Below are 139,151 nucleotides of genomic sequence, written 5' to 3' on the forward strand. Positions count from 1 at the left end.
CTGAGAGGGCCGCTGGCGATCTCAAACGAGATCTTGATCGTCAGGATAATGAGCTAAAAGAGGTGAAGAAGGCCAACGCGAGTGCAGAGGCTGGCCTGAAGAATGCTGAAAAGCAAGCCGACGAGCTGCGCAAGCAGCTCCGTCATTCTGAGGAAAGACTATCAGCGGAGCAACAGGCGGTTTCGGAGCTTAAGGCTGAGCTTGCAAGGACCAAGGAGGAAGCTCGCTTGTCCAGGGAGGTCGCTGAGAAGGCTGTGGCGGCTTCGTATGAACGTGGAGTTCACGATACTGAGGAGAGACTGGCCGAGGAAGTTGCCACCGTCTGCAGGGAATACGTCACCTCGACCTGGGGATTGGCCATGGATCGGGCAGCGGTCCCCGCAGATTCTGATCTCAGGAAAGCTGAGAACATCTTTTTCCCTGCGGAAATACGTGAGATTCCTGGCGAGGTCGCCTCCACTGAGCCTCTTCCAGCAGATTCCTCCATTCCCGAGACTGGGGGCACGGAGCAAGCTACGCAGGGCCAGTCACCCGAGGAAAGTCTTCGCATCAGCGAGATCCTTGCCCAGGCCCAGGAGATCGCCCCGGAGAACCCAGCAACGGGTGATCAGCCTGCCCCGACTCAGGGCCCTTAGGGACGTAGAATAGGAATTCGTCTGTTTTGCTTTTTGTACTTCGTTTTGTTTGATCCTCGCTAATATTTCTGAACTGAGTTACTTTGAACGTTATATGACAAAAGTTATTTCATTACATAAATCGCTGCTTTATTCTATTTTGTTTTCATCATGAATGGATATTGGTTTTGCCTTTTTACTGCTGAAAGTCAAGCAATAATGAATGAATACGTTAGAATGGCGACACTTAGTAGTTGGGCAAAAACGATTACAATGTTGACTTCTCCCAAGTCCGTGGCTAAGAATCCGCGCAAGGCTTGGGCTCCCTTTAACGCTTTTTGAGAATCACAAATTGTTAACACTTACTGAGAGTCGTTGCCTGGTTAATTTCCCCTAAGTCTGTGGTCCGAGGAGCCATGCAGGATTTGGGTTCTGTTTAACGCTTACTGAAATAATTGTGTGGTTAATTTCCCCCAAGTCTGTGGTCCGAGGAGCCATGCAGGACTTGGGTTCTGTTTAACGCTTACTGAAATAATTGTGTGGTTAATTTCCCCCAAATCTGTGGTCCGAGGAGCCATGCAGGACTTGGGTTCTGTTTAACACTTGTTGAGAATCGTTGCGTGGTTAATTTCCCCCAAGTCTGTGGTCCGAGGAGCCATGCAGGACTTGGGTTCTGTTTAACACTTGTTGAAATAATTGTGTGGTTAATTTCCCCCAAGTCTGTGGTCCGAGGAGCCATGCAGGACTTGGGTTCTGTTTAACGCTTACTGAAATAATTGTGTGGTTAATTTCCCCCAAGTCTGTGGTCCAAGAAGCCATGCAGGACTTGGGTTCTGTTTAACACTTGTTGAAATAATTGTGTGGTTAATTTCCCCCAAGTCTGTGGTCCGAGGAGCCATGCAGGACTTGGGTTCTGTTTAACGCTTACTGAAATAATTGTGTGATTAATTTCCCCCAAGTCTGTGGTCCGAGGAGCCATGCAGGACTTGGGTTCTGTTTAACACTTACTGAAATAATTGTGTGGTTAATTTCCCCCAAGTCTGTGGTCCGAGGAGCCATGCAGGACTTGGGTTTTGTTTAACACTTGTTGAAATAATTGTGTGGTTAATTTCCCCCAAGTCTGTGGTCCGAGGAGCCATACAGGACTTGGGTTCTGTTTAACGCTTACTGAAATAATTGTGTGGTTAATTTCCCCCAAGTCTGTGGTCCGAGGAGCCATGCAGGACTTGGGTTCTGTTTAACACTTACTGAAATAATGGCGTGGTTAATTTCCCACAAGTCTGTGGTCCGAGGAGCCATGCAGGACTTGGGTTCTGTTTAACGCTTACTGAGATAATTGTGTAGTAAAACGACATCAAGTAAAGTATTTTTCATTAATAAAAGTACATTTTCAGGTTATTTACATTCCATGGACGTGGCACTACACGTTAGTCCAAGTTTTCCAAATAGTACGCTCCAATGCCAGCCACCGAGGTAATACGGTATGGACCCTCCCAGTTTGGTCCGAGCTTTCCCCATGCAGGGTTCCTCGCGTTGCCCAGGACTTTCCTCAGCACTAGGTCCCCGGGCGTCAAGGGTCTCGACTTCACCTTGGCGTCATAGCCCTGCTTGAGCTTTTGTTGATACTGAGCTAGATGCACCATCGCGCAATCCCTTCTCTCTTTAAGGAGGTCCAGGCTTTTTTCTAGAAGCCCGTTGTTAGCAATGGGGTCGAATGTAGCAGTCCTCTGGGAGGGAAAGTTTATCTCTAATGGGATGACGGTCTCGGCCCCGTAGGTCAACGAAAAGGGGGTTTCTCCTGTGGATCGGCGGGGCGTGGTGCGATACGTCCACAAGACATGGGCGAGCTCTTCAACCCACCTCCCTTTCGCATCGTCCAACCTCCTCTTCAGCCCATTCACTATGGTTTTGTTGATTGCCTCTGCTTGTCCGTTACTCTGCGGATAGGCTGGTGTAGAGTATCTGTTGACAATCCCCAGTTCACTGCAATATTTCCTAAAGGCTTTGCTATCAAATTGCAGGCCATTGTCCGAGATTAGGGTGTGTGGGGTACCGAACCGGGTGACGATGTTTTTCCAGATAAACTTCTTGACATCAACATCCCTAATGTTTGCCAGCGCTTCAGCCTCGACCCATTTCGTGAAGTAATCGGTGCTGACGAGAAGAAACTTCTTGTTCCCGGCAGCTTTGGGGAACGGACCTAATATGTCTAGGCCCCATTGTGCGAATGGCCAAGGGCTGGACAATGGGTTAAGTACCCCACTCGGCTGATGTATATTCGGAGCGAACCTTTGGCATTGGTCGCATTTCTTCACATATTCCAGAGCCTCCTTATGCATGCTCGGCCACCAGTAACCCAGCGTCATAGCCCTGTGGGAGAGGGACCGGCCCCCCGTATGGCTTCCACAAATCCCCTCGTGCAACTCCTCCAAAATGAGTTCAGTAGCCCCTGGGTGTACACACAGCAAGTATGGCCCTGAGAATGAACGTCTGTAAAGCTTGGAGTCCTCGGACAACCAGAATCGAGGAGCTCTCCTCCTGATTTTGTCGGCCTCGACTTTGTCGTCCGGTAAGGAATCGTACTTCAAGAATCGGACAAGAGGGTCCATCCAGCTTGGTCCCTCACCGACGTTGTGTACCCGAATACCGTTAGCCTCCTCTTCCGTGGGGCGGCAGAGGTCCTCGACCAAAATAACCCGCGGAAGGGACTGAGCCGAGGATGTGGCCAGTGTTGCTAGAGAATCGGTGTGGGTATTCCCGCTTCTGGGTATATGCGTTAAACGGAAGTCGTTGAAGTGGGTTTGTAGGCGTTTAGCTCGGGCAAGGTACCGCTGCATTCTTTCATCTTTTGCCTCCAATTCCCCGCTTACTTGCCCCACTATGAGTCTCGAATCCGAGAATATGCTCGCGCATTTCCCACCCAACCTCCTGATCATGGACATCCCCTCCAGCAGTGCCTCATACTCGGCTTCGTTATTCGTTGCTGGGAATCCCAGTCTCAACGACTTTTCCAAGATTATACCTTCGGGAGAGATTAGAACGAGCCCCACTCCGGAGCCCTTTTGGTTCGCTTCACCATCAATGTATGCTCTCCACTTATCGTGTTCTTGCAGAGAAATCGTGTTGACCAATCTCCTATCGTCACTCGGTGATCCCGACACTTCCACCCCTTCCAAGGTAGGCTCCGCAAATTCAGCTACCAGATCGGCGAGGACTTGACCTTTTATGGCAGTGCGTGGCATGTATCTAATGTCGAAGGCGCTCAAGATGGTTCCCCATTTGGCTATTCTCCCTGTGTAGTCGGCGCTACGGAGGACTGATTTCAATGGAAGTTGGGTTAGCACAACCACCGTATGTGCCTGAAAATAGTGGGGAAGCTTCTTTGTAGCTTGCACGACAGCCAATATTGCCTTTTCGAGGGGGAGGTACCGGGTCTCTGCCTCCTGTAGCGACTTGCTTACGTAATACACGGGCCGCTGCGTGCCGTTGTCCTCTTGGATTAGTACTAGGCTCACCGCATGATCGGCGACTGCGATGTATGCATACAGCACCTCATCGGCCTCGGGACTGGACATGATCGGAGGTCGGGCGAGGTATTCCTTGAGCTGTTGGAATGCTAAATCACACTCTTCAGTCCACTCGAAACCCTTCCACTTGTGCAATAGGAGGAAAAAAGGTCTGCATCTGTCCGCTGAGCGGGAGATGAAACGGTTTAAAGCTGCTATCATGCCGGTAAGCTTCTGGACATCTTTGGGATTCCGAGGAGGTTGCATACTATGAATGGCCCTTATTTGGTCAGGGTTAACCTCGATCCCCCGGTGGGTTACCATGTAGCCAAGGAATTTCCCCGATCCCACTCCAAATGAGCACTTGGATGCGTTCAGTCACAGCTTGTACCTTCTTAGAATGTGAAACACTTCGTCAAGGTCCCTGATGTGGTCGGTCACCAATTTACTCTTTACTACCATATCGTCTATATACACCTCGACAGTTTTTCCCATCTGTTGCTCAAACATCCTAGTCATCATCCTTTGATAGGTCGACCCGGCATTCTTCAGGCCAAAAGGCATCACCTTGTAATGATAGTTGCCAATTGGGGTGAAAAAAGCAGTTTTTTCCTGGTCTTCGGTGGCCAAGGATATCTGATGGTAGCCCTGGAAAGCGTCCAAGAAACTCATTCGGGGATGCCCGACAGTTGCGTCAACCAGTCGGTCTATCCGTGGCATCGGGAAAGGATCCTTCGGGCAGGCCTTGTTTAAGTCCGTGAAGTCCACACAGACTCGCCATTTCCCGCTCTTCTTCTTCACCACGATTGTGTTCGCCAACCATTCGGGGTAGAATACTTCCTTGATAGCCCCAGCTCTTTTCAATTTTGCCACTTCCTCTCTCACAGCGTCTGCATGCTCCCTTGACGGGCGCCGGGGAGGCTGCTTCTTTGGGGTAATAGCCGGATTAACGTTAAGGTGATGGCGTATTAGATTTGAGTCAACCCCAGGGGCTTCATAAGGATCCCAGGCGAATACGTCCTCATTTCGTCGTAGAAAATTAATTAGCGCCGACTTCTCCTGTGCTGGTAACTCCGAGCCAATTTGGAAAAATCTCTCGGGGTCTGATCCAACGAGCACTTTCTCCAGCTCTTCACAGCTCACCTCCATGGCCGGTCCTTCATTACCCGTAGCTAGGACCGGGGTCCTTGATTGCTATAAGCTATTCCCGACTGAAGTGGAGGGCCCGCTGCTTAATTGTCGAGCAATTGCCGATACCATGCATTGCTTGGCCATTCCTTGGTCCCCTACTATCTCTTTGATTCGGCCCTTTGACGGATATTTCACTTTCTGGTGCAGGGTAGACGACACAGCCCCTAGTGTATGAAGCCATGGCCGTGCCACAATAGCTGTGTAGGGTGAGTATGCGTCCACCACGATGAAGTCCACTTCCACTACTTCTATGTCTGTTTGCACAGGCAACCTAATCATGCCTTTCGGGATGACGATTTTTCCCTCAAAGCTAAGCAGGGGTGAATCGTATGGTGACAAGTCCTCCTGCTTCAAATTCAGCCCCTTATATAAGTCTGGGTACATCACCTCCACGGCGCTACCCTGATCAACTAACACCCTCTTCACGTCATAGCCTCCTATTCTGAGCGTCACGACTAGGGCATCCTCATGGGGTTGAATAGTTCCCTCCTTGTCCTCCTCCGTGAACCCAATTAATGGCAGGGCCCTCCCTCTAGCTCTCTTGGATCCCCTTTCGTCTGGCTCTGTCGAGAACTTACCCACTGACATCACTCTGAACGGGCCGGAACCGGTTCTCCCAGGTGCGGCAAGAATGACATTTATCGTGCCTATGGGTGGCCTCAAGGCGCTTTGCCTGGTATCGACATTTGACTGCTCAGGGCGTTGCAACAAATGCCTTAGCTTTCCTTCTCGGACAAGTCGATCCAAATAGTTTTTCAGGTTCCTACATTCGTCGGTGACGTGACCAGGCTCTTGGTGATACGCACAATATAGATTCTGATTGCGTTTTGAGGGGTCGCCTGCCATCCTATTCGGCCATTGGAAAAAGGGTTCATGCTTTATCTTCTCCAGGATCTCGTGCAATGGCTCTCGAAACACAGCGTGGACTACCTGAGCCCCTATAGATCCCGATTGTTCCGTATAATCTCTTCTCGGCTTATTACTGCTACTGAAGCGGTCCGACCTGAAGTCCTTTCTCTCCTGAGGGACAAACTTCGCCTTTCCCTTCCCAGTCTGCTGGTCCTCTTCGACCCTTTTTTACTTGTCTATCCTGTCCATGAGTTGCTGCACGCTGGTGACTGGTTTCCCAGTGAGAGACTTTCTCAAGCCATGCTCTGTCGGCAAGCCCCTTTTGAAGATGCTGATGGCGACGTCATCATGATTTCCTTCTACCTCGTTGTACATCTCCCAATATCTGTCCGAGTAGGCCTTCAGCGTTTCTCCTTCTCGCATGGATAGGGATAAGAGGGAATCGAGGGGCCGAGGGACTCTAGTACTGGTGATGAAGCGGGAGCCAAAAGCCTGCGTCAACTGTTTAAAGGAGTCTATGGAATTTGGTGGGAGGGCATCAAACTATCTCATGGCCAAGGGCCCCAGGCTGGATGGAAACACCTTACACATTAACGCCTCGTCCCTGGAGTGGACGGCCATCCTTTGGTTGAACTGGCTCACGTGCTCCACTGGGTCAGTTCGACCATTGTACAGGGTAAACGTTGGCTGATTAAACCGCCGAGGGAGCACCGCCCGCTCTATTCTACGGGTAAATGGCGACCGGGAGATTCGATCCAGGGCCTTGCTCATGGCGTCATTGACCAAGCCTTGGTAAGGTGGGCTTTTGCGACCGCGTTTGTGAGGCCGCTCTTCCTCATAGGAGAACGTCTCGCTCGGAGGGGTTCTCGTCCTTCGTCTGTATTCATCATCCTCACCACTGCTAGTATCCGAAATGGGCGAAGGATGTTTTTGCTGGGCTCGACGCAGCTTTTTCTTCAAATCCTCAATCTCTTGCTGTAGAGCCTTCCGCTCGTTGTGCTGGTGGGACGCGTGATCTTTCCCTTTCGAACGACTTCTACTCGTGTGAGAGGTGTTCACACTGCCCTCTCGTTGATTATTTTGGTCCTTTGCTCGTTCAAGGTTTATAAAGTTGTCCTGTCGTTGAGATTCTGCACGTCCGGTTTGGCGCGGACCTGATCCTTCCATCCCTTACTGTTTCACTTGTCGTGACACAAGTTCTCCCCACAGACGGCGCCAATTGTAGGGGGCGGTTTTGGGGCTCAGGCCCAACAGGCGGGTGGTTCTGGCCCAAAAGTCCCTCAACAATGAATTTGTAGAGAGTAGGTTAAAGAACTAGGTCTTTGACAGAGGAAACGTAGTTATGAACAAGCCATGCAGCCAGTTGGACGTAAGGATATTCTTCCAAGCTTTTGGAATAACAGTCCCTGGGGCTGTATCTTCTGCTCCTTGTCTCTAACTCCTTTCTCTTTCTCTATCTTTTTCTTCTTCCCGCTTGCGATCCACTGGCCATGGGGGTTTCCTTCTCTTATATAGCATCCTTCCTAAGATCACGACCCTACACTTGTCAACCATCTGGCCCTCTACTTGAGTGCCTATCCCATAGGTCATCCTCCCTCTTTTCTGTGAGTTGCACTGGCCAAGATAATTCTGCGTTCCTGTCCTTTCCACATTAATGCGGCTGGAAAAGCAGTTCCTTGGCATTTAATGCGGCAGTTGTGGTTGCCCCCCTTCCTGAACGTCATGCACTATTCCTTTGTATTGGGTGACTTTTTGCCATGTAGGGAGTGTGAATCGGACACCCACTTGGCGAGTCCGAGGAGGTACTCCTCCTCGGACGCCCCTAAGCAGGCCCGGCCCAACATGGTTGGGATGAGATATCCTATGCCCATGCCTTTTCTTCTTGTCGTGGTTGGGCTTGGTACATGTACTGTGGCCCAACATCGGCTGACGGATTTTACCCCCACAGGTTGCATCTTTGATTTTCCTCCAAAAAAATAGAGATACTTTATTTGCCATATACAATAAAAAAAAATAATTAGTAGAAATTTTAACCCAAAAACCAAACCCACGATTATTAGCGTGAGTCTCTTTTTTTTCAACTTAGTCTTTTTTTTTTTTTTTGAGTCCTATCATAATTTTTGTTTTTATATAGATTATCATCGTTTAAGTTTGAGTTTAAGTTGGATTTGTTAGAGAGATAGAGTTTCACTTTTTGTTAAGTTTTGATTAAACAAAAATAATTTTATTTTTAAAAAATGATAATAATGAGTTTGAGTTTAAGTTTAAGTTGGACTTATTAGAGAGATAGAGTTTCACTCCTGGATAAGTTTGAACTAAAAAAAATAATTTTATTTAAATATTATGCTGATGAGGAAAATTATGATAGTTTCAGAGGTTTGGTTATATATATATATATATATATATATATAGATTAGTAAACTTTTGTGACATCACTTGTATGCAATAAATTAACCATTTTTTTTAATAAACAATTTTAGCTTCGAAAAGGAGTTGTAACAATTTATTTATTAGAAGACTTTTGTTATCAAGTGTGTCCTAATTAAGGACACAACTTAAGATACATTATATCTTATATTAAATGATGCTTTTATATATTTTTATTAAAATTAAATTGTACACATCAAAGAAAATACAAACAACCACAATAAATTTGTGCTTGCAAACAAATACATTATTGACAAGTAAATATTTCTTTTAGAAAAACTTAAATAACAACTCTAATTAATAATTTATTGCTCTTTTAACTTTTTTGAAATAGTTACAATTAGGGGTGTGCAAGTACCGAATTGCACCGATTGTTTGTCCTGAAACCGATTAAACCGCACCGCTTTTCAGGCCGATCGACTGAACCGAAGCTAGCAGTCGGAAAAGATGGATAATTCCAACACAGGTGCGGTATGCTTGTCAGAGATAGATGTTGTATTCCGATGTTAACCAAACTGCACCAATATATATATATATATATATATATATATTCTTAAACATGTATAGACTATAAAGTGAGATGCTGAGTTACTGTGAGTTTAGTTGTTTTTTTTTATGAGACAAACTGACCTTAGAGCTAACTCAACTAAGCGTAAGCGGCGAAAGAAATATCAGATAAGAAATGAAATATGATGTGTGAGAGACCTCGAAAAAAGTGTCCCTCAAAAAAGAAATTCGGGTACCTTTTGGGGCACCTCTCTTTTTGGGTCACCTCTCTTTTTGGGTAAGTGGTGTGGAGTCATCACTTATTTTTTTATGCAAAAAATAAAAAATAAATAAACATATACAAATACATGACTGAATTGTTCTCTTCATTGATTGAATAAAAAATTACATATCCTGAAAAACTTGAAAAATAGCTTTGGGTTCTAGTTACAATCTACCAAAAATACATGGCTTGTTGTCCTAGTTACATTCTACCCAAAATAAAAAAAGGTAAAGAGAAGGCTAGATCTACTTAACTAATGACTTAAATTCGGAGGCTAGGTTATGGAATGGGAAGGTGTTAGGCACCCATTTTGCCTAGACAGAGTTTGGTCTTCTAGACTTTTGTGACCTATGTACCTTTTTATGCATGTCATGAATGATATGTTGAACATGTGAATAAAAAAAAAATCAAATCCCACAAATTTATTATGAATGAAGTCTCTTTTTTTGTTTAAAAAAAAAAAATACAGATCTGTTTTGATTGGTAAAAAAAAAATGATTTTGACTTATATATATATAAAATATATATATATATATATATATTATAGGGACACGATTTTCTTAACGGCCCAATAATGGTGTTGGGCTTATACATGAAAGATCCATCACAATATGATTTGTAGAGAGTGGGCTTGAAAGGCTTGTCTTTGATCACGGAGTGATGGTCCAGACCGGATTTTAGGAGAGCTCAGGTAAGAAAGGGCTTCAGTATGGATATCCAAGCCCTACAACTTTATAACCTGAGGGATTAGACTCCTCGGATCATGTCCGAGGAGCACTAATGTCTTTCCCCGGTTACCCGGCGGTGGTTTTTTTTTGTGGTGAGGGGGTGTGCATACCTCGTCAAGGTATTCTCCTTCCTGGAGTCCTTTCTCCAGGTGAGATGGATCCCCTCCTTTATTACTTTACGTTTTCTTTTATACTATCCCACGTTTGCTGTCCTTCGTCCACGTGTAGGGTCAAACTTTCCAAGACTGATATTTGTCCTGTCAGTCTAATCCCAGAATGGTTAGGGATGGTTGATAAAGCTAAAGAATACTGCTCTGTTAGGTGCAGAGTCTTATCTAGGAAGGGTAATAAGGGTAACTTTCCCAAGATATTTTAGATCTCCTCATGGATTTTTCTTATAGCTCTTTTTTACCCCTCTTCATAAGGGAGCTTTGGGTCTGCCGGGGACTAAACTGTCCTCGACTGCATCTCTGGGCCATCTTCAGCCTTATATTTTCGAGTTTGGGCCATAATCTTTTTCGGCTTGGACCTGTGGACTTCCCATGAGCAAGCGGGCCTGGCCCATAAATTACCGGGCCCCACATATATATGTTTTTAAGAATGTAAAAAAAAAAAAGTGATTTTTGGAGATAAAAATTCAGATCTGTTTTGTGATAATAAAAAAATAGTTTTTAATGACAGAAAAATCAGATCAGTTTTTATATGTTTAAAAGGAATGAAAAAGATTTTTTTTTTTTTTAAGAAGAAAGTTTCACTCATAATATGAATTTATGCAATCATAAATTAAACAAAACAAGCACAAACACAATCATGGTTTATCTTTTTCTTTATTTCAAAAAATCTGCATGATTAAAAAATCATATCTGTATTTAAGGAAGATACAAATCAGTTTTTTGATAATAAAAAAAAATGTTCAGATTTGCATCTAATGAAAACACAAACCAATTTTGATTAAGGAAAATCCAAATCTACATCTAACGAAGATGCAGATCTGTTTTATTGTGAAGAAAAATTCAGATCTACATCTAAGGAAGATGCAGATCTGTTTTATTTTGAAGAAAAATTCAGATCTACATCTAGGGAAGTTGCAGATCTGTTTTTATTTTGAATAAAAATTCAGATCTACGTCTAGGGAAGATGCATATCTGTTTTATTTTGAAGAAAAGTTCAGATCTACATCTAGGGATCTGTTTTATTTTGAAGAAAAAATTAGATCTACATCTAGGGAAGATGCAGATCTACATCTAGACGTGTTTTCATCCCCCATCTATGATTTTTCATCTCTTTTCTGGATAATTCAGGCTATTTAAGAACAATTATCTTGTAGATAAATACCTTAAAATAGATCTTGATAAAGTTCAGATTATCCACAATTTTATTGTTATCCAATCATCCCTTTTATTCCTATGCATGCAATCCTATTTTAAACACTAATTATCAACCAATCACAGAATATTTAATTAATTTTAATGGTTTAACCAATTAGAATTAATTTAAACTAATCATGTGTGGTCGACCTAACCTAGACGCAATGCATGTTGATCATGCAAACTTGATCATGCGATATCTTTCGATCCGATGGTCCAATTTGAAAACCGAAAACACCGTTGCGACTGTTAGAATATCAAGATCATTTTTATGATATGTAATGAATGAATTAATGCATGTAATGCAAAGACAAGTTGATGCATGTAATGCAAGAACCAATTGATTCATGTAATGTAATCATGATTTTTAGGGTACATGGATGGTCATTCAAGTCATTCTCCTTGATTAAATCATGGGTGCAAAATTGAGTGTCTACATGATGAGTAAGCTGTGAGGGTGTGGACGTTAGGGTTTTGCTGCTTATGGGCTGGTTTGTTGCATGAGTTTTCCTTTTTGGACTGTAAGTTTGGTCCATATGGGCTAATAACTCAAATTAAATTTCTCTATTTAATATAGGTTAGGCTTGAGGCCTTGGGCTTTAGCCTTTGGGTCATTAGGTTAGCAATCTAGCTCTATCACACACAAACCACAAACCCCATCGCAGTAAACGGCTAACACTTTCTCACTTCTCAAACTTAGACACTCAATTTCTTTCAGTCTCTTCCTTACAAACCCAAACTCTATCCACTGCGCGCTATCCCTCTCTCGAAATCTGGTGCCACCACTCCTTGAATCTTGGTACTTTGGATGTTTATTAGTTCTTTTTCCTTTGATTTGATTGTAAAGGTATTAGCTCTTACTCTCTTCCTTTTTGGTTTTGAATTTTTGGTTCTTTGTGGGATTTCAGATTTATGGATGTGGGTTTTCAATCTATGGTTATGACTTGTGAAGGCATGGGTTTTGATCTATGTGTATGGATTAGAAAGATCGACAAAACCGAGCTGCACCGATGCTAAAAAACCGCATTGATGGAGGCTGGAGAACCGACCTCCGACAGTGATGAACGGAGGTGATGAAGTGGAAACCAACCCTTATGACACAATGAAAAAATTGCCCAAAAACCACCCCAACTGCACTGTGCACACTCCTAGTTACAATATGCTGATAGTTTTTGGCTCATTAACCCACGCCCTTAAAAGACTAGTTAGTAGAACTAATTATATAAGCAAAACACACACACACACACACACCCACACACATATATATAAACAAGGCCATGCAAAAGTAGGATTGAAAATATTGCCTCCTAAAAGTTACCATTTGTGCCCTATTAACTTCCTTTTCCTTGTTTATTTTTAAACACCCTTTTTGGGTAAATCATATATATTGTTAGGGTCATATTTTCTATGTATTGGCTAATCCTTTGACAAAATATATTTTACTTGTAATTGGTTAGATCTAAGTTGGATTTAATGTATCATCAAGTATGTGAAGTTTACTTTACAAGTGGTATCGTTAAAGACATGATGATTGATCCAAGAAACAAGTGAAGAAAAGTTGTTTCATTAAAACTTGACACTAGCTACTATCGAGATTTAATGAGGGAGCTTAACACAAGCTCGATCTATTGAGACTTACAAATTTAGAATTCTTAGGATTTCTCTCTCTACAACCCTAGTATATATAAGGCTTATTTTAAAAGTCATCAAGTACTGTAGATATCACATTTTGTACTTGTTAATAATTTTTGGTCTCCAGCCCCAATAATGAGCTTGACATATGTCAACCAAGGGTAATTAAAGAGTTCATAATAGTTTGGAAGTAATCACAATTCAAAAGTGCTCAAATCGCTTTGAAATCGATACTAAAAAATGACATTTGCTCACTATTTTGACCATAACTTTTGCTCCACAAAGAATTTTTTAGTGTGGTTTATTTCATTGGAAATTAGACATTCTGGGCTTCAATTTGAATACAAAGTTTTCCTAATTTGGACTTATATTGAGTGAGTTATGACTGTTTGAAGTTAGGCTAACTGGGCAGTCCGATTTTCTGGGTTTTAAAAGTTCATTTTAAGGGCCCAAAACATCATTCTTAGATGTGGGCCAGCCCAAAAACCCTTGAGAACGTCCAAAGATCATTAAAATGTCTAAAAACCCTAATTTTAACTTATAAATACTCATCTTATGCCTCAAATCAAAACCTTAGTTAGAGAGAGTGATTTTTTGGCCCCCATCTTCTCTAAATTTTTTTTCCTCTTTTCAAAACCGGAGGGCAGACCCTAAGCACGTTTTTTAATTATAAAAAAAAATCTCTCTTTAGTTAATTCTAAGTAAGAAAATTTGTTTTTAAAATTTTTTTTCTAAGAACCTTTTCAAAACTTTTTGTTCTTGAGTTATGATTACTAACAAACTATTGTGTTCTTTTGATTATTCTTATCCTATAAATCTAATCTTTGTATTGTAGGCGCTGACGGGTCTGTTAAACAAACTCTAAACTCATAATCTAAAACAAGATGAGTGTTCTTTCCATGAACTCTTCCTTTGTTTAACAAGATTCACATAAGTTTCATAACATAGTTTTTATATTTGTTTTATTTGATATGTTTGATGTTTTAATTATGTTTGATATGTTCTAATATGATTTTAGGTTGTTTATAATCTATCCTTGTTGTCCTTGATTTGTTATTTTGGTTTCATGTAAAGTATAATATGTATGTTTATTTTATGTAGTTTAGTTTAAATATTTGTTTTGTTTCATGTTTATTTGCTTATGTTAACGCTTTGTAATTTTGTTTTATGTTAGTTTAATTTTTAGGGTTTTTAACATGCTTGTTTAATCTCACATATTATATCTTTGTTTGATTAAATCTCTAAAATGTAATTTTTCGAATCTGTGTTAAAGGATGCGTGCGCATCCTCAAGTATGCGTGCATGTGGTTCAACCATGCATAGCATAGTTGAATATGCGCACGCACCCCGAATCCAGATTAGAGAAAATCTTGATTTTATTTGTTTTAATCATTTTTCACATAATCTTTGATTCTGTTTTACTCTATTTTAGGTTAATTATTTAGGTTTAACTATTTTCCATGTTTGTTTTAGTATTTTTGCCATGTTTAGTCTATTTGATATTATTTCCTTGTGTGTTTTATTTAATTGTCAACTTACCATGTTTAATTTATTTTATTTTATTGTGTTTTATTTATTTCCTTTTATATTGTGATATGTTTTTAACATGTTGTATGTTTATTTTTATTTAAAGTGCATGATGTATGTTTAGGTTAAGGATTAAGGCTCTCTTAATAAACTCTTTAATTAAATATAGCCTAGAAATGCATAATGGAGGCCAGCCCACAAGTCGAGCGGTCTTAGGTGCCTAACACCTTCCCAAGCCATACCCAAACTCTGGACCCATAATCTGATACGTAGATTCATGTGTGTAAGTGATTGGCCCAAATGGCCAAATATGGTTCCTAGACCTAATCTAGGTAGAGACTCTATTAGTTCACAAGTACGGAACACAAAGACTCAGAACATATACTATGTGAGAAGCTACTGCGTTTGTGCTACTTAGGGTTTTGTAGCCAAGTACTTCTTGATCTTCAACATCATTGAAGTGAAGAACTTTACAGCCAACAACAATCAATCAAGTTGCTGGAGTTAGTCACGTACTGGGATCCGTTCAAAGAAGTTAGTCACAAATTGGAGATTTGTACAAAGGAAGAAGTCTTTTACAAGATTAAGTCTAATTGGTTATTGGAGCAAAGGTTCAACTGTAGTTTGGTATTTTGGGACAAATCACCAAATAAACTAGGTTGGTATTTTGGGATAGGCTAGGGTAGTGGTAAGATTCCTCATACTTGTAATCACTTGATTATTGATTAGTGGATTCTTAAGAGTGGTGACCTGAAATTCACCCAGTAGGGTTTTGGCCTTGCGAGAGGATTTACACCCATTCGTTAATAAATCATCATGTCAATTTAATTTCCGTTGCACTTAGTTTATTTGGTGATTTGTTAGTGCCTCCACGATTTACATGTAATTTGACTTAATTAATTAAATTAGGTAATTGAATTAATTAACTAGGGTCAATCTATTATAACCCAACATATATATATATATATATATATATATACTCAACAAAATTCATATATCTACTCAACAAAAATCACCACACATTCTATCTTATTAACAATTAGAATAAAAATGATCATAAGTAGTATTAAACTTAGGCAAGAATTTTAACTTGCATCTAATTATGTTTATTTTTTTTTTCAAATAATTTGATTAATTATGTATATTTTCATGATAAAAAAAAAAAAACCGTTTATTTTTAAATACATTTATGCATATGCATATAAATTACTAACTAGTAAATTATGAAACCAGACTTAAGTTTTTAGAATCGAGAAAAGAATAAAGATTGTACATCAGTTGAAGAGAGCAATAATTAAACATCAAAAATTGTTTTCACTTTGGAAACATCCTTTGGAGGTTCTAGGCAAAGGCATTCCATTATTTGATTGAAGTAGGGATGAGGGATCAATGGCAAGAAGAAGTGGACAATAACTTATTACCTTCACAGACAAAGGCATTATTAAGGGTGTGTTTGTTTGGAGGTGAAATAGGGTGGATGGAAAACTCTAGAGAGAAAATGGGAAGGAAATTTTTTTCAAAGTGTGTTTGGTTGGGTGAAAAGGAAGGAAAATAAATGGTGGGATCGAAATATTTTCTCTCTAGGCCCACCAAAATGTTTTCTCCCCAAAATGGAGAGAAAATTGAGTGGGGATGCATTTTTTCTTGATTGAAAAAAATGTCCATGTGCATGTGCACATGGGCTTCATCCAGTTGCCTTCTTTTTTCTTTTTCTTTTTTTTTTTTTTTTGGGACAATAACGTTGCCTTTTCTTTCTTTTTTTTTTCTTTTGATTTTCTAGGGCCTGGGCGTGATAGTTTTTTTAAAAAAAAACTAGATGTGTTTTTTTTTTGAACATGATTTTTATTTTTTTAATAAATTTGGGTGATTGCTCTTTTTTTATTTTGGTTATTTGTCACTTTTTTTTTGTTTTAATTGGGCATCATTCTTTAACAAGGGTATATGAATAAATTTATTCAAACTCATATTTTCCATCCCTCAACTTTTCCACTCCCAACCAAATAAAAATGAGAGATTAAAATCTTTTTTATCCTTTCACTTTTTCACCTTCCCACAATTTTTTATTCTCCTACTTTTTCGCCCCTTCAACCAAACTAACCTAAGATATTGCTAAGAAGCTTGTTTGTTAGGCTAAGGACACTGACGATTTTTCTGTCTCTTTATCCACACCACGTTAACATCACAAGCCAGCTAAGAGCACTCACAGCAGTGGTGCTAAATAGTTATATTGCTATTTTTAGCACCACCAATCACAAAATTGGAGCTGCAGCAGTGGAGTTATAGCCAAAAAATTTGGCTTCTCAGCTACAGTGCACATCTTAAGATAGATGTGCACTGTAGCTCAAAGGTAAAAAAAAAAATATTATTTTATTTTGTGTTCACACTGATGGTTAGAATATATATATATATATATATATATATTTTCTTTCTCCTCCTTTCCCATTTCTACCCGTTGCTCTTCTCTCCCCTTAGTCAGTCCTCACACTCTTCATTTCTTCCCGTTGCAAGCTTCAATTCCTCCACTCGTCGCCGACTTAAGCCCCTGCCCAACGCCAACAACGTCGATTGATCTCTTCGTTCTCCACCCTTGTCTCTCTGTTAGAGTGATTATGAGTAAACCCTAGTTGGATCTAAAAAGGCTTGCTTTGCACACCCCTTGTAAACTAAATCTGTATTAGAAACAGATTTGGCAAGTGGGATAAGCTCCAAATTGGTAAGGAAAATTAGAGAATAAAGGATAAGGGAAAAGGGTTTTGAGGAAAAACCCATTTGGGGTGGAGTTGAGGGATCAAATGATGGCAGGTTTTTAAGAAGTGGTTCTTGTGGTTGGAACTGTGGGAAAGATTTGGGGGTCTTGTTTTTTTATTCTTTTTTATTTCTGTTGCTTTTTGCTCAAAAAGGGTTTGGAATTTGGTTTTGGTTTTTGGTTCTGTGGTGCTTTGGATGGGATTCATTTTACCTTTGAAAGACAAAGCTGAAGCGTGTGGAGGAGATAAGAGGAGTATACATGTGTGGAGGAGAACAAAAAGAGAAAAAAAGGGGAAAAAAGAAAAGAAAAGAAAGAAACGTGTATTTGGATGAAACCAAATAAGATAATGGGAAAAATAAAATAAAGAATAATAAGAAATTAAAATTAAAAAAATGTTACCACAATATTTTTGCAATAAATTTTAAGTCGTAGGTTATTACTATTTAATATTTGTGAGAAAAAAATAAATTTTTTGATGGTGGTAGTTGCGGTGGTGGCGGTTGTAGTGGCAGTGGTGGTAATGACAGTAGTGGTGGAAGAGTCGGTAGCGACGACGGTGATGTTGGTAGTGGAAGAGTTGGTGGCAGCGGCGATAGTGGCAGCGGTAGCGGTTACGGGTGGTTGTGATTGTTGTTTATTGTAGTGGATATCATATTATATCATATCATATTATATATAATAAAAGTTGGGCTTAGACGCCGTGGCTGCGCCATGTGTCTTCACCAAATTGTAGAAATTTTAATAGATTTTTGAAAAATAAATATAATTTTTTTTTGTTCTTATCTTTTTTTCCTATAATTTCTAAGTTGATAAAAATTTTAATTTGAAATCACTTCTTTAGATAAAGTTTGACAGACACAAAAATTTGATAATTTAATATCAACTCAACCTCTTCTCATCCATTAAGAAAAAAAATATATTCTTAAGCTTCACACTTTCATAAATTTTTATAGATATATATATTTTTTGTTCTTATCTTCTTAAATTGCATGATTTCTTTTTAGAAGATAAGAACAAAAAATATATTGAAGAAAAAATATATTAGTACATAATGACATAGTGCATCAAATTGATTATAGGAAACAACAAAAAGAGGGGCTAACAATGGAAATGAAGTAATTGAAGAAAAAAATCTGTGCCGAAGTAAAGAAAAGAAAGATTGTGAAGAAGTAAGTACAATTGCACAAATAAATATTATTTGGTTCTTTTTTAAAACTTCACACTATTTTTATTTTCCTTAAGAAGAAAATAACTTTTGTATTTTTTCTGTTTTGCAAAGAAATAAAAAAAGAGAAAGTGGAGGACCAAATAGAAGTGTTAGACGATTAGAGAACATATAAAATATTTAAATGAAAGACTAATTTCATATTTAGAGTTTTAGATTGTTTTCATTTTAGAATGATTTGAGTTTGGAAAATTTTACTTTTAAGCTATTGTATATACGCTAATTCAGTTTAAAACTTTATTTCGGATAGGTGGACTTAGTTTATTGTACATGTTTCGGAGTTGCATTCTTTTTTTGACAAATGTGTTAATGTGCTAATTTTCTTTCATAAAAATATTTCCGTTCATGTGTAGAGAAATGCTAAAATAACAGTAACCAAAGTTGTTCATCTTAATAACAAAACAAACAAAGTAATAATTTCTACCTTGCTTAAAAAATTTAAACTTATCAATGAACTCCTTATGGCTAAACAGCTTATCACTAAATTCCTTACCCCTAAAGTCATAGCTAAACACAAAAACTGTCGTCATCACCCTATATATCTTGGCTTAACTTTTTGGCCACAGAAAATTCCAAGAGTAGATCATGCACCTTCTTAAAATTGATGTTATCATCAAAGAGAAAACGCAAATAGTATTATAAAATCAAAGTTATCATCAACGAGAAAATGTAAATAGTATTATATGATATATATATATATATATATATATATATATATTTAGTATTCTAGATATATCATTTATGTAGACCACGGTTTGTGATGAATGAGTTATAGTCACATTGCAATTCTTATTTAAACTGAAATTTCAAATACCACTTCCAAAAACTAAATTATCTAAGACACATAAATAAATGAATAAAACTAAATAGACAATCCTAAGAAAAATAAATAAATAAATAAAAAAGAAGAAGAATTTGATCACAATTGGAATACTAAACCCAGCAGTATTGGGAGACCAGCAGACACATAGTGCTAAAGAGAAGGAAGGATTTTGATGAATATTAAACAAGACTTCTTGCTGAGGTTTTTCAAGAGGTAAAGGATTATGCAACTCTCTTATTTTTTAATTATACAAAATTCAATTATTTTTTAGATTTTAAAAAAATGGATATATATTTTTTATCTTATACACACACACACACACAGAGAGAGAGAGAGAGAGAGAGAGAGAGAGAGAGAGAGAGAGAGAGAGAGAGAGAGAGAGAGAGAGAGAGAGATTTTATTAATAATTGTTATACTATTTTTACAATTTGCCATAGTTTTTAAAATATTTTTTAATATTTGTTTTTGAAAAAAAAATGCCCAACTTGAACTTACATAATATTCATTTTAATTGTTATTCAATTTAATTATATTATCAAAATACCATGTGGCTTCACCAAATTGCATAAATTTTATTAAATTTTTAGATTTTTAAAGAAATAAAAAGAAATAGTATACTATCAGAATTCTAATTCATTTTTATCATTAAATTAGATTAACATTATTTTTTTATTTGTTAGGATATATTTCTTAAATTAAGGGATAATATTGAACATACAAAAATTTAATTTAGATAATATTTATCATCTAATTAACATTGTTTTTTTATTTGTTAGGATATATTTATTAAATTAGGGGATAATATTTAACATTCAAAAATTTAATTTAGATAATATTTATCATCTAAATTTTATAAATTTTAATATTATTAAATTAACATTATTTTATCAGAATATCAAGCTACAAAACTTAATTATTAAGGGATAAGCACAATCCAAATTCTTCAAGAGGTGATTAATATAAATCTATCACAAGAAATAGTATATATCTCCAATAAATTTGATAATCTCTATCTATTCCAAAAAACAGTATATATCTCCATTAATTTGATAATTTCTACATTAATGACATATAAAAATATATATATATATATATATATATATCAAAATTCCTTATAACTATCAACCACGGTCTCTTTCTCTCTCTTTTAAATTTTTTTTTTTGAATTTTTAAATTTTTATATGTTACGTTATGTTGAATCAACTTTTTTTTTTTTTTTTCTATTCATATGACCTTCTTTTAATTCCAATTTTTATGGGATAAAAACAAACACATTGATTAGATATCTTTAATTTCAATTAGATTTAAATGAATTATATTTCAAATGGAACTCCACCAATATATATAACCCTATATATCCTTTTTGGAGTGAAACTTATTTCAATATGTTAATGCATAAATCCTATGACAATGCAGGTATGCATTCTTTCTTCTTTTATTATTATTATTTTCATTTTGTTTATTTTCTTTAGTGCTATTATTGGTTTTTTTATCTTCATGTGATTTTAATTAATGAATTCAAAACATGCATTGTCAAGTTTCAAAAGGCTCTTTCTTCATTTTTGTATTTTGTTTTTATTAAATTGATTAGGTTTTGTGTATTGGTTGCCTTTTGTTTAAACTAATTTTCTTAGCTTTGATCTAATTTATATGCTTAGGGTTAGGGTCTTAGAATTAATGAATAAATATGGTTAGAATTAATAGATTAATTTTAACAATTTTCTTATTTGATTTTAATGTTACATCAAATTATCAAGACGTTCTACACGTGTATTCTTGAATTATCAACTTTAATTTTAATTTATAATATTATCAAGATTATATTAATTTTAGATTTATCAATTGTTTAGTACTTTTTAAAAATAATTATCAATTTAAAATTCAATTTGGAATTATCAATTTAATTTAGTTTTACGAAGAAATCTTACCCCTTATTTTAGTAAGATAATTATTTACACTTGATAATTTTTTCTTTTATCTTTATTGAATCTATTAAAATATATAATTATTTATACATTTATTTTATAAGTTTTTTCATAAAACCGTGCAACGCACGGGCCTATAACTAGTATTATTTTATTGTAGTGAATATATTATTTTATTGTGATGTTTATATTATTTTATTGCGTTAAAAGCTAAAATAGATCTATTGCTACAGCGTGCGAGTAGGTAAAATAAATAAAGTAACTTTTTGTAGTGCCAAATAGCTAAATTTTTAGCTCCACTGCTGTGGATGCTCTAAGGATACAATCACTGTTACGTAATTGGGATGCTAAAATTATGCTACATTCATACAATTATACCCAATTTCATAACATACTTATCTCATTATCTAGGCCAATTTGTAATTGAATTACAACACATGTTATGCATGTATTTGGGTGTGTTTAGACGTGTCTCTATAGTTTTCCTTTTTATTTTAAAGCCAAATTCAATTCATTAAGAAGTAAAGGGAGAGGGTCAGCTTCAATTACAAAAGGTGGCCCATATGAAATAGGTTTTGGGATGGTGAATTTATAACTCTAATTAAGATTACAATTTCTGGACCAACACACAAACATATATATATATATATATAGACATACACAGAGAAAGAAAATTATTATTTTTTTTTTGAATAATTCTATAAATACAACAATGGGAGGGAAGATTCAATTCCTAGTTCTTCTTATAAGGAATATAAGAGAACACTACTAAATTATAAGACTCTTAACAAAACAAAAAAAAAGAAAAAAAAAAAAAAGAAAAAAGAAAAAGAAATCAATATCTTTAATAATCGGATCTATATATTCTTCAATGAGGTTCAGTTCATTATTTCACTGAGCCAAAGGGGAGCTAATAGAGGCATATTCTTTCAAAATAATTTTTGTGGATACCATTTCATAGTTATTAAACTCCATAAAAAAATATATATGGTAAGAAAATCCATATATTTTTCATCTGATTTAATATTTTGAAAGATAATTAAATATTCGGTATTAAAAAAGGAAAAATAAACGCAAATACAATTGTGTCCAACTATATTATGCATTTAAATGAATAATGCGTGACTAAAGAACAACTATATAAATGTAGGATTTTTTTTTTCTTAAAAAAAAGGGTAATAAATGTTAGGTTTTTGTTTTATTTACTATTTTTTTTACTATTTCCAATTTAGTAGCATATTTATATTATTTATTTTGTAATATATTATCAAAGCAACTAATTGAGGGTGCTAAATAAGTAATTTAATGCATTTAGGATATGTTATCATGTTTTACAAATTTTTACCATATTTTCTAGCAAAATAGCAAATAAATTTTTTTATTTTCTCATATTACTATTGTGGGGCCCAATAATTTATGATCCAGGCCCACTTGCTCATGGAGAGTCCAAAGGCCCAAGCCGAAGAAGGCTATGGCCCAAACACAATAATATAAAGCACAAAATGGCCCGGAAATGCAGCCGATGACAGTTCAGTCCTCCGCAGACCCAAAGTTCCATTGAGAAGAGGGGTAAAAAAGGTATAGGAACAAACTTGAAAGAAAATCTAAAATATCTCGGGAAAGCTGCCCTTACTACCCTTCCCAGATAAGACTCTGCACCTAATAGAACCGGATTCTTCGGCTTTTTCGACCACCCCCAACGATTCTGGGATTAGACTGACGGGACAAATATCAGTCTTGGAAAGGTTGACTCTACACGTGGACGAAGGATAGCGAACGTAGGCTAATATAAAAGAAAAGGTAAGTAATCTGAAGGTAGGGGGGGCCAAAAAAAAGGAGAGCCTCCCATCCCACCTCTAGGAGAAAGACTCCAGGGATGAAGACACCTTAACGATGTATGCACACCACAAAAAATCCACCGCCAGGTAACCGGGGGAAGAAGGGGAAGAACTCGATGCTCCTCGAACTAAGTTCGAGGAGTCCAACCCTTCAGGCTATATCGTTGTATGGCTCGAACGTTCAGGCCAAACCACCTTCTACATGAGCCCCCTCCCTAAAGTCAGGACCGGATCGTTGCCCTGCGATCCAGAGCAAGCCTTTCAAGCCCACTCTCTACAAATCATATTGTAAGGGATCTTTCATGTGCGAGCCCAACGTCATTCTTAGGCCGTTAAATAATCGTGTCCCTACAACTATAATTTAAAATATTTTGATTTAGATTTAAAATCTAATATCTATGTGTGTGTATCAAATTAAAAATTCGAGATTCACATAAAATATTGAAAAATGATGTGCTTAGTACAAATATTAATTAAATGATGGAATTAAAAAAAGTCAATTTTGATAATCTTATTTATTCCATTTAATAACATAACTGACAAACAATTATAATACCAATAGGAGTATTAAAATTGAATCAAAATGGAGTATTTTGTATAAGTGTTTAGAAAACGTTTAATACATTAGCATCCTAAACATTTAATTTAGGACGCTAAATGATAAACATGAGTTTTTTTTTTTTTTTTAAAGAATTAATTACACTTAACTCACTCAATCATGATTTAGCATATTTTAACATTGCTTACTTGTGGTTTGAAAATTAGTATTTTGTCCACCTATAGTTAAATCTATCATGCTTCTATAACCTACCTCTGATTAGTAATTAGTTGTTACAAAAAAAAAAAAAAAAAAAGATTTTTCTCGAAAGAAGCTCTACTCACGGTCACTCCATTCTCAACATCAAATAAAAAAAAAAAAATCTAGGAGTAGTTGATTTATCATTTTCAATTAATTTGGCTATTATCAAAAAATCACATTGTCAATGGAAAACAGATCAAGTTGCTGAATTGGTCAAGGGTTAATGTGCAGTCAAATCTGAAAAAAGAAAAAGAAAAAAGAGGTGCATGTGTTACATAAATTAAATGATCTACCTCTGTTGTATGTTTTTATTAGATGTATTCGATTTTATCTGTAACGATGTTTACTTGAGTTTGGTGTTTCCTCTTATATGATGTAAAGATGTTATTTTATCCCACAAAAGTATTGATCTTTCAATACACATAGATTAGGGCTTTTATTACGTTGTTACAATAATTATTTTGCTATTTTTTCGTTTGTGATAGCATGACTGCGTACACCATGTTTTCTTCCACATTTTCATCTAACAACCTCAATAGAAATTGTGCAATTGTGGGTTAAGTTTTGTTTGGTTTTTTTTTTTTTTTTTTGGGTGGTTGTAACATACATCATGTTTTGATAAGTTGGCGGTTAAGTTAAACTTAGGTTCTTTGGGGTAGTCGAGTCAAGTACTTACACCAATGGGTTGTTCATTGGCCGCTACCATTACATTTTCTCCAAGGTAAAAGATGATACAATGAGTGATAGAAATAATAAATTAATGAGGACAATAGTTTTCTCATGTGCAAATAATTCAGGGAGGAAATATATTAGTCTATGAGGCATAAGAAGTTGATGTTGAGGTAATTAAATACGTTTAGCAATGCTAAACAAATATGTTTGGTGAGATTTAATAAATATATATTTGTAATTTGTAAATGCCCAAATTGATACATTCGTCAAGGAATAATATTGTTTTTATGACTTACACATGAGTGACATCAAACTGTCATGGCTCGAGTTGTCTCACAAGTGTTCTAAACTCATTTGTTAGAATTTGAGTGGTCTCAAATTGATGTGGAATGACCCTGTTTTGCTCTCCAATCCATTACACCTATTTTCCCTTTTCTGACTCTCTTTTAGTGAGCTTGGTTCACATAATGGAGGGAAGTACTTGAATATATATGAACAACTTGTTACTCCAGCTGTGGGTTTGAATTGGTGGTTGATTTTTTGTGGGCATTGCTGGGCTAGTTCAATCAAGTGGTTAGAGCCTATTTGGTAAGAGATTTTTAATAACGTTGTTTAAGTTTTGTAAAAATACATATAGGTAAAAAAATGTGTAAAAATATTTGTTGTAGTATTTAAATAATAGTTTTCGTTGTTTAAATACCGTTACCAAATAGGGCGTAGGTCATCGTGCTGCTCGTATAATGGGCTTTGAAGTTGTAGAGTTCATCTAGGCTTTGTTGATTCAGCCTAAACACGTGGACCATGGTTGCTAATTTTATGGGTCTTGTTTTCAGCTACTTTGTTTTAATTGGGCCCAAGCCAAGTCCCCAAACATTTGGTTGGTGGTATGGACTGTAGCAAAATTAGCAAAGTTAATGGGTTGTAGCCACTCGTGGCTTCTTGTGGGCCATAATCTAAGCCTTAATTTAAATGGGTGATGGACCAAGTTGAATTGGTATTGGGGATAGAAACTGGGTCCTTTTAATTAGAAGAATCACTGGGCCTTAGTGATTTATTTAGAGGGCTGCTAGATTTGACAATTGTGGGCTTTGTTCCATGGTTCATAGATTCTTGCGGCCCAACTTAGCCCAATTGCATTTAAAAAAAATATTTTTAACTTGAACTTACATAATATGCATTTAAAAAAAATATTTTTTATTATCTTTTTTGTAATTCAATTTAATTATATTATCAAAATATCTTTTTTAATTTATATATGATTCATGATTAAGCCCGCGTCGCATGAACATTCAATTTATTACCTGAAATATGAGATTTTTGGTTCACAAATTATGGGAAATCATTGCTTTATTAGGAAGGGTATTAAGTGAATGATACTCTTGTAGATTTGTGGTATTGGATGATCTCGTTTTAAAAAAAAAATAATGATTGAATCTGCCACCCGCCCTCACTTCTTGTAATTATTGAATTATTTAAAAAATGAATAATATTTGTATCTAAATGAAGTAAGTGAATTATTGCGATTGGATGGGTGATTAGGCAAATGATATTTGTAGTTTCAATGTAAAAAAGATATAGTTTCATTTGTAATGCAGACCAAATAATTGCTTCTTGGAACATGAATGTTCCAGGCCAGGGTGAAGCTTCATATTAGTACTTTACATTTATAATGCACCCAGCTAGCTAAACTCTTACTTATTCCGTTATGGACAAAGCCCCAATCCTTAATTGCTTGTTTCCTTGAATGCACCAGAATATTGAAAGGAACTTAATTATTTGAGGGAAGGGTACAGTTCAGCTTAAAATATTATTATTATTATTCCTTTTTGGTGTTAAAAATTTTGCAAGTCAAATGACATTTTCTGATATTTATAACATTAGAATTCAAATCCCTCATTTTTCATTATAACTATTGAATTGTCTAAAAAAAAAAAAAATCTTAAAATAGTCTTAGAAAGTTACTTCCGCAATTACTGGCAGTTCAAGAAGAAACCCCCCATGCGGTGAAGACGGTACCTAATTAAAGGAAAGTCCTCACAGTTGCTTTATTAGTTAAAGACGGTTGAAGTATAAGGATCATTCTCCTGAAATTTGTTTGCAATAACTATTTTATATTTAGGCAAGTTTACAATAGCTATTGACTTCAAAATAGTCATGTCTTTGTCTTGACCCCAAAGTTAAATTCTATTCTTTCGGTACATAATTTGGCATGGCCTAACATTAGTTGTATTAGTTGTGTGTAGTGTCTGCTGTTTATAACTCTAGTCTACAACTATAAAGGTTAGGTCATTTTGTAATTGTACTCTAGTTATGTAATGTATTATAAACCTGATTTAAAATACTATTATTACTATTTTCGTATGTGTTCTAATAAGTATTACTGTTCACTAAAAATGAAAAAGAAAAGTTAATTAGCTTAATGACTACTGTTTGTTTATAGTCCAGGTAATTTTTATTTTTATTTTTTGGGTTTCAAGCAATTACTGGCAGTTCTAGAAGAAATCCCCCATGCGGTGAAGACGGTACCTAATTAATGGAAAGTCCTCACAGTTGCTTTATTAGTTAAAGACGGTTGAAGTAAGGTTCATTCTCCTGAAATTTATTTGCAATAACTATTTTATATTTAGGCAAGTTTACAATAGCTATTGACTTCAAAATAGTCATGCCTTTGTCTTGACCCCAAAGTTAAATTCTACTCTTTCTGTACATAATTTGGCATGGATATGTACCTGACATTAGTTGTGTGTAGTGTTCGCTATTTATAACCCCAGACTACAACTATAAAAGTTAGGTCTTTTTGTAATTGTACTCTAGTTATGTAATGTATTATAAACCGGATTTAAAACACTATTATTACTATTTTCATGTGTGTTCTAATAAGTATTACTTAGTATTACTGTTCACTCAAAAAAAAAAAGTTAATTAGCTTCATGGCTACTGTTTGTTTACAGTCCAAGTAATTTTTTTTTTTTTTTTTTTTTTTTTTTTTTTTTTTTGTTTCCTACAGTGTTTCCTCAAAACTTTCAACTAGAGCCTAATTATTGTTCACTACGGGTGGGCCCATAGCAGGGTAAATCGTTGGTCCAGGGAGTTTTTTCAAAATGCTGGTGTCTAGACTTGAACTAGGGAGCTTCTAATCAAACCCAAGACAGTCACTTTAAGACCGAGTGACCAACCACTCAGCCAACCCCACTGGGTTCGGTCCAAGTAATTTAAGTCCAATTAGATAAGTAATGGGACATGATGGCACATACGTAAGGCGTGGCTGAGTAATTAAAACATTTGATTCACAACATATAATACTCTAAAAAAAGGGTTCATATTTAAAATTAGAGAAATGTTACTTTTATAACATTTTTAGTTTTTACAACACTTTCACAACAAATTTTAGGTGGCAGATTGTTATCGAGTTATTGGTGATCAAGAAAGTAATTTCAATGGTGAATTCAAATTATGAACTTATAACAACTTTTCATTTAGAATTTGTTATAAAAATGTTATAAATGTAATAACACTTCTCTTAAAATAATAACAGCGGCTATATAACTCGAGGTTTTTTTTATTTTTTTGACTCAACTCAATTTCTTATTGCCTTGTTTCTCAATATAAAGTTCTTTATGACTTACAATTAGCAAAGGATTTAAAAAATAAATAAATAAAAGGTAGAATTTTATTTCATTACTAAGTGTGCGTTTGGATGCGGATGAAAAATTAAAATTATTTCACTATTCAGCTTATTTTTACTACTATTTATAGACCCCACTGCACTTTTTGGCACTATTCATGGGCCACACTGTACTATTTCAGCTAACTTTTACCTTTATCTACCGTATTTTCAGTAATAATTTTTCAGTTTAAGCAAAATAAACGGTATCCAAACACAATATATAAAAAGTACAGAACAATATAAATATTTAAAAGCTTTCTATGTCATATAGACATTGATGTTAATTTAACATTGCCTAGGAATAAAAAGGAAAATATAAAAAACAAAAATATGATACTTTCAATCTATCATGGAGCATGGGAATGCGTATTAATGTCTCAATTGAACAAAATTTCTCTCCAAACTAGAACAAAATTTCTCTCCAAACTAGTTTGGAGCTCTCTTCAAACTTCTCATATGTTTCTTTTTTGGGTGTGAATTTTGAAAATTTAACCGTTTAATTTCATATTCCTTATATTCTAAACATGCATATCAAATTTCACTCAAATAAGATATTATTTACTATTTGATCAATTAACTTTTATTTTTATTTTTATTTTATATATATAACTTTAGATTACAAAAACTTGAAATTATAACATTTATTTGATGACATAACAATTTATCTTTAATTTTTTTGAAATTTTGTAAGCATTAAGGATGTAATAAGAACATGCAATCTAACGGTTAGATTTTCAAAATTTACATTCAATATAAATATATATGATGAATTTGTAGGGTTTCTTTCCAAACTAGTTTGGAGAGAAACTTTGTTTGTTCCAATTTATGTACCATGTTACTGTAGGATGCGTGTTTGAGACGTGGATAACAAATGGATAAAATACTCTTAAAATGATAGAATTGGTTGATAATAGCAATTGGATCACAATGACGTTGAATATTTAGCTCAAAGTATTTAATGATTGAATAAGAAATTTGGTATTTAATCTCAACATACATCAAAAACTAATTAATGTCTTGGTCTAATAATAAATAGCTATCATCAGAAACGGACGCCGAAAGTTGAAACTCTCTAAAAAAAAAAGAATCTATAAGTTAAGTTAGCCTCTTATTTAAAGACTTTAATTATTGGCAATCTATAGCATAATTCAAATTTTGCTAATCTATATACATTAAATAGTGTATCGTATTTCCAATTAAAATTTTGGGAAAATTGATAATTTATCATAGTATTAAAGTAAGTGGTCCTAAATTTGAACCATATTTTCACTCTACTTCCCATTGAATTCATTATTTCAGAATTTCTTAAAATTTTGGGACAAAGATTTATCATACCCACCTTTCTTGTTTTTCAAAAAGGCATCATTTTAAATTGAGTACATTCGCAACATTGTGCACATTTTTTTTCAGCCTTAGGCGATTGTACACAATGTCATATGCTAAATGTTGAATTTTGAAGATGATATGCCTAACCCTATTGAGTCTATAATTATGAGTCTATAACTATAAGTGTGCATGAATGACAATGTCAACGCACATCACATGGCTAGCTAACCTCTGCTAACTATTCAGCCAAAAAAAAAAAACCTCTGCTAACTAACATTGCATTGCATGCAACAGGGAAACCCTGAAACAAGGCCCAAAACGGTGAGTAGCCAATGTATTGAAGACTGAGCTCAGAAAATTAGGTTTATTATATATTATTTTCTGTAGACAAAAAATAATTCTTAGCAAAAGACCAGACCATCCTTGTCTGCTCATTGGCCTAGCCTGGTTGGGTCCATTGTATAATGTACTAATTAATGTGGCCTGTCCTTATGGTAGTGCAGACAATGTCCTTGATTGAGCATGTGGACTTGTAAGGCAACATTAAATGCAGATTCAGAAGCTGCATTAGACTAGAGAATAACAAAACTAATTCCCCTATTTTTACTGATATTTAAAGGATAGCAATTAAGCAATCACTGAATTAATAATTTGAACAAATGATCTTGAGGGGATCAATCTAATCCAAAGCAGCATCTGCTGCGGGATACCATAATCAAGGAGGCAATGTAGCTAGCTTTAAATAACAAATAGTATATATATTCCTTGATGAGGCAAACTTCTCGCATCTTAATTGATCTTCACATGGGATTGTATTTTTTTGGTTAGGAAATTAGACATGGTCAAGCGGATCAGTATTTTTCCGACCCAACTCGACCCGACATGAAACATACATGATCCGAACCTTTTTTTTTTATCCGAAGCAAAAACGGGTTGACTCATGACTTGACCCGTGTTTTTTTGCGAGTCAACCCGACCCGATCCGAACCATTTAAAAAAAATTAGTAAAAAAAATAAAATTAAGACAATATTGGTTTAATTGTTTGTTGTGAGTTTTAAGGAAACAATTGATACATTTACATAACTGCATGCAAATTAATTGAAATATGAATGGTTGAGCATTCTGTAATGAGTAAAGATTTTTAGATATCAAATAGAAAAGTATATGCCAAGATAATCTGGCTACAGTAGAGTTAAAAATATAGATTTAAAATTGTAGATATGTGTGAGAAATATTCACAAGTGTAAAAATAGTGAAGCCAAAAGTATCAAATTAACATAAATTATGAATGCTTAGATCTATTTTTTAACAATTTATGTCTAAAATAAATGTTTTTTCAAAATAAATTATGATATTTCTTAGAGTGTGTGTTGCTTAACAATGATATGATATTCATAAAAGAGACCATGTATAAATAAGTAAACAATCAAACTTTAATGTATATCTCAAATTGAAATAGAGTGCCAACCACAATTGATAATAAATTATAAAATTAATTTTCAAGATTGTAAATTTCTTTTATGTTTTTATTCTTTGTCAAATGAGTAATTCAATAAGTCATTTGTAATTTTGTTTTATATTTTGGGATGTTGATATTGTGTAGAAATAAAACTTGTCTATTTGTTTTACTTATTTTTGTGTAATTTTGTTTTAGATAGTAATATTAGGATTTGTATAATTTGAAAATTATTGAATAAGTATTAATAAATTTAACTGAGTTCATTCTTGATATAAGTGATGAATTCAAAGTAATGCATTTTACATCAAATAATTTGTTGCATGACTTTTCAAATGGAAAATATATGTTGTTTTCTTTATTAAAAAAAAAAAAAATTCATGTGAAAAATATGGGTCAACCCGACCCATAACCCGATTGGCCTGAACCCATATTTAACCCGCTTAAAATGACCCTTTTTAACCCGCAACTTGATTGACCCGACTCGAACCTGACCCGACCTGCCCATTTTGTAGGGATGACAATTTTTCCCCGCCCCTCCCCGCTTCGCCCCGCATGAGTTTTCCCCGCCCTGCAAAGGCAGTGGGGTGGGGATGGGGCAAGATTTTAGCCCCGCACAACGGGGCGGGGCGGTGATGGGTTTAGACTTTTTAGACCCACCTCACTTCGCTCCTCCTCATCCCTGCCCCACCCCGCGTTACTAAGGATTATAATAGTAAATTTTTCATACCCTAAAACTCTACTATTTAAACAAACATATTAATATTAGCATATTTTATTCTACCCAATGTGATTTTCTGCATTTATTTTGTTATGTGTTATACTATGAGATTTTTATTTATTTATTTATTTTTATGATTGTCTTGTTAGACACTTGGATATATTATTCAATTTTTTCTAAAAATTGATTTGATTTTATAAGATAAATTTAGTTGTAATTTCAAGTATATTTTTATTAATAAAATAAGTTTCATTAAAAAAATTTTATTTGTTTGTAGTAGGGTAAATTAACAAAAAGTAGAGTTTTACGGGGTGGAGCGGGGTTTTGCGGGGCCCCAAGGGGTGGGGATGGGGTGAGAAAGTATTCCCCGTCATACGGGGCAGGGCAGGGATGGGGCAAGACAAAGTCATGCGGGGCGGGGACGAAGACCCCATCCTTCGGCCCCGCTCCGCCCCATTGCCATCCCTACCATTTTGCCATGTCTAGGAAAAACTAGTGGTTACTTAAAGTAATTTATCACATGATTATTCTATTACTTTTTCCTTTGATTTTCAATTCAAGCAAATGGTTGACAAAAGTGTTCATTATTTAACATGCAATTACGGCGTACCACAATTTTCCCTTTTTTGACCTAGCTAATAGCATGTATGAATTTAGCATCCAAAATCCTTTTCAATGTTAGCGCGTTAATCAAATGCATGAACTTGTTAGACCGCAACAATAGTTAAAGTCCTTATTCATTAAAACAAATAAATCAAGTCTTGAAAAAAAATCTTTTGTTCACACAATGCCTACATTTGTACAATAGTTTGATTGTTTATTAAGTATCTTAGTTTCCACTTTCCACAATTATCATAATTTTATTTACTCTATTTTGTTATATTATTAGAAGGAAAAAGAAAACTTCCCAAGCCCATTCTAGCCACAGAATCCCTTGTCACTACTGTTATTTGACTATGCAAAAATGACAATGTTATATAGGGTTGTTCATGGGTTGGTTTGGATTGATTTTGGACTTGATCTAGAACCGACCCATCATTGACCACCAATAGCCACTGTTGAATCTGAATATGTTTTGGCTCTGGCGGACATTGGTTGGATTCGTCGTATGTTTTTAGGTTTAAAGGAGAAGAACAAAAGACAAATAGATAACACCCAGATAGATCAAACCTAAAAACAGAGAGATCAAACTTAGAGAAATAAAACCCAAAGAACACAAACCTAAACAACACACAATCACAATCCAAATAGCACAAATAGGACCACATGGACTTGAGAGAGAGGTGAACCTAAAATTCAAGTTTGAGAGAGAGAGAGAGATACCACTCAATCTACAATGGAGATGAGTTGATGACCTTGTGACGGAGGCAAGTAGGTGACTGTAATGACTGTAGAACAGAAAATTTGAAGACTCAATACTCGCAACCTGAGGATCAATTAATACCCAAGATCTGATGAATGGCCCAGAGTTAAGGAATTGGAGCTTAAAAGGGATGAAAAACCCTAACTCGCAACATGCTTTAGACAAGTTGTGTTCGCGGTGTTCAAACGCCTTAACTTGCCACTCTAACCGATCTTGTCAGTTCCTATGATCTCTAACTTGCAATCAATCGAATCACCACTTTGATTAAACGGTTTTTGGGTAGGATGGCATCAAATTGGGCAGTGTGATTGGGTATGGTCGTGTGGTGGATAGCCCTAGTATTGATATAAAAGGTAGCTTGGATATTTCAAAATTTTCACTAGGTATTAGACAAAAAATAAAAAAAATAAAAAAATAACGTGATAATTTACCATGGCTATTAAAGGCTATGATCATTCAGAATAAGTTGTTCACTAATTTCCTTTTTTTTTTTTTTTTTTTTTTCTATAGAACTATTTTTTTTTTCTCAGAGTGAATCTTCAAAACTTTCAACCAGAAACTAATTACTGTTTGCGACAGATGGGTCTTAGAGGGGTAAATCGCTAGTCTATGGAATTTTTTCAAAGTGCAAGTACCCGGATTCAAATTAGGGAGCACACCTAATTAAACCTGAAACAAACACTTTCAGACCAAGTGTCCAATCACTTAGACCACCCACCTGGGTTAATTTCCTAAATTTCAACTTATAGCATTTTAATGCAAATGTCGTGAAAGTTAAATAATATTTGATAACATTGGGTATTGTGCCTGTATTTTGGGTTCACATGGCACAATACTCTGATTCACAAATGTCGTGAAAGTTAAATAATATTTTATAACATTAGCATTCTATCAAATTCACAAATGGATTTATGCCACCTGGAAGGTCAAAAGGTCCCCCAAAATCTGCCCGGAAGTCATGGAAGCAATCAAAACCAGGATAAAAGAGGCACATTCACGAAAGCGAGAATTTTATTCGTGTAAGTAGATATTATATTCCAAGGATATAATATTTTTATCCAAGCCACAGTAAACCTTCATAGAGTTCAAAGTTCAAACATTCAAGATTCATTTCATTAGAGTATTTCTTTCACAAATGTTTGTGTTGGTATTTGTCAAAAAAAGGGGTTGGGTTTTCTCTGTATGCCAAAAAATAAAAAGGTTAAAATTATCTGCGTATGTCAGGCACAATGTTGTATATACGTACATAACATGCCCTTGGATTAGAAAGACAAGAATGGGTCATTTTAGACCTAATAAGTTTGATTCCATGAGCTAATTATTAGCTCATGGAATCAAACTTATTAGGTCTAAAATCATTAGCCCATGGAATCAAACTTATTAGGTCTAAAATGTCTGATTTTCTTCTACAAATAAGAAAATGTAAACGACTTTTATGTTATCAGCTCATGGAATCAAACTTATTAGGTCTAAAATCATTAGCTCATGGAATCAAACTTATTAGGTCTAAAATGTCTGATTTTCTTCTACAAATAAGAAAATGTAAACGACTTTTATGTTGCACAATTCCTTTATTGCGGTTATGACGGTTTAGATATGAGAAAATCAATGATAGAAAATAGGAAGTATGTAAAATCATTATGATATTGGAAAACTAAAATCACGGCTAAAAGAAGATGTTGGTTTTTTGGGGCCATGAATTTGGGGCATAGAAAGAACGCCGATTTCTTCTCCGTTTTCTGCTCCACATGTCACGTCTAAACCCACGTTACTACAAATGCATGCCTCTCTAAAAACTGCCCTGATGAGGTGTTCCAAATTACAATAATAGAATACCAAAAATGAAAAATGATGTAGTATTGAACTATTTTATATATATATATATATATATATATATATAAATTGATGTAGTATTTTATATCAAGGATAAAGTTTAATTTAGCTCTAAATATGTTTGGAGCCTTAGTCTTCAACTCACAATAAGAAGATGACTTGTGTCCATATCATGTGCTTAATCACAATCACTTGTTAAATTATATTTGTAGTAAGAGTACTTTTAAAAAAAAACTGAATATTGGGTTTTAATTAGTAGCTTTATTTATTTATTTTCTTGATTTAATTATTTATAAAAAAAGGCTAAAATGCAAATTGCACTCTCTAAGTTTGTTTAAAATTCATTTCAGTCATCTAACTTTACTTTCGTTCAATTGAATCCTTTAAGTTTAAAATTATTTAATTCAGGCATTTCATTCAATTCTTTTATACAATTAATTAACTAATGAAAAAAAAAATCATATAAAAATAGATAAAATATTATTATTAATTTTATAAATTTTTTTATGTGAGAAAAATATTTTTTTATGAAAATTTTTTAACGAAATTGGACAGAAGGCCTAAATTGAATAAATTTGAAACTTAGAGATTCCAATTGGATGAAAGTAAAGTTAGAAGACTAAAATAAAATTTAGTCAAAATTAGAGAATGCAATTTGCATTTTAGCCAAAAATAAATTAGACTGAAAAAGAAAAATTACCTTGTAGTGAATTAGTTGTGGTATATATATGATAAGGTCAAATTGAGAATCTTATGGATTTGATTTGATTTGATTTTTTTTTTTTTTTTTTTTTTTTTTTGCGTGATAGAGTATAATTGATATTTTGATATAGGGGACACTATTTGTGCAATACATTCTCTTTAAACTAGCTCATCTGTTAACTAAACATGTTTAAAACATTGATAACTATGTTACATGGTTAGAAGAAAGCCTTTTTTTTTTCTTAGAATGAGAAGTGTTGTATGTACAATATTTTTATAACATTTTCACAACAAATCCTACGTAATAATTTGTTATTGGTTCTAATTTGAACCCACCATTGAAACTATTATTATTTTCACCATTAACAATAAGTAACAACCTACAACTTAGGATTTATCGTAAGAAATATACTAATATAGTGCCCTCATGATGTAATTTTTGGGTTTTTTCTCACAAATAAAGTTTAAGCTTTCTAAATAAAGAAAAGAAAGATAGATAGAGTTAGATGATCATGCCGTTACCCTGCTCCCTCCATAAGCTATTCATGGTATTTATGTGATGGATGAAATAAATCACACAGTTTTTTTTTTTTTTTTTTCTATTATTTACCTATCTCAAAATAAAGTCTCATGTGGTTAAACATATTAATTTGGAGGTTAACAGTTTAACAAAAAAAGGGCGCCCACGGCTGAAAAAACTAAAAGAAGATGTGTATATGACGGTATGGAACTGTGAATGATTGATAGGGGTTGGAGTTGGAGGTGGTGTTGGTCTTGTGGTTGAAGCAAAGAAAGGTGCATAACATAACATAGCACCCGAAAATGAGAATGGGTAAGGTGGCGGTGGCGGTGGTGGACTGGCCGGGGGGATGTTTAGTTAGCTTTGTCACGTTAACTGTCGCTGCTTTTTCTTTTGCAATTTATTGTAACAAACATTTAAGAAATCTCATATCCAAAGCAACAAGATCCATGTACGTGCATTTGTCCTTACTATAGCTCATCAGTCACGTACCTTACCCCTTTAATTTTGTCGTAGCCAGGTTTTCATGTATCATTTTGACAATGATATTTTTTATTCCATCCTTTTATTTGTTTTCTTTGTTCTTACAACTGCTAGGGATGGACGACGCCTTCTCAATACAGATATGATTTCTCTTATTGGGAGTTTGGGACCTCATATTCATGTCATAAAAAAAAAATAAAAAATAAAAAATTCATATTTTCAATATAAGATGTTACAATGAACAAAGTTTTTCTCCAAATTAATTTGAAAAAAAATCCTAAAAACTCTTCATATATCTTTATATTGAATGTGAATTTTGAAAATCTAACCATTTGATTGCATTTTCTTATTATATCTTTCATACTAGCAAAATTTCAAAAAGATCAAAGATCAATTGCTATATATATTATCAAACAAATGTTAAAATTTCAAGTTTTTGTTATCTAAAATTTGTATAAAAAATAAGTTTATTAATTGAATAGTAAATAACATCTGATTTGAACAAAATTTGATATACATGTTAAGAATATAAAGAATATAAAATTTAACGGTTAGATTTTCAAAATTTACAAAAAAAAAATATGTATGAAAAGTTTGAAGAGTTTCTCTCTAAACTAAGTTGGAAAGATTTTTTTTTGTTGAGAAAGATTTTGAAGAGGAACTTGTATTAATAACATCCAAATCCAATCCATATTTTTAGGCACAGTTTGGATCCACGTTTGCTGCGTTTTAATTAAGTTTCTGCGTTTTCCCTTTTCTTTTTTTTTTTTTCTTTTTTTTTTTTTTTCACGCCTTTTCCCCCAACAAGCGATACTGTTCATGTACGGTGCATGAACAGTAGCTGTAACTTTTGACCGATCTTCCGTGAACAGTGCATCTGTGCACTGTTTACGGACCCACAAATTTCATTTTTTATCAATTTTTTCATTAAAAATGGGTCTCACAACACTATTCACACATTTAAAAATTATTTTACTATAATGTGTTCAGTTTTCAGTTTTCAACTTTAGCAAAATAAGTTTTATCTAAACAAATCCTTAATGTATTAGTATTCAGTACGTCCCATGTAAGGGTATTTTAGTAAAGAAGATTAAAAAAAAGAAAAGAAAAAGGTTTTAACCTTAAAAAAAGAGAACAACAGTATAGTGCATTTATATCTTTCTAAAGTTCGGCGCAGCCGCAGTAGCTTTGCCTTCGCGTATTTTTTTGATTTTATATATATCCCAAAAAGTCAAACTAAATGTGGATTCAAATCCTATAAATACCCTCTCAAACCGTTTCAACTTCCTCATCACCTCCACAACCCTCAACTACTAAACTCCCTAAGCCACGTTTATTTAAAAAAAAAGAACTCCCTAAGCCACAATTCTTCTCTATTTTACACGCACAAAGTCACAGATAGATAGACACTGATTCATATTAACCCAAAATGGCACACCTGCCCAGAAGCTCTCTTGTCCTTGCACAAATTCTCTCTATGTTCATTCCCTTAGTGGTAGCTTCTCCTGATCCTGCTGCTATGACATACAATGTAGTTAGTTTAGGAGCCAAAGCAGATGGTTCAACAGACTCAACTCAGGCTTTTGTTAGTGCATGGACAAAAGCTTGTGGCTCCACAAATCCTGCCACGATTTATGTGCCAGAAGGGAGGTTCTATCTCAGGCAAGTGGTGTTTAATGGACCATGCAACAACAATGCTATCATTATGCGCATAGCTGGGACCCTTGTGGCCCCATCGGACTATAGTGTCCTTGGAAATACAGCAAACTGGCTTGTGTTTGAGCATGTTGATGGGGTTACCATATCTGGTGGAATTCTTGATGCCCAAGGCACTGCCTTGTGGGCTTGCAAAGCCTCTGGCAATACTTGTCCTGACGGAGCCACGGTATGTGTTGAAATCATGACTTAATTATTGCCTTATTCTTAGCCTTCTTTTTTTTTGGTGAATTTGACTGAGGTGTTTTTATCTTCAGAGTTAATCAATATGTTTATCATCCTCAGTCTTTTACTAATGCCATGACAAGCCGACTTCTAGGGAAATCGTAATGACTATACTTGGGAATAATCCCACGTTCTGGAGTAGAATATTTTATTTTGTGCATCTATTATATAATGATAATCTAACCCTTTAATGCCAATCTTATTACTGTTTAATTAAATCTTCGAGCCTTATGATATCAGTAAACATGCTGTCAAAGGTCAAACAACTTGCTTAGGCTTTTGTTGCTTGCATTGACGTCCATCCCATTAGGTCCTCATATTTAATTGAATAGCCTTATATAGTCATATTCGTCGTTAATTTAGAGAAATATTCCATATATACTTTAACAATAATAATTGGAACATTTTCTTGTGTGTATGCAAGCAGACACTGGAATTTTCCAACTCGAATAACATTGTGGTTAGTGCATTAAGCTCTCTAAACAGCCAGATGTTCCACATTGTTGTCAATGGTTGCCAAAATGTAAAAATGCAAGGTATCAAGGTCACTGCTGATGGAAACAGCCCAAACACAGATGGAATTCACGTTCAATTATCTTCAAGTGTCACAATTCTCAACTCCAAGATCAAGACTGGTGATGATTGCATCTCAATTGGCCCCGGTACCACTAACTTGTGGATTGAGAATGTTGAATGTGGACCTGGGCATGGAATCAGGTAAATAATTTATTTATTTGATCTACAAAAAAATATTACATTATTGTAACAACTATATTATAATGATGCTAAATTGGTAATGGGTGTAATGGTTGGTGTAGCATTGGGAGTTTGGGCAAGGACAAACAAGAGGATGGTGTGCAAAATGTGACAGTTAAAACAGTTACTTTTACTGATACTCAGAATGGAGTAAGGATTAAGTCTTGGGGAAGACCTAGCAATGGGTTTGCTAAGAACATTCTTTTCCAACATGCTGTTATGATGAATGTCCAAAATCCAATTGTGATTGATCAAAATTACTGCCCCAACAACAAAGATTGCCCAGGCCAGGTACGATTTAAAATATATATATATATATATATATATATGTATAGTGGCTTTAGGTTTGAACTTGGATAAGACTACCTATGGATAATCCTTAACATGTTCAACGAGATTACACAAGATACATTTTTAAAAATTTCAGTTGGCAGCCCATGAATGTAACCTTTAAAACTACTCATACCCATTAGATAGATGAGGCCATGATTATGGTAGACGGAAGTTTTACTCTACATTAGTTTCAGGCCCAAATTAAGCCCCCAAAACCTTCTCAATGTTTTGGACATTTGCTTTATAATCCATTATCTCTTTTTCTTTTTCTTTTCTTAGTTGGAGCTTGCATAATTTAATACTAGCTTCTATCAATAAGTGGAAAATTAACATGTTCTTTCTTTTTTTCTTTTTCTTTTTTTATTACAGGCTTCTGGTGTAAAAATTAGTGATGTGACATACCAAGACATCCATGGAACATCAGCAACAGAGGTTGCTATGAAATTTGATTGTAGTTCAGGAAACCCGTGCTTTAATATAAAATTGGAGGATGTAAAACTCACTTATAACAATCAAGCAGCTCAAGCTTCATGTAGCCATGCTGCTGGAACATCTACTGGTTTTGTCCAGCCCACAAGTTGCTTGTAGGTGGAAAAGGGATACAAAATCCACATCTTAAAATTGATGAAGGATAGAAAAGGAATCTAGCGTTCTTGTCCTTTCATTATTAGGACAAAATTTCTACCATTTATATTTTATAGTGTGATAGGTCATGGAGTAAGAAGTTTTTTGCTTGAGCCTGTGGTGGTGCTAGCCCATTGGGCTTTCTTGGAGCCTGGCCTCGCAATCAGGATATATAGTCTTAAATGTTTAAAGTTCAAACCCCTATATGGGTGTTTGTATGATGATTGATGAACTGTTGTAAGAGATATGTTTTTAAAAGATTTGTGGTATTTCATATTTGACATTGGGCCTCACTTTTTGGATTAATAGTTTTTTATTGTTTCCATTTGGCAATGACAAGTCACATAAAGCATGTTCAGATAGATCATGAAAATAAGTTAATTAAGGAAGAAAAAAAAGGAAAAAATTATAAAAGAGACTCAAAAGCATAAAAGAGTCACCTTAAAATGGCTATACTAAACAGTGGCGACGCCACGTTTAGGCCAGGGTGTTCCCGTTAGGCCAGGGTGTTCCCGGGAACACCCTGACCTGAAAAAAAAAAATTATATATAATAATTAAAATTTTTTTATTTGTTTATCCTTAAAAAAAAATTAGGAACACCCTACTTTCAAAAAATATTAGGAACACCCTCAAATAAAAAAAATAAAAAAATTTATTTGTTCACTTTCAAGCAAAAAAAAAAAAAAAAGCCCAAAAAATTTGTAAAAGAGCAAGCCTACCAAGGAAAAAAAGCCCAACATCAAACCTAAACAACAGATTACAAATCCAATCTAAAGAAAAAAAAACAAGGTAAAGCAAACCCAACATGGTAGCAAACCCACGGATTCTCAAAATTTTAGAAATAAAATAAAAAACCAAAACTCAATATACGCTATTACAACCTAACCTAAAGAAACCAGAGCAACAGATTCATAAAATAAAGCAAAACCAGAACAAAAGCACATCAATGACAACAACCAACAGACGGCGCCTCCGCCTCAAGCAACGCTGCAACAGAGCACATCGTGACTATCTTCGTCTCAATTTAAAATATCGAAGAAAAAAAAATGGTGGTAGCAAGAAAAACTGAGAAAAGAAAAACAAGAAGAACAAGATGAGAGACTGAGAAAGAGAGAATGCACTGCTGTGATGGTGTCCAGCCGTTTGAAACTTTCAAAAGAATATTGACAAGTGTGAGAGACAATTGAAATAAATTGGATAGGTGAGAAAGGATGGATCACGTGGGTGGGTTTGGGAAATGAGAAAGTGAATTTCAAGAAGGTTCTATGATTTTAATTACTCAAAATGTTGGCTTTATTTACAAAAATACCATTAATGATTTTATTATTTTATTTATAAAAATAATCATATGCAGACTTACTTTTTCTAAGAGTTGAAAAAAAAAACTAATATATTGAATTTTTTATTTTTTATATATATGAATAATTTATTTATTTATTTATTTATTTGCGGTGACTTCGAAATGATACACCGAAATAGTCCGATACCAATTTGGTACTGAAATATTTCATTCCAATTAACAAACTGAAACGGGTTCCGAAACGGTATTCATAGTATTGCCTCAAGGTATTTCATCTTTCTCTCTCTTTAGTCTCTACATATACGGGTTAATGGATTAATGAGTATGGGTTTCTCTCTTAGACTCTCTGTCTCTCTCTTTATCTGAAGACTGAAAGCAAATGAGAGTCTCTCTCTTTGAGACTTTATCTGATTGCTTAGCTTTATCTTATCACTTTATTAATATTTGTCCCTGTTTTTTACTTTATCCGTTGGTGTTGGTATTGGTGAGATACAATTAATTTTCTTTTAGTGTATTATGATTTGTGATTGTGAATTTTTTTTTTATTGACTTTTGTGATTGGGAGCCATGGGGCTTGTCTGAGTGAGAGAGGGGGGGGGGGGGGGTGGATGGGGACATGGGGTCGAGGTGGGATATTTGAATTGGGGGAAGTAAATGCACATGGGGTGTGTGCTAGTGCAACTAATAAATAATAATTTAATTAACCAATAATTAATTGGGGGAAGTAACTAATAAACAATAATTAATAATTTAATTAACCAACACATTATAAAAGACAAACAAATTAAATTATGTTAGGCTAAACAACAATTAATAATTTTATAATTAATGAAACAACAATATAACAAATTATAGTTTATAAAAGACAAACAAATTAATGAAACAACTAAACAACAATAATTAATAATTTTGTTAATATTTCAAATGAACTTATAGTTTGTTATTTATTCTTTTACTAGAATTATGGACAAATATTTGATAAGAAAACAACGTAGAAGACAATTGTAAACTTTATATATTTGCGTGTTTTTTTTTTATTGTTATTGTTATTAATAAATTGTGTAATTTATACTTGTTGGGAACACCTTGAAAAAAATTTCTAGAGTCGCCATTGATACTAAATTATTAACCCAAAGCCAATAGCTGGATACTTGGGAGATTCTTCATAACTCATAAGGTTGCTCAATCAATCTCCAAATGGCGGAGCAAATGCAGTTTGCCAACCTCTGGGCGAAAGAAATAAATCACAGAAATATCATAGAGATGGAATATACTATCGTGCACAAATATAATAATAAACATGTTGTTTTATTAGTTCAAAGTATGAAAATAAGAACCTAAACATATTGTATATAAATAATATGCAAAAAGATAGAATCTCATATCCATGGAAACTCGAAAGGTGTTAGCTGGGTTGCCACTAGTCCACTGCCTCAACCTAATTATTAAGCCCTTACCTCTTCAAGTTTAATTAGAATATAATATATTGCAGTGTATGAATATCAGCTAAATGCTTTTTTTTTTTCCTACTAGTTCTTTGATTTATTGTATTTCATTTATATTTCCCATTTGAAACTACGTGTGTGGGTCAATTCAGTTGATGAGAAATCGGAGTCCATACTGCAAATGAATGTTAAAAGAATTTGTTGAATGATTAAATTTGATTTTTTTATTTATTATTAATAGTTGTGTTAGAACCCATCTCCTCATCCCTTATGTGTGTTTGTTTCTTAAGAAAAAAAAAAATAAAAGAAGAGAGAAGAAGAAAAAGAAGATATAACTCTTGTCACGGACGAGACTGCTTCCCTAGATCAGTAGATTGTAATCTTTCACAGGAGACCAGATTGGTGGCATCACAATCCATTCTTAGTCTATTCTTACTTTAATTTAAAATACCCACAACTCTAGTTTTTTTTTTAAGACCGATTTGAAGAATAAGGAATCTTGTAGTAGAGAGATCTTTCCAGTTTCCATGTAGTAAGAATTTAGGTTTGTATTGGTTGCATTGTGAAGTTTGTGTCATGTTTGTAATCACCATATTTTTCTTAGTGAACAAACATCTTTTTCATTTTCTCCAAGAGGAATAAAGTATGTATCTAAGAGGACGAGAGTCAAAGGAAAGCTTCACTGTCTCATGAGAATACCATCAAAATCAAAAGAGTGTGCCGATGTATTTGTATATATATTTTTCCCCTATATATATATATATATATATATGTATTTTAATTTTATGAATTTTTTAATGTAAGAAAATTTTAAAAAATTTATCTATGTTGTTTTTGGGCACTTGGTGGCAAATCACCTAACTTTTATGGTGATGATATCATTAGCGAACTTTTTTTTTTTTTTTTTTTGAGAAGATAATGATTAATGAACTTTGAATTATGTAAACTTAAGAAACTATATATTATTTATCTTTTATTTTGAGTATCTTGTTATTTTTATTTTTATATGTGAAAAGATACAGGTTAACTTGTAACCCAATTAATTGACTCACTCGCAATCCGCTTAAAATAACCCTTTTTTGATCCAAACACGTTTAACCCGAATTGAACATGACTCGACTCATTTATGAGGTAAAATTAAAAATAAAAAAGCATTCAAATACTAAACCATAGATTACTCGATACTTCCAAAGTCCTAGTGTACTTTTACTTGTACCTAAAGTCGAGCAGAGCTGGTATCATGGGTGGAGCTACACACATGACAAAAATTTGAAAATTTTCTTATTATATATATAATTATTTTAAAATTTTGAAAATTTAGCCTACAAAAATAAAATTTGGCCCCTCTAAATATTTGAATTAGTCCAATAATGCTCTTAAGAAAATAATTGGTCTAATAGTTATGGAGACAATACTTTATTTTTCTCAATTTCATTTTCTTATTGTAAAATGTGTTATTATATTTGTTAAATTTTTTATAAAGTTTGGCATCAAACATGTTTGGATCTATCTTTTCAACCCGTTCTTTGGCGATTAAACAAGTCATTGACTCATTAAAAAAAAAAAATTCTTGTGACTAAAACTACACATGAAATGTCTCTTTAGTTGTCACATAATGAATTAGAGTAAGATAGCTCTAAACATGTTTGGAGGCAAACTTATTCCTCCAAATTTTGGATCATTCATATTTTTGAAATTTCATTAGTTCACTTGAAATATTTTTTACTCACTTTGGTATACAATTTGAAACAAATATAATTGTGATAGAAAACATTGGGTTTTTTTTTTTTTTTTTTTTTTTGGGTGTGTATAGATTTAACTTATCAAATAAAAAAAGTGTGAGTATATATATGTGTGTGTGTGTGTGTGTGTGTGTGTGTGTGTGTGTGGTGGGGGGGGGGGGGATTGTCTTGACTAATATATTAATGTCACAACTCGGCCGCTCCAAACATAAATATCTGACTCTACCCTGGTTGGTATAATAATAATAATAATAATAATAGTAGTCATACTACAACATAAATTTGACCAACATAAAGTCCTAGTGTACTTAAACTAAAATAATTTGGCTGTAATGCCCCAAAACCATGAGTGAAATCACGATTTTAGTGCAAATTTTGCTTGTGTAGTTCATTGTGTGCAAAAGTATGTGTAATAACTAATAACCACCATTTGAGTTTGAAGAATCTTCATTTAGCCGAAGTCATGTACATTAAATCTTTGTTATAGTAGATAGATGAAGGGAAACAAAAAAGAAGAAAAGAAAATGATTGTAAACACATCCTTCACTTCATTGGAAGGAATCAACAGTTTCTTCACTATTCTCTGAGTACTCAATATATTTATTGGACAATCTTGAAATGTGCTATATTATCCCTAGCAAGTATTTAGAACTCTTAAGACAAAGTTTTATAGTTTAATCACTTTTAATGTTTAACTAACAACTTAGTTCAATATAAGTGTTAGCCAAATTTCATATTACAAACAAGATAAACAACAATCAAAAGCAAGTAAGAAGCAATATGAAAATGCGAAAAATAAACAAACCACACAAAAACACCAAGATGTGTTTTCGAAGAAGAAAACCTAATCACCTAGGCAAAAAAAATCCTCTCCGCCGACCATCCATCGGAAAACTCCAATAGTATGAATAGTTGTAGTACATGGATGACTATAAACCCTCCAAGCCTATATCTCCCTGTGTACTTGAGCCCTCCAAGCTCCAATTAGCAACCAACTCCCTTGAGTCTTTTCTTCATCTGGCTACTCAAAGTCACCATTGTTGAGCCGCCAACAAAAAGACACCAAAGGATTTGGATTTTGGATATGGCTTCTCAAGTTTCCATTGTCATTCACTTACTCACAGGATCTATGTATATGGGTGGGGATGGTGGTTATAGAATCTCAATAAATACAATGAAGGAGATGGAAAAGAGAAGTAGGAGTTTGGTTTTTCTTAAGGAAAAAAGCTCTCTGATCATTTCATACACTTGATATGCTTCACTCTTCTCTCACACTACTGGTTTCTAGGGTTTGTTAACCTGTATTTTAAGCCTTTTGCCACGCCACACAGTTATGTGTGTGTGTGTGTGTGCTAACAGATAGGTAATGGACATGTGTAATACAGAGTATAGAAATTGTGCAACTCGCGACCTGATGGCGCCCTAAGGCCACATGGTGGTTGCAAGGTACACAACTGCACTCTCATCCAAAACACTTGCCACGTGGATCTTGCGGCCATCTAGGTTGCCTCTTGGTCTCGACATCTCTAGATGATGCATCTTCTAAGCTTGAAGGAGAGGCTCAAGTACTCTACCCAAAATACATTAAAAGCCCAGGAAAATATACATCAAACATAAATTGCATTACAAACACTTTTGTCACTGAACTAAGCAAACACTAAAATATCACTTCTTAAATCTCATAGAAGTTTAATTTTGGCGAAAACACCACTTTGGCCCTTACATTTTAGGGTAACAGTCAATTTGGTCCCTACATTTTGGTAGCAGTTAATTTGTTCCTTACTATTTTCAACTTGCAATCAATTTAGTCTTTATTGTTAAATCACTAACAGAAAATGCCTACGTGGTAAACAGTTTGTACAGTTGGAGGCTTAATATTAAAATATTATATTAGATGCCGATGTGTCAAAATTTAAATGGTTGATATGGCCACATTAGCGCTTAAATGAAAAAAAAAAAAAAAAAAAAAAGGCAAAAAGACCATTTTAGGTTAGGTTTGGATAGCGGTAGACTGTGCATCAGCGTTATTTTGGCTGGGTCCTGTGCACTATTCACGGGACTTGCAAGTACGGAAAAACACAAATCTAACTTTAAAATTGGGTTTCACGGCACTATTCACACATTTAAAAATTATTTCGTTACAATATTTTCAGTTTTCAGCAATAAGTGGTATCCAAACTGATCCTTAGTCCCTACATTTTGGAGTCACAATCAATTTGGTCCCTATATTTTAATAGCGGTCAATTCGGTCCCTATTATTTTTAACTTGTAGTCAATTTAATCCTTATCTTTAACTCATTAATAGAAAATGCCTACGTGGCAAACAGTTTACATGTTGGCGCACATGTGGCTAACATAATAAAAAAATTAATTAATTGCTAATAAAAAAGCCACATCAGCAATTAAAAAAAATCCACCTCTTAAAACAAAATGATGATGTTAAAGAATTAAACGAATTAATTAAAGAACTAAATGAATGAAAAAAAAAATCCCCAGCTTTTCTTGAATTTTCTCGGGAACCAAACACAGAACAGAAGCCAGCCAAATGATTTTTAAAAGTTAAAAAATCAATAGCTTTCACTAGATAGGTTTCTCATGATTTCACAAATGGTGAAGAGATATTGGATTTGAGGAGAGCTCTCAAGTTCGAATGGACTCTCTCCAGTGAGAGAGAGAGAGAGAGAGAGAGAGAGAGAGAGAGAGAGAGAGAGAGAGAGAGAGAGAGAGAGAGAGAGAGAGAGAGAGAGAGAGAGAGAGAGAGAGAGAGAGAGAGAGAGAGGCCTATGTCTTGTTAAAACATAACTCCATTGAACCTAATTTGAAAAGCCTTTAAATTTTCTTAAAATACTTTGACAAAGAAAGAGAGTGGGTTTGTGTTTCAAATTTTTAAGTTCTTGAGTGTGGGTATGTGTTTCGACCCCACTACCTTGTTCCTACTTCCTATAGAGTGGGCTTGGGTTTCAAATTTAAAATTTAAAGCTCACACACATTGCTTAGGATATGCTTTTGTGAAAGCTAGTTGTCGATTTTTTTTTAATGTGTTTGGTAATGTTTGAGAATTTTCTTTGTGGCATTTCATTGAATAATTTGGATCTGTATTTGGTAATGTTTGGATAACAGGTGTTGGTGGAGAGTGGTAGTGGAAGTGACGGTAGTGGTTGTGGTTATGGTAGTTGCTGGGTTTTGTGTTTTTCTAAATTGCAGTGTTTGGTTGCCAAGAACATTCATGAAAAGTTGGGTTATTTTAAAAAAAAAAATTAAATTCATCATTTCAAACTTTTTATTTTCTGATGTGCATTTTTTTAATTTAAAATTTGTTGATGTGACTTTTTTAAGTAGCAATTAAATGTTTTTTTATTATTATATTAGTCACGTGTGCACCGACAACGCAAACTGTTTGCCATGTAGGCATTTTTCGTTAGTGGGTTAATGGTAGTGACAAAATTGACTGCAAGTTGAAAATAACAAAGAACAAATTGATTACTATTAAAATGTAGGGACCAAATTAACTGTGACCCCAAAATGTAAGGACCAAAGTAGTATTTTAGCCTATAATTTTATTATTAATTATTAGTGTAAATTTATGAAGGGTTACAAAATTTTCGTTGTGGTGTTTACTATATATAAAAGAAGAATAAATTAATCAAGTAGCTTGAGTTAATGTTGTAAATGAATTAAACCGTTCATAAATAGTTCAAGTTTGGTTTGATAACAAGCTTATTTATGTTTATTTGTTTATTAATAAGTCAAGCTTGAGCCTTAATTTTAAACTCTTTTAATCAGTTAGGCCCAAGTAAAAAAAAAAAAATTGTTCATGAGCAAGCTTGTGAACAATAGAGCTTGATAAAAAAAAAAATAAAGAAGGTTAAGCTTGAACAATATAGACTTAAAAAAATAAACTTATATCTTACTAAGTTTTTAATAAATTGGGAGTTAGATCACTTGTCCACACCAAATGAGTTTGATAATATGCTTAATATGAGTTTGATAATGTACTTTTTGTCAAATCTTGAACTTGAGTTTTAGCTTGATAGAATAACTAACGACCAAACTTTAGACATGTTATTGAGGTTCATACCCATAGTAATGTTACAATCACAGCAGTAGTACTTGAACTTGTTCGATGATGATGATTCTTAGATTTTTTTTTAGCTTTTGGATTTCGTTAACATCGATGACCAAACTCACTTTTTGTTCAACCTTTTGATCACAGTGGACACCTTTTTTGTGTTTCATAATTGGGTTTGTTTAGAATTCGCTTATTTTGTTGAAACTAAAAACTTTTTGCTGAAAGTACAGTAGATAAAGGTAAAAATTAGCTGAAATAGTACAGTGAGACCTATAAATAGCACCAAAAAGTGCAGTGAGACCCATGAATAGTAGCAAAAATAAGCTGAATGGTAAAATAAGCTAGGAAAATTAATCATGCTAAACAGACACTTGATTTGAATTTTTATTTTTATTTTTTTAAAGACGTGGAAGTGAGATTTTCATTTGTGTTTGTTGGTGTGTTTTGTTTTTTGTTTTTTTTTTTTTTTTGAGAGTGTGTTTGTTGGTGTGTTAGTTTTTAAGAAAGTGAGAGAGAAAATAAATTTTTATTTATATTTTATTTTTGGATTTTGGAATTTTTATTTAAAAGCTTACGTGGCATCTTTTAGATGTTTATTAAATTTAATTATTATTATTTTATTCGCCACGTAAGTTTTGTGAGTGTTAATGGTCTATAGTGTTTGCCACATGTTAATTTCTGATAGCCAGTTAATAGCAGAGACCAAATTGACTATAAACTGAAAATATTTGGGATCAAATTGAATGCTACCAAAATGTAGGGAGTGTTTTCGCTTTATTATTATTATTTTTTGAATGTATACAGTTTAAAATTAGTTTTCGCAAATATATAAAATCATTATTTAATAAATAATAATAAAGTATTAAATGCATTTTAATTTTTAAGCATTGGCTTGATAATTCGTGAAAAAAAAAAAATCCAAACTTTAAGAGGCTGTTTGGTAGATTTATTTAAACACATGTTTTCAGTTTTTAAATAACATTACATGTATTTTTATACATTTTTTCACCTACTCATATTTCCCCACATGTTTTCAAACAGTGAGATGCTACGTTTACAACATTTTTACAACAAATCACAGGTGGTTAGTTATTATTGATTCAAATTTGAAACTAACACTAAAATTACTTTTTTACTCTAACAATAACAACTAGTAACAACTTGTCACTTAGGATTTGTTGTAAAAATGTTGTAGACATATCATTTCTCTTTCAAACAACAAAATACATGTACCAAACACTAGCATCTCCAACCGGTTTTGCCATCCTATCCTAATTTATCATCCTAAAAAACTACTTTATCAATTATACCATATCATTTTATAACACACCTAACATTCCAAAATTCTATTTTTTCCCCATTTTATTTAAATATTCTATTTTATTCATTTTTTTTATACTATTTTTCTTTTTCTATTCGTTTTCCTCTCTTTCTCCCTCAACCTCTAGCATTGGTTTCAACACAGAACCATACACACACACATAGAGACCCATGATACACCGATCCCCTATCCAAACCCATCACCACACACACACACAAACACAGGTAATCACTCTTTTGAAACAAACTGTTTCATTCTTGAAAAACCACGACAAAAAAAGATTAAGATTCAAGATTTATAAGTTTCATTTTCTCTCTGTTCTTCCTCAACTTTCTAGGAAACCAAACACTTCACAAACAACAACAAAACCCAGAACCTTCTCTTATTTTCTTTCATCTTCACACCAAACAAAAACATAACACAATCCAAGAGTTTCAAACCCAAAAAAAGAAAAGAAAAAAGAAGACTAATCAAACATGCAAAAGAAACCCACCACCAATGCCTCGTCAGAATCATGATCAAAGCCATCGGAGCTCCGATTCAAACTCATTCAAACCCATTGGAGCCCTTATGCCGATCCAAACCCATCCCACCGACCCACTGTCATCAAAACCCACGATCTCCACTATTGTCAAAACCCACACCTCCAAAGAAATCCACCACCGATGCCTTGTCGGAATCACTATCGGAGCCATTGAAGCTCTGATTCAAACCCATTGGAGCCATCGAAGCCCTCACGCCGACCTATCTGATTCCACCGTTGAGGAAGCCACGGGGTCTTGGGTCTGAAGAGAGTAGAGAGCAAATGAGAAAGAGAGAAGGAAGAGAGAGAAAAGAAGAGAAATAATGAGAAAGGAGAGAGAAATTTCCGGGTTAAAAAGGGGAAAGAGAGTGTATTAAAAAATTATTATTATTTTATCCAATTCAATTACAGTACCATTTTATATTTAAGATGGTACTGTAGCACTATATAAAAAAAATTTAGACTTTTCCAAAGTTTAGCCATCCAGTTGCTAAGCTTTTTTTGGGCCTGAATGCCAAATGCCAAATGTAACTTATGGCAGGGCCACTGGTGATGCTCTCATAGTTGGGTGAGCTGAAGTTGAGTTTACACCATGAATCACGATGGAACTTGTCCAAATCGTAAATGCCAAAAACGGGGAGTAGGACGAGTACGAGAGAAGTAGAAGTAGAAGTAGAAGTAGGAGTGTGAAAGTGGTAGTGAACCACTCATTCAAAATGCCACGTGTTCCTCCAACGGCCAAGCCTTGCTCATTCATTCCCACTAATACAAAGTACAAACTAAATAAGAAGATGATGTAAAAGTAAAACTAAAAAGAAAACAGGAGAAACTCTTATAACTTGTTATTATTGAGGCACCAAAACCAAATTGTTCATCCATCTAATCTTAAATCTACCTGTCAAAAAAAGAGAAGAGACTCTGTGCTCTGTTCCACTATGGTTGCTACAGCAACAACACAGCTCGGCTGTTGTGGAACAGAGCCTCTCAGTCTCAGTTTCAGGTGCACCTACTTTCCGGCCCGTTTTTCACTCCCAAACAGATGGACCAGGTCCAACCGGGTTTTTGCCGTCGCCACCGATCCCAAACCCTCCTCCACGTCACCACCAAGCTCCGTCAAATCGAAGTCCGTCAACGGAGCTTCCACGGTAATTTTTTACTCCTTCGATTTTTTGATTTTTAATTTATTTATTACTTAATAAGTTAATTAATGGAATTGCAGAGAATTGGAGAAGTATCAAAGGAGATAAAAAGAGTGAGGGCACAGATGGAAGAAAATGAAGAGTTAGCGATACTGATGAGAGGTCTTCGGGGTCAGAATCTAAGGGATTCACAGTTTGCTGCGGATGATGTTCAGCTTCGCCTTGTTGAGGTATATGATTGTATATATTGCGTGCTATTTGTCTGTCTTATTTAAATCAAACGGTTTGCTCCTTCAGACAGAGTATGTTTTTAATGTTTATGAAGAAATCTTAGCAGGCCTAAAATAGTGTACCAAGTAGGAACTGAAGTTGCGAACATGTATATATCACTGAATTGGATTGTAGTTAGAACTTACTTAGAAGCAATGAAAGCTTTATAATAATAATAATAGTAGGAGAAAGGAACAACACACCATTCATGGAGTCCGCGATCTTCCAATTTTTATATGTGTATTTTTTTTCCCCTAATAAAATGCTTGATATGTAAAAAAAGGTTGGACCGAGTGGACAAAACTCCCACTTTTGCAAGGTGATTGGTAACCAACGTTCTTGCTTTTTGGTCGAATGCACCTGCCATTGCAACTTAACCTCTAAGCTGAAAGTTAGTTAGGAACTACAGGTATGAGATGCCTGCCTTTTGAGATTGCTTTTATGATGCCAGATACTCCTGAGTTCATCATGTTACATACAGATCTATTTGGTGCTAATCATTTGCCTTTGGGCCTTGGTTCAGGTGTAAAGGATCGAGATTGGAGTAGGTAGGGCTTAGGCTCAAACTTGAATTGTTAGAGATATATTAGCCCAATAGCATAGGCCTAACATGAACTAATTAAAATGAAAAAAAGAAAAAGAAAAACAATTTCTGGAAGTATATGAATGTGACCTTGTAAGATGGAATACAATTACTTATCACTGTTCCATATACAAATTGTATATATAATTTTAAGTCTTGCACATGATTAGTCAGCTGTTAGAGTGGATGGTGTTTCTAAAATGACCTGGGCAACATATAAAATGGTAACTGTTGGAGGCTACATTCTTTCGTGAGAAGTTAAGAAATGATAGTTTGATATCAATGGATGAGATCTTCTCGCGATCCATCATGTTTTCTTTTGCGAGGCCTTTAAACTGAAGCTTTCTAGTTGGTATGACTATTTGCCTCTCGTAATGTTCTTTTTGGTGCTTCCGTAGGTAGATGAAAGCAGTGAGTTTTTGCCGTTGGTGTATGACCCTGCTAGCATTTCAGCATATTGGGGAAAACGACCACGTGCTGTTGCAACACGTATTGTCCAGTTGCTATCTGTTGCTGGGGGTTTTCTTTCACGCCTTGCTTTGGATGTGATAAACAAGAAGGTCAAAGAGGTACATATTTGTTTCCTTTTTTACGTTTTTTGAGATGATGGTATTTTCACACGATCAATTAACTCATTAAACAATTTGTAGAACATCAGTTTGTTTTTCGTGATTGGGAAAATATTTTCGAGTTCATGTACCATCTATAATCTCTATGATGTTTTATTTTTTCTTCATTTGAACCAACTTCCATTATGGTTTTTACTTTTTGTATATCTATATACTGAATTTGTTTCTTAGACCTAATGCAATGGTTTTTGAAAAGCCTTTGCTGTTATGGTTTTGTGAGTTTGTGCACTCTTGAAGGAAAGGAAGCCTGTTTAATACTGTATGTGTTGGGAATGACCATATATTCTTAAGAAAGGGATATGAATCCAAAACTGTACATACAAGTATGGGTGTGTGTGTGTGTTTGTGTGTACATATGTGGTGTTGTTGTTGTTGTTTTTAAAAAAAAATATATATATTTGTGAAGCTATCTATCTTTTAGTCGTCGAATAACTGCATTTTTTGTTGTTGTTCCTTGATCTCAAGATATGAAGAAACCAAACCTTTTTAGAAGGGAACTGCTCTCCCTCTCTCTCTCTTGTGCGTGTGTAGATATGGAATATTTACATTTTTGCAGATACCTTTTTTATTTATAGATGTGCTGTAAAGTTGGTGTCATCTGGACTGACTGCTTTCGGATGATAATTTAGTCTCTATCATATTCTTAGGTGACTGTGTCTAGGTAGACTGATATTGTGAGATGCTTGTGCTGACTTTTAAGTTGTTATTTTCATTTGTCTTTCAGCTTGCTATTCTGCTTCTTTATTTTTGCCAATTTGGATTTAGGAAAACCCTTTAACCCCTCACCCCCCTCCCTAATCCAAGTTACAAAAAAGAGACCAAATAAAAGAAAGAGGCATCAATGTTTGGATGTGTGGAATGCTATCTCTTTGTGCTTGATGTGTGCATTTGGAGGGATAGAAATGCTAGGACCTTTGTTGGAACTGAAGTTTCATTACTTAAACTGAGATGTTCTGAGATCACTCTTCAATTGGATGAGAGCCATAGTAGGTTTTAGTTTTACCTCTTCTTTTTTGGATTTCTTAGATCTTTGTTTTTTCTTGTGAATCTCATGTACTTCCCATGTAGTAGGGCTGCATCCTTTTATTTTTATTTATTTTTCTTTTTAAATTCTTGTGATGGATGTAAGATCTTTCAGGTTTAAACTGCATTGATTAATGACAATAACTTTCACCTTGAAGCTCTTTTTCCTGCTATGGGATTCCTCCATTAATTGATGTCATGCATTGCAAATTATGAGGCAGATATGCTTTCAAAAAACTTGCATGTAGTTGTAGTGTTCCTTAATTGGTCTTAATGTAGCTACAGGTTTGAAATGAGCCCTTTTTCGTGTCCAATCTCTCTTTTTTTGGATAAGTTTGTTTATGTCCAATCTTTAAAAGCAAATTCTCATTTAATGTATGCTTTTTCTCTCTAATTGCTTTTCCATAATCAGAATGAAGTTGCTAGAGCAATCGAGTTAAGGGAAATTGTTACCTCTTTGGGTCCGGCATATATCAAACTTGGTCAAGCATTGAGCATTCGACCAGATATACTGTCACCTTCTGCAATGATTGAGCTGCAAAAACTTTGTGATAAGGTAAAGTGCTTGTGCTTTTTTATCTATTTATTATTATTAGTTTTCTTTTCCATTAGTGACGTGATTGCATTTGATCAAAGGTACTATCCCTATGCTGAGATCTTCTAAAGACAAAAGGGGGTAATTTTTTTTTTTTTTTGGATGACAAAGAACCTCTTCAAGTCAGAGCCACTTAGGGGCCGTTTGGATTCACAATTTTCATAACTCAATTCTCAGTTTTCATAACTCATAACTCAAAAATGGTGGGACCCATAGCAAAAAGGTTGTTTGGCAAATGATAACTCTGTTTCCATAACTCTGTTTCCATCACTCAATTCTTTGATTTTTGAGTTATGAGTTATGGAAACTGAAAATAGACAAAATGTGTTTTCAGTTTCCATAACTCATAACTCAATGACAATATTGTAATTAAACACACATAGGGGACCCACAAACAGTATTCAGCCGCAACTTTTGACCTTTGACTTTTTTTTTTTTCTTTCTTCTCTGGGTTGGCTATTCGGTCTGGTTTCTTCTTTTTTTTTTTTTTTTTTTTTCCTCCTGGGTTGGCTGTTCGGTCTGGGTTTTTTTTTTTTTTTTTTTACCTAGACTCACCAAACTTAGTGAAAAAAAAAAAAAAAAAAAAAAAAAAAAACCCAGACCGAACAGCCAACCCAGGAGGAAAAAAAAAAAAAAAGAAGAAGCTGCTAGTGGAAAAAAAAAAAAAAAAGCTGCACCGTGACAGGCGTGGGCCCTCCAAATAATGTGAAAAATAGTGAGTGATGGAAACTGAGTGATGAAGGCAAACGGATGTGAAAAATTGAGTGATGAGTGATGAGTGACGGAAATTGAGTGACGGAAATTGAGTGACCAAATTTTGTTGGCCAAACAGGCTCTTAGATTTCGTGTACCCACCCAATCGAGTAAATCTCAAATACACGACCCCGCCCACAAGAACCATGTCTATAGGATATCCATAATATTCAGTTATGTTAGAATAAAGATGGGTACATTACAAGAATATTCAGTTGCATTATGTTGCCTAAATATATATTTATCTGCTAGAATTTACACATGTTTGACATAATTTCAGCTAATACCTTTGATGTCAATGATGCTTTTTGACTGAAACAAATCGGGGGTAAGGCTGCCTACCATAACCTCACAAAAGTGGGAGCTTTATACACTAGATACAACCTTTGATCAGTCAGTGAGGCTTTTTTAAATGGGCAGTAAATTATGGGTGTAAAAACAACAAAAAACAATCTGGGCTTGTGGATTAAGATAATTTCCAGCACTGTTTGAATTGTGAGGTATGAGTCTTATTAGAAGATCTATAAAGGAAAGTGTCCAAGGTGGTTCACAAGCTTTGGATCATGGTGCTCTTAATAAATCAGGATGAGCCAAGCTTGTGGAGAAGGCCTGTCGACTTCATGTTTTACTTAGGCAGACATTGGGAAGGCTTGTCCTGTCCCTGTTGTCAGTTGCCGTTAATGCAATTGAATATGAACTTGAATATCCAGTTTTCATATTTTAAACTCTATAAATATTATATAAACCCCTCCCCCCCCCCCCCCCCCCCCCCTCTCTCCCCTTTTCTTATTTTTTGGTAAGTGAAACTACAGTACATAACATTACAGTCCCAATCTTGTAACATCTCCAATCCATCCTCAGATCTCCACTTGTCAAATGAGGAGAGATGCCACATAGCTTGATTTCTTCTTAATATTGTATGAATTTATATATATTAGGTACCCCTCTTCATAGCTGATATTCTGTTTAATGATACGTGAAGGTTCCTTCATTTCCAGATGATGTAGCTATGGCTCTTATAGAGGAAGAACTTGGTCAGCCATGGAATAATGTCTATTCTGAGCTATCATCTTCACCAATTGCTGCTGGTAGCCTCCCAGATAACCTTTTATATACTAGAATTCTGGAGTTCACTTAGTTCCAAAGTATTTATTCTTTATTCTGCAATGGCAGCATCTCTTGGACAGGTGTATAAGGGCCGTTTGAAGGAAAATGGGGATCTGGTGGCTGTCAAAGTGCAAAGGCCATTTGTTCTTGAGACGGTTACAGTCGATTTGTACGTCATACGGAACTTGGGTTTGGTTCTACGGAAGTTTCCACAGGTAGTGTAAACCAGATCTGATTTGTAGTCACTTATCTCTTTCTTAAAAACAATTCCCCTTTTTTGAAGGAGTAACTATAGTTAGCAATAATGGCTTATTATCCACACCCCATCCCTTGGCTTTCTGCTTATATTTTTCAGATCTCGGTAGATGTAGTCGGATTGGTTGATGAATGGGCTGCTCGTTTTTTCGAAGAGTTAGATTATGTTAATGAAGGGGAAAATGGAAAAATCTTTGCTGAAATGATGAAGAAGGACCTTCCTCAGGTTTTTCTAAAAACTCTGAATGTATACTTTATTATGTTTCAAGAAGTTTCTGTTGATTTTTGCTGTCAAGCTTAGTTAGAAACTTCTATTTTGTTTACATATCATGAAGTAATGCTAAAAGGTGTAAATTAGGCAATGAAGGGTCCGTTTGGATACAGTTGAAAATTGAAAGCTGAAAACTTTGTAGCAAAATAATTTTTAAATGTGTAAATAGTACCGTGGGACCCATTTTTAATAAAAAAGTTGCTGAAAAGTAATGTTTGTGGGTCCCATAAACAGTGCACGGGTGCACTGTTTACACTGAAAAGTCAACAAAATCGGCTAAAAAAAAAAAAAACTGAAAACACAAAACGCAGGAAACGCAATCCAAACCGCACCGAAATAACTAAAATGGTCAAGTTAAAATAAAGCATGGGCAAGATGTTCTAAATTCGGTTAAGCTCTATGTAGGACTAGTCTATTGACCATTGTCGAGCATGCTGTTTAACAATAGCTGTCATGGTCCCATTGCAATGTTTAACAGTCAATATAGTGAATATAGACTCAGGTGCCTTTTCTAGTATGACATTCTTCTGTAAAGGAATGAAGTTTTTGTCTCCAGGATAATGTCCCTCAACTGCCATTTTGCCATGTTTACATTTAACAATGATAGATATGCTTGAAGCGAAAGGGTCTGTTCCTAATATTTACTTTCATGCCAATCTTGGGTATGAAAATGATATGGTTATTTTGGATATCAAACCTGCAATAACATGATGCAAATTCTTCAAATGAGCTGTGAGCCTGTGATGCCGGCTGACTGTGAAAACCTTGGCACGTGAAGTATATGTTTATTAATGCCCGGGAATAGTTCTAGACTAGATTTTCTGCTGACATAATTACCAATAGACTGCAATTAATCAGTTCCTTACTCTTATAACATCATGTATGTGCCTTTTCAAATTTGCAGTTCATGTACTCTGGTAAGTGACGATAGTATGTTATTTATCTATTGCTTTTTATTTTCTATTTCATCTTTTTGTTTGTATAAAAATCTCATTTGTTGGGAATTTTTATCTTAATCTGAGGGAGATTATGTCTAATACTACTTAAAAAGCTTGTGTGTTTCAGGTTGTTGTACCCAAAACCTACCAGAAATATACTTCAAGAAAGGTTCTTACCACAGGATGGGTAGAAGGAGAGAAGCTGTCACAAAGTAAAGAAAGTGATGTAGGAGAGCTGGTTAATGTTGGAGTCATATGCTACCTAAAGCAGGTATGCTTTTCTCTAGTTTTCACTCTGTTTTTCAGGATTCAATGTGGAACATGACTAACATACATCTCCTAAAATTTGATTCCTTTATTTTTTTTAACTTCTCTCTCTCTGTATATATATATATATATATATATATATTTGGCAACAGTTTATTTTCTGAACCTAAACAATTAACTGTCTTTATTGGTTAATGTGTGATTGTTTGATGTGCTCTCTCACTTTTCACTTTGGGTTTTCAGGTAAGCGCTAATAGATGCCTAAATTAGGCCTTATTAAATTCAAGAAGAAATTCAAAACAATTCTTGTTTGCCCCTTTTTACTTGGTCTATTTTTAATCAATAAATTTATTTTATTAAATTTAAAATAAATAAATTGTTGTTTACGGTGAAGGTGTTTAGGGTTTGATAAGTCAACCCTAACACATAAAATGTTATTTATATATAAAGTACATGATATTACTGTTTTGCCCCTATTACTCATAACACTCCCCCTCAAGCTAGAGAGTATGTATCATACAATCCTAGCTTGTTACATAATGAACCCAAACGAGTCTTACATAAAGCTTTGGTAAACATATTAGCAATCTGGACTCTTGTAGAAACATATGGAGTAGCAATTACACCATCTTCTACTTTCTCCTGAGTAATATGACAATCTACTTCAATATGCTTGGTTCGCTCATGGAACACAGGATTGGAGGCAATGTAAATTGCTGCTTGATTATCACAATGCATAGTCATAGGCAGCTTCACAACAAATCCTAATTCCTCAAGTAAATGCTTAATCCACATAAGCTCATATGATGTGTGTGCCATGGCTCTCTATACTCAGCCTTTGCACTAGACCTGGTAACAACAGTTTGTTTCTTACTTCTCCAAGTAATCAGATTTCCTCCCAGAAAAGTGCAATACCTAGAAGTGGATTTTCTATCTGACGGTGATCTAGCCTAATCAACATCAGTGTAGGCTTCTACTCGTAGCTGGCCATTAGCTTTATACAAAAGACCACGGCTTGGATGTGCTTTAAGATACCTCACAATCCGAATAACTGCCTCCCAATGTGGAAGGCAAGGATCTTTCATAAACTGGCTCAAAACACTAACTACAAATGATATATCTGGGTGGGTAATTGTGAGATAATTTAGTTTACCAACTAGATGACGATTTCTCTCAGGATTAGATAACAGCTCCCCTTAATATTCATATGATTTGACATTAGGATCCATAGGAGTCTCCACTGGTTTAGATCCTAACAAGCCAGTTTCTTTCAAAATATCCAACACATACTTCATTTGTGATAAAATGATGCCTTCTTTAGATCGTGCTACCTCAATACCCAAGAAATAACGAAGTTTACCTAGATCCTTAGTTTGAAAGAAGTTTTGAAGGTATCTTTTCAAATTATCAATACCCTGCTTGTCATCTAGTGATTATAATATCATCAACATGTACTATCAAAAAAATCTTTCCTCTATCAAAGGTATGAGAAAACATAGAGTGATCAGAGTGGCAACGTCTCAGTCCAAACTTTAACACTATTTCACTGAATTTACCAAACCAAGCTCTGGGAGATTGTTTAAGACCATAGACCATATACACCTCTTCCTTCAAATCACCATTCAAGAAGGCATTTTTAACATCTAACTAGAATAATGGCTAGCTCAAATTAGCAGCCAAGGAGATCAAAATCTGGACAGAAGAAATTTTAGCAATAGGTGAGAATGTCTTGGCATAGTCAACACCATATGTCTGGGTATGCCCTTTGGCAACCAAGCGAGCCTTCAAACGCTCAATAGAACTATCAGGCAAATACTTCACAGTATACACCAAACGACAACCAACAGTAGTTTTCCCTAGAGGACGAGTAACTAAAGATCAAGTAGCATTTTCAGACAGGGTAGACATTTCTACCTCCATTGCAGACTTCCAACCAGAGATGGACATAGCCTCCTGGACAGACTTAGGAACAACAGTAGAATTCAAGGATGTGGTAAAGGCATGAAGAGATGAAGACAAGTGACCATAAGAGACAAACTGAGAGATAGGGTGAGAGGTACAAGAACGCTTACCATTGCGCAAAGCAATTGGAAGAGAGCTAGGATCAGAAGTCAGAACACTAGGCGGGGTAGAAGTCTCTGTTGGAGGTTTTTGCCAACAACAATATACCTGGAGTGGTTTCTGAGGAGATTCAATAGGAGACGCAGGTGGTAGGAGAGAAATAGGATTGAGATTCATCAAATGTGACATCAGCACTAATGAAACGATGCCGAAGAGTAGGTGAGTAACATCGGTATCCCTTTTAAGTACAAGAATACTCAAGAAAAACGCATTTAATGGATCTAGGATCAAGTTTGTCACTCCTTGGACCTAAGATATGAACATAGCGCACACAACCAAAGATCTTAGGAGGTAGATGAAACAAAGGTGCATTAGGAGAGAGCACAGTATAAGGGATCTGACCACCTAGAATAGTGGAAGGCATACTATTAATTAGGTGACAGGCAGTGAGAATAGCATCACTCCAATATGATTTGGGAACACGCATATGAAACTTTAAGGCACGAGTGACCTCTAACAAATGACGCATTTTGTGTTCAATAATTTTGTTGTGGAGTATGGGGGCGTGAAGATTGGTGAATTATACCATGATCATCAAAAAATTGAGACAAAGATGTATGAAATATTCACGAGCATTGTCTAACCGAAAAATACAAAGTGAAGCATTAAACTGAGTCTTTATTTCCATATCTTTCATAAGACAAAAATAGGTGACTCTAGAATAATAATCAACAAAAAAGACAAAAATATCTAAATCCCAACAATGAGGGAGTGTTTATTGGACCCCAAATATCAGAATAAACTAAATGAAAAGGACTACTAACACGACTCTCACGCCTAGAGGCAAAAGGCACCCTATGGTGTTTACCCAACTAACATGCTTCACATTGTAAAGACTCAATTTGACAACACGACAGAACTAATGACTTCAAATTCTTGAGAGATGGATGACCAAGGTGACAATGATGCTGAAGAGGCGAGATAGACAAATGAGAAGCCACTAAACAGGAAGAACCACATCAATCCAGGTAATAAAGTCCACCGGCTTCATGCCCTCCACCAATAATCTTCCTTGTCTTGAGATCCTGAAAGATACAATGAGTGGATAAAAAAATGGTAGCACAATTCAAAATTTTAGTAAGCTTACTAATTGACAAAAGGTTAAAAAGAAATCAGGAATATATAAGACAGAAGAGAGAGAAAGATTAGGACTAAGATTGGTAGTGCCCAAACCAGAAACTATAGTGGCTGAGCTATCTGCCAATGTAACATTGGGAAGACTACTAGATTGCTCAAGGTCAGAGAGTAAACCTGAGGTACTTGTCATATGATCGGTAGCACCTGAGTCAATGACCTAAGGGTCCTGAGTGGCAAGACAAGCAGCAGAAGTACCTTGTTGAGCCAAAGTAGCTGTAGAATCAGACCTAACAAAGTTGGAATGCAGAGACAAGAGGCGATTGTACTCTTCCTCAAGAATAGAGACTACTCTGGATGTTGGTGGAAGTGACTGTGAAGGCGGTTTTTGAACTTGAAAGCTAGCTTGGTGAGCCAAGGGTTTACCATACAACTCCTAACAAAAGTCTACTGTAAGATTCTCACCATGACAATAAGTGCACTTACGAAGACCACATCCTCTACCATGACCCCCTTATTCACTACCATGGCCCCCTTGGTCATGACCTCCACAGCCTCGGCCCCCACGACCTCGACCTCCACGACCACCTCTATTACTCCCCATATAAGTGGTAAAGGTAGATTTATCACTAGAGGGTAATGCATTAGTATTGGAGGAAGAGAAAGGGGCAGTACTCGAATCAGATAATGTGGCCTGTCGAAGTCTACCAAAAACTTCACTCAATGAAGGGAGGTCTGGACTAGCTAAAATTTGTGATTTAACTGGATTCAAACTTTTAGGCAACCAGAGAGGAAGCGAGCAACATGCATAGAATCTCGTTGTTTCTTCATAATTTTAACATCAGAGGAGGTGGGCTGATAAATTTGAGTTCTTCACACACGCTCTTAAATTTGTTATAGTAGTCCTCCAAAGAAAAATCACTCAAACTCAAGGAGAAATAATTTTGATGAAGATCATAAATCCGCTTCAAATTGATAACACTAGAGTAAAGTTCCTTGGCTTGTTCCCAAACAAGTTTAGCAGTTGGTAAGAAAACCAAACTATAACTGATCTTAGACTCCTTGCTATTCCACAAACAACTCCTAATTTGTGCATCTTCGGCTCTCCAATCAGCAAATTTAGGGTCTATAGGTACAGGGGGTTCATTAATCACATAATCAAACTTCTTTCTACCAAGAAGAAAGACTTCAACTGCTTGTGCCCATTGAGCATAATTACTTCCATTTAGACAAATGGAAGTAATTGATAACATATTAGGAGATAAGAAATAATTAGGGGGTTGAGCACTGTCTTTGGACTCCATAATAGCAATCTGAAGAACAAACTAACAGTAAATAAATATGCTGGACTAAATTAAAACAAACTCCAACCAGCAACCAATGTACTTCAACTAATTAGCAACTCCAATAGCAACTCATCTATCAAAGAATCAACACCAAACTATTCCAAAAACAAGGCAGCAACAAATCCATACCAACACCAAAAAAAAAGAAAAAAGAAGCCCAATCTACCACTAAACATCAATCAACAAAGTCTAGTCCAACAAATCAACCCAAGGCTGCCTGAACAGATAATCAGAGAACGTATTGAAGAAGAGAAGAAAATCGGACCATGGTTGAAAGTTGAAACCCACAGTTGAAAAACTCTGGCGGCAGCGCGAGGGTGCAGGAGTGACGGTGCGAGGACTAGTGAGTGGGCTAGGATGGGTCGTCGGAGGAGGGCAAGTAAAACCCTGCCTCTCTCGCAGTTAGGTGACGTCGATCTAGTGTCATGAGACCCGAGAGAGGGTCACTGGCGCTGGACAACTTCTTTAGCCACTAAATCAAGATCGTTGGAGGTCTCTATTAGGGTCATCGGAGCTAGTGAGGTGCTGTTATGGTTGTCGGCGACAACAGTATCGGTGGGTGGTGGTCAGAGGATTAACGGCAATGGTGGGTTGGTGGCTTTGATACCATGTTGTTTACGGTGAAGATGTTTAGGGTTTGATAAGTCAATCCTAACACATAAAATATTATTTATATATAAAGTACATGATATTACTATTTTTCCCCTATTACTCATAACATAAATAAATAAAACAAAAACAAAAACAAAAACTTGTTTATGTCAACATTGTGGAGTCTAATAACAGTAAGAAAAACTAGTGTTAATGAGTGAATTATAATAAAATGTTTGACAAATAAGGTTTATTAGGATTATGTGTAATATATGAGTGGTACTATCAGAAAACAAACATTTTTATTTCTTTTTTGTTTTACTTATAGTAGAGATTCCCTCTTCTATTCCTGATTGGTTATACTATATCCTACTAGAAATTAATTCAATCACTGTGGCAAGCCACAAATTCTGAGGTGATAAATGGTTAGTGATTCTTGCTCTCCAAATAAATTGGGTGAATCTCTGCTATGCCCCCCCACCCCAAAACAAATGTTGATCATTCTAGTCAAGGTAATTAATTTTATTTTCTTTGCCTTAGAGGAATACTTATGGAAATGAAATTTCAACTCTCCAACACATGAAAGAAAACATACTTGAATCTAAATATGGTTATAATAAATAACATATTTAACATTTACTTGTATAAAAAAAAATGCTTTGAATATATTGGAGAATGGGATAATTTAATAGAACTAAAAAAAAGGCCTGGCTAAAAAAAAGGCCTGGCTACCTTGAATTAGCCATAGATTTTTCTGTCCTACTGCTTCTTTCTGTGCTTTTTTTGCTTCTTTCGTTGATTTCTTTTTCAATATGGGTGGCTCTTTATTTTTCTTCGTTGAGTCAAAATCTTTTGAATTCTCTGTTGAAGAAGGGGGTTCTTTTTTCTTATTGCATATCTTTGAGAGAAGCAGAGATTCTCTCCGATCAGTGTTCTTGGGCAAAGAGAGTGCTAAGAGACTGCTATCTTTAATGGAGAATTTTATTTACTCTGAATCCCCTGGTCACTTTGCTCGTACTGTTAGAGAGGGAGAGACGGTGTTTATTCTTCGATCAGGCTCCAATGCTCATGGTTCTTTTATTATGATTTCTGAACTTGTACTTGGCAGTCGGAAAGGTTTCTTGGTAATCCCGGAAGGAAGACTGGGCAATGGTTGGAAAGGTTTTGTTGGGCATTTGAAGAAGGTTTTAGCTCCGGGGGTTAGTGCTATTAATCTGCCCATTAAACTCCTTCCTGGGTCTGAACTTCAAGCCTCCAAATCCTTTGCAGCAGCGGTGGTTCAAGGCCGTCGGAGTGAACCCAAAGCCCACAGGTTGGCAGAGATGGCGCTCCCTCAGACCCAGGATTCTCTTGACAAAGTAAATCCTAGGCATTTAATGTTGGACTCTCGAAATCCTAAATTAGCAACTCTGGGTTCTCAGACCCAGGATTCTCGCGAGAGCTTCCTTGGGAAGGAGAAAATTTTGTTCAGGACGAAGCTCCCTCCTGTCTCCTCTGATGGGACTGAAGGTGAGGTGCATTTAGATATTTCTTTTAGATTGTTTCGTGGGCCTCTAGGTTCGTGGGAGATCAGTTGCTCCAATGTTTCTGAGGTGGACTCTCCACTTACCCATTCCTCTAACCCAAAACCCTCTGATCCCTTTAAGCCCAATCTCCCTTCAGTTGGCCGAAACTCAAAAGCCTCAAACCCAAAGTCCTTCTCAAGCCCAAAGCCAAAACCCTCTGATCCATTTAAGCCCAAGCCTCTTTCTGTTGGCCGAATCTCAGAAGCCTCTAAACCTAAGCCTATCACAAGCCCAAAGCCAAAGCCCATCTCTAACCCTAAGCCTTTCTCAAACACAAAGCCCACTCCTAATTCTAAACCCAAAGCCCTACCAGCCCCTAACCCATTACCCAAAATTAATCCCTCCCATATTTGGAAGCCCAAACCCCACCGGACCTCTCTGTCTCATATCCAGTCTCTTCCCACTCTCCCTTTCTCTCCGTCACCTTCTTTCTCAAGTAGCGTGGTGTCCGACGCAGTGACGCCTCTGACCCACAGGGTTCCGACAGCCTCCGACGAGCTTCTCTCTGTCCTGGACAGCTCCGACGCAGTGCTGCCTCTGACCCACAGGGTTCCGACAGGCTCCGATGAGCTTCTCTCTGTCCTGGACAGCTCCGACGCAGTGCTGCCTCTGACCCACAGGGTTCCGACAGGCCCCGATGAGCTTCTCTCTGTCCTGGACAGCTCCGACGCCTCCGTCTCTGAGTCTTTGGCCTCCGATGGTTCTTCTACTGATTCCGGGTGCTCCGATGATGATATGGATTTGCATCGCAACATCCAACAGATCATTCAGCAGCACTCAGATGATGTCTTCAGGAAATGGGGAAATTCCGACCAGTGGGTTCTCGAATTACGAGATGGGAAGAGGGTGGCAGTTCCGATTCATATTTCTTTGCCTCCGGGAGATGACTTTGTCAGAGTGGACAACTCAAACCATTTAGCGATAGTTCCGGCGAAGGATTCGGAATCTAAGGAGCTTTATTCTGAGTCGGAAAAAGGGATTGATGTTGTTGTGGAGGATTGGTCTTCAGATTTTTCTTCCGAGAATGCCTCTCAATTCAATGTTTCTTCGCCTCCCCTCAATGTCGATCCTCTGGCTTTCTCTTTACCTTTGGCTGCCACGGATGTTTCTGATCAGCCAGCAACTCTGGTAGTAGAGAATGTGCTGGGTAAAGGCAGTTACTCGGAATGGTTTCAGGATAAATTCCGTGGTTTTGATGATTTCCTTGGGACTTCCCTTAAAGGATTAGAAGAGCCAGTAACCAAATTCTTGTTGGCTGTTGAAACTGAGATACAGCAGAGGGACTTTAAGGATAAAACTGACAAAGCCGAGAAGAGCTCAGGGAGGAAAGGAATAAGAGAATTAAGGGGCTTATTCAGCTCTGTCAATTATGGTTTTGCGTCTTCTAGACGCTCTAGTTTTGGTAAGGACAGGGCTCTCTTTGTTTCCCAATGAATCTGAAGATTATATCCTGGAATGTTAGAGGTTTGAATGACAAAGATAAACGGCTCAAGATTCGCAATTTTTTACGCTCTTGGAGGGCTGATATTGTTTGTTTGCAAGAGACAAAACTGGAATGGGTTACTAGAGGCCTAGTTAGAAGCATTTGGAGTTGTCCCTTCATTGATTGGTTATATTTAGGCTCTGAGGGTGCTTCTGGTGGTATCCTTCTCATGTGGGATAGAAGGGTGGTGGAAAAGTTAGAGGAAGCAGTGGGGGATTTTTCGATTTCCTGTAGGTTCAAAAATGTCTTTGATCATTTTGAGTGGGCCTTCTCTGGCATCTATGGTCCTAACTTAAACAGGAATCGGCATCTTATGTGGGAAGAGCTGGCTGGCTTGATTAGTTGGTGGAATTTGCCTTGGTGTTTGGGAGGTGATTTTAATGTCATCCGCTTTCCTTCGGAGAGATTAGGGGCAGGAAGATTCTCTCGCTGCATGTTTGACTTCTCGGATTTTATTGCTCTTCATGGGCTTATGGATATTCCTCTAGAGGGCGGTCTCTTCTCTTGGTCTAATTCCTCCTCAGCCTCTAGAATTGATCGGTTTCTCTTCTCTCCGACTCTAGTTGATCACTTCACTCACTTCTCCCAAAAAAGGCTTCCTAGAGTGTTATCCGATCACTTCCCTATTCTTTTGGAGAGTGGGAGTCATCGAAGAGGGCGAATTCCTTTTCGTTTTGAGAATATGTGGTTGAAGGCGGAAGGGTTCTTAGATAAGGTGAAGTCCTGGTGGGAGAATTACCATTTTCAAGGGACCCCTAGTTTCATTCTAGCCAAGAAGTTGACTGCTCTAAAATCGGACCTAAAGAAGTGGAATGAGTCCGATTTCGGCAATATCTCAGCAAAGAAGCAGCTGCTATGGAGTAAGTTGAATGCTTTAGATGTCAAAGAGGACTTTCAGCCCTTATCTAAAGAGGAAAAATTGGATCAAGCTTCCTTTCGCGTCGATCTTGAGAAGGCTGCCTTGCTTGAGGAGATTAGTTGGAGGCAAAAATCCAAAATGTTATTCTTAAAGGAGGGCGACTCTAATACGAAATTTTTTCATAGAATGGCTAATTCTAATAGAAGAAATAATTGTATTGAAACCCTTTTGATTGATGGGGCTGTGACTACCAACCAGGATAGGATTGTTGACCATGTTGAACAATTCTTTATAAACCTATACTCTGAGCAGCAAGTGCAGCACCCTTTTCCGGATGCATTGGATTTCCCATGTATTTCTGGGGACAATGCGGATTGGCTAGAAAAACCTTTCGAGGAGTCTGAGGTTTTAGAAGTCATCAAGGAGTTTAATGGGGATAAATCTCCTGGGCCTGACGGTTTTTCGATGGCTTTCTTTCAAGCTTGCTAGGGGATTCTCAAAACAGATATCATGGCGGTGTTCCATCACTTCCATGTCACTGGCCAGTTTGAAAAAAGCTTGAATGCAACCTTCATTGCTCTCATTCCAAAAAAAGCCGCAGCTGTGGAAATAAAAGACTTTCGGCCTATTAGCCTTGTTGGGGGAGTTTATAAAATTCTTGCTAAAGTTTTGGCTTCTCGTCTTCGCTTGGTTTTAGGCGAGATCATCTCTGCTCCTCAGAATGCCTTTATTCTTAATAGGCAAATTCTCGACTCTGTTCTTATTGCTAATGAGTGTCTTGATAGTAGACTGAAGTCTGGTCAATCAGGGTTGCTATGTAAACTGGACATTGAGAAAGCTTTCGATCATGTGAACTGGAGCTTTCTTACTCTCTTGCTTGAGCGTTGTGGTTTTCCTGATAAGTGGAGGCGATGGATCTCTTTTTGTTTATCTACTGTTCGTTTTTCTATCCTTATTAATGGTACTCCCCATGGGTTCTTTGGAAGTTCTAGGGGGTTACGGCAAGGTGATCCTTTGTCTCCCTTATTATTTGTTCTGGTTATGGAGGCTGTCAGTAGGATGTTGGATAAGGCGGTCCATGAAGGTCGCTTGTCAGGTTTTAATGCAGGCGCTTCTACTGGTAGATCTTTGATGGTTTCTCATCTCCTTTTCGCTGATGATACTCTAATTTTCTGCGATGCTAATATTGATCAATTGCTAATTCTCCGTATGGTGCTCATTTGGTTTGAGGCTGTGTCTGGTCTGAAGGTCAATTTGGGTAAGTCTGAGCTGGTGGCTGTGGGGGCTGTCCATAACATGGATCTTTTGGTGGCTATCTTAGGCTGCAAACAAGGGTCTCTCCCAATGAAATATTTGGGTCTTCCTTTGGGGGCAAAATTCAAAGACAAGTCTATTTGGAATCCAATTCTTGAGAAGATGGAAAGAAAATTAGCAGGCTGGAAAAAATTATATTTATCTAAGGGAGGTAGAGTCACATTAATTAAAAGCACGCTCTCTAACCTTCCTACTTATTTTCTCTCTTTATTCCCTATTCCTGCCTCTGTGGCCAACCGTATTGCTAGACTTCAGCGGGACTTTCTGTGGGGTGGCCTAGGAGATGAGCCCAAATTTCATTTGGTTGATTGGTCTACGGTGTGTACCCCGCTTTCTTCAGGTGGTTTAGGGTTTAGGAACCTGAGAACTTTCAATATAGCTCTTTTAGGGAAATGGCTTTGGAGATTTGGGCAAGAAAGGGATGCCCTCTGGCGTCAAGTGATAGAGGTAAAGTATGGCTGTGATTGGGGTGGTTGGTGTTCTAGCCCTTCCTCTAGTCCTTATGGTGTTAGTTTGTGGAAAAATATTAGCAGGGGGTGGCACTCTTTATCTCGGTTTTTTATGTATGAGATTGGTGATGGTTCAAAAGTGCAGTTTTGGCTAGATCGTTGGTGTGGGACTTCCTCTCTCGCTGTACGCTATCCCGATTTATATAGGATTAGCTGTAGCAAAGAGGCAAGTGTGGCGGATCTTATGAGATTCTCCAATGGAGTCCTTCATTGGGAGATTCAGTTTTGTAGGGAGGTGCATAATCGTGAATTGGAAGCTTTCAGGTGCTTCATCAACTCCATTTATAGCACTCCTGTAAGGGGAATCGAGGAGGATAAGAGATTTTGGCTGCCTTGTAAGAGTAAGGGGTTCACGGTTAGTTCTTACTACCATCTTCTTGTTGGCCATAGTGAGCATTTTTTCCCTTGGAAAAGTATTTGGAAGCAGAAGATCCCCTCTAGAGTGGCTTTTTTTGTCTGGACCGCAGCCTTGGGGAAATGTTTGACTATTGACAATCTTAGGAAAAGAAAGGTTTGTATTTTGGATTGGTGTTATATGTGCAAGAGTAGTAGTGAAAGTGTTGACCATCTTTTCCTTCATTGCCCGGTTGCTTCGGAGTTATGGGATATGGTTTTTGGTTTATTTGGAGTGTGTTGGATCATGCCCTCGTCTGTTGTTGGTCTCTTAGCTTGCTGGCAAGGTCACTTTGGTCGCCTTCGCAATGGAGTTATTTGGAAGGTCATTCCTCTTTGTTTGATGTGGTGTATTTGGAAGGAGAGGAATAGTAGATGCTTTGAAGACTCTGAGCGTGCTATGCCTGACCTCAAGCTGCTTTTCTTCCGAACCTTACTTGATTGGTTCTCTGTGTGGAGAAACCATCCTTTTTCTATTTTGGATTTACTTGACTTTTGTAATTTTCGTTCTTGACTTGCTCCCCCTTGTATACTTCCTGTGTGCTTGGGTGTATCTTTTTATTATCAATGAATTCTTATTACTTATCAAAAAAAAAATATATTGGAGAATGCTCCCAATCCCTTAAATGACACTAGTATTTGTCTTGGTAGAACTAGGGAGTTAAAAGATGCCACTAAATCTAGTTTTCATATCATTTAAAGTTACAAAAAGACTAAAGCATATTTAGATAAATATATAATTATGATCTGATATATAATATGGATGAAATAGATAAAACATTACTCTAAAAAATATAACAAAAAGTAAAAATTCCTTGGAATTACATTAGCATTCCTATCACCATACTGTCTGGAATGTAATATCAACAAACGGTGTTAGGTTCTAGTCTTTCTAACAAGTTAAAGATGTTCATATTTCTTCTAGTAGAAATTATATTAATTATTAAATTAAATGTTAGTTTATTGAAATGATGCAGGTGGCAAGACATCTTTGTTAGTAGAAATTACATTAGCATTCCTATCACCATACTGCCCATTTAAATTTTTTTTTTTTTTAAATAAAATTCGATAGTTACGATTGGGGAAGGGATTTGAACCCTTGTCGGCTCTGTTGGAAGCATCCGGAGGTGCTAGTTGAGTTACAAGGCTCGACTCCTTCCCTTATTGTTGGACTATAAGTGAGGTCATTATAAGGCATGTCTTAACGTAATGTATAGTTAGAGGTCCATATAAGGCTTGTCTTAACACATTGGGTGGGTAGAAGTTTATATAACTTGTTCTAATGTTTCAAAAGTCAATTAAAGTGGGGTCCATAGAAGCCCTATGTTGAGAATGCATTCATGTTTTCTGAAGGAAATTGAAAAGAAAGGAAAGGGATATGCATTTGATGATGTTTGATGCTCAAGAATCTATGGATGAACCTAGGTTGAATCATCTCTCTTGGGTATGATGTGCAAGAACCCTAGTGTGATTCTAGGTTGATTTTTTGCCCCCTTGTCTCAGTCTATTTCTCTGTCTTGTTTTCTATTTGTTGCATGCCGGCCTCATCTACTAAGAATTTTCAGCCCCAAACACTAATAGGCAAGCCAAAACACAGTCCTGAACTGTACACATGAACCAGTACCCAAAATCCATAGATTTTTTTAGTGACCACATGCTAAACATAAGAGCAATAATATCCCAACCCAAACACAACCCTATCCCGTCCACCCTGAATCAGCCCCCAAAATCCCTAGATTTATTTTATCATTGGAAGCTGAATATAAGATCCTGTGTCCTGAAAACACACTGAGGTTGTTCATAAGTGGCCGAAAATAATCAAGAGTCTAAAATTTTGGTGATGTTTAGTTGGTCATGTTGGTTTTTATGCAGATTGAAATGCTTTGTGCATTTTGGGTGCAATGATGTATAATTTTTTTCATTGAATCAATTAGGAAATTAATTTAGTTAAACCTGATATACACTTCTCTTGTTAACATGGTTGACGTTTAATGCAATTCTGTGCACCTTTGGTCAACAGAGTGAAAGTAGAATAAATTGGCTACTAGATGATTTGTTGTGTCCCTGTGTTTCAATTGGGGTTTGACAAGTTTGCACTTTACATCACTGCACCCAGTCTCATGCATAATTAATGTATACTTATTTCCAGGATTTATTCATATATCATCAAAATCTGAATTTTCTTCTCCACAAATGCTTCTAATATTATATTTTGCACTTTATATATAACTTTTGCCCACTCATTGAAATGTATGTGTTGTGAATGAAAATAGAAATATACTTGCAATTGTTTTTTTGCTCATATAATTGCATCTTATTATTGGTGAGAATTCCTAGTTCCTACTTGGGCGTCATTTTATTTTAAACATTAACTTGTTGCCTTTTTCATTATAGTTGCTGGATACTGGATTTTTCCATGCAGACCCTCATCCAGGAAATCTAATCCGCACTCCAGATGGAAAGCTAGCCATACTTGACTTTGGTAATAATAATCTTCAATTCGAGTATATGATTAAAGATCATCCTTTCACATGGTTAGAAGCATTATAAAGATCATCCTTTCATAATGCATATGTAGTGCTTTTACCATGATTTAGAAGATCTCTCTGTGACACATAATGGACAGTTTATTCTTCTTTTTGTTGTGAAGATCAATTTTTTTGAGCATCCTAAAGTATAATTTTTTGTAACAGGTCTAGTTACAAAATTAACTGACGATCAAAAATATGGAATGATTGAAGCAATTGCACACCTCATTCATCGAGATTATGGATCTATAGTCAAAGACTTTGTTAAACTTGGTTTCATCCCAGAGGGGGTTAATTTAGATCCCATCTTGCCTGTTTTGGCTAAAGTTTTTGATCAGGCACTTGAAGGTGGAGGAGCCAAAAATATCAACTTCCAGGAGCTGGCTTCAGATTTGGCACAAATAACTTTTGATTATCCATTTAGAATACCCCCTTATTTTGCTCTTATAATCAGGGCAATTGGGGTGCTGGAAGGCATAGCTTTAGTGGGAAATTCTGATTTTGCTATTGTAGATGAGGCATATCCATATATTGCACAGGTATAATACTCTCTAAGTCTCTTTAGAAATCTATTATCTTTTTATGAAGAAATATGTTGGTGCTCATAGCTCAGTTGCTAACACGCAGTGCCCTTTCGGTCTGTAAACATGACCTTAATGTACACTTCTAGAATAGATGAAATGACCCTTTCTTTTTCTTTTTCTTTTTTTTCTTTTTTTCTTTTTTTGTTTTTTGGTTTTTGTTTTTGTTTATGCAATTAGCTGGAAATTGTTTAGGTTTATATAAACTGGCATAGTCAATCTAATAACCTAAGATGCACGGACACTTCATTTGAGGTGCCGTACCCGTGTTGTATCTATGTCGTACCTGTGTTGTAATGGTGTCTTATTTGCCGTATCATGTTGTTATTTTTTAAAAATTACTCATGTCACCATATCGTACCCGTGTCTGTGTCTATACATCCTAGCTAATAGGTTGTGGATTTGAACCTTGCCATTAAGATTTGTTAAACTGGAGATACAAAACGTAATCTTTGATTGCTAAAATATATGCCACCTCATTGGTGCATGAACTCATTCCAAACAGTCCCTATGGGACGGATGTGGTTATATTTTTTTTATAATCATTCGAGGTTCATTTAATGTTGCCTTTCTTAGCGGATAGTGGACATTAGTATAGCTAATAAAATTCAATGATAAAACTTCTGTAATTGGTTGAGCTTGTTAGAAGTATAGAGTTAAATGATTAAATTTATTATTTCCTAATAGTTTAAACTTTTGGGAGAATTGGTAATTTGACGGCGCTTAATGAATATGACGCATGTCTTGGAAGTAGTTTTACACTAGTTGAGCTTAGGTGGGATTATATGGGCAATAATTCTAGCAGGTTAATCACAATTTGGCCATACTGATGTCTAATCTAATGTTGTTCTCTGAATGCTCTAAACATCTAGATTGGAGTTATTTATGTTCTTACTTCTAATTTTATTGTTAGAGGCTGCTGACTGATGAATCCCCACGGTTACGGAATGCTTTACGCTACACAATATATGGGAAATCTGGAGTTTTTGATGCTGAAAGATTCATTGATGTTATGCAAGCCTTTGAAAATTTCATTACTGCAGCAAAAAGTGGAGGTGGAGAGAGTCTGAATGGGGACATGGCTGAACTTGGCATATTGCAAAGCCAAACAGGATACATCATTCCTGGATTGTCATCCACTGTATCTCAACCACAGCAGCCAATTCAAACAAGGGCAGCTTTAGCATTTCTGTTGTCTGATAAAGGGAATTTTTTTCGAGAATTTCTTTTGGATGAGGTACTTCTAGAACTCTGTAGTTATGAGACTGTAGTGTTGTTCGCTATGTTGTAGCATTTTATTAGCTGCATATCCCACTGATGTGTAAGGGCAATGATATGATTATAATAGTTATAGTAATCATTTATCTATTAAAAAAATTACTATATATTTTTTTTTTCCATCGAACTCATCTGAAATGATAATGATATTTACCATTAGATCCAGTGGAGAAACAACAATATTGACCACAATATTTGTTTTCCCAGTAACCCTAAAAATATGCTATCTTAGGTCATTATGCTCATGTTTTTCTTCTCTATTTACCTCTTTTCTCACTTGTATTGATTATGACAAGTAGACTTTTAAGATCAGCAAGACATGAAGGGAGCAATAATTATTTTCTTTCAAGCTATTTTACCCATTCTTGCTAATTTTCTTTTGTTTTTAATTTATAAACTTTCTTTTGTTTGTAATTTATATACGAAGTCTAACTATCATATCAGCAGATGTGACTCAGCATTTGCTTCATCTTTTTCATTTATTCAAATTTCTCACGTGTTAATAGTATCTATTTCTCAGTTTTGATATGCGATTTCATTAATTCTTTTCCCCCCATTAAAAAGCTTTTCTTAACTAGTGCTATGGCTTTGTGATGTTTTTTTTCTCACCAGGGGCTGAGCCTAAGATAAGAATTAGTGACTTACTGTCTTACTAGTATGCATTGAACTTGATTGTATGGAAGGTATTTCAAATATGTAACTATTGTTATTTACATGGAAAGCAGATTGTAAAGGGCATTGATGCAGTTACGAGGGATCAGTTGGTACAAATATTGTCAGTTCTAGGAATTAGAAATGCTGTCCCAGTTTTTAGTTTGGTTCCTGCTTTTGGACCCTTTAAGCCAGCCGCACTTTTACCAACAATAAACGATGAAGACAAAGTTATATTGAATAATGTTCAAAAGGTCGTTGAGTTTCTGACTACAGGAAGTGCAATATCAAGAACATCAAATCAGGTATTAAAGGATTGTGCTTAACCATTAAATTTTAGACTATACACACAAACTCGTCCTTAGGTTCCTTTTCACAAATGTAGACGCTTTTCACTGACCTATTTCTTTCCCCATTGTTTCTTGTGTGTATCAACACAGTGCAGATGTTCTTTCTTGACTGCCTGTCTCTGATTATTACTTTGTTGGTGTCAACAGGATGTGAACGTTGAACAGGTCATCCGAGAGCTTCTTCCAGTGTTGCCAGGCATATCCACCAAGGTGCTCCCGGAGGTGCTCAGTAGATTATCTTCCCGGGTATTAGCACGAATAGTCCGTGATACATTTTTGTAAATATTTTGCTCTAACTTAGCGGTTTAAGGCACCTAAATTGTGCATATTTTGATGAACAGGCACAAATGCACCAAGGTTATTGTAATACATTTATTTGCCAGTGTTGTGCCAACACTGAGATCCAAAATTATGCTTGTATATATTATACACAGCTTTTTTCTATTATACACCGTGTATAAACTCTACTGCATGTCAAATGTATAGTTGCGCTTCCTGTCAGATTGATTGGTGCGGTTTCTTCCAATCCGGAAAGTTGTATAAATTTTTAACACAATACAAGCAGCTAAAACTGCAAACAAAGCTATTCAAACGGCGGAACTACTAAACTTGAACTACAAACAGCTTCAGACTACAAAGAATCATCACCAGAAATGAAACACCTCACTAAGTGACCCGCAATAGAAGTTTTAACTTACAACAATCGAATTGACTAGGACCACATGCAAGAAGTTCATCAACAGCTGCTGCAAAAAGTTAGGCTTTAAAATAAAACAAGGATTCTCCAAAAGCTGCATAAAACTATTTTAAATAGAGTTCAAAATTCCTTTGTCGATAGAAAACCGACTCCTTACATCAAACAGTAACGATTTTACCATTATGAATCTTTGAATTTCTATCAAATTAGAAGTGATATGTATTCTTTGTTTCTTGTACCTTTTACCAAAATTTTCTAGATTGTACAATAGACGAGTCAATTATTGGACATATGACGCAAATATGTTCAATTTTTTTTTTGGCTAAAAAATAATGTTAAATGAAATTGTTAGTAGTTAGTGGAGAGTTTTAATTCAATATGACTAGTTTGAATCGTAATATTTAAACCCGGACCATCTTGATCGTTTGAACTGATAACGCAGTAAATTAGAACCTAAGCCAATTTGATTTTTTAATTGAATCATTCAAATAGTTGAATTGGTAAAATCCAGTAGGTTTTTTGCAATCTGTGCAACTCGAAAAAGTCGTTTTACCTAACTAGTTTTGTATGTTAGTAATTTGATCAGAATTGACCTATCCTGTAACCCATGACTCATGGATCAGAATTGACCATTTGAGAAGTAATTTAAATTTGAGTTCAAATTTAACCTATGACCCATGCAACCAAACTTATTTTTATCAAAATAAACCACCAATGACAGAAATTCATTTAATTAATTTTAATTTTCAACCAATCAAAATTAATTTCAATTAATCATGTGTGATCAGTTCCACCCAAATGAACGCATGCAGACCGTCGAAACTTGATCCTGTGATAGTTTTTAATCCGACCGTCCGATTTGGAAACCGAACATATCGTTGTGATCATTAGAACTTCAAGATCATTTTTATGATACGCAATGAATTAGTTAATGAATGAAATGCAATCATGATTGTTGGGTACTTAGAATGATTATTTTGGTCATCTCCCAAGGTTAAATTATGAGTGCAAAAGTGAGTGTTTACAGGGGGCATTTCAGACATTTTTTAGGTTTTGGGGGTACTTTGGTAATTTTTAGGTTTCGGTGGTATTTATGTTATTTTTTAGGTTTAGGGGAGGGGGTATTTTGGTAATTTTAGAGGTTTCATGGGTATTTTGGTCTTTTTAGTGGTTTTGGAGTATTTTAGAGTTGGCTAATTTGTAGAAATGATACTTGGGTTTAATTGAGTACCTAGTTAAAACCCAATTAACATTAGTGTAAATTGAGTTTAATTGGGTTAATACCCATTTAACCCAATTAATAATTGGGTGGGTTTGGGTCTTATTTAAGTAAGTGGGTTTGAGTGGGTAAATGGGTTTGGGATGATTTTGTCACCCTATGTAATACCAACCTTTTGTGGGACTCAATGCGTGGAGATAAGAGTAATTTTAGCACGAACAAAATTTCTCTCCAAACTAGTTTGGAGAAAAACCCTACAAACTCATCATATTTCTTTATATTGAGTGTGAATTTTAAAAATTTAACCCTTAGATTGCATATTCTTATTACATCCTTCATGCTTACAAAATTTCAAAAAGATCAAAAATCAATTGCTATGTAACCAATAAATGTTAAAATTTCAAGTTTTTGTGATCTAAAATTTGGTAGAAAAAAATAAGTTAATTGATCGAATAGTAAATAATATTCGATTTGAACAAGTATATTTATATTTAAAAAAGTTTACTACTTTTATGTGTTGTGGGAATATATACAAGTATATATATTTTTAAAACAATTTACTACTTTTATGTGTTATGGGTGGTGCGTGCACTTCACTGCCAACATTATAAGCTACTTTTGCTCTACAGACCACCACCAAAGATGTCATCTCTTTACTGTTTTCAGTCTTTCCATCCGTGTGCTTGACATAGCACTAAGCCACTGGGGTGGGTGCCTCTCTCTCTCTCTCCCAAAATGTAAGGTTAAAGTAGTTAAAGTCTTCGTTCGTTGCACATTTTTGGTTATAATCTAACATAATAAATAATTTATTGAGAAATCAAACAATTTATCAATATATATATATATATCTATATCTATATCTATATCTATATCTATATATTACTAAAAGCTGAAACGTGGCATTTATTGTTGCTGAACTCCTGTTGCGCCATCTCATCGCCACGTCATTCGCCACATAATTATTATTTATTATTTATTTCTAATTTTTTTACAAATATAAATATGTTAATATAAAAATAGATTATTGACTTTACATATTCATCCTTGTCAGTTTTAACATTTATATATATTTATTTTTTATTTCCAATTTTCCTATAATTTTTTTTACATTCACTTATTTTTTAAATATTTACATTTTCTTTAACCTTTCTTCTTCTCTTACCTTTTCATCTCCCCACTACCCTCTAATTTAATATTACTATTTATTTTTCCCTTCATCTTCCTTTATTTGTCTTTTTTTATCCGTTCTTTCTTATTATAAATTTGCCACTCTTTTCCATTCTTTGCATAGTTTTCTTTCACAGAAGGTTTCTCTCTCTCTCTCTCTCTCTCTCATAGTTTTGGTGGATTTTTATTTTTTATTGCATCTCCGCTTTAGGTTGATAAATTGTTGTGTTTTTAAGAACTCTAATTTAGGTTGATACGATTTAGTTTTGTGTGTTTAAGTTATTATTATTATTATTATTTTGCTCTTTGATTGTTAAATTTTATCTGATTACATTATAAAAAATTAAAGATAGTAGATAAAAATAAAATAGTATTCCATTATATAGCATAATTTGAATAATTTAGTGTTTATTGTTATATATTTTAATTTTTTCTACTTTTTTCTTCTCTTTTGTTTTACTCAATATTGAAATTCAACCACATCCTCCTTATCATTAAATTATTTATATTTTCTCTCTTTTTGTTTTAAAAAATAAAAAAAAATGTAATATTTTAGTTAAATTCAAATAAAAGAAAATTGTGCTCATCAAATTGTACTTATTTTTTTTAACATTTACACTTTCTCCAACCTTTCTCATTCTCTTTACCTTTTCATCTCCTCAAACATTCTACCTTGATATCACTCTTCCTCTTTTCTTTTATCTTCCTTTATTTTGTTTCTTTTTATTATCATCCTCTTAGTATAAATTTGTCATTCACTCTTCCATTCTTTACATAATTTTCTCTCACAAAAAAGTGGTTATTTCCCACTCTTTGTCCCTCAATTTTTTCGTGGATTTTTATTTTTATTTTTCTTGCATCTTTTTTTTAGCTTGATATAAAGTTTTGTATTTTTTAGAACTCTATTTTGGTTGATGGGATTTAGTTTTTTTTTTTTTTAATTTTTTAATTATTTTTTTTATGACTTTGATTGTTAAATATTATTATATTGCATTATAAAGAATTAAAAATAGTATATAAGAATGTACTATTATTATATTACATAGAATTATTTGGATAAGTTATTGTTTATTGTTATGTATTTTATTTTTATTTTTTTCTCATATCATTTTATTTAACATTTAAATTCAGCCACATCCCCCATATATATCATATAATTATTTATATTTCCACTCCTTTTTTTTATATATTTAATGTCATAGAATCATCATCAAATTTTGGAAAACGATAGGTTGCCAATGGAGAGAGAGAGAGAGAGATGGTATAGAAAAAAAACCAATACATAGTAATAAAGAGTAGATAAAGATAAAAACCAAACGTCAGTTAGTAATCATTGATTGGAAAATAAAAAGGTGGTTAACAGGAGTAAGAAATAAAATAGAGATGGCTATATAGTGGACATTGAAAACTCTATAGTGCAATAAAATCAACCATTACGTTCACTTAATTAAATCAATAATTAGTAATCAACAATTAAATATAATAATACAAAATTTAAACTTAAAACTAATCAAACTCTAACTAGAGAAATTATATTTCCTATCATAACTAAAAATGAGATGTTCTTCAGTAATTTAGAAATTATATTAGAAATGAAGTTGGAAAATTTTATAATCTCATTTTTTGACATTTCATTTAACGTCATATATATATATATATATATATATATATAATCATAATCTTCGTACACCATGACTTTAAAAAATCTATTGAATAGTTCTTCATCTTATTTAATGTCTATGTTATGCAAATCATCAACCAATAAATTTATGATAATGATAAAAAAAATGTTATAGACAAGGTTATGAAAAATATGATAAAACTTAAAAAAAAAAAAAAACTCTTTATAAAGTCTAGAGATTAAAATAGTATGCGCGGGTCCGTGACTAGTATATATAAAAGCAGAGACCTTATGTGTGAGAGTATGAAGTTATGCCAAGTGGCGCATTGTATGATATTTTTCACCTCATCTAAATTTTGCATTTATATCAAACTATTAATTAATGACATATGCATTTATTTCAATGCATTAATAAAATTTAAAGAATTTGTATACATTTATAATTTGAAATGCTTTGGATAGATACAGATGGATCTAAAAAGTCATGGGAAAAATAGGAATTGAGAAAACTTTTCAATTTTATGCATAAGACTAATTTCAATGCAAAATTGCAAGAGTCAATTTCAATGAATATTGAGTAATATGATTATTTATCTCTACATTTGTCTAATATAAATCCCCATTTTCTTTGGACTTAAAAATCAAATTTTCATAATTTCTCTCACAATATCTTTGGTTCCTTTCTAAGAGGTATGTTAACTGAGCATCAATCTGCTTTTGCAAAAAATAGGCTTATTTCAGATAATGTTTTAGTTGCTTAGACTTCACATTGTATGAAAAATCATAATTCAGGAAAAACAGGTTTTATGGCTGTCAAGCTTGATATGAGCAAAGCATATGATAGGGTGGAGTGGGATTATTTACAGAAACTAATGGAGAATATGGGATTTTGCACAAGGTGGATTGAGTTAATTATGGAGTGTGTTCGTACTGTCTCATATTCCATCTTAGTGAATGGCGAACCGAAGGGGTTGATTAATCCAACAAGAGGCATACGGCAAGGGGACCCTCTCTCCCCCTTCCTCTTCCTTTTATGCACGGAAGGATTACATGGCCTTATCACAAAAGCTGCAAGAGCAAAGGAAATCAACGGCTTCTCTCTCTGTAAGAGAGGCCCCAAACTAACCCATTTATTTTTTGCAGATGATAGCCTGCTTTTTTGCAAGGCCAACTCCCAAGAATGTGGAAATGTACTCAAAATATTGTCGGATTATGAAGCGGTATCGGGCCAAAAAATCAATAGAGAAAAGACATCCCTTTTCTTTAGCAAGTCCACAGAAGAGGTGACTAGGCAAGAGATACAAGGAGTATTGGGAGTGCAAGAGATAAAATTTTATGAGAAATATCTAGGGCTGCCTTCGTTGGTGGGAAGGGGAAAAAAAGCAAGCTTTAGCTATATAAAGGAGAGGATTTGGAGAAAACTACAAGGGTGGGAGGTAAGCTTTTGTCTCAAGCGGGTAGAGAAGTCCTAATCAAAGCAATTGTTCAAGCCATTCCGACATATACCATGGGATGTTTCAAAATACCCTTGGGTCTATGTCATGACATTGAAGCAATGGTTAAAAAATTCTTTTGGGAGCAGCGGGGTGATAAAAGGAAAATACATTGGATTAAATGTTCGGAGTTGACGAAATCGAAGCTAGATGGAGGAATGGGTTTTAGGGACCTTGCATTGTTCAATGACTTGCTTCTAGCCAAGCAAGCATGGCGACTCATACATAATAAAGATACTCTTTTCTACAGAATATTCAAGGCAAGATTTTTCCCTCATTGTTCATTCATGGAAGCCAAGGAATCGACAACCAGGTCATATGCTTGGAAAAGCATTTTGAAGGGAAGGGAGGTCATCAAAATGGGATCAAGATTTCGGGTTGGGAATGGAAAAAACATTAAAATATGGCAGCACCATTGGCTTCCCATTAAACACCCACCTTTAGTTACTTCTCCAATCATTGAGTCTATGGAGGATGCCACGGTTGACTGTTTAATAGATGAGAACACAGGGAAATGGGATGCTGAAATGTTGGACGGAGTTCTTATTCCAGCAGAAGTTGAACTTGCAAAGAAGATTCCTCTTGCCCGAAGCCAAACTAAAGACTCTCTGATCTGGCCTTTCACGGCAAATGGACAATACAATTGCAAATCCGGATATCGCTTTCTAAAGGACTTGGAGACCGGGGCTGAAGGAGGCACACAACCGGACTTGGATAAAAAAATCTAGAAAAGCATTTGGTCATTGGAGATTCCAAACAAATACAAAAATTTTTTGTGGCGTGCATGCAGAGACTCTCTCCCAACAAAGGCCAACCTGACCAGAAAGACAATCATTCCAAACCAAATTTGCGACAGATGTGCTTCAATGGCAGAGGATACGTTACATGCTCTTTGGGGCTGCTCTGGTTTGAACGTGGTTTGGGATGATGAAAGATGGAGCTTTCGGTCAAGGGAGGTCTTCACTGATTTCAAGCAACTCTACGGATGGTTATTGGAGAAGGGGAAGCCGCTTCAGCTCTTTGCTATCCAAGTATGGTGTATTTGGAACCAGAGAAATCAGTCACGGTTGTAACAATCTTGCTGCCTCACTAAGGACCTGAAACATGCTGCACAAGAACGCTGGAATGAGATTAGATCAGGCAATCCTCTGCCAAACCCGATCAGACCACAGCCCAAGCCAAAATGGTCAGTCCCACCACTGAACAAATATAAGATAAATTATGATGGAGCAATCTCAAAGGCAGACAACAAAGCAGGGATTGGAGTGGTTGTTCGCAACTGCAATGGAGAGGTAATGGCATCCTTAATTCAACAATTGGAGCAAGCTTTCCAGCCTGTGGAAGTGGAAGTCATTGCTGCGTGCAGAGCAGTGGAGTTTGGCAGTGAGATTGGAGTGGACTGTGCTATTGTGGAGGGTGATTTAGAAGTGATAGTGAAGGCTTTGAGGAACAATGACAATGGATTGACTCCTTTTGCACCACTGATAAATGATGTCTCTTTATTTTTGGGTTTGTTTTCAGAATTGTCATACTCTCACATTAAGAGAGATGGCAACAAAGTTGCTCATAGTTTAGCTAGGCTAGCTTTGACCACACCAGGTTGTACCGTGTGGATGGAAGATGTCCCATCTCTCACTTTACCCTTTGTTCAGGCTGATTTGGCCGCGCATTGATTTTATTCAATAAAAGTCTTCTTTCTCAAAAAGAAAAAAACTTCCAAAATATTATGTTCGTCTTTAATATTTTGTTTAGATGATATGTATTCATTTTTACAACCAAAGCTTCTTTTGGTAGACAGAGACGTTGTTGCTCTGTTGCAAAGCCGAGAAGCCTCTGTCGTCACCGGCAGAGCAATCATGGGCGTGGTAAATGCTTGACGACAGAGCAATCATGAGCGTGGTAAATGCTATCTAATGACTATTCTTGGCCTTCACAAGTGATGTTTGAGAAGGTTGGGATGCCTCACCCATTTTTCCTAAATGTTGTCGCCTCACCAATCTGTAGAGCTTGGTAAGTTTTGGAGGGACCCCACATGATTCAATTGGATGCGTTGATGGTACTACTACTAATACTATGTTGATGTTGTGCTTGTTGGTTAAACTATTGGTTTTAGAGCTAGATCTAAACTTGGAATTGGTAGATCTAGGATGGGTTAGTTTGTTCAGCTTATGAAATGAAAATTGTGTTTGGTTGCTTTGTCTCCTTTACTTGGAAGCTTATCAGCTTGGTAGCATTGTCAGAAGCGTAGCCGAAAGGCGCTTCTCGGCTTGGTGGCATCATTGGTGGTGTAGCAGCAACTCAAGGAGGAAGCTTTGTAGGAGATCTGTATTTTTTATTTTTTATTAATTATGCAAGTGTAATAGAGTGTGATCCAGTGTAATAGGATCTATTATCTTATTTGCAAATGTCTATAAAAGTCCAATGTGTCACGTTATTATTGGATGGTGTAAATGTAGAATTTTACACTACATCCTTACCAAATTTGCACTCATTAAAAAGATATACCTTTTCAACAAAAATTATCCAAAAGTCCATTAATTAACAACCAAGGCTATGTTTGGTTCAGTAAATTGGGTAATATGATTATTTGTTTCTACATTTGTCCAATATAAATTCTCATTTCCTTTGGACTTAAAAATTAAGCTTTCAAAATTTCTCTCACAATATCTTTGGTTCACTTTCTGAAAGGTATGTGAATTTCCAAAATATTATGTTCGTCTTAAATATTTTGTTTAGATTTTATGTATACATTTTTACTGATGTAGCATTGTAATGTATTCAAGCTGATTTTTTCATATTCTGTGCCAATTGAGATTTTTGATTTTTTGTATGATGCATATACTTGGTAAGGATTTGTATTATTTTTGGTGTTTTGATTGGAGGTTAAATTGTGATATTATTGCGTCACTATGGCATTATTTTTTCAATTACTATCATGAAATTCTAACAGTTTTTATAGCTAATTGATTAAGATATCATTCTTTCAATTTTCACCCTATTATAATTACGATCTTAAAAAATCAAAATTTTCTTCAATTAAAATGTTAATGTGCCTTAATTTTAACTCTAATATCAATTTTGAAATTAAAGAAAAGCTACTTTCACTGACATAAAAATTGTGGGTGTTGATATAGTGGAGATAGAGACTTTAGTGGCATTAGCAATGAAGAAATTAACACTATAGAATCTATATATAAAGCATAAATCATACAAAAAGACACCTAGGAACCAACATGTTTGTAGGTGACAATGTGAACTATGATCTGGTGACATTTGTTAGTTGCATGAATTAGAAGAATTTCCCTCCCAAAGTATTTAGTTTGAATTTAGTTTTACTAGAAAACTTAAAATATTAACTATGACTAACAATAATAGTATTCACGAATGGGTCATAAATAATTTCTTACAAAATTTATCAAAATATACTATGCATTGTGCAGGATATCGGCTAGTGTACAATAATGAATAAACTATAACCGGAGGAGTTGCACTTTGTAACAAGAAGACTGAAGTTCAAGCTTGAAAAATGAAGTAAGATAATTTGATTAGCCAAGGATGATTTATTCTAGGGCCTTTTTTTGTTTAAGAAATGTTCAATGAGAGTTTTTGGGCTAAAATCAATTAAAACACAAGCAACAGCCTAAAGTTTAATTACACAAGCAAGAAACAACAAAAACAACCCAAAAGGGCTTGGAGCCTTGAATGAAATCCCATTGATCCTACAACGATCTTGTTTTGACATGAACAAAGTTTCTCTTCAAACTTCTCATATATCTCTTTTTTGGGTGTGAATTTTGAAAATCTAATCATTAAATTTCATGTTCCTTATATTCTTAACATGCATATTAAATTTTGTTCAAATAAGATGTTATTTATAGTTCGATCAATAAATTTATTTTTTATACATAATTTTAAACTTGAAATTTTAACATTTGTTTGATGAAATAGCAAATGATCTTTGATTTTTTTGAAATTTTGCAAACATGAAGTATATAATAATAACATGTAATTTGACGGTTAGATTTTCAATATTTACATTCAATATAAAGATATATGAGGAGTTTAAAGGGTTTATCTCCAAACTAGTTTAGAAAGAAATTTTGTTATTTTGACACTAATGCTCATGCAATTTTGATCGTTTAGCCTACGATGTTGACATAAGGTGCAATATCCAATAAATATACATAACATCAAACACAAAGACCTTTTTTTTTTTGGTTGGGGGTGGGTGGGTAGTACATCAAACATAAAGAAACCAAAGAATGAATTTTTGAATTATCCTTAGATTTCTTTATGATTTTATTGTTTCACCGCAGAGGACAATATCAGAAAAGGGGAAAGAGTAAGGCACCCCAATGATGCTTTGGTCCTTTAAGTGATCTATTCTAGATGAATTAATCTTCTTCACACCTTATATCCTAAATCACAAACAGTAAACTGAAAGAGCATCATATTATAATTATTCCCCTTTTATCCCCCTGCATACATAATTGTCCTCACTCCTGAGGGGAGTCCTGACTCCACCCACTTGTTACAAACCCCATGCCATGAAAGCAAAATAGCATGGGACTGAAAAAAATAACAAAAAGAGATGCTCACAGTGAATAGAATCCCACTAACAGTCAAAAAGTTGAGCATTCTCTAATCTCTACCCTTTTTGTTTCACCCATTTCATCTCACTAATGAGTGTTGAGGCAAAAAGCAAAAGAAAACAACACTTAGTGGAGGAGGCATGAAACATGATGGTACTCCCTCATATATATTTTTCCAGCTATCTTTTCCCGACCTAAAAAAACCCACTACAACCCCACATCCCAAACAGGCCAGCCCACTCTCTTACATGCAAAGCAAGCTATAATCATTAGGAGATAACCCTCACACTAATTATTTACAATATCTATCCCTCTCATGCTGCTTCACCATTTCATTTGTTTGATCTGATGCCCTTCCAAAACTCATATAGCTTGGAGGCTGGTCATGGTATCAGTAAGTACTAGAAACGGCAGTGAGAAATATAACCTTGTTGTCTGTACTCCTGGCGGCGTCGGCGCAGAACAGGTGCTCTGCTTTAGTGTGCTCTTGCTATGTAGCATCAAGGAGTTTGGACAACAAAGGTGAAGAAAGCAACAATAACAATACAAAGAAGCAATCTCTTGCTGAAAAGGGAGATGGGGTCATGGAAGAGCTCCATAATCATGAATTACAACTTCAAAATGGGGGCAACTACAGTAGGAGTAGTGGGTCTAATGGGCCTCACATTGAACATCCTACTCTTAAGAGTAATCTCAAGAAAACAACAATAGTGGATGGTAATCAACTAAGGCTAGAAAAGAGGAAAGTTAGTTGGCCTGATGCTCATGGCAAAGATATTGCTCATGTCCATGAATTTGAACCAAGGTAAAACCATCCCCCACCAACTTTGCTTTCATGATGGGTTTTCAGTTTATCAGAAAAAATGTCAGTACACATATTTTCTTGAATAGTTCCAGTGGTGTTTTGTCATAGACTTAAATCGTTGGGAACTAATTCAAGAACTGCAAACCTTTTTCCCATATGAAATATGTGACAAGAAGAGATCATGATGGCAAGCTTAGGAACCAAAACCCATCCATAGTTCGTCACAACTTTGTATTAGAATTTGGATTTTGGTTAATTACACCAAGTCTGATATATTTCTCACTCTTTATCTGTTTGTAGTGTGTCAGAGGATGGGGAACTCGGGGGAGTAAGGAACTCTTGTGTTTGTGCTATTCAGTGAATCCAGATGTCTAAAGGTACAATGCCCTGCTTCTCAATAACCTATATTCAAGTTTTAAAATTTTCTATAAACATCATGTGTATAAGTATATATGCCACTGAATTCAAACATGATGTATGAAATTTCATACTAGTATAATGTTCATATGTGGATGTTGAACCCATAATATATAAATAAATAAATAATGGGCAGTAACCTGCGCACGATATTTCCACTGACCCCGTAATATATGATTACATTATTTGAAAAATGATTCTTCTACTTACTTAGAAGGTATAGCTCTTGCTGAACCATTTAATTGAATTCTCATAAGCTATCAAAGGAGAGAGTTATGGAGCATTGATGGGAACCATTTAGGTGTGCACAATAGCAAAGGAAAATAGTGAGTCTTAATTGTTCAAACAAATGTATCTGAACTTGAGGCATGAGGCAAAAGTACTAAAACATCATTTGAGAGACAAAACTACAGGCAGCACGGGTAAACAATTTTTGTGGTAATCATACATGTGCATCATGATATGATATATAATGTGAATACACTGAAATAACTTTCACACAAGGTCAAGCAGTCAAATACATTTGTCCGATATAAAAACTTAATTGTTAAATACACACTCTTTCCACTTCAGCCTACCATAAGCTACATATACCTTAACTCAGACGTCTATTCTAAAAGATGTTTGGTAGAATTTTCATAAGCTCAATCTAGGAAACAAACCCAAATTGGAATTCTCTATAATCAGCAATCATACTACACAAAACTAAAAGGTGAGAATGCTTCTCAAATGGGAATGCAAGGCAAGAAGTCAAGCTAATTGTGAAAGGCAAATACATATATTTTCAGAAAGTCATCTAATCTGAAATTGTTAGGTGAACTGCTAATGTTAGACAGGTTTCATTTCTTCATATTGCTACCAAGTAAAATTATTCATGAATTACGTATTACCAAATTACCTGGCAAAAGGATAAGCATTGCATATGGTATTCAAGTACCTCCCAACACAATTCAGAGAATGAGATTTGAACAATTGTCCGTTTTGAAGTAGCAAGCTGTCATGAAAAGGACTGACATCTAAAAGAACAATCAATGTGAGGTGATCACAGAAAAACATATTGACATAAATACACAAAAGACAAAAAGGTTAAATCCAGACGACAATTTATTTGCAAGCAACTGAAAACTCGTGTCATTTTCTAACATTTTCTTTGGTCCTGATTAAGATGTGCTGTCCTTACAATCTAGACATTGTTTTCTTCGCGACTAAAACTAACATTTGGTTTTTTAAATTTTGGGTTGTTTTTATTTGGACAAAGTTTGGCAACAAGCTTAGTTGTAGCCTTAAGATTATAACCCCATTTAATATATTTTTATTAGATGTGAATTTTGACAGATTCACCATTAGATTACATTTTCTTTTTATATCATTCGTGCTTGCAAAATTTCTAAAAAATCAAAGATATTAAATTATGTCATCAATAAAATGTTTAAATTTCAAGTTTTTATAATTTAAAACTATGCATAAAAAATAATTTTATAGATCGAATAATAAATAATATCCGATAGGTATGAAATTTAATATGTGTGTTAAGAACATCCAATTAACTGTTAGAGTTTCAAAATATGTAGTCATGTTAATTTTTTTAGTAGGAGTTAGGCTACAACAAATTTTGTTTTTTTGTTTTTTTGTTTTTTTTTTTTTTAATTTTGAGCCTTAACTTTTCAAAATTTTCATTTTGAATTTTTATATTTGATTTTGTTTTTATATTGACCATTTTACGTTTCAAAATTTCCATTTTTAACCCTTCATAATTAATTCTGTTTTTGTTTGGCTCCTTATGTTAAAAAATTTCATTTCACATAAGGCTGAAAGGCTAAAATGAATGGTCAAAATAAAAATTTTAAAACATAAAGGTCCAAAATGAAAATACTCAAAACTTTAATCTTTTGTTCATTCTAGGAAATAGATATACAATATGCCGGCTCTATATGTGAAGCAACTAATGCAGCTGTCTAAGGCCCCAAGTAGTAAAAAGGTCCCCAAATTTTAACCAATAGGATTTGTTTTTAATATTATATTATTATAATAGTATTAATTAAGTCCAAATATTAGCCAATAAATAAAATAGTATTTTTTTATCAAATAAAAATAAGAAAAAAAAACGTTACATCCACAACATTTTTCACAACACTTTTAGAATAAGTCATAAGTAGTAGGTTGTTCAGGGTATTATTGATAACAAAAAATTAATTTTAATGATGGGTTCAAATTAGAACCAGTAACAAATTAACACCTAGGATTTGTTATGAAAATATTATGAATGTAACACTTCTTAAAAAAAAAAAAAATCACAACATTTTCACAAGTTGAGCTGACAAACTTTTACTAGTTTTTGTCTAAGTTCACCACTAACATCACTTTTTTACTTACCACTATAATCTGTCACATCAACAGGTGTGAAAACTTTTGTCAAATTTTTTGTCTATAGACTTTCAAAAAAAATTTACATGATTCATGTTAATTAATAATAATTTTGCATCTAAAACAAGATAATAGAATTTAAGTAATATTTAATATTTTTTAAATCATATTTAAATATATAAAATGCTTCTGTGGAGTCCAATAATTGACGGGCCAGGCCCATTTGCTGATGAAGGGTCCAAAGGCCTAAGCCGAAAAAGGTCATGGCCAGAGTTCAAGAATAGTATGGCCCAATTGGCCCGGAGAAGCAGCCGAGGACAGTGCAGTCCTCGGCTGACCCAAGAATAAGGGCAGAAAGGTAAAAGGACGGGCTTGAAGGGAAATCTAAAATATCTAAGAAAGGCTTCTTTTGCCACCTTCCCCATGCATATCTCTGCGCCTAACAGAACCTTATCCATTAACTTTATCAACCACTCTCAACGACTTAGGTCTGGGACTGATGAGACAAGTATCAGTCCTGGAAAGGTCGACCCTACACGTGGACGGAGGAAATTGAACGCATGCTAGTATAAAAGAAAAATATGTAACCTAAAGAAAAGGAGGGCTCCGGTCCCAGGGAAAAAAGATGAGGGGTTCCAGAGGCGGATACGCTTGAACCATATATGGGCTCCTTAACAAAACCACAGCCGGGTAACACGACTTAGCCTTTCGATCCCACTCTTTACAAATGATATTGTATAGGCCCATTTACGTGCAAACACAACTCAACTGCGGTTTTACGCAAATCGTGTCCCTACAATTGGCGCCGTCTGTGGGGAGGCTTACGTGTTAGCTCGAGCAGTGGCGAAGTTGAGCTTCTGTCGAACAAGGGATTACGAGGGTGCCTGTATCACCGGCGACACATGGTTGCTATTCCAACATAAGCTCCCACTAGGGGCTACGTTCCACGGTGTCAACGACATGGGCAAGCCTAGGGGCTTCAAACATCAGGCCAGCTTCCCCCATCTTATTCGAGGAGCTAAACCTTTGGAAGATAAGCAAATAAAAAGAGAATACAAGTTTTGGACAGAACCAAGGCCTTGTATGGTCCTCGGACCCAAGCCTCTGGGGAAACCAACTACTTAAAAAGAGAATACAAGTTTTGGACAGAACCAACGCCTTGTATGGTCCTCGAACCCAAGCCTCTGGGGAAACCAACTACTTAAAAGGAAAAACTGTGTTACATGGATTCTCTAGTTTGCCCTCGGATCCTCAACACTAAAGGGGCCAGTATGGAATGGAGCAATGTGTTTCCAAAAGCATAACCGAAGTCACGCAATGCTCGGTCACTCCCTCGGATGAGTTATTTAGAATTTGTCGTCCTCATACAATATTCTCGTGCTTACTCTGGAACGTTCAACCGTTATCTCGGTTAGTTTCCTAAGTTTAACTTACTATGAATTATTATTATTCTGCCTGATAGTGTCGATAGATTAGAATTAGTTGGATTATGTTTCAAAAGTTCTTGCTTTAAATACTGCCGAGGAGAAACATACACATGGAGCATTCAAAATAAGTAAAGAAATCGCCATTTTTTACTAAAGCAAAGAGATAGTACAGTGTACAATGAAAAGCTAGAACCAGTCTGTGTCAAAGCTCACTACATGACCAAAAGAAAGGAAGATACAAGAGAATAAGTAAAAGCCGAGGAAGTAGATCAGAGGAGAGGTTGGCTACAGCTCCAAGACCTTGCTCTTCTTCAATGCTCTCACTTGCCCACAACTCAAACAGCAAAAGAGACCCAACTTGAGCCTGACACCGCTGAAGGAAAGGTGCAGGGAGTTGGAAGCTGAGGGGCTTTCTCTAAATATTCTCCTGCCACAAGGCAGAGGCGGTGATGGCGGAGAATCTTTCTTCTGACATACCAAAGTTCTGGCATGAACAGAACCTGCTTCGGATTTTGACTAAAAGAGGGGGAGACATCCTTTCCCCTCGATTGAAATGGATCACTCTCTTGAACTTATGCTCCCTGTGCCCATACCTTACCATTTTTAGTCTCATAAGAGCACGGCGCTCCTGTGGCGGGGGGAATTCTTTCTTCCCAACTCTCGCCTCAAACATGTTATGCTAAGGGAGGACAGCACTGAATATAGGAGCTGTGATTTGGGAGAAAACTAAAGAGTTGATGCGAGGGTGAAGTAACTTTCTCTCCTATCTGTTTATTTAAAGAAATAAGGTGGTGGCATTTAATGCACGCAGCGCCCCAAGGAACACTACGGACAAGATGGCTTAGGCTCAATCTCCAATGCCACCTGTAACCAGGGGATTAAAGGAGTCTCTGGAAGGTGCACCTCGAACATTGGGACGCCAGAAAGCACCACGTAACCATAAACTACGTAAATACCCTTAAAGTTATGGGCCAAGTAAATTCGCGGTCCAGGCCTGTTCTGCATGGAGGCCCAGGGACAATGGCCCCCACCGAGGAATAACTGTTGCCGAGGACAACTTGCTGCTCGGCACCTCGTGAAATACCTGAGGAAGAGGAGAAACTAAGCTCAAAGAATCTTGGACAGAACCTAGGCCTTGTATGGTCCTCGGACCCAAACCTATGGGGAAACCAAGTACTGAAAAAATCTAAGTTTAAGGCAGAGCCTAGGCGCTACGAAGTCCTCGGACTCAAGCCTTTTGGGAAATCAACTGCTCGGATGGAGAAGTTTCTCGGCTCAAATACTGGAAAAGGTTAAGGCCAGTATGCTCAGGAGATGACGAAATGGCCTGATGATCGTTAGCCCAAGGAAACTACTCATTGGGAAGGTGACATATCCTCGGACAGTTACTTCTTACACCTTATCTAGCACTTAGCCCCCATCTCGGCTAATTTAAGGTAAGCCTCGTTTCTCACTGGTCGGATTGTTATGTCGAATAATAATAATTTTATTAAAGTTGTGGTGGCGTCTTTTTATTAACAAATATTTCAGCCTTAGTTACCATTAATTCAAATGCTATATCATTGTGCCGAGCAGCGTGTGTAAATTTATAAAACATGAAAATAGAACACGTGAAAGAAATGAATAACAACTTTTATTAATATGGAAAATTGTTACAACGTACAAAGAAGGGCTTAAACAAGCCTATACAAAAAATGAACTGTCAAAATAACACTAGCATCCGCAGTACAGATAAGTAAATAATCAGCTGCCTTTTAAACTCGCCTTCAAAACTTTTCCAATCTCTGCCTCAGTGCTACTCATATCAGGAGACGAACCTTTTTAGAAAAAGATAAAGGAGAAGGAAGAAGAATTGGAACACATGGAAGCACTTCAGCAAGCTCTTGTCACCGAAGAGTGCCGAGGAAGAAGAAGATGGAGGACATGAGCAGAAGATGGAGGAGATGAATGAGGAAGATGGAGGACATGAGTAAGAGAAGGAGCAAAAGAGGGAGAAGGAAAAGCCCCGGGATGGAGCTGGTGGTGGAAAGAAGAAGAAAGAAAAGTAGAAGGTGGCACCAGTGAACAAAGAGAGGAAGAAGCAGGGACATTTAGTCCCTGCTCCAGTCCTGACTCCTAGCACACTGGAACCACATTAGATATGCTCATGAGAGAGCGGGTGGTGATGATGCTGTGTGTTCTCGGCTCAGTCACGTCGAAGATGCAACGTGACGAGTTCCTGCTTCGGATTTTGGCTGAAAGGTAGGCGAGACAAATCTTGAGTCTCCGCCACCCTTGCCCCGATCGAGCCATCTCGAGCTTAGCCAGAACAAGGTATTTTTGGGACGAAGAAGGTTTCTTCATCACCTATGACTGTGGTGAACGTATTATGAGTCAAGGTATAATCGGAGGGAGAATGTAAATTCTAGAAGGAATCTAAGGATTTCAATTTTCTGGGGGATTAAATGATTCATATATGAAAGAAACAACTCATATCCACCCTCTTTATACAAGGGACGAAGAGGATGGCATTAAACATGTTCTGATCTTTAAGGAAATCTGCCAGCAAGAAGGCGACTGTTCCGCTCCCCCACGTTATCAGTAGCCATTGAATTCGAGAGGTCTCGTGAAGGAAAAACATTAAAAACCTACTTCGGGTAGCCAAACGGACAGAACAGATAAAGGATAAATCAGAAAGGATATCTCGTAGATAGGAGCGTTTCCTGGGTATTCGGATAACTGCCAACGCCAGGGAAGGGTCGAATTAAATGAGCCATAATAAAGGCTCGGAGTTACCAAAACCCCCCTCTCCAACCAAGAGGCCGGACAGCAGGGTTTTGAGGGGCTATTGTGGGGTCCAATAATTGACGGGCCAGGCCCATTTGCTGATGAAGGGTCCAAAGGCCTAAGCCGAAAAAGGTCATGGCCAGAGTTCAAGAATAGTATGGCCCAATTGGCCCGGAGAAGCAGCCGAGGACAGTGCAGTCCTCGGCTGACCCAAGAATAAGGGCAGAAAGGTAAAAGGACGGGCTTGAAGGGAAATCTAAAATATCTAAGAAAGGCTTCCTTTGCCACCTTCCCCATGCATATCTCTGCGCCTAACAGAACCTTATCCATTAACTTTATCAACCACTCTCAACGACTTAGGTCTGGGACTGATGGGACAAGTATCAGTCCTGGAAAGGTCGACCCTACACGTGGACGGAGGAAATTGAACGCATGCTAGTATAAAAGAAAAATATGTAACCTAAAGAAAAGGAGGGCTCCGGTCCCAGGGAAAAAAGATGAGGGGTTCCAGAGGCGGATACGCCTGAACCATATATGGGCTCCTTAACAAAACCACAGCCGGGTAACACGACTTAGCCTTTCGATCCCACTCTCTACAAATGATATTGTATGGGCCCATTTACGTGCAAACACAACTCAACTGCGGTTTTACGCAAATCGTGTCCCTACAGCTTCAATTTTAGTTTTCACCTTAGACCCCCAAGTACATTAAGCTGCCCCTCACCTTATCTCCATATAAGCAAGGTGACGTTCCTTTTATAGAGTAGGATATGTGATATATATATTCCCAAAATTTAAAAAACCAGCAGAAAACCTTGTAACTAAATTGACACCTTCCCATGAATAAAGTGCTTGGGGGTTTAGGGGTAAAGGGTTTGAGTTGCGGAGTTAGCAGCATGTTGTAATTATTTCTCAAAATTTAAAAAACCAAAAAAAAAAAAAAAAAAAAAAAAAAACATTTTCAGTTACACTTGTGCGCCTGTGCACATATAAAAACAAAAAAAAGGGCAATTTAAATCCTACATTTTTATTACTCTAAAAGTTACCATGGTGTTTGAGTGGAGTTGTGCAGTGCTTTTATATTAGAACCCTTTTTCTTTCCCTTGTATGTGTGTTTGTTTCTCAAAAAAAAAAAAAAAAAAAAAAAAAAAAACCAATTTATACACACGAAAAAGACACTAACATACCGAATAAAGCATTTTTTATTCAAATTGTATATCTTGCCATTTTATTTCCACACATTAGGATTTTATCAAAGCGGAAAAAACTCATCTAGAAACTATTAATGTTATCTCTCTCTCCTAGAGTTCAAAAAAATAAACACTATCATTGTCTTTAGAATAAATGGTGCTATTTTTGCGCATTGGTATGGAACATCTTGTTACATCATCTAAATTTTCATCTGCCCTCCCCTCTAAGATTCTATTCATACAAATTTGACAAAACTATAGTGCACTCGAACTAGAAATGACGATCTAATTTGAATGGATAGGTGGGTTCTAGTAGCTCAACTAGTAAAGTTTTAGTGATTAAAGAAGAAAATTGGGATTTGTACTATGTTTACCCTAAAAATCAATTTGTGTTTTCGTCTAATGATAAAAAGAAATCATTATAAAACGGACGTTATAAGTTAAAATTCTATCGCATCTATTTAAAAATAATAAATTTTGAATGGGCTGAAATTTGGGATGAAAATTTTAAATTGGTAAAACTTAATTATTCTTTAACAAAATTTTTGAGATTACAATTCTTATGAATATATCAATTCCAATGAAATGTGAAAATTCTTGCTCCTACCTCTTAGGTAGGAAATGTCAATTCTTGCTTATCTTGTATATATGAAAATTGCTAATACTTAAATCCAACTTATCACATTTTCTTTTCACTAACTACATAGGGTAAATTTTAGAACAATAATATTTATTTTTCACCCAAATAAGATGTTTATTAATGTTCAATGATATTTTTATCACTAAAAAATATTCATAATTGTCAAATTATTAATTTTTTAGTTATTGAAATAATATGTATAAGATTATTTTAAATAATTGGATTTTAAATTCTAAATATATTTTTTTCAATAATATGATATAAATTCAAATTTTAAGTATATCCAAACAACATAAATTTCATCTCTCAAAATTTTAATTCTTGTTAATTTAAACTCTCGAGAATTTTTAACTCTAGTCTTGAAACTCCTAACAACCAAACGGGTCCTAACTCCAAAAACAAAATGGAGTCTCTAGAACCAAGCAAGCATGGGCAAAAGAGAATGGAGAATGCGATAACTAGACTTTATCTGATTTAATTCACTTCCTTTTCTTCTCTAGTTTACCTTGAAGGTTCCATTTCTCATTTTCCATTGTTGTTTACTACTTACTAGCAGTACTCTTACTACATTTCAACTCACATAATTCTTTCTTTTTCTCTTTTCTTGCAGGTGGATCTCCTTGCATACTTTTCTTCTGAAACATAGTATAAGATTCAAATATTTAGTCTTTTGCTTAGTCAAAGTAAAGTCGATTTGGATGTAGGAAGTCCAAAAGAAAAAGAAAATTCTTATCGACTAGAACAAAGGAAATGAAAAGTTATTTTTTGTTCATCAAAATGCCTCCAAGCATATGAAGGCCCTAGCCTTTTTCTTTATACTTTTTTTTTTTTTTTTTCTGTATATATTTTATTTTGTAAATACGAGCTTTGGAATATAAGAAAAACATTGAAATGACCCTAGTTAAGACTTGATGCTTCTAGGTGAATGAGAAGCAAGAATATAGGAAGAACGAGCTGACAAATAAATCTAGAGGTTAATCGTATAAGAATAAGGTGATATTAGGAGGACTGATTTGAAATGTTTTAGATGTATGCTCATGCATGCAAGGAAAATAAATAAAAACTGAGTTTTAGAATCTTGCTCAAGTTAGATAAAGGTTTGCTCGAGTAAGGGATATGCAAACTTTCCATTTGGACCTTGCTATGAGCGAGAGATAGGTGAGACTTTCTATCTAATTTTGAAAACTATTACTGAAGAGCTCAAGCTAGCAGAGTAGTTCGCCCAAGAGAGTTGCATTCTTTCTTGCTCCTCGAGCAAGGCAACATTTTAGGGTATGATTTCAACTGAATTTGGCAAAAACCAAGCAAAATGAGTCTTGTTATCTCCCCTAACGGTTAGTAACAACCTTGACAACATTTTACAGTGCTTCTCAGTTCTCCCTACATAAATGACCTTTCAAAGGTTTATTTTTTTCATTGGGAACTCTTCATTGCTTACACATAATCATCCATATTCATCTATTTAAAGAGTTATGATAGATTTCACAAATCTAGCACACCATACATAAAAATTCACTTCTAAGATTTGATTCCCACATGAAAATAAAATAAAATAAAACCAGAGGCTGATAAACCAAGGATAACAAGATGCACAAGCAATGATGCTTCCTTTGGAGAATCCAATTCCCTGCGTCCCCTAGAAAGGGAGAAAAATTGAAACGAATTGCTCCTGTACGTTGTTACAAATAATAAGTAATATATATTGACAATAAAAATGATTAAAAACAAAACAAAACAAAAGTGAGGACAAATTGTACTTTAAACCCCCTAATTTAGATGTGGTTTTAAATTAATCAACAAATACATTTAAAGGAAACGACACCGAGTTATTATTTCGACACATAGACTTATTACATGTAAACCTTACTTCACTCTTAAGTCATATTTAAGTATTTTCCACTAACTGTTTCACGCTGTGGGTTTATTGTTTATAGTTTGAATTGAATCGTTATTGAAAGCGTATCGTGTAATTTGGAACTTCACAGAGGGTTAAATTTGAAACCACCTATAGTTGGATTAAAATTTAATTTGTCAAATAAAATCTTTTTCCACAAATGAAACATCTTAATTACTATTTGTAATCATAACTAAGTCGGGCAGTTTAAAATGAACGTGAATCAAGTAATCTAAATGGTGAAAACATCCACCAATGGCAAGCAATTGTTGCAAGAATCACAATATTGTTTCTTTTTTCCACCCCCACCTCAAGGATCATCACTTCCGTCGGGAAGCAAGGCCCTACTTTTTTCCCTTACAGTATCATGAATTTATGAATTAATGAAACACTATTTCCTATTTGTATCTGCTGAGTTCTTTTACTGATCTACATTTATCTTTTACATCTGGGTCTTACTCTCAACACTGTCTTGGCTTCATTGGTTATTATGACTTTTCCCTTTCTTTGATTTGTTCTTCTCTTGCATCTTCTTCTTCTTTGCTTCAGCAGTAATCCAACTGTACTCCAAGGGAATTGCAAATGGGTCTTGAATATTTTCTATCCTACTGCTAGAACTGGCGGTGGATGAGCTAGGGCGGTTATAAGGGGCTTTTATCCACTGAAACCAAGATGAACTCGAGGAGTGCGTCACTGCAGGGCTCTCTCGCCCTGAAGCAGGAGGGCTTGATGGGGGTGTTGCAAACTCATCCAAGGGCTGTAGTTCTTCAAACTTTGTAAAAGTAACCAGAACTTTGATAGTGGGAACCACCGGAATGGCAACCTGAATGTAAGTACAGGGAACTTTTTTAACACACAAAAGAACAAGAAGATCAATATCTACAATAAAAAATAAAGGCTTCAAATCACATAATACTCCTATAAAAGCTACTTAGCCTGAACAACTCCTACTGTAATCTTCTATTGGATAAAAGTATTCCTTGTATTGCATTTAAAAACCCACAAGAACAAGAAGAAAACATGCAATGGCTTGATCAGTAGCAAAAATTCAGGGGTTAGGGGTTCTGCAATTCAAGAACAATGGACCTCTTCATATGCACAAGGAGAGAGAAAATATTGATCATAAAACAATAGTGAGTATTCATCATCAGAAAACAACAGAACACATTTTCCAAATATTCAAAAACAAAAATCCCAGACAAACTTGTATACTTCTGGTGCTGAAACTATTCTTCAAACTTCAAATATTTCAATCCTATTAACATGCACAAAGTCTTTCGGTGAAGATCCACAGAGGTTATACAGAAAGACCAGAAAACCTTTTTACTAATTCAGAAGTCATTTTTAATCTCACCAGCAGACAATTCCGGATAGTTGAGAAAATAGAGCCGTTTTCTTTCAACCCCCAACCCCCCACCCCCCCGCGCGGCCGCAAAAGCCCTTTGGCTCTGGCTCAAATTGTAATAGGTGGACTTGATTAGTGTAAGACATTAGTACATTTTGGCCTCCTTCCCTTCTCAAGTTTAGCTCCTTAAGAGAGTATGAATAAAGGAGTGAGGAGAAGGGCCTTTTCTGAATAGAAGTGTAAATCCAAGCTTCTCAACTGCATTATTTAAGTCCAGCACCGATATTTACCACTTGCACAGAGGTGGTCAACTATCCATTAATTAACCAAGTTTCTAAACATGCTGAGAGTTAAGTAGATCACTTCCTCTTTATTTATTTTTGTTAAGTAAACATCACTTCCTATTTATTAACTTAGTTCAACGCACATCTTGGATTTCTTTTACTGTATTCCTCCACAAGGAGATTATAGTTCAAGACATTGCGGGGAAACAAGCACGAAGTTATAGACAAGAAGATAACTTTCCTCATTCTCAGTGACATACCAACAAGATTATCTATGCAACAATTGTCAAGCTATTTATACTAAAAATGTCAGAAAACAGAAGATTCTTTCTGATAATAAGGGCAGAGTCCAACATTTGACACTGACCATAAAGAAACATTTCATAAGGAATGAGGTTAGGATTAGTTTTACCCCCAATCCCACCCAGAAAATAATAAAAACAAAAACACAAGTTAGTATTACCATAAGACCAACTATAATCTATAATGTGGAATTATTGGGCCATCGAGAAACAATATGTTTATGAAACTGGGCATTAAGAAATGAAAATGTTAAAATGGATGAGTGGGCATTCCATAAGCAATGAAAATCAATAAATGTACTAGTAATAAAAGGCAATAGTTCAAGTTGACAGGGATCAAGGAAGGCCTCAAGTAATTTGGGCAAAAACAGTGATAGAAGATATAATAAATGAGGTGACAGTGTGTACGGCCCTAGGATAAAATGGGAGAAATTGACACAAGCAGCATATCCCAGCTAGGTTAATTAATTGAGAAGCATTACATACCATAGCAAAGCACAATCCAGCCTGCATTGTTGTCTGTAACATACCAAAACTAGTGAGGTAGCCATCTCTACTCTTAAAGATGAAGAGAGATGGCAGCCTGAGAGTTGACCTAGTGTTCTTATTTTAGGGGACATTACACATCAATTTGTAAGATGGCACAAAAATTCAAGACATATGCATTTTCTCAGTTCCAAACTTGCATGAGACGAATAGGCATAAGAGTTAACTCTCACTTCATAAAAGGGGACAAAGCATAAAAGAATTGACTCCAATTTCATGTAAAGTAATGTGCAACACAATAGTGGTAGTTGTTTCCAGAAGCAAATAGTTCAATTTTCCAGAATTCCATGTTTTTTAAGAGTAGTTCAGTCATTATAAAAGCTTCACTTCACATTGAAAATACTAGAACTGTAAGCACAATAATTTCTCTCTCCTCACTTTCCCCTCATCTACTTCTGTGCTATTCTTTCTTTGAATTCTAATCTGCAATATTTTGCCAACAAATTTATTTTAATCATCAAATTAAAAGAAAAAAAAAATTATATTAAAAGATAAGCACTTTGACAAGGTAGTTGCCAATTGAGCAATTATGCACATCTTTAAATCTAAGTTACAAATTACATCACATAATAGCCTCCTAGCCAGATAGTCAGGAACTCACAAAAGGAGGTTCAGCTCATCCAACCATTTTTAAAGTGCCAGGACTCCACTAGTTAAGTCTAAGGCCAGCTAGGTTGATAGGTTTTCTATTTTGTATAACTGGTTTGTGCAGGTTCAGTTGTAAAAACTCAACCAGTACCCAACCCAACTGGGTTCAGGTCAACCAGAATCCCTCTCCTTAACCGTTCATTTTGTGTGGATTCAGATAAGTTGGTTGGCTTAGGTTGCATTTGCTCAGGTCTACAAATCACAAAATGAAATAAACACCAAATGGAAAATAACATAATTTAGTGTGAACTATGGTTGCCAAGGGCCCAAAATTTTAAATGAAAATCAATGTCCTATAAAAGAGAACAGATTAAATGTACAGAAAGGGCACACATCAAAAACAGGAAAGAAACAACTGAAATCAAAAGGCATTTTGGTACGGTAAACAAAATAAAGTTTAAGCACAGGGGAAGATTTAACCTGCAACAGGTAAGGTCATTCAAATGAAGAACCAAAGTTTAAAAAATTAAAATTAAAAAATTCCCTGGAATTAAAGAAATATGATGCTTAATGGGAGAACCCGACCACAAAGGCCCGTACCCATTTGTTCCAACTTTTATTGCTGTGAAATTAGTATACCTACACAAGCCAAGGCAGTTCAGTTTAAGCTTGGCTTGTTAGCTACCAAGATAGGAAACTGCTTGTAAAAGGGGAACTGATCACAACACTTCTCAATTCAATTCATCCAAGCAACACATCCTCTAAATTCAATAAGCAGTACCAGGTCCAAATCTATGCCATTAAGAAATCCCCATCCATTGTCCTTTTCCACTACCCAAATTACCTAATATACTCAATACATTTCTTGTTTAAAAAAGCATGTTAAAGTAATATATATATATATATATATATATATACAGATAAACATTTTCCAACTCGTCAGCCACTTTCTCAACAAATTCCACTATCTATTAGTTTCAGATGAATGCCATTTTCCTTTTCCAGGTAGTATTCTCTCAATAATGTATCAATCAATAAACGATTGATAGGTCTGGGGCTATCAACAAAACAATGTCTCTATATCCTGAACTCTATTTTTCTTATTCCACTACTCAAGTAAAGGACCAGCATTTGGCCCAAAAACAGAAAAAGAAACAAGGAGGGACTAGTATGGCCATCAGGATAAAACATCATTAATCATGATCTCAACTGAGCATGATAATGAAGAATTTCAACTGGTGAGATCCAGGGAGTGCATTTGTCTTAAATTAGATACTCCAATTTCAAAAACTTTATTCCAGACCATGATTAGAAACTTTAATACTTTATTCCAGACTGGCTTCACCATGAGTACACCCCCGGTGTACTTATCTCATTTCCTAAGAAGTTCATGACTTCATGCACATGAGATCACCAGCTACATAGGTCATGAAATTGTTTAGATTCATCCAGAAGGTTACCAAGACTAACCTTACAAAAAGCAATTTCCATCAGATCTGAAACATATAACCATCCCCATGCAACCCAGTTTTTCGAAAAAGATAATTTTTCCACAATAAATAATTAAAAAACTATCTAAATTTATACAAACACTTAAAAAAAGAAGAAGAAGAGGGAGGGGGGGGGGGGGGGGGGGGGAACTAGAGCATCTCTGGAAAGTTAAATGAGATGTCAATTACATATATTTGAACAGAAACATACCTTGACTGGAAAGGTTCCCATTGGAAGTTTTGTTGTAAGCAGTTCCCTCAAACGACGAATTGCCTTAACCTTGTTTGCAAGAATGTCAAGCAATGGTAGCAACTCTTCAGTTTGCAGCGGAAAGCTTGGGGAAAGCCAGAGAATAGGCCTCAATCCTTTCTTATACTCATTTTCACGAACTCCATCCTTGTGGCGATTTCTGCTCTCAGAACTCATAGAAGTAGATGTCTTAGTACTTCCTCTCCGGTGCTCATCCCCCCTTATGACAATCTCCACAGAGTGTCTTCCTGGTTTGGCCTGATTTCTTGATGGAGAATCTCCTAGTAGATCACTCACCTTGTCATCTACGCAGAGAGAACTTCTAGGTGGAGCAATCTTCTTCTGAGCTTCATTTTTCGAATCCCGTTTCCTCCATCCAGCAAACCATCCTTTCTTTTCTTGCTTGGCCTCTCCATTTCTACAACCATCTCCATTCCTACAATCACTCAAATCTTCCACAGGGATCTCCCTGGTCTCATAACAACTATGGCGATGCCCAATAATCCCATCACCATTCTCATTGGTTGATTCTGATGTATCCAACTTAAGCGCAGCTTCAAGTTGTCTCCTTTCATCCTCTGTCAAAATATCACCGAGCTCCTCACTGTCAGTTTCATTTTCATTGCAAGATGAGAAGAATTCATCGTCTGTCATGGCCCCTGGGACTCTCCTAGATTTGATGCTCACAACCACATTGTGCATATCATATACCTTAGCCTTCCATTGGCCCACCATTTCCATTTTCTCCTGTCGCCTCCATGTCAACTGTGGCAAAAGAACTGCCTGAGTCACATCAATCCCAGGCCTGAATATGTTAGTTTGAGACATTGCAGCCACTTCTTGTCGAATCTCTTCTTCTGTTGCTGGAGAACCAGCACCATCCAAAGCATTCATCACCTCCTTATCCTTGTGTGAAATCATGCAAAGCGAACCAGGAGGGACCTTTCCATCCTCTGACCCATCACCAAGGAAAATAATACTCTGATCTGACCGCTGAATCCTAAAACCATCAAACCCAGCCAAAGTCATGTCTGCCCTCAAATTCGCACCCCTCTTCCAAATTTTGTAAGTATCCGAAGGGGCAATCCTTGAAATGAAAGGAATCACAGAACTCTCAAAGTGGAATGTGATTTCCATATAGAAGTCCCTCATCCTTCGCATAGTCCCTATCAAGCGAGGCAACCTTCTACACCATTTTGCCCAGGCCAGTGGCTGGTAATGCCTAACTATAATCATGGCAATCCTTTCTTCTCTACTGCATATCGCTTCCTGTAGTGCACTCCACCCCTGCTCATTCTGCAAGCTCCAATCCGCCCCAGCAACCATAAGCATTTCGGTTGATGTCTCATCGCCAATCTTTACAGCCAAGTGAAGTGGGGTATCACGGTTTGGAACATCCCGCCGATCAATCACAGCAGTGATGGTATCAGCTTTCTCTTCCTCAGCCAACGAAGCTGCCTCAGTGCGAATCTCAGCTGGGTTACAAAGCCTCGGGAGACCCGCAAGTATCCTCTTGAGGCTTGCATAATCCTTCATGACAATGGCCTTATGCACAGGGCTATGAGCATATTTTGAAACATCAATACCCGCCATGCCTCAGGTGTAATATACCACCAACCCAGACTAATGTACACAATCCAATTTACAATTCAACCATCCAATACTAGAATTCAATCGGATGAAATTTCAGAGCAGTGAATTCAAACAAACGAAACAGACCCAGTTCACAATTAGTCACCAAAATGAGAAATTCCTTGCAGTTTTTGCAAGATATGAAAAACACCCAATTCAAATTATACCGAAATGGCACAAGAGAACAGCATATAAGACACAGTTGACACCTATATGAGAGACAGAAGAAAAGAATGGAAGGTGGGCCCAAAGCAAGGATCCAAGCGACCAAGAAATCTCACCTTATACTTCTTCTTCTTCTTCTTCTAATTAACCTCCACCTCCTCTTTCTTCTTCTTCTTCCCTTCTTTTGCTTCTTTTGTAACCCTCCCCCAAAAGAGCTTTAGGCACTCTACCCCACCACCTGTCTCTCTTTCTCTCTCTCTCTCTCTCTCTCTGCAAGTTAAGAAAGAACAAAAGATTCTTGTGATCCAATCCAGATCAGACAAACCCAAGAACATGCATGTGGGTGTGTGAAACAAAACAAAATTCTAAAATTTAAACCATAAAATAATTAACAAAAAGAGTTGGAGGAATCTGATAAAGAAATGGAAAGAAAAGAAAAAAGAAGAACATAGAGAATCAAGAAAAGAATACAAGAAAGCAAGAAAACCCCACCATCCCCAAGCAAACCTTACAAAAACTGTTTCTATTGAAAAGGAATAATCACAAAAAGGGAATCAAAGTGAGGTGCTTGTATTGTATCCAAAAATTTTGTAAATAAATAATAAAAAAACTTTTGTTTTAAATAAAATGGTAGAAACAAAGACAAGAGAGAAAAATTTAAGAGAGAATGAATGTACCTCTTGTTTGTTAGGCTTTTAGGGGAGATAAAATGAATGAGGAGTCAGGAGTCAGGAGGAGTGTGATTGATGAATGAAACAAAATAGAGTGTAGAAGAAATAGGAAGAGGATAGGTATCATTTTCTTTTTTATTCTTTTTATTGTTATTATTATGGGGACGGCTCCTCTCCCGTTTTAGTGTCTCATGTTTTCTCCTGTTTTTAAACAGATAAATGACACGTGGCATCTACAAAATCTAATGGTAAGATATAAGGCCACATCACAGCATCATTATTTCTATTTTACCAACACTCTTCAGCAATAAATCTACTGTTCACACCCCACTGCACTTAGCAGTGGATGATAAGGACCCGTCAGAAATCATGCCGGAAATATCACCGGATCTAAGAATCCATAAGCATAAATAGAGCCTCAAGAGAGGAAGAGAACCCATAAGCAAAAACAAAGAAAAACTTATATTGATTCTAAAAATAAAGAAACAAAAGGGTGAAAATCCATTTCATTTCAATTCAAACCAGACCCATGACAAAAATCCACCGTAGAAATGGCAAGAGAGAGCTCAGTATCAAACTACCAAGTCTGAAATCAACCAAATCCCAACAAAAAAGATGAACAAACCAACAAGTGCAGATCCGAACCAGTTAAACACACACAACCACAACTAGCAATTAACATTTAGCATTTAGTTCACACATACAAATACACAAGAAGCCTTTGTTGTTCTTCTGCAATTTCTCAGCCCATTCTCTCTTGCAGCTCTGTTTGTGTGAGTTTCTCAGATTCGGTGTAGGGGGTTACTGCCAAAGAGTGGGGTAAAAGAGAAATAAATGATAATTTGATGTGGCCTTGTTTTTACCATTAGATTTTATAGACGCCACGTGTCATTCATCTGTTTAAAAACAGGAGAAAACATGAGACACTAAACTGGAGAGGAGCCGGACCCTATTATTATTATTATTACAACTTTTTGAACAACAAAGATAAGAACACAAAAGAAAGATGGAAATGTAAGAGTCAGAAAAAGAGAGAGAGGGTCCTAAATGGGAAGGCATCATGTGAGCCAGAAAAGAGGGAGCTTGCTTTCCTATTTCCTTTTCTTTTTTCTTTTTTTAAATTTTAATTTATCTTTTTTTATTAAAAAGTTATTATCATTTTTTTTTAAATTTAACACAAGAGACTGGTCTACTCTAATTTTGAACAAAATAAATATATTTTAATTAACTTCAAAAGTATTTGAGCTTTGCTCCAAATATTGCTGTGCATAATACCGTTACCGTTAAGTTTGTAAAAACGTGACTAAAAACAAACACATCTCATAATTCATTCAGGGTAAAGAAACACTAAACTTGATCTTTTTTTTTTTCTTGTTTTTCTTATAGTCTAAAATTACGGTTTTATTTATTTATTAAATTTAGAAGGAGATGCCTGAAGTTTAAAAAAGAAAAGAAAAGAAAAAGAAATAGTATTATTACTGGTCCAGTAGGCTAGGGGGGGTATACTGTCAGACAGACTGTCAGGGTAAGATCCGACCCGAAAGGCCTCTTAGGGTAGAATTGAATAGAGGTTTTAGATTCAAGATCTGATTGGCTATTGGCCTGCGTTTTGAAGGAATTGATATCATTAATTTATATGATTACTATTATTTATATCTTGCCTGAGGCTGAAAGTGCTTGTGCTTAGCATATTAAATTGGAAGGGAAGGAATCTTGGGGGAAAAAGACAGGGCTTGGACTTAGACTTGGACTTGGACCTCTCTCTCTCTCTCTCTCTCTCTCACATCAATTGTTCTACTATTTCACTGTCATAATGATTAAAGAACTCTCTAAAAAAAAAATGATTAATGAAATATAACAAGTAATATGATAACTGGTTTGGGTACTGCTCTTGCTAAAAAAAGGAGTAACAGGCTAAAGATATCCGCATCAACTTATTTCTTTTTGTAAATTACTTAACAAAAATATTACATATCATTTTGCTAATAAACCTTGTTTTCCAACATCCACGGTTATGCTTAAATAGAGATATCCTCATTATCCAATATTTTTATTTTTTAGTACAGATATCCTCATCCTCACCCCACTTTAAGTGTATAAAAAACAATTAGGCTTAAATATTCTGTTAGTTCCTGAAATTTAGCCCATGAACAATTTTGGATCATGGACTAAACTTTAGAAACTTTTTTTTTTTTTTGAGAATTAATAGTGTACTTTGACAAAAATTAATTAATTACTTATATTATGTATAAGTTAAAGTATAATCAAATTTAAATCCTATTCCATTAAAATCAATTCTGGTAAAAAAAAATCTAAATAAAATTTGTAACATTAAATTTTGTGACAAAAAAAAATCACTTTTTTTTTTGTGGTAACTGCTAGAGATAAATTATTTAGTAATTTTTTTCATAATTGTTTTTTTAAGAAAGTAGTTTTTTCATAAGTTGGTGTCAGGTTGTGATCAATGTCACCAACTTATAAAAAAACATTATGAAAAAAAAAGAAGAAGGAAATTTACCTGGTGCTAATTGCAGATTAAATGCATGGATGATTCGATATTTCATTGATTTCAAAAGCGTTTTCAAAACCGTTACAACCATGTCCATGTATAGTAATTCATTTTTATTATGTTTAATTGATCAATGCGTTAAATATTTTTTTTTTAAGCATATGAATGCGACCAAAAACTGTTGCAGATTTTTTTAATTTTATTTTTATATAATTCGATAATTTTGGGAGAAGGGGATTTAAACATGTAAATCTCATTTGCCCAACACGAACAGTTTGTACTCGATTACTGAAAATGATTATGCTAATAGCTTTTTGTTTTGGGGTGGTATGCTTAAATCTTAATAGTTAATGCCTTTTAGCATAACGGATCCAAGCTAGCATATCCATTATAGGCAGACTCGAGAGATAGCATGATGGCCACTACTTAATTTGACCATTTTTCATCATCTACTTTCTTTTCTTTTTTTCAGTCGTATTGAATATTTACTGTTATAGTGTCCAAAAATATCTAATCAGTCTGAAATGAATGATTCTTTACTCCCTTTTGAATTTGAACAGATTTCTGTTCACCTTTTTCGCAAGCCTTCAAATAAAATTATTCTTTCAATGCATTTTATGTATAACTAGCCTCTGAGCACGCGCGTGGGTAAGGGTTAATTTAGATCATTTATTATAATTTGGATTACTACATTTTCTAAAAAAAAAAAACCTAGGGGTGTGATGAAAAATTATTTCACCATACATAATACTCATCACTTAATTTAGAGCATTTATTATAATTTGGGATTACTACATTTTCTAATCACTAAAAAAACCTAGGAGTGTGATGAAAAATTTTTCAATAAAAAAAAAAAAACCTAGGGGTGTGATGAGTATTATGTCTCTAAGGCAAGTATAATGTAAATATTTTGAATCCACTACTAAAATATTCGTAATTTTTTTCATTACTTTAAAGCCTACAAAGCATTTACTATTCAAGCAAAAAAACTTTGTATGAGTGTCATGATTAATATGTTACAAAATTAAGACTCAACTTCAACTAAAATATTCTTAAAAGATCATTATAAAAAAAAAAAAGTTTTAGAAAGCAATAATTCAACTCTTGTTCTTGAGTTTGTTCCAATGGAGATTCTTACATTCTATTTGAAAACAAAATTTAGCAGTTAATTCATTATCATATAATTTGGACAGGACAGAGAAATAGAGCAATAATATTTTTACATTGTGTAACTCATCCAAAAATAAAAAAGCCTGAATACAATTTATGCTCCTTATAATTAGAATATAGAATCTATAGATAACAAATCTAGAAAAAGAGGTTCCCGTATAGCCTAACCCATTATGTATGTTGCGGGTTCGTTAGACAGTGGCTTCAAATTTGGGAAGAAATAGACCATTTCATTCCTTACTTGGATAGAATTGATCACTTGACTTAGCATCCACTCCAAGTGTGTTGTATTTGGCAGCTTTAATCCCTTATTTACATGCCTAATCAAGGAACTCAGAATTAAGTTTCTTTCTTGTTGAAAATAGTATAATAAAGTAGCACAAAGGAAAATGTGGGTGTGTAAAAGATTTGTTAAATTTCTTTTGAAAATTTGAAATTTACCAAAAAAAAAAAAAAAAAATCAATCGTTCATGGACATATTGGTTTTTTGGAGCCATAATTTGCTAATAAAATTGTATAAGAAATTCTAAAATCTAAAAAAAAAAAAAAATGAAAAGAAGGAAATAGGGAAAAAAACTCAAAGAATAAGGTATAGATATAGACATGAATATCAATCCACCTGAATTGTTGATCCTCACTTAACCAAGTGCAAAGACATTGCTCCAATACCAGAAGACCTTATCCGTGCAAATCTTCTTCAAAATACACAAAACCAACAGATAAAATCAACATGCCATAATTTGCTGATAGAATTATATAAGAAATTGTAAAATCTAAAAAGAAAAACAAAAAAAAAAAAAGATTTGGCTGCAATAAGGCAGTAAACAAAAAACTAAAAATTTAAAAAGAACATGAGAGAGAGAGAGAGAGATGCCTAGCATATAAATGAGATACACCAACAATTGTATCAAATCTTTCCCGATAAATTCCCGCCTACACACCTTCAAATTGGAACAAATAAATAAAACACAACCTATGAAAATCACAACACATAAAAACTAAAATGATAATAACAGAATACATAAGGAAAGATTAGAGCATGTAGCTTTTGAATTTTATATTGAGCGATGGCCTTCTTTGCATGTCCTCTCTGCCAATCTTTTATTTGTTTTATTATTTTTTTATTATTTTTGGTTTGATACCAGACCTCTAGGGCTCTTAACGTATCAAAGACTCTTTTTTTCTTTTCTTTTTTAAAATTTGAATTTGCATTAAAGATGGGACGTGAGGATAAGGATGGTAGAGTTAAATAAAATTGTAATTGCTAGACTCCCAACCCATTATCATCAAACAGTTGGTCCAACTGTTTGATGATAATGTTTCTCAAAAAGAAAAGAAAAAAAAAAAAAAAACTGTTTGATGATAATGGGAAGTTCTTTTTTTTTTTTTTTTTTTTTTTTTTTTTTTTTTTTAATATGAGGGGAGTTTAAACTTGTACGTGGGTGAAAGAGTGGGTGAATTTTCCTCTTTTTTTTTTTTTTTTTTTTTTTGGAGTAGCTGATACATTTTGAATGAGAAGTTAATTTTTTTAAGGAAATTGGGAAACAAAGTAGCGTGTAATGCGTAGTAAGAATGTTTCAAGTTGTTCCTTCTCAAAAAAGCGTGTAACGGTGTAATACCCTCAAAAAAAAAAAAAAAAAAAAAGTAGCGTAAATTCCTATTAAAAAAAAAAAAACAAAAAAAAGAGTTTGTGTTAGTTTTAAATTGAGAAACAAATTAAGTAGTGTAACGTAAATTCCTAAAAAACAAACACCAAACCTAGTAGCAGGCTTGCATGTTATTAAAGAATAATAGTGGTCAAAGAGTTTGTGTTTGATTTAAATTGGGAAACCAAGCAACACAATCTCCGTTCAAAAAAGAAACAACATAATCCATTAAAGCAATTCTCCACATTTTTAAGTCTAAACATAAACTTTTATGCAGTACATCAACTTTACCAAACACAAAAAGAAGTTTTGAAGAATCACAAACTTACCTATACACCTCTTTTGTGCGCTCCATGTCTTGGGGGCATTAAGCTCTTCGTACATGACATAGTTAATCCTATAAAACAAAAGGCAAAAGGCAAACAATCAGCAACAAAGTTTAAGCATACGAAATCCAATTAAGCATACGAAAAAAGTTTAAGCATACGAAATCCAATTAAGTGAATTTCAATCCAAATTCTCAAACAGCAATACCTACAATAAGTAAATATATCGTTGCTGATACGATTTCTCTCTTGTAAACCTCTCTAACTCTCTCCTTATTATCCCCTAAAAAAAAAGCATAAATTCCTACATCTAAAAAAATTAAGAAGAAGCATAAAGATAATAATGGCTTGTTATCAAAGAGTTTGTGTTTGATTTAAATTAGGAAACTAAGTAGCATAATCCCCTAAAAAAAAGAGTAAATTCCTACCCCTAAAAGAAAGCGTAAATTCCAATTATTTAAAAAAAAAAAAAAACCAAAAAAGAAGTTTATATGAAGAAGGAAAAAAAAGAAAAAAAGAAGTGAAGTGAGGAAGGAGAAGGAAATAGTAATTGATCATTTATATGTAACTATTTTTAAATAAAATGTAAACAAAGGCTATTAAAGGAGTTAAGGGAAGCCATACTGTTTAACTATTTATGAATGATTTTAAATACTTCTTTTGTAGTATAAGGCAGCCCTGTCTTTGGATCACAATACCTACAACATGAAGGAACCATTTATTTCAAAATTACATTTAAAAAAAAGAAGAAGAAAAAAAAAAAAGAGTTAACGTGATACATATAAGGAAAAAAAAAAGTAGAACTTAAAGAAAGTCAATCATAAACAAAAGAAAAGAAAACAAAGAGGAACTTGCAAAAGATAGAACCTGAAAATTTGTTGAACTCTCTGACAGTAAATATTTTTAATCTGAACAAAAGGAAAGAAGGATATAGAGCTAAATTAAATGTCTTCAATCTGAAGAAGAATGAAAGAGAGAAAATGAGATAGAAACTGCAAAGTGTACGTGAGTTTGTGGTTTTAAAGTGTAGGAGTTTTAATTTACATATCTATCCCTGGTAGTTGAAAACTTGTAAGTGGGTATGATGAGGATATCTTAGGCATGAAAAAAGTGGAATCCAAACAGGAGAAGCCCCTTAAATAGTAGTATAGATGAAGATGATATAATAACCATTACCTTTTTTTTTTCATAAAATAATAATAATAATAACCATTACCTGCACCCCACGTTCCCAAACTTTAAGGGTGTGATTGGTGGGGGATTTTTGTTTTTGTTTTCAAAACAATATAAAAACAATTTTTAAAATACTAAAAAAAAAAAAAATGTCTAGGAGACCATATCTATTTTTGAGATTTAAAAAAATATATTTACAAAAAGTAACGTGTAAAATCTGTAAATTACTTTTTGTAGATAATGATAAGGGAATAAAGCTCATCATGTACTTTTTTTTTTTAATGATAAGTTTCAAATTTGAAATGTGGGAATTCTTTTTGTGATAAAGATAAACTCCTTAATCTAAGAGATAAAAGAGTTTGGACAAATATGTATCCTGAAAACACCACTTAACCATTTTCAAAATCCTGTTCTAAATCAGGAAAATAGGATACAATTATTTGAAAACTATATTTAGAAAATATTAGGTTATGTTTGATAACATTTTTTGTTTTATATTTTCAAAAACTTTTTTTTGGGAATATAAAGAAAAAACAATTTTCTTATATTTTTGAAATAAAAAACATGTTTGGTTAGTTGAAATTAAAAAAATAGTTTTTTGAAAAAAAAATAGAAAATACTAAAATATGTTGTTATTAGAATTTAAACTTTAATATTAACTCATTAAATGATACAGATTTATTAAATTAAATGTGTGTTTTCATTGACTTTTGAAAATTAATTGCTTGTTTTCAGTTTCATTCACAAATTGAGTTTTGAAAACAATTTTTGTTTTCTATCCATTTTAGGTTGCCAAACAAGTTTTTAAGTCTCAAAAATATAAAATTATTTTTGGAAACATAAAATAATGGGAAAAAGCAGTTACCAAACATACCCTTAGCTAAACAATAAATTTGAGTGTGAAACCCTCCATTTTATAAATTGCAAAACAAAAAACTATATTTAAATACTCTTACCAAACAGGCCTTAATGTTTGGAGTTTTTTTTTTTTTTTTACAGGAATGTTTGGAGTTGAGACAATAGCCATGACTCATTCTAGTCACCCTTTGTACACTTTTTTATTAATAAAAAGAATATCATAAGAGGATTTGTATTAACTCGTTCAAAAATTCATATCTATTTCAACATAAAAACATACTTTTATCGATTTTAGATAATCACTTTTCAAAACACTTACATCATATTATCTGTAATATTAAAAAATAAATTTGCATGTAAATAGAAATATTATATTATTTACAAAATTATTGTAGCAACAATTAAAATTTATACGAGTTCACATAACTTGATGTGGGTGATTTGAAAGGTAGGATGAACAAAATTTAACTATTATACTATTATACATATATAGTTGACGTTTTTTTTTTAGAGAGTTTCAATTTATAGCATTCGCTCTTGATGATAACTCTTTATTATCAAATCAAAACATCAATTAGCAATCGGTTTTTGGGGTAGATAAGGATTGAAAATCAAATCTCTTATTCAACCATAAAAAACTTTACCAGTTGAACTAAATGGAACTCACATACATAATTGACGCGAGTGCTCTAATAACCACTAACTTTTTTTTTTTTGAGGAAACAATAATACTTATTAGAATACACACAAAAATAGTAATATTAGTATTTTAAACCGGATTTATAATACATTATTGGCTAAAGTACAAAAATGACCCTCTAAGTTTCACCTTTTGTCATTTTAGTCTTTTAAATTTCACTTTTGTTATTTCAGTCCTCTAAATTTTAAATTTTGTCAATTTCATCCTCCATTACCTTTTTGTTAGGTGCTGCTATTTTGGATGATTTTTTATTTTTTAATTTAATTTTACTAAAAAACGTTAATTACCCACCAAAAAAAAAAAAATCTAAGGGAAGTAGGGAACAACATCATGAAGGAGAATGCCCCTGGGACATCATCGGCACAATCCCAGCCACAACCCGACCCGACTCCAGATCCCCTTCCTCCGTCGCCTCTGCCTCTAGTGGTCAAAGCCCAAGTCCATTTCACCAACCAGGAACACAGAGGAATGTGATTTTTATTTTGTTTTGTTTCTTTGTTGTTGTTTTTTCTATTTTGTTTCGGAGATTTAGGATTTCTGGGTTCTATTTTGTAGAGTTTGTGATCTTCTCTTTGTAGGGGATGATTTTGTTGTTGGGATTTGCTTATAAGGAGGAGGAGGTGATGATTCTATATTGGCTCAGAAGAAGGCAAAACAGAGTTTTTTATTGCACTTCACTCTTTTCGTTTCTCAAGAAACCCTTTAGGTTAACATAGATAGTTTCAGCTCAAATCATTATTCACCAAATGCCAAAGGGGCTTTTTTTTTTTTTCATCAGTTAGTCTTTTGCCATTTGGGTTTTGTTCAACTAGTTTAGTATAGTACAGCATATTATTACAATTGCTTTGATTGAGTGGTTGCGGTGTCTGAGTGTAATTTTCTCGAGTTACTTTCAGTGATCGAAGTGTTCATTGATGGGTGCTTGGTGAAAGTCCCAAAGGGCGTGACGGTTCTTCAAGCTTGCGAAATCGCTGGTGTCGATATCCCTCGATTCTGTTACCACAGTCGCCTTTCCATTGCCAGAAACTGCCACATGTGCTTCGTCGTTCAAGCCTAGGATTGTGCCGATGATGTACTCGGGGCATTTTCCTTCACACGGTCCTTAGGTTTTTTCTTTTCCTTTAATTAATATTTTTTAGTAAAATTAAATTAAAAAAAAAAATCCTCCAAAATGGCATCATTTTGGTTAATAAATGGTAACACCTAACAGAAAGGTAACGGAGGACGGAATTGACAAAATTTGAAACTTAGAAAACTGAAATAACAAAACTGAAACTTAGAGGACTAAAATGACAAAATGTGAAACTTAACGCTCCGTTTGTTTCAAAGTAAAATATTTACAAATGTAAAATATTTTCATTTTACCGTGTTTGATTGTAAACATGAAAATACAGTGAAAATTATTTTTCAATTGTATGTTTCACTGTAAAATATTTTTCTTTTCATACTTCTCAAAACTCAACTGGTGCACAGACCTTCACCAAAAAAAAAATTGGTGCACAAACCTATGCAGTGTGCACAGACCTTCAACAAAAAAACTGGTGCACAAACTTGTGCAATGTGTATAGACCTTCAACAAAGGAAAACCGGTGCACAGACCACCACCACCCACCCCCCAAAACTCCACATCGGAAGGAAAAACAGCCACCAAAACACCACCAATCATTCAAAAAACTGCCACCAACCAACAAACCACCACTAGCCACTCAAATGACAACCACCATCAACCAAAAATCCAGATCGGAAAAACCAAAAAAAAAAAAAAGATTGGAAAAACCAGCCAAAAGACAACCACCATCAACCAAGAAAAACCTCCACGAACTCAGATCGAAAACCCAAGAAACAAAGAACATATTCTGAAAATCTAAGCCCAGCGGAGGCAAGATTGGGTAGCCACCAAAAACTTAAGATCATCATCAGATCCAAGGCCGTGCAAGAGAGAAGAGAAGAAGGATTTGTGCAGAAGAAATATGATGAGGTTGGTAGTGCCAATGATGGTAGTTGGGGTCGGTCAGTGGGTGGGCAATGGTGTGAGCTCAAGATGGGTGGAGATGAGAGGGTTGTGGCCTTGTGACTTGTGAGTGAGAGAGCTGAGAGATGGAGAGAGGAAGAACTGAGAAAGTTAAAAGAGCAAAAGCTGATAAAGTGTCGGGAGTGACAGAGAAGAAAGAAATTGTAAAATGTTTTACCGATTTTTTAAGTGTAAAATATTTTACAATTTTTGCCTTTTGATTTTTCCTTTGACTGAAAATATTTTACATTTGACTAATTATTTTACTGCAAAACAAATAGAGATGGTCAATTTTGCATTTTAGCCTACATTATTTAACCAGAGTACAACTACAAAAAGGCTTAATCTTTGTAGTTGTAAACTGAGATTATAAACAGCGGACGCTAGATACACACAACCAATATAGGATAATCACTAACTTTGAAATAAAAAATAATAATAAAAAAAATTTTAAATTTGAAAAAAAAAAAAAAAAAAAAAAACTGAATTAATTAAGTTCGAAAAGTAGTGCTCTCCCAATACTATCACATGTGCAACTGTCATTAACTCCCACAGGTAAGGTATCGCGGAAAACATGACCTTTACAACTGTTTTTGAAAAAACCTTCGTAACTGTTTCTCATGCATCGCTATTTATTCCCTCTAAAAACAGTTGTACTATGTTTGCTTTCTCCTTTAGCCAGAGGCAAGTTTTTTTTTTTTTTTTTTTTTTTTTTTTTTTTTTATATATATATATATATATATTTTTTTTTTTAACAATATGTGGGAGGAAGATTCAAACAAAGTTCACCTCCATTACTGGTATTGATTTATAACAGGGTTTATAACAGGGACTCACACCTTCACAACCATATAAATTATAAAGATCACAATAAAATAGAAAGATTTGGGCCACAAATAACAAATTGGGTTAAAGTTGATAATTTCAAATTATTTGTAATTCTTTTTATCTTGTGAGATATATCACCCCTTCATAAATTTTTTTATTAAATCTCTATACCCTTTCTTACGCATGTGTTACTATGTAATATTCTAAAAAATTGTTCATTTCTTATGAGAGAAAGGAAGACTCCTTCAGTAGGAATGAAAATGTTTTTCTCCAAACTAATTTACAGAGAAACCTTTCAAATCTCTGTTATATCTTTTTATTATATATGAATTTTAAATATTTAACCGTTAGATTGTATATTTTTATTATTGATCGAATGGTAAATAACATATGATTTTAACAAAATTTGACATGTGTGTTAAGAAAATAAAGAACATGCAATCCAATAGTTAAATTTTTAACATTCAAATTCAGTAAAAAAAAAGATACATAAGGAGTTTGAAGGATTTTTATTCAAAGAAACCTTGTTCATTCTTCCAATATTCTATACAGATAAAAAAAAAAATTTCCAAAAATGATTTTAATAACTACAAGGCATATACTTCTTTTCTTTTTTTTAAGAAGACCAGGGCTCATACTTAATGGAGTCAATTAATGCAAAATGAAATGTTTGCTTCTTCTTTTTTTTTCTTTTTTTTTCCCTACAAACTTATACTACCCAGTGGTTGTTGTAGGGACACGTTTCGGGGTCCGAGCCCAACAATTATGTAGTTCCGACCCAAGGAGCCCTGAACAATGAATTTGTAGAGAGTGGGTTACTAGAACTAGACTTTGGTGTGTGAATGACGACCATCAAGGTATTTCCCATGGGCCAAATTTAACAGAGAGAATTAGTCCTCGACTGAATCCGAGGAGCTTTTCCTAGTGCTTCCCGTCTGTTCGGGGATCCCCCACTTGTTTCTCTTTGCTCCCCTTTTATAGTCGTTTTCCCCCCTCTGACTGGGGTCCCCAGGGCAGGTACTTGTCCCATCCACCCCTACCTCCAATTGTTGGGAGTGGTTGTAAAGACAGGGAAGTATGGCTGTGTCAGACACAAGGCACTGAATACAATAAGGCCTGCCTTACCTTGTACGCTTTCGTTCTATCTGTCATTTTTCTCCACTTTCGTGCTTTCCCTGCCCTGTGGAACGGTCTGGAGTTTTGCCATTCATGATCCGTTACTTCTTTTACCCTCGGCTATATCCATCCGAGGAGGATTTTCCATAGCCGAGGAGGGGTTTTTCCATGGACTGGGCCCTTGGCCCAGTATAGATATTCAAACGGGCCTATTCATCTTTTTCCCCCCACAATAGCCCCTCAAAATCCTGCTATTCGGCTCTTCGGACGAACAGGAGGGTTTTGGTGACATCGAGCCTTTGTTACGGTTTCCCAAGCCTTGCCTTCCATTAATGCCAGAGTCTCTTCGTTTGCTCGAGGCGCGTTCTTGGCTATGGGATATTCTTTTAATCTATCCCAGCTACTCCTCCGTCGTTTCGATACACGAAGTGTGTTTTAATTAGGGCTCTTTCACGAGGTGACATAAATCCAACGGTTGAAGGCTACTTTGGAATTCGAACGAGATTAATCTCATTTGTAATTCCTTCCTGGCGTTTCGGAGCGAATTGATTGCCTCTAGATTCATCCTCTGTATAAGACGTGTAGTGAGAGATAGTCCCTCCTTATTTGCAGAGTCCTGAATTTTCAGATTTCTATCTCCTCAAAAGTTCCCAAAGTCCCTACTACAAGAGTGACTGAGGTTTTGGGAGCGACATAATCATGGTTAGGATGGGGGTCAAGGAACAAAGTCCCCTTCAGAAACCTTGGGTTTCTCCAAGATTCAGAATGGCGCGGTCAGGACAAGGGAGACCAAGGCTTAAGTCCTTCCTCCTTCTCGATAGGGCAAGAAAGGAACCTCTTTTTCCTTCAGCCAAAATCCGAAGTAGGTGGATGTCGCATCAAATTTTTGGTGCGACAGCACTGAGATTTCCCATCGCCGATACCATCCACTCCCGCTCGATTATTGCTAATATGATTCTTGCTCGATTGCTACTAGAGCTGGTACGGGGATTTGGCATTCCCGCTTCTTCCTCTCTTCCATCACTGGCGCCACCCGGGTGCCTCTGCTTCTTCCTCTCTTCCATCACTGGCGCCACCCAGGTGCCTCTGCTTCTTCTTCTCTTCCATCACTGGTGCCACCCAAACTTGCCTAGTCGTCATTAGAGCAGAGTTGAAGGGTCTATCGTCCCCATGTATTTTTTATGTTATAATTTTTATTTTCAATTAGCTTATGATTTCAGGCTTGTCTAAGCCCCTTTCTATATATTGTACCGTCTCTTTATCTAATAAAAGATGATTTTATCACATTTTACGTATCCTTTCTCTTTTGCAATGATTATCGTGTGAATGGATGTGCTGGTGTTTTCTTTTGAACCGTATTTAGAACCGATAACCTTGTCAGTAGAGTTATTTATCGAAATCTACGAGCACAACAGTGCCGATATTAAATAAGTTAACCATACAGGACTAATCGGGATAACAGCCGCATGCTCCGTATTGCAAACGGAGTAACCGCCTAAGGATGTGCAATCTGAAATTAACTGTCCGAAGGGGTCGCCGGGCATTAGGGTCCTTTCCCTAGTTTCCGATGATATTCGTAGCTTTAACTTGTTTTAGGTATATGATTCGAGGACCATGCAATACCCTGGTTCCGTCCAGCACTTAGGCTTTGCTTTCAATGTGCCTAGTTTCCCCATAGGCTTGAGTCCGAGGACCATGCAAGGCCTTGGTTCTGTCTAGCACTTAAGCTTTGTGTTTAATGTGCCTAGTTTCCCCATAGGCTTGAGTCCGAGGATCATGCAAGGTCTTGGTTCTGTCTAGCACTTAGCCTTTGTGTTCAATGTGCCTAGTTTTCCTATAGGCTTGAGTCCGAGGACCATGCAAGACATTGGTTCTGTCTAGCACTTAGGCTTCGTGTTCAATGTGCCTAGTTTCCCCATAGGCTTGAGTCCGAGGACCATGCAAGGCCTTGGTTCTGTCTAGCACTTAGCCTTTGTGTTCAATGTGCCTAGTTTCTCCATAGGCTTGAGTTCGAGGACCATGTAAGGCCTTGGTTCTGTCTAGCACTTAGGTTTCGTGTTCAATGTGCCTAGTTTCCTCATAGGCTTGAGTTCGAGGACCATGCAAGGCCTTGGTTCTGTCTAGCATTTAGCCTTCGTGTTCAATGTGCCTAGTTTCCCCATAGGCTTGAGTTCGAGGACCATGCAAGACCGTGGTTCTGTCTAGCACTTAGCCTTCGTGTTCAATGTGCCTAGTTTCCCCATAGGCTTAAGTCCGAGAACCATGCAAGGCCTTGGTTCTGTCTAGCACTTAGCCTTTGTGTTCAATGTGCCTAGTTTCCCCATAGGCTTGAGTCCGAGGACCATACAAGGCCGTGGTTCTATCTAGCACTTAGCCTTTGTGTTCAATGTGCCTAGTTTCCCCATAGGCTTGAGTCCGAGGACCATATAAGACCTAGGTTCTGTCTAGCACTTAGCCTTTGTGTTCAATGTGCCTAGTTTCCCCATAGGCTTGAGTCCGAGGATCATGCAAGGCCTTGGTTCTGTCTAGCACTTAGCCTTTGTGTTCAATGTGCCTAGTTTCCCCATAGGCTTGAGTCCGAGGACCATGCAAGGCCTTGGTTCTGTCTAGCACTTAGCCTTTGTGTTCAATGTGCCTAGTTTCCCCATAGGCTTGAATCTGAGGACCATGCAAGGCCTTGGTTCTGTCTAGCACTTAGCCTTTGTGTTCAATGTGCCTAGTTTCCCCATAGGCTTGAGTCCGAGGACCATACAAGGCCTTGGTTCTGTCTAGCACTTAGCCTTTGTGTTCAATGTGCCTAGTTTCCTTATAGGCTTGAGTCTGAGGACCATGCAAAGCCTTGGTTCTGTCTAGCACTTAGCCTTAGGCTATTAACTTCTCTCTCCGTAGGGGATTCAACGAACTGGACTACTAAGCCCGCGAGAGTTAGCCCTTTGTTAGGTGCCCGGGGCAAATGTCTGATGTCAAAAGCCCCTAGGACCACGTTTCACTTAACAACCCTTCCCGCGTAATCAACACTTCGAAGTACGGGCCTGAGTGGAGGCTTAGTGACAACAACGACGATGTGTTTTGGGAGACAAGGAAGGGGCTTTCGTGTAGCTTGTACCGCTGCCACAACGGTCTTTCTGATGGACTCCTAGTAGCAGGAGCTCGACCCCGCCATAATTGGTCATTGCATTTACTAATGCCCCAGCTCTTCCCACAGACGGCGCCAATTGTAGGGACATGTTTCGGGGTCCGAGCCCAACAATTATGTGGTTCCGGTCCAAGGAGCCCTGAACAATGAATTTGTAGAGAGTGGGTTACTAGAACTGGGCTTTGGTGTGTGAATGACGACCATCAAGGTATTTCCCATGGGCCAAATTTAACAGAGAGAATTAGTCCTCGACTGAATCCGAGGAGCTTTTCCTGGTGCTTCCCGTCCGTTCGGGGATCCCCCACTTGTTTCTCTTTGCTCCCCTTTTATAGTCGTTTTCCCCCCTCTGACTGGGGTCCCCAGGGCAGATACTTGTCCCATCCACCCCTACCTCCAGTTGTTGGGAGTGGTTGTAAAGACAGGGAAGTATGGCTGTGTCTGGCACAAGGCACTGAATACAATAAGGGCTGCCTTCCCTTGTACGCTTTCGTTCTATGTGTCGTTTTTCTCCACTTTCGTGCTTTCCCTGCCCTGTGGAACGGTCTGGAGTTTTGCCATTCATGATCCATTACTTCTTTTACCCTTGGCTATATCCATCTGAGGAGAATTTTCCATAGCCGAGGAGGGGTTTTTCCATGGACTGGGCCCTTGGCCCAGTATAGATATTCAAACGGGCCTCTTCGTATTTCCCCCCCCCCCCCCCCCCCCACAGTTGTCATATCCATGTGAACAAATTTGATTTTCATAACACATACACTTAATCCTACCCATATACCTGCCCATACATCTGATGTGAAAAACATGTAAACAATCCACAAAATACAAGAGTATCTTTGATTTAGCCACTTCTAGAAAGCTCAGCTCATGATCTCTCGTAAATTAGAAATTAAATTGACAGCAAAAGGAAATTACTATAAGATTTTTTTAATTATAGGCACTAGAAACATTGAATATTTTTCATAATTTCATTTGATCTTTGGAAACAATAGGCAATGATTTGTGGTAGTGATTTTAATGTGTTAAATATAAAAGACCAACTATGATTCTCCAATTCTAGAGAGTTGGCTTAATAGTTTCTAAGACCTCATAAGATCCCGGGTTCGAAATATTTCTCCAACATCTTGGGGTCACTCTCATGAGATTTCTCCCTGTAATAAACTAGTGCGTGTGAAAGAAGGTCTAGATACTCTCGTTTGTCAAAAAAACTTTGTGATTTTCCAAAAAAGAAAAATTAAAGAACAAGTAATCAATGAATTTTCTTGTTTTTTTTAGAGAAACTAATAAAAAAAAATTAGTATATCTGCATCTATATATATCTAATATAAATAAATAGAAAGTCTTTACATATGATATGCAAAGCCTATCAAAAATCCGCAAAACACAAGAGTAACATTGATTTAGCCACTTCTAGAAATTAAAAATACTATAAGATTTGAATTATAGGCACTAGAAACATTGAAAATTTTTCATTTCATCTCTGGACATATAGGGAATAATTTTTGGGAGTGATCTTAGCATGCGTTTAGGTAAGAATGAAAAATTAAAATTATTTCACTATTCAGCTTATTTTTGCTACTATTCATGGCCTCCTTGCACTTTTTGGCACTATTTATAGCCCTATTGCACTTTTTGGCATTATTCATGGGTCCTACTATACTATTTCAACTAACTTTTACCTTTATCTACAATACTTTCAGCATTAATTTTCTAGTTTCAGCAAAATAAGTGGTATTCAAACACACCCTAAATGTGTTAGATATCAAAAAAAAAAAAAAAAACTATATATGGTTCTCCAAAAAAAAAAAAAAAAAAAAAAAAACAAAGAACAACTAATAAAAGAAATGAGTACATCTATATCTTTTTTTTTTTTTTTTTTTTACTTCTTATGTTATATATATATATATATATATACACACATACATACATACATACAGATTTCCAAAAATGGAGCTTGAAACCAAACGGCTTGAGCAAAGGAACACTCCCTAAAAAGATGATTGCATGATTTAGTTGCATCAAAATAGAGCACACAAGAGAAGGAATTGGAGATATGTCTACCAAATAGCTTGGTGCGGAGAGGAAGACTATTAGTGCAAGCTCTCCAAATGAAATATTTGATCTTAGGGGGAATCAACGAAGACCAAATGCTGTTCCAAAAAGAATGCACATGACTAGAGTTTGAGGTTAATGTTGTGTTTCCAGTGGAGGCTTCCTCCAATTCTCTTTGAAGAAAATAGGCATTGCGAATTTTGAAATTTCCAAGGCTTATTTTCATCCAATTTAGAGAATATGGGGGGAATCTGAGATTCAGGGGGATAAATTTAGTGATTTTAGCCTTAAAGGGATAGAAGATAGAATCAATAAGAGTCACTTTCCATCTCAGCTAAAAGGAAGAGGCATCCATAAGATCTGAAACTCAAGCTTTTGAAGGTAGAATGGTTTGAGGAGAAATGACTCTCTGATTGAAAGCCATAGGAAGCCACTTATCTTGCCAAATATTGATCATTGTTCCAGTCCCCACTCTCCAATGACTTCCCTGAATCAAAAGATTACGACTTTGAGCGATACTCCTCCAAGCATACGAGGAATGAGATGGAATTGAAGCTTCCAAGGAAGAACCATCTAGGAAATATTTGGACTTAAACACTTTATAAAACAAAGAATCTTGATAGTGTAAAAGTCTCCACCCTTGTTTAGCAAGCAAAGCTAGATTAAAACTTCTCAAATCTTGAAAACCCAGTCCACCATCATTTTTAGAGAAACAAAGGTGTTTCCAGTTCAGCCAAAGTAATTTCTTTTCCACATGCTTTTGGCCCCACTAGAATTGCCTCATCATAGAGTTGAGTTCATTATAGAAGCCAAAGGGCAAAAGAAAACAATTCATAGCATAAACCAAAATTGCTTAAGCGATAGACTTAATCAATACTTCTCTCCTTGCTTGCGAAAGCAATTTAGCTTTCCAACCATTGAGTTTAGATCAAACTTTGAGTTTGATATCAGAAAAGGCCAGCTTCTTGCCCTTATCAAGGATAGGAGGAAGACCAAGATATTTCTCAAAAGGTATTGAAGAAGTGGCATTCAAAGAAACTCAATACCCTCCCTACTCTCCGTAGGAGTATTTTTGCTAAAAAATATGGAAGTTTTATTACAGTTAACCTTTTTTCCAAAGGCCATCTCATATGTATAATCTCCTTGATGGTCTAACATTTTTCATTGGAGGCATTGCAAAATAAAAGACTGTCGTCAGTAAAAAGCGAGTAATCTTGGGAGCCCCTCTAGAGATTCTAATTCCATGCAATTTGTTGGTTTGAGTAGCATAAGAGGAAAAGATGAGGAGATAGAGGGTCTCCCTGTCGGGTACCTCTAGAAGGCAAGATGTATCCAGAAGGAACTACATTCATTAAGACAGAGTAAGAGACCAAAGTGATCCCAATCATAACTAGATCCACCCAACGAGGATGAAACCCCAAATTCAGCATCAAAGCTTTAAGATAATCTCATTCCACTCTATCATATGCCTTACTCATATCAAGCTTAAGGGCCATGTGGAACGTGTTACCCCACCTTTTGGTCTTCATGTAATGTAAGGTTTCAAAGGAGATTAAAATATTATCTGTGATCACTCTCTCAAACACAAATGCGCTCTAACAATCAAAGATAATCGTCCCCAAAATTTTCTTAAGTTTGTTAGCCAGAACCTTAGAAACAATCTTGAAAATTACATTACATAAACTAATAGGTCAAAATTGAGGCATATAGTCAGGATTTTTCTTTTTAGGAATAAGAGTGATATGAGAGAGACTAATACTGCTTAACACAGTCCCTAAATTAAGACAGTCAATAACAGCTCTAGAAACATCAGATTCGACAATATGCCAGTAGTGTTGGAAAAAGAGAGGATTCATACTATCGGGACCAAGAGCTTTGGTAGGGTGCATCTAAAAAAGCGCTGTCTTTACTTTATCATCATAAAAATATTTAAGAAGAATGTTGTTCATCTCGGGGGAGACTACCCTTTCTACATGTTGAATAACTTGTTGGAGAGAATTAGAAGAGACTGAAGTGAAAATATCCTAAAAATATTGAGTTACAACAACTTCCAAATCAAATTGTTAAGAAACCCAATTCCCATTAGAATCTTTAAGCTTCAAAATCTCATTGCTACGTCTTCTTTGAGAGGCAACAACATGAAAAAATTTGGTATTACAATCACAAGATTGTAACCAGGATACTTTAGCTTGTTGATGCCAATAAGCCTCTTCTTAACAGACCAATTCATTCAACTCAGCCCTTGTAGCATTTCTAAGTTGGATTCTAAAGGAATTAGAAGGGTTAGAATGGCAATCCATCTCAAGACTTGAAAGAAGTTTCCTTTTGGCAGTAATAGACTTAAAAAGGCCTCTAACATTCCCTTCTCCCCATTGAAGTAAAGCAACCAAAACAACTTTAATTCTTGTGTAAGGCAATACATAGAAGTACCCCACTAAGGAGTATCCCAGCTATATCTGATAACCTCTTCACATTTAGGAATTCTAGTCCAAAGAGTCTCAAAAAAAAAAAAAAAAAAAACCTATGTTTATGTCCTCTTGGAATTACTGATAGAGTAGCTTTGATTTTAGTCAAAAGAGCTAAATGATCCAAAAAACCAAAGGGAGTATGAAAAATTTTAGAATGGGAAAATAGATCTAGCCATTCCTGATCATACAACCCTCTATCCAACCTCACATAGACCAGATTGCCCTGAAAATCTGTTATTGCACCAGGTGAATTTAGGCCCATTGTAGCAATTAAAGAACTTCTGTTGAGAAGTGTTGGAGCATTTTAATATTAAATAATTAAAATGAATTAATGTTATAACATAAATGTAAAGATGTGGGAGTGAATATGGAAGATGAAAAGTTGTGAAAATGTTTAATCCCACATTGAAAATGAGAGAGACTATTTTATTCTTTTTAATTGTGGTGATTAATGGGCTAATATGAATTGTCTCAGATATTGGGCTAAATACGTGTGCAAGGGGGAGGTGAAGAGTGGAGGTATCAAAAATAGAAATGAATCAGCCCCTTGGATCCTCCTACTTGACAGCCCTTCAGAAACTCCTTATCTCACCATTAATTGAGTAACTCCAGCCCATCAGATTAATATCCAATAATTAATCTTGTAACACCCACTACATCAGAATAATGGACCTAATTAATCAGAATAAATTGGGTAGTAATTTCGTGAGGCCCATTGAACCTATAAATAGACTCATTCAGACCCAATCCATGTTACTACATATACAATACACACTCAAAAAAAAAAAAAAAAATAGAGAGGTTATTGGCAAGGAAGGGTGTTCTTTCTGGTGGAGCTTTGGGCTTGAACACTTTGTGCAGAAGTTGTTCTAGCCATACGACACTTGTTGGGCTGTTGTATCCTGGGGGAGACAAGTCAGAAAAGGTCTGCACCGGTTACGAAATTTAGCCAACCAAGGGCTTGAATCTCCTTAAAGAGAGCGAGTGCCGCGCCTCAGTCCAAATAGTGAATATAATTGTCGCTCTTATCTATTGAATTGTCTTGCCGATCATTTCTATGATTATTATGATACAACTTACAATTCTACTAAGAAAACTTGGAAAGCTTTACAAAGCAAGTATGATACCGAGGAGGCAGGTGCAAAGAAGTATATTGCTAGTAGATTTTTCCGTTACCAAATGGTGGATGGAAAATCGGTGGTAGATTAAGCACAAGACTTCCAAATGATTGTGGCAGAATTGAGATCTGAAGGCATAAAGATTGGAGACAATTTGGTGGTAGCTGGCATAATTGATAAACTATCATAATCTTGGAGGGAGTTCCAAAAGACTTTGCGGCACAAACAAAAGGAGACATCCTTGGAGACTTTGATCACACGCATCCGTGTGGAGGAGGAAGCTAGAGGACAAGATGCACTCATGACACAAGAGAGCAATGGTAATTCCACCACAAAGGTAAACCTTATTTCAGCCAATAATAATATGCCCAAAAATCATTTTCCTAGAAATGTTCAATTGAAACCTAAAAAAAGAGCTTTTAAAAATAATAATAGACCTCAAGGAAGGGGAAACCCAAATAAAAATTACAATAAGAACCAAGGACCCCCTTCATAAGATCAATTTAATAGATCCTATTTTGTCTGTGGCAAGAGTGGGCATATTGCTCGATTTTGCAAATTTCGGAAACGTAAATCTATCCCGCAGGCTAACGTAACCGAAGAGCCTTTAGTGGCTATGATTACAGACATTAATATGGTGCAATATGTTGAAGGGTGGTGAGCAGATTTTGGTGCTAATAGGCACGTCTGCTATGACAAGAATTGGTTCAAATTGTACACTCCTTTTGAAGAAGAAAAAACTGTTATGCTTGGTGACTCTAGCAAAACCAAGGTTCTTAGGAGTGGCGAGGTTGAATTGAAATTCACTTCTGGACGTGTGCTAACATTGAAAGATGTACTTTACACTCCGTCCATGAGGAAGAATTTGATGTCAAGTTTTTTGCTTAACAAGGCTGGCTTCAAGCAAACTATGGAATCTGATAATTATGTAATCACTAAAAATGGATTATTTGTGGGCAGGGGTTATGCTTGTGATGGAATGTTTAAATTAAATGTTAAGAATAATAAAGCATCTACCAGTTCAGTTTATATGCTTTCTTCTATTAATTTTTGGCATGCTCGTTTGTGTCATATAAATAGTAGATATGTGGGAATCATGAGTAGTTTAGGATTAATTCCAAGACTGTCAAAAGATTTTGAAAAATGTGAAACTTGTAGTCAATCTAAGATTACAAAAAGGCCTCATAAAAATGTTGTAAGAAATACCGAATTGCTTGAGTTAATTCATTCCGATTTATGTGAATTTGAGGGAATTTTAACTCGTGGAGGAAATAGATATATTATCACTTTTATTGATGATTTCTCAAAATATACAACTATTTATTTGTTGAAAAATAAAAGTGATGCTTTTGAAAAATTTCAAGATTTTTTAAAAGAAGTTGAAAATCAATTCGGTAGAAAAATAAAAAGAATAAGAAGTGATAGAGGCCGTGAGTATGAATCAAGTGTATTCAACTCATTTGTTCAGTCTTTGGGAATTATCCATGAAACTACTGCACCATATTCACCTGCTTCTAATGGTGTGGCTGAAAGAAAAAAATAGAACTTTAATTGAGTTAACAAATGCCATGTTAATTGAATCTGGTGCACCTTTACATTTTTGGGGTGAAGCTATTTTAACTGCATGTTATGTTTTGAATAGGGTGCCACATAAAAAGTCACACACCACACCTTTTGAGATGTGGAAAGGACATAAGCCAAATTTGGGATATTTGAGAGTATGGGGTTGTCTTGCTTATGTAAGGCTTACTAACCCTAAAATGCCTAAATTAGGTATAAGAGCTACTACCTGTGCTTTTCTTGGTTATGCGATTAATAGTGCAGCCTATAGATTTTTTGATCTTGAAAACAAAATAGTTTTTAAATCTAGTGATGCAATTTTTCATGAAGAAAAATTTCCTTTTAAATTGAAAAATAGTGGGGGTGAAGAAAATATTTTATCACAACCTAGCTCTTCTACTTCACATTTACAAAATCAAGAAAATTTTGAAATGGAACTTAGAAGGAGTAAAAGAGCTAGAGTTGAAAAGGATTTTGGTCCTAATTATTATGTTTTTAATATTGAGGAAAATCCTCAAAATTTAAAAGAGGCTTTAACATCACCTGATGCTATATTTTGGAAAGAGGCTGTAAATGATGAGATGGAATCTCTAATTTCTAATAGAACTTGGAAATTAGTGGATCTTCCATCGGGTTGTAAGACCATAGGTTGTAAATGGGTCCTTAGAAAAAAGTTGAAACTGGATGGATCAATAGATAAGTTTAAAGCTAGACTTGTTACAAAAGGCTTTAAACAAAAAGCTGATCTTGATTTCTTTGATACATTTTCTCCGGTAACAAGAATTACATCTATTAGATTGTTAGTTGTTATTGCTGCAATTTTTGATTTGAAAATTCATCAAATGGATGTAAAAACTGCTTTTCTAAATGGGGACCTAGAGGAAGAGATTTATATGGACCAACCCGAAAGCTTTGTAGAGCCTGGACAAGAAAGCAAGGTATGTAAGCTAACTAAATCCCTATATGGCTTAAAACAAGCACCTAAGCAGTGGCATGAAAAGTTTGATTCCTGCATGATTGAGAATGGTTATAAATCAAATGAATGTGATAAATGTATTTATTCTAAATCATGGAATAATTTACATGTTATTATTAGCCTCTATGTGGATGATATGTTGATTTTTGGCTCAAATATGCATGTTATAAATGAAACAAAAAATATGCTTAAAAGCCATTTTGATATGAAAGATCTTGATGAGGCTAATTTTATTTTGGGCATGAAAATTACAAAAACATGTGATGGAATATTTCTTGATCAATCACATTATGTTGAGAAAATATTGAGAAAATATAATTTTCATGATCACAAAAGTGTAGCTACTCCTTTTGATTCTAGAGTTCATTTATTTCTTGTGAATAATAATGATGAGATTTTTAATCAAAAGGATTATGCTAGTATCATTGGTAGTTTGCGTTACGCTACTGATTGTACTAGACCTGACATTGCATATGCAGTAGGAGTGCTTAACAGATTTACTAGCAAGCCTAGTAAAGATCATTGGCTAGCTATTGAGCGAGTCATGAGATATTTAATTGGTACCAAAAACTATGTCTTATTTTATAAGAAGTACCCTACTGTGATTGAAGCTTTTAGTGATGCCGATTGGAATACTTTGTCAGGTGATTCTCTCTCTACCACTGGTTATATTTTTACCTTAGGTAGTGGTGTTATTTGTTGGAAATCTAAAAAGCAAACAATAATTGCTAATTCAACAATGGAAGTTGAATTAATAGCATTAGTTTCAGCTAGTGAAGAGGCAAATTGGCTTAGAGATTTGTTATATGAAATTCTAGTTTGGGAAAAGCCAATTCCACCTATATTAATTCATTGTGATAGCATTGCCACAATTGGTAGAGTTAAAAACTGTTACTACAACGGTAAATCCAGACCTATAAGAAGAAAGCACAATACCGTGCGATCTTATTTGAGTAGTGGCATCATAACTATGGATTATATTAAATCTAATGATAATCTTGCAGATTCATTTACCAAGGCCTTGGCAAAAGATAGAGTCTGGAATACATTGAGGGGGATGGGACTAAAGTCCATAGAATCATTAGTCATGTATGAGGATACCCAACCCAAGGACCAGAGATCCTAAGAATTGGGTTCAATGGGAAAAACGAATCATATGATGGTCGTAAGAAATGCACTATTTATTTTTTAATTATTTATTTTGTAAATAATTTTTTAATTGTTCATCCCTATAATGTAAGTGCATTTATCCTGTAATGTGGAGAGGTTGAGTAAAAAACTCTTAATGAAATTTGTAGCTCGTATGAGTGGGGTGTCAGAATTAGAGGAGCACCCTTGACAAAATTTCACCTATGTGAGTGTGGGGGTGGGGCCGCTCCCTATGAGATTTGGACTTAATCTCAAATACACTCATGAAACCGGAATCAGCACATGACCGTAAAGTGCTAGCTATAAAAGCTCATGTCAACACCTGGGTTGTTATGTGTAAGCAGTGATGCTTAATTTGCCTAAAGCAGTCCTAGTTCAAGTCGGGGACCACTACGACTCTGGAGTTGAGATCGCTGTTTTACTAAGTGAAGGTTCAATGCAGAGCACACCTTCATGATGCATAGTGATCCATCTTTGCTTGGTAATCTCTCTTTAACTAAAATTTAATATTAAAATGAGTGGGGGATTGTTGGAGCATTTTAATATTAAATAATTAAAATGAATTAATGTTATAACATAAATGTAAAGATGTGGGAGTGAATATGGAAGATGAAGAGTTGTGAAAATGTTTAATTCCACATTGAAAAGGAGAGAGACTATTTTATTCTTTTTAATTGTTGTGTATTTCCTTTCTTTACATCAATAATATTCAAAAGTATTATTCAGTTTCTCTTTGTGTGTTATTTCCATTATTATTGTGTTCGCACCAATAAGAAGCAAATTTTACTTTTTTTTTTTTCCCTTTGTTTATTTCGCCTCCTATAATTGGTTTTTTTTTTTTTTTTAAATATTTTTCTTAGGTTGTATTGAGGATATTTTATTTTAGACAGAGTTTGGATACAAATTTAGTTGTAGCCAATAGCTACAACTCTACTCAATATATTTTTATTGGATTTGAATTTTGACAAATACTATTTGAGTAACATTTTCTTTTTATATCTTCCATACTTGCAAAATTTCTAAAAAATCAAAGATTAATAGTTATGTTATCAATCAAATGTTTAAATTTTAAGTTTTTGTAGTATAAAATTATGCGCAAAAAATAAGTTTATGAATCAAATAGTAAATAATATCATATGGTACGAAATTTTACATGTGTATTAAGAATATAAAGAACTTGAAATCTAATAATTTGATTTTCAAAATATGTAGTCATATTGTTATTTTTAGTGGAAGTTGTAACCATTGGCTATAATCAAGTTTGTAGCCAAACTTTTTCTTTTTCTTTTTTATTGATTTTTTTTTTGTTTTAAATTTAGGATAAATAAAAATACAATTATACTTAACACATAATTTTATTTTAAAAAAATTGGACATAAATTGACAACAATGGTCAAACCACATTAAATGTTGGAGTGTGCATGACCCTCCATAAATTTAAAATTTTCTAATACATATCCCAAGAATAACACTATGTTTGGGAGTTTATAAAACAATGAAATATGATGGAATGGATAATTTATAAAATAATGGATTGGAATGCAATGGAACATGATTTATATTGTATAATGTGTTTGGGAGTTTTTAAAAAGAGAAGCAAAAGGGAAAAAGAGTAGTTTTATTATTATACCATTCACCTTTTATTTGTCCCACACCCCCCCCCCCCCCCCCGGCCGCTGTGCGGTGGGGGAAAAATATGGACAAAATCGTTATTTCAATTTCATTTTATCAAAACAATGAGTGTTCCTTTAACTTTCTTATAACCATTCTATACTTTGCTATGAAACTTCCAAAAAAGGGAGGTGATGAATTATTCTTAAAAAAATTCTTTATAATCCATCCCAATCCATTCATTTCCTCCCTTTCAAATGAACCGAACAGTTTATCCCTCCCAAATTTTTTTTTTGGCCAAATAAGATATTCTATTAACAAATAAAGAAGGACAACCACAAACAAAACCAAGAAGAAGGTATGGGACTTCGCCAACTCCTCCTTCCACAAAGCCTCCCCAAATTTAAGCTGCCCAATGACCCTCCACAAGGTAAGCCATTGGTTTGTTGACCCAATGGCCCAAAAAAGGGGAATAAAAAAAAAAAAAAAGGCTTAGAGGCCCACTAATTTAGAATAAATAGCTCAAACTTTTATTAAACAAATGGTTCCTTTACGTCAAACCGAAAGAAGTTTGAAAAGTAAATGGCACGAGTTGATATCATTGAAGTCAATGGTAGGATAAGATGGGATTTTGTGATCGTAATGGAATCGACGTGATGTGCAAAACTTACCATTTGTGGCCGTGAACTATTCTACTTTTCGGTCAAATCCCTTTGTTTAGACTTCCATTTCATTAAATCCCTTTGGCAAACAATTTGATGAAGAAAAATCAGTAAGATTTCTACTAAAATTATACTAATAATAAAAGTATAACTTTGAATGAAGATATATATATATATATATATATATATATATATGTATATGCTCATTGCTTATGATAGTTTTGAATATATTATTTTTTTCAGAAATTATTTGGTATCTATCAATCGAAATCAATAATTTAGTATAAAATATATTTATGAGATAATTTACTATATTATTAGAAAAATAACATTGGTGAAGAGGATAAAATATGATCCTGACGGGTCTATGGTAATGGGCCTAACGGATAGGAACTGTTGGGCCGATGTAGAGATGATCCAACGCTCATTGAAGGCCCATCGCTGAAAGACATAGTAAGGGCCCATGATCTGAGATCTCTATCGCTCATTGCCTAGAAACGCCCTAGAATCCCAATATGGAAATCCGAGCATAAGGGTGATTCTAGAAGACACGCACGCTGAAAATAGATCTATAAGGAAAACCTTGCTCACCACGCTCGGAAAGACTTGAAGTAGAGTCCCATATGGAAAACACTTCTACACTAAGAAGGAAAAGCCGACTCTCTACTACTATAAAAGCCCTAATACCCTCGCGAATCAAGGTACGCATAATTGACCCTCTCTAGCACTCTAGAGTTGTGAGAATAGTTCTAACTTGACCTTCGGAGAGTATTTGGCCGGCACCACACCGGTGCTCTTTAAGGTTTTTCTCGATTATTTTGTTGTGCAAGTTCGCTTTGAGTCGCGAGTGCTGTGTGACCTATTGGTGATATTTTCGGCATCATCAGTTGGCGCCGTTTGTGGGAAACGTAGCACATTATCGCTTCCTAGACAAAAGAGTTACATGGTACTCACTCGCTCAATGGCGACCACTAACGACGTTCAAGAAGAAGAGCCTCTACGACTGCTCTTGAGAGACAGGTCAGAACGCTCGCCACAGCCGTGGAGCGCCTCACCAAACAAAACCACGACCTAGAAAAGCAGCTGAACCAGAAAAATGCGGCTCCCAATAACCAAGGAGCAGATCAAGAAGGGACTAGCACTGAAAGGAGGAATCACGAAGGACCACAGGCTAGCAACGCCCCAAGCAGACCAGAGCGATGGGACACGAGCATTCCTTCTCTTACAGATATGGCTCCGCCACCCATCATCGCGGAGATGCAGGCGATGAAGGAACAGATGGAAGTGATGATGAACGCTTTCAAGGGACGAGTGTCCAGTAATCTTGACGACCTTGTCAACCGGACCGACTCGCCATTTACGACAACCGTCAACTCCTTCCCCCTGCCAAGTAAGTTCCGCATGCCAAATATGGATAGTTATGACGAGGTCAAGGACCCTCTAGATCACCTAGAGACCTTCAAGACCTTGATGCACCTTCAGGGAGTGGCAGATGCGATTATGTGCATGGCCTTTTCTACAACCCTAAAGGGCGCAGCAAGGATTTGGTTCAGCCGGCTAGCACCCAACTCCATCAGCACCTTCAAGGAGCTAAGCGCTCAATTTACTACGCACTTCATCGGAGGACATCGGTATAAGAAGTCCACAGCTTGTTTAATGAATATCAAGCAGCGAGAGGAGGAGACGTTAAGGGCCTACATATCACGCTTCAATAAAGAGGCGCTCTCGATCGACGAAACCGACGACAAGATACTAGTAGCAGCATTCACGAATGGGCTGAAGGGGGGGTAAGTTTTTGTTCTCCCTATACAAAAACTACCCAAAGACCATGTCAGAGGTGCTTTACAGGGCCACCAAATATATGAACGCTGAAGACGCGCTGTTGGCCCGAGAAGAGAGGCCCAAGAAAAGAGACAGGCAAGAAGACTCCCGACAGGACTAGGGGAGGAAGAAAGGTAGGATAGGAGACCAAAGGGAGGAGAGACGCCCTAAACCCATGGGGGGGAGGTTTACAAGTTTCACCCCGTTAACCGCCCCGATAGACCAAGTCTTAATGCAGATTAAGGACGAAGGGGCCCTGACGTTTCCGGGAAAGCTGAAGAGTGATCCCAACAAATGATCTAGGGACAAATATTGTCGCTTCCACCGTGACCATGGTCACGACACAACCGATTGCTACGACTTGAAACAGCAAATTGAATCCCTTATCCGACAAGGAAAGCTGCAAAAGTTCGTCAGCAAAGAGAGAACAGATCCACCCCCACAAGAACAACACCCCCGGCGAGAGAACGAGCGACCAAGACCCCCCATAGGGGACATAAGGATGATAATTGGAGGAACAGTTGTAGCCGGGTCTTCAAAAAAGGCTCGCAAAACGAACCTCCGAATGGTATAGAGCGTCCAGCTGACGGGCACCGTGCCGAAGATAGCAAGGAGAGAAGGCCCCATTATCGGGTTCTCAGAAGAAGATGCACGACGCCTACACCATCCACACGATGATGCCCTCATCGTCAGCATGCGGGTAGGAGACTACAACATGCACCGGGTGTTGGTTGACAACGGCAGCTCAGCCGATATCTTGTACTATCTAGCGTTCCAGCAAATGAGGATTGACAAGGAGCGATTAATGCCGACGAATGCCCCGCTCATTGGTTTCGGAGGGAGCCGGGTATTCCCTTTGGGCGCGGTCACGTTATCAGTGACGGTAGGCGATTACCCCCAGCAAATCACCAGGGACGTAACCTTCCTGGTGGTCGATTGCTCGTCCGCTTACAATACTATCCTCGGACGACCCACGCTCAACTCGTGGAAGGCGGTGACATCAACTTACCACCTGATGATCAAATTTCCTACGGATTATGGAGTAGGAGAGCTGCGCGGAAGTCAAATGGCTGCACGGGAATGCTATGTGGCTATGATGGAGATGGAAGACCAAATCCAGGCCTTGAACATAGAAGAGCACCGAACGGTGGCAGAACCAATAGAGAAGCTAGAGGAGATAACTCTCGACAGCTCCAATCCGGACCGAACAACCAAGATCGGAACGCTCGCCAAACCCGCAATCCGTTAAGAGCTCATAACTTTCTTGAGGAGCAATCAAGATGTGTTCGCCTGGAGTCATGACGACATGCCAAGAATCGATCCCTCGGTCATGGTACATAAATTGAATGTATTGCCCTCCTTTCCACCCGTCCGACAGAAGAAGAGAGTGTTCGCCCCGGAACGAGACCAAGCAATAGCGAAAGAAGTTCGCAAACTACAAGAGGCAAGCTTCATTAGGGAAGTCTACTATCCCGATTGGCTGGCAAACGTAGTAATGGTTAAAAAAGTGAACGGCAAGTGGTGGATGTGCGTGGACTTCACTGATCTTAACAAAGCGTGTCCCAAAGATAGCTATCCCCTTCCAAGGGTCGACGTTCTAGTAAACTCGATGGCTCAACACCAGTTACTAAGCTTCATGGACGCTTTCTCGGGTTATAACCAGATCCGCATGCATGAGGCTGATCAGGAGAAGACTTCGTTCGTGACTAGTCAAGGCCTCTTCTGCTACAAAGTAATGCCATTCGGCCTAAAAAATGCGGGAGCAACATACCAAAGGCTGATGAACAAGATGTTCGCGCAGCAAATCGGGAGGAATGTCTAGGTCTACGTCGATGACATGCTAGTGAAGAGCCGGAAGGAGGAAGACCACTTGGAAGATCTTAGGGAAACATTCGGCACGCTTCGATCCTATAACATGAAGCTCAATCCGGGAAAGTGCGCATTCGGCGTAACAGCAGGAAAATTCCTAGGATTCATGGTATCTCAAAGGGGGATTGAGGCTAACCTGGACAAAATCCGAGCTATAATAGAGATGGCCCCCCCGAGAAATGTGAAGGAAGTACAAAGTCTTAACGGCAAGGTAGCGGCATTAAATAGATTCGTGTTGAGAGCCACGGACAAGTGTTTGCCCTTCTTTCGCACGTTAAAGAAGTCTTTCGAGTGGACGGACGAGTGTCAGCGAGCATTCGAGGAGTTAAAAGCCTATCTATCTTCACCACCTCTACTGAGCCCCTCGCAACCAGGTGAAGAACTCTTCCTCTACTTGGCTGTCTCCCCTGTCGCAGTCAGCGCGACCTTAATCAGAGAAGAGGACAGGGTACAGAAGCCCGTATACTACGCCAGCCGGGCGCTCCGCGGTGCCGAAGAAAGATACCCACCTATGGAGAAACTCGCTTTTGCATTAGTCATGGCGGCTCGCAAGCTCAAGCCCTACTTTCAAGCCCATACCGTGAACGTAATGATCGACAAGCCCTTGCGAAGGGCATTGAGCAATCCTGAAGCTGCAGGTCGACTGACGCTATGGGCGATAGAATTGAGCGAATTTGATATTAAGTACCGCCCACGTGCAGCCATTAAAGGACAGGTCATAGCAGACTTCATAGCAGAATTTACTTGTGACGAAGACAAGGGGGCAGAAGAGTCCCCTCAGTGGAGCATATATACTGACGGATCATCCAATAGGCGAGTCGGGGGAGCCGGCATCGTGTTGCTATCACCTGAAGGAGACAGGATTGAATGTATGGTACGTCTTGACTTCCCCACCACCAACAATGAAGCGGAATACGAAGCAGTGGTAGCAGGCCTCGACCTAGCCAAAGCCGCAGGAGCTGAGAGCGTAGTCATTTACTGCGACTCTCAGGTCGTAACCAATCAAGTAAATGGAGATTATGAATGCAAGAGGGAAAGGATGAAGAGATATCTTGATCAAGTAAGGACGAGAATCGACAACCTAGAAGCCAAGATCATCCAAATCCCCAGGGGAGAAAATGAGCTCGCTGACCGGCTAGCCAAAACCACTTCAGCAGAACATATGATAACACCGGGTAATGTACTTTCTTTTGTTCAACTTTCTCCACTAATAGACCCCTGCAACATGCAGGAGATATGCTCCGAAAGTAACTGGACCACACAGATAATTTCATACTTGAAGGACAGGTTACTGCCAGACGAGAAGGAGGCAACAAGAAAACTAAAGGTCCAGGCGGCAAGGTTCGTCTTGATAAAAGACATCCTGTACAAGAGAGGTTTCTCCCGTCTATATCTAAGATGCCTGGGTGCCGAAGAGGCAGATTACGTAATGAGGGAAGTACACGAAGGGATATGCGGGAACCATTCTGGATCGAGGTCGTTGGTGCACAAACTGGTACGAGTTGGGTATTACTGGCCAACCATGCAGAAGGATGTCGAGTCTTACATTAAAAGCTGTGACAAATGCCAGAGATTCAGCAATATTATTGGACAGCCAGCCGAGGAGCTGACCCCGATGACGGCTCCATGGCCGTTCGCTCAGTGGGGACTAGACATTATGGGACCTTTCCCAACGGCGGTACGACAGCTGAAGTTCTTGGTAGTGGGTATTGACTACTTTACAAAATGGGTAGAAGCAGAAGCTTTGGCCACCATTACGGAGAAGAACATTAGAAGTTTTGTCTGGAGGTGCATCATATGCAGGTTTGGTATTCCTAGAGTCCTTGTCTCAGATAACGGGAGGCAGTTCGACAACGGCTACTTCTGGGATTTCTGCTCACAGTTAGGAATAAAAAACTACTACTCATCACCCGCCCATCCTCAGGCTAATGGCCAGGTTGAAGTCACGAACCGATCCCTGCTTAAAATTATCAAGACTCGGCTCGAGGGGGCAAAGAGCATATAGCCTGAAGAATTGCCAAGCATACTATGGGCATACAGGACAACGATGATGACACCAACAGGAGAGACGCCATTCCGACTAACGTACGGGAGCGAGGCGGTCATCCCGGCAGAAGTTGGGCTCACAAGTTACAGGGTTCACAACCATGACGAGAGCAGGAATGACGAAACAATGCGGCTACAACTGGATCTGATAGACGAGGTTAGGTCGGCGGCGGAGCAAAGGCTCGCTAGATACAAGGATCGCATGGCTAGACAGTACAACTCTCGGGTTCGACACAGAGACTTCCAAGTAGGAGACCTTGTACTCAGGAAGGTCATGGGTGCAACTAGAGACCCTACATAGGGAAAGCTCGGCCCCAATTGGGAAGGACCTTACCGAGTTACGACATGGAAAAGGAAAGGAACCTACCACCTGGAGACGACAGACGGAAAGAAGCTGCCGCATCCATGGAATGCCGAGTACTTGGGAAAGTACTACCAGTAATAGTAACACGGCGAACAGCAACCAGTTTATCTTAAGTTTTTTAATTATTAGTTTTTCTTCAACTATTTTTTGCTACAATCTAGTCGTGCCCTTTTAAGCCCAATGGGGCAGACACTTTTTCCTTACACATTTCTATTAAGAATAATAATCAGATACAATTTTGATTTTCTACATGGATTTGTTATTATTATTATTATCCACAAAGTAGGACGGATCATCCCACAAGGATGACGATTTGAAGTCCGAAATGGACGGATACAAAATAAGTCCACAAGATGGACGGATCGTCCCACAAGGATGACGATTTGAAGTCCGAAGTGGACGGATACAAAATAAGTCCACAAGATGGACGGATCATCCCACGAGGATGAAGATTTGAAGTCCTAAGTGGACAGATACAAAATAAGTCCACAAGATGGACGGATCATCCCACAAGGATGACGATTTGAAGTCCTAAGTGGACGGATACAAAATAAGTCCACAAGATGGATGGATCATCCTACGAGGATGACAACTTGAAGTCCAAAATGGACGGATACAAAATAAAGCCCACAAGATGGACGGATCATCCTACGAGGATGACAACTTGAAGTCCAAAATGGATGGATACAAAATAAAGCCCACAAGATGGACGGATTATCCTACGAGGATGACAACTTGGAGTCCAAAATGGACGGATACAAAATAAGTCCACAAGATGGACAGATCATCCTACATGGATGACAACTTGAAGTCCAAAATGGACGGATATAAAACATGTCCACAAAATGGACGGATCATTCTACGAGGGTGACGAGTCTAGTCCAAAGTGGATGGATAGACGGGTTTCCAAAGAATAAATTCTTAGGACAAAAAACATACCTATACATGCCGGACCCGATAGTAACAAATAGTTGGACAGATGTAAATAGGTCCCACAATGACAGAATTCAAGCGCAAACTTAGAAAATTCAAAAAATTAAAACATTCAACATATAAAATGGAGTGAACGGATGCATTTGACAAAAAATAGGCCCTTAAAAGGCAATGTTTACATATCATCAACAGCGGATGAAAATTGTTCCCCAAGTACATAAAAAAGAAAAATCTAGCTACTGAACT

General features: G+C 35.9%; 4 protein-coding genes and 1 long non-coding RNA gene across 7 annotated transcripts; 4 read left to right on the top strand and 1 right to left on the bottom strand.

The window, feature by feature from the left end:
* The first annotated feature begins 38,015 nt into the window (after positions 1-38,015).
* Positions 38,016-40,660, top strand: LOC126688449 (polygalacturonase-like). Its single transcript, XM_050383148.1, has 4 exons — positions 38,016-38,598; positions 39,082-39,371; positions 39,473-39,701; positions 40,113-40,660. The coding sequence occupies exons 1-4, from the start codon at positions 38,143-38,145 to the stop codon at positions 40,329-40,331; spliced, it is 1,194 nt and encodes a 397-aa protein (XP_050239105.1). The 5' UTR covers positions 38,016-38,142; the 3' UTR covers positions 40,332-40,660.
* Positions 40,661-51,563: 10,903 nt separating this feature from the next.
* Positions 51,564-75,688, top strand: LOC126688450 (uncharacterized). Its single transcript, XM_050383149.1, has 13 exons — positions 51,564-51,913; positions 51,988-52,137; positions 53,159-53,329; positions 54,825-54,968; positions 56,743-56,848; positions 56,934-57,082; positions 57,223-57,348; positions 58,459-58,602; positions 72,248-72,335; positions 72,547-72,920; positions 73,876-74,199; positions 74,966-75,196; positions 75,389-75,688. The coding sequence occupies exons 1-13, from the start codon at positions 51,704-51,706 to the stop codon at positions 75,521-75,523; spliced, it is 2,352 nt and encodes a 783-aa protein (XP_050239106.1). The 5' UTR covers positions 51,564-51,703; the 3' UTR covers positions 75,524-75,688.
* A 6,616-nt stretch (positions 75,689-82,304) lies between these two features.
* LOC126690092 (uncharacterized) lies at positions 82,305-83,111 on the top strand. Its single transcript, XM_050385223.1, has 2 exons — positions 82,305-82,469; positions 82,533-83,111. The coding sequence occupies exons 1-2, from the start codon at positions 82,305-82,307 to the stop codon at positions 83,109-83,111; spliced, it is 744 nt and encodes a 247-aa protein (XP_050241180.1).
* A 3,012-nt stretch (positions 83,112-86,123) lies between these two features.
* Positions 86,124-96,455, top strand: LOC126688452 (uncharacterized). Its single transcript, XR_007644262.1, has 3 exons — positions 86,124-86,835; positions 87,136-87,212; positions 96,250-96,455. It is a non-coding gene; the product is annotated as an uncharacterized LOC126688452 (long non-coding RNA).
* A 1,284-nt stretch (positions 96,456-97,739) lies between these two features.
* On the bottom strand, positions 97,740-105,246 carry LOC126688453 (uncharacterized). 3 transcript variants are annotated; one of them, XM_050383151.1, is made up of 3 exons: positions 104,813-105,246; positions 102,300-104,401; positions 97,740-98,356 (listed from the first exon to the last, which is right to left on the bottom strand). In XM_050383151.1, the coding sequence occupies exons 2-3, from the start codon at positions 103,929-103,931 to the stop codon at positions 98,012-98,014; spliced, it is 1,977 nt and encodes a 658-aa protein (XP_050239108.1). In that variant the 5' UTR covers positions 103,932-104,401; positions 104,813-105,246; the 3' UTR covers positions 97,740-98,011. The 3 variants fall into 3 exon arrangements, with proteins under 3 accessions (XP_050239108.1, XP_050239107.1, XP_050239109.1); XM_050383150.1 differs by having other exon boundaries at positions 102,300-104,405; XM_050383152.1 differs by lacking the exon at positions 104,813-105,246 and having other exon boundaries at positions 102,300-104,001; positions 104,252-104,718.
* Between the last annotated feature and the right edge of the window lie 33,905 nt (positions 105,247-139,151).

This window comes from Quercus robur, chromosome 6 (genome assembly GCF_932294415.1).
Source record: "Quercus robur chromosome 6, dhQueRobu3.1, whole genome shotgun sequence".
Taxonomy (NCBI): domain Eukaryota; kingdom Viridiplantae; phylum Streptophyta; class Magnoliopsida; order Fagales; family Fagaceae; genus Quercus; species Quercus robur.

What these genes read in the sequence shown, in the direction of transcription:
- LOC126688449 (XM_050383148.1), top strand. Translation starts at nt 38,143, where the DNA reads ATGGCACACCTGCCCAGAAGCTCTCTTGTCCTTGCACAAATTCTCTCT. An exon ending in GGACCTGGGCATGGAATCAG is followed by an intron (nt 39,372 to 39,472) that starts GTAAATAATTTA and finishes TGGTTGGTGTAG; the next exon opens with CATTGGGAGTTTGGGCAAGG. An exon ending in ACAAAGATTGCCCAGGCCAG is followed by an intron (nt 39,702 to 40,112) that starts GTACGATTTAAA and finishes TTTTTATTACAG; the next exon opens with GCTTCTGGTGTAAAAATTAG.
- LOC126688450 (XM_050383149.1), top strand. Translation starts at nt 51,704, where the DNA reads ATGGTTGCTACAGCAACAACACAGCTCGGCTGTTGTGGAACAGAGCCT. An exon ending in TAAACAAGAAGGTCAAAGAG is followed by an intron (nt 53,330 to 54,824) that starts GTACATATTTGT and finishes TTCCATAATCAG; the next exon opens with AATGAAGTTGCTAGAGCAAT. An exon ending in ATCTTCACCAATTGCTGCTG is followed by an intron (nt 56,849 to 56,933) that starts GTAGCCTCCCAG and finishes CTGCAATGGCAG; the next exon opens with CATCTCTTGGACAGGTGTAT.
- LOC126690092 (XM_050385223.1), top strand. Translation starts at nt 82,305, where the DNA reads ATGGCAGAGGATACGTTACATGCTCTTTGGGGCTGCTCTGGTTTGAAC. An exon ending in TTCAGCTCTTTGCTATCCAA is followed by an intron (nt 82,470 to 82,532) that starts GTATGGTGTATT and finishes TGCCTCACTAAG; the next exon opens with GACCTGAAACATGCTGCACA.
- LOC126688453 (XM_050383151.1), bottom strand. Translation starts at nt 103,931, where the DNA reads ATGGCGGGTATTGATGTTTCAAAATATGCTCATAGCCCTGTGCATAAG. An exon ending in TGGGAACCTTTCCAGTCAAG is followed by an intron (nt 98,357 to 102,299) that starts GTATGTTTCTGT and finishes ACTTACATTCAG; the next exon opens with GTTGCCATTCCGGTGGTTCC.